The sequence below is a fragment of the Aulonocara stuartgranti genome (genome assembly GCF_965226115.1).
Source record: "Aulonocara stuartgranti genome assembly, chromosome: 20".
In the NCBI taxonomy this organism is placed as follows: Eukaryota; Metazoa; Chordata; class Actinopteri; order Cichliformes; family Cichlidae; genus Aulonocara; species Aulonocara stuartgranti.
In genome coordinates, this window is record NC_138956.1 from 10,575,548 (window position 1) to 10,698,269 (window position 122,722).

The 122,722-nt window shown below is 41.1% G+C and overlaps 5 protein-coding genes across 12 annotated transcripts in view; 1 reads left to right on the top strand and 4 right to left on the bottom strand.

Annotated features, from left to right (window-relative positions):
• ttll10 (tubulin tyrosine ligase-like family, member 10) overlaps positions 1-28,173 on the bottom strand; it is a 33,597-nt gene extending 5,424 nt beyond the window's left edge. The window contains 5 exon segments of the mRNA XM_082519159.1: positions 977-1,097; positions 1,238-1,356; positions 1,551-1,674; positions 1,894-2,224; positions 27,948-28,173. Of these exon segments, the coding sequence (XP_082375285.1) occupies positions 977-1,097; positions 1,238-1,356; positions 1,551-1,674; positions 1,894-2,137 (608 nt within the window). The 5' untranslated portion in view covers positions 2,138-2,224; positions 27,948-28,173.
• A 15,593-nt stretch (positions 28,174-43,766) lies between these two features.
• mib2 (MIB E3 ubiquitin protein ligase 2) lies at positions 43,767-81,965 on the bottom strand. Of its 5 annotated transcripts, none has more exons than XM_082518247.1 (19): positions 81,818-81,965; positions 69,356-69,754; positions 68,145-68,316; positions 62,432-62,538; positions 60,916-61,110; positions 60,502-60,644; positions 60,029-60,136; positions 59,832-59,936; positions 59,060-59,222; positions 58,338-58,471; positions 56,796-56,944; positions 56,178-56,334; positions 55,325-55,479; positions 49,655-49,781; positions 49,293-49,553; positions 47,496-47,674; positions 47,067-47,260; positions 46,863-46,928; positions 43,767-46,550 (listed from the first exon to the last, which is right to left on the bottom strand). In XM_082518247.1, exons 2-19 carry the CDS (start codon positions 69,576-69,578, stop codon positions 46,309-46,311), a joined length of 2,880 nt encoding a protein of 959 aa, XP_082374373.1. In that variant the 5' UTR covers positions 69,579-69,754; positions 81,818-81,965; the 3' UTR covers positions 43,767-46,308. The 5 variants fall into 5 exon arrangements, with proteins under 5 accessions (XP_082374373.1, XP_082374372.1, XP_082374371.1 ...); XM_082518246.1 differs by lacking the exon at positions 81,818-81,965 and adding an exon at positions 80,788-80,844; XM_082518245.1 differs by lacking the exon at positions 81,818-81,965 and adding an exon at positions 77,543-77,978.
• A 2,912-nt stretch (positions 81,966-84,877) lies between these two features.
• ubiad1 (UbiA prenyltransferase domain containing 1) lies at positions 84,878-89,772 on the bottom strand. Its single transcript, XM_082518434.1, has 3 exons — positions 89,562-89,772; positions 87,883-88,507; positions 84,878-85,813 (listed from the first exon to the last, which is right to left on the bottom strand). Exons 2-3 carry the CDS (start codon positions 88,445-88,447, stop codon positions 85,326-85,328), a joined length of 1,053 nt encoding a protein of 350 aa, XP_082374560.1. The 5' UTR covers positions 88,448-88,507; positions 89,562-89,772; the 3' UTR covers positions 84,878-85,325.
• A 4,449-nt stretch (positions 89,773-94,221) lies between these two features.
• Positions 94,222-103,767, top strand: mmp23ba (matrix metallopeptidase 23ba). Its single transcript, XM_082519933.1, has 8 exons — positions 94,222-94,845; positions 97,952-98,088; positions 98,795-98,934; positions 99,360-99,527; positions 99,622-99,786; positions 100,636-100,746; positions 103,154-103,280; positions 103,393-103,767. Exons 1-8 carry the CDS (start codon positions 94,702-94,704, stop codon positions 103,565-103,567), a joined length of 1,167 nt encoding a protein of 388 aa, XP_082376059.1. The 5' UTR covers positions 94,222-94,701; the 3' UTR covers positions 103,568-103,767.
• A 1,063-nt stretch (positions 103,768-104,830) lies between these two features.
• cdk11b (cyclin dependent kinase 11B) lies at positions 104,831-119,807 on the bottom strand. Of its 4 annotated transcripts, none has more exons than XM_082519932.1 (20): positions 119,755-119,807; positions 118,902-119,032; positions 118,446-118,585; positions 117,738-117,865; positions 117,507-117,648; positions 117,007-117,143; positions 116,658-116,777; positions 116,439-116,537; positions 114,249-114,380; positions 114,100-114,174; positions 111,913-112,142; positions 111,709-111,799; positions 111,494-111,615; positions 111,292-111,397; positions 111,002-111,123; positions 109,573-109,680; positions 109,091-109,207; positions 108,536-108,684; positions 106,005-106,194; positions 104,831-105,470 (listed from the first exon to the last, which is right to left on the bottom strand). In XM_082519932.1, exons 2-20 carry the CDS (start codon positions 119,010-119,012, stop codon positions 105,378-105,380), a joined length of 2,412 nt encoding a protein of 803 aa, XP_082376058.1. In that variant the 5' UTR covers positions 119,013-119,032; positions 119,755-119,807; the 3' UTR covers positions 104,831-105,377. The 4 variants fall into 4 exon arrangements, with proteins under 4 accessions (XP_082376058.1, XP_082376056.1, XP_082376057.1 ...); XM_082519930.1 differs by having other exon boundaries at positions 117,007-117,182; XM_082519931.1 differs by having other exon boundaries at positions 117,507-117,651.
• Positions 119,808-122,722: the final 2,915 nt, after the last annotated feature.

Sequence of the window (122,722 nt, forward strand, 5' to 3'; positions counted from 1 at the left end):
TCACGCCAAAGAGAGTTTCCCCTACTATCGTTGAAGCGCTTGCTCATATGGGGTCATATGATTGTTGGGGTTTTCTCTGTATTATTATAGGGTCTTTACCTTACAATATAAAGTGTTTTGAGGTGACTGTTGCTGTAATTTGTTGCAATATAAATAAAATTGAATTGAATTGAACTTACAGAACTAAGCTTGATACAGAGGCCTCTGCGATGCACACTGATAGCTCTACAGATGCAGTAAAATAAAAAAATAAAAATGTATTGCATGTTTAAGAAACTGTTAGCTTTGTCCTTCTTTAGCTCTTTAGTTTTGGGGGGCAATGGTTGGGAGACTTTTTTCCTTTTCATAATGTTTTCCTTCCTACCAAAGATAAAGTATCCATCTGTACATGACGTCATTTACCATAAAAATTAGGTTAGTATCAGAGTTTACATCTAATACTTCCTGCTCTGACACAGATGTTTGCACAATAACTTTGCGTCGCATTCAGCATATCCCAATTATGAAAGTGAAGTACATTTTTAATGTTTGTGACTATAAGTGAAGCTTTTTTTAACTGCATGTTTCTATGAGCGTATGGTTCTGTTTTTAAAACTATTGTATTTCCTTGCCGAGTATGACGTAAAAAAAAAATCAGGTTGTAAAATCAAACTAATTTACTATTAATAATTAACCACAGATCCAGCATATAACTGCGACACAAAGCTTCTGTGATTCAATGGAGAGGCTAGATATCTGATGAGGTTACTTGGCGTGTTTATTAAATAGTTTCACAGGCTGATATGGTTTTAAATCATTATTTACAGAGTGGGGCTTCTATTCAGCCACAGTAATCGTACCGGATAGAAGCTGGGAGATTTGACACAGCTGCAAAATTTGGTAACAGAGATATACCTGTCTGCTTTTAAGAGAAACAACCATTTTGGATACGAGAGAGAGACAAAGACAAAGAAAGGAAAATAAATGTCCAGCTCACCTAAGTGCTTGACCATGGCTGACTCTGCTGCTCACTCGCTCGTACTGTTGAAGACTGCTGAGGAGACCGATCTTCGTGGTGAGCACCTTGTTATTGGGAATCTGGTACATCAACTGCCTGCCTGGGAACAAAAAATGAGGATTTTGAAATATTAGTTAGTTAGCATGTCAACTTTTAGTTCTGTCTCTTAAGCTAAGCAACAGAAATTGCATATTTTCGTCGTAAACCAGCTCCAGGTGATATCCTCTGCATTCCCACTACCTTCTCTGAAGTTGGAGTACTGGGCTGGTGATTTGGTCTCGCACCACTTGAGATTGAAATCCTCCCTGTCCTTGTTGTAAATCCTCTTCCATCCTCTGCTCTCACAGTAATTGCTCACTCTGAAGGAAAAGTCCCAGAGGAAATCACTTAGACTTTAATCACACCACAAACAAGAAGTAAGGGGTCACATTAGAAAAGCTTTAGACTGACAAAAGGCCCCAAATAAAATACATACCATGCTATTTTTTATTCAAGCATCACACCATACATTTCTCCACAACAGTTACTTTGAAATTAAATAATTCATACTAACATTTTAGCTCCGTTGGTTCCTCCAAAAAAGTAAAAAGGCCCAGGCCCCCTCGGCTCCTCTATCTGCCTGCCTGACAAATCCTTTAACTTGGACCTCTGGACGGGTTGTGCCATTATACATGGACCTGATACACAAACACAACACATTACCGATTCATTTCTTTACAACAGAAAGGCAGAAGAAATTAATTCTATTCTATTCCGGGGAATATTTAAGTTGTTTGACTTATAGTGTTTTTATTTTATTAGATTAAGATGTGCAGACTTGCATTTTTGTGTGCTAAAATAAAAATCACCCTATGGACAGAATTTAAAATAAGGCGCCCTCTTTACTCCACACACACCTCCACTTTGGCTCTCCTGGTTGACAGACGATTGGGAAAATGTCTGTCTCTCTTTCCAAGTCTGTGTCTGTGGCAGCAGTGTCTGTTCTCTTCCTGGTCCCTCCTTCCTCAGACTTCCTGCAGGCCTGCTGCTTCCACAGGGAACTTCTGTTTCCTCCTTTTCTTGGCCTCGCTTCTTCTCCAGTCTGGTCTCTGCTGCATCCTGACCATAACTGCAGGGATCCACGGAGCACCTTGATGACATCTCTTTGCTCTGGCGAAGGTCGCTGGGGTAATTTATTATTGATCCATAATTAGAAAGTGGGAGGAGCTCTTTTGATTCACAGTGATCCTGTTGGCATAAAGAGCGGAACAAGAGGAAAAGTACTACTGTAGAGTACGCTTCATTCATAGTATTTTCCCTGTTTCGTATGTGCATATTTTTTACTATTATATTATTTGAGCATCACACTGTTCATACTTCAAACAGGTTCATAATGGCAGAGAATAACTCTTATTAATAAATACTCTTCCTGAAGTGCATTTTAATTACGCATCCGCCCAAACTGCCAATTTAACTTCAATTTGTCAATGTTGCTCTTTTAAAGTGATCTCCCTCCAAAAGCTTACAATATGATGACATGTGAAGTTTAATGTGCCTAATTATGTTATGCTGAAATTGCAGCACCATGTCACTGGTCTTCTAGAAAATGGTGAATAAAGAAAAAAAATGAAGTAAGCGTACCTAGGTGGCCTGCTTCCTGTACCAACAGCATGTAATCAGGCTGGTATGCTGATCTAGTATGCAAATAGTAGCAGTGGAAATGTGATAAATAGTTGTATGGCTTTACCGTTTGCTGTGGTTTAATAAGAAATTAGCTCTGTTAGTCCTTTTACTGTTGTTTTGTGTGAGTATCATAAATGTAGGTAGGTATTTATGTTGGAAAGCAGGAGCAGAACTACTACAGCTATTCAAAAGTAAAACGGTTTACCTGCAACTACAGCTTCACACACACAGACATCAGGGCTCCCTGAAAAACTTGTCAGCTTACTCTTCTTCTGCCAAGTGCACTCAACCTTATAGTCCAACTGCAGGGCCAAGACAAACAGTTAAACCCACAGACTGAAGGACAGACTCGACAGGGGCGCAATCACATGGTCTGTCGGCAGTTTAGTCTAAAGTTAGCCACAGTATCGCACAATGAAAGCAAGAAAACCAACTAGTAATGTAAACAATCACCAGTTACTCGGGTAATGGGACCCTTAGCAACAGTTGCTACTTGTAGATTGAATCTTACAACACAAACTAACAAGTCAAGATTGTGTATCCCACACCAACCGGACCTCTAAGTTTAGCTTCATTCATTATTTATTGTCCGTAAGCCTCTATTGTGTGGACCCTATGGTAACATGAGAGCACTGTGTCAATCAAAATGGATTTGCCAGTTTTCCAGGGTGGCCTGGTAGGTAAAATAGTGTTCTCAACTGGCTCAGTGTCATTAACATCTAAAAGAAATAATTTCAGGGGACTTGTTTGCTTTAGATACACCGGTCTCCATCTTTTACATTGGGTTGGTAGGACAGGAGGTAGAGCAGGTCATCTGCTAATCTGAAGGCTGGTGGCTTGAGCTCTGGCTACTCCAGTCTGGCCAAAGTGTAACTTGGGTCAAATTTGCGTGTGTGAATAGTAGATAGCAACCGTTAAGATGTAGAAGAATAAAGTGCTTATATCAATGGGTGAATAAGTACTAAGTAAGTGCTATACAAGACATCGTCCTACCTGTGGCCTACCCTATGTCTTTAGGTCCAGTTTACACAATTTAAGTTAGAAATCTAAGTAATAAAAATAAACCCAAGTGTCCCATTAAACTATGACATAATTTAATGTGAACATTAATTTATTGTAAAACTACTTCATCCAAGGCGAATCGTTCTTGATACTTCCAGACATCATCATTAATCATAAAGTCTAGCGCCAAATCCAGCAGCAGGTATGCAGTTGAGCAACATAGCATTAGTCTGCTCGCATGGCAAATCCACTAATCACCTTCTGTCTCAGTGATTTGACTCTGGGGGAAACACCCAGGCCCAGCTATGGCTGGCAATTATGCATAATCTTCTCTCTTCCTCCAAACAACCTGATAATTGACAGGGGTGGGTACCTTTTAGACCCAGCACACATGCAACCATATAATTACACATACAGAGGGGCAACCACGAGCAACATAAGCACACTGTGAGCAGCCATATGGACCAAAGTATTGTGCCTTTTAGAGCATACATCAAGTTTGGTTTGACTTACCATCTGTAACCTGATAAAAGGACAACCAAACTGTGAGTCAGCGTGATTTTGGCTCTATTGATCTGGTTTGTTTTTTTGCATCACAATTATCCTCTGTGATAAATCAAATGTAAAAGAAGGAAGTTGCCAGTCTGATCAGTTGAGTTATTTATACACATATGGCTGTAAAAGTGTAAATGCCCAAGTGCAAAATACTAGCTATAAGAGGGAGCTGCTTGGCAATAAAACTAGTCCAGCCACAACACCCCAGTTGTTACAAGGAGGCCTCCCATATTCTTGTTTAACAGAGCTTTGTGTGGAGCCAGTGTGAGCCACACCTTGATAAAGAGCCGCCATCTGATAGACACACTGTGCAAAGTGCTGCGTAGGTGGACAAAGAGAACAGGCTTGTTTTACAACCTCATGGTTCACCATCTGCTAAGAGACTGTGTACATTTGTGTGTCTGTGTGTGTGCTCATATATGAATTTTAGTGAATAAACTTGTGTATTTAATGTCACCATCCCTTTTTTTTAATCCTGTCTTTCATTATTTATACCTGAATTCATATCTTTCCTTTGACCTCCATTTGTTAGTAAAGGGTGTGGGAAATATGACACTTTTTACTTTTCCTTTCTTTTTCTTTCCATTAAGGTAGTTTAACTTTCTGTGGGTGGTGCTCCACTGATACTCATACTCCTGGGCCTTATTGTAAGAAAAAAAAACACATCAGATAGAATATGCCAGAAAGACAGTGAGTTAGTGAATTTAAAATACAGGAATATATCGTTAGGTGTGTGTGACTGTCCTATCTTGGGGCAGTGACAACTTAAGTTTTGTGTTTCTTTGAAGGCTCACCTATTCCCATGTCATCTCAACTGACTCAAACCAGAAAGTGCGCCGCAATTACAGGGATGCACCCTGCAGCAATGGTGTCCCCACACAACCCATTATTTAGAGGGATTCTCCTTGTCAAGGTGTTATAGCGGAAGAAATGGAGTTGAGTTACGATGCAAAGAAAAGCTTGTCTGAATAGGGTCTCTCGCGCTCGCTGCTGCTATTCATGGTTTCCTTACAGGATTACAGCAGCAGAGCACAGGGGGCTGTAGTATCGAGGGGCGACACTGCGTTCCCAGGGTCGATATCTACTTGTTCCCTCTGGTGACAAGTACAACACGGAAACAGAAAGACATCGAATTTCACAGAGAATAACAATGATATGGGAAAATGTGCAAGTGGAAATGTACATTTTGTCCTTTGTTCTGAAACAGCCGTCTAACAAGCATGAACACGTGTTGCCTATATTGCTTTTACTTGTTAGTAAGTAAGAGTGCTATAAGTGTAAGAGTCACAATACAATTTTGTACAAACTTGATGATTCAGTCCTACCTCTTACATAAGAAGATCAAAATGTAGGATGATAAGAATATGTGTATTTGACTGGTTGTTGTTCCCTTTACTATGGTGAGTGATGTCATGTGCAGCGGAGTGAGGTGGAGAGCTGCATTAGGCATGAGAGCATACAGTTTTTTTTATTTATAATAATAATAATGTATACTTTATTGATCCCTGTGGGGAAATTCCTCTCTGCATTTAACCCATTCACTCAGTGAAGCAGTGCAACAATGTAACAATGTAATTTTGATCATTTCAAAGTAAAAGTTTTAAAACTTAATTAGCTCTCCTGTCATATGCATCAGACCTAAGTTACTGTGCATGCAGTTCCAGAGTGCCTTGTTTAGAGATTTAGAAGGAATCTCCAAAGAATTCCAAGTTCGGAAACATAAGGTATAAAAAATTGTTAATTGTGTTGGTTACACCCTTTAAAGCTATGAGAAGACACAGGAGGACACCGCTTGATTTTTAAATGGAAAATGACTCATAAATAAAAACAAAAATCTTTGACAAGAACATGACAGTACTTGTTATGTTATCCTTTTATATTTCACTTTGTTGCTACTAGCAAAAACTAAAGAACAGCAACTTCTAGTTTAAGCAGCTAGATTCATTCATTTGGTATATTTGAATCTAAATTCTGCCACGTTGTGAAAACGAAAATCTAGCTGAGAGGCTACCAACTAATGTTACTTGGTTTATGACATTTAAAAGATTTGATTATTAAAACCCAACATTAAGAAATTAAATCTTCTAGCTATAACTGAACAAGCTAACATTAGCGTCATGAACTATTTATTATTAAGTAAACCTTAACAATTATTTTTGCAATGTTTTGGGGGTTAAAGCATATCTGTGCGAGTCAGACTTTATCAACAGTCTGAGAAAAAAGTGACAAACAAACAAACAGCTGCTGCTATAGGCTAACATACAGATAGTTTCACTGTGAGTGTTTTCTTTTTTTAATGTGCAAATTATGGAAGCTTGGGTACAATTTTTGGTTGCTGCTTTAAAGTTTTGTTCGGTATCTCAAAATTTCAACTTGGAAGTAAATTCAAAAATATCCACCTCCAAATCTTTAGAAAATACAGTGTTCTCTCGCTATAACGCGGTTCACCTTTCGTGGCCTCACAGTTTCACAGATTTTTTTTTTAAATTTTGCATGCTTTTTCTAAAAAAAAATTAAAAAATTATTACAGCTGTGTTCTGCATGCTGATCAGCTGTAGACCATCTCTACGTATACGGTAGTGGTGTTGTGGCAAAAATAAGCTTCCACACCTGAAACTGCCAAAATTTCCACCTACAAACTTACCGCTTCTCGTTACGGTCCGACTTTCCTTTCTTCTGAGCTGTTGCTGTAATTACTTTCTTGCCCACAGGAGGCGCAAGTTTAATGTTTACTGCAGCACTAACAGTTGTACATATTAGCTGTCAGGCTTTCAGATGACTTCAGAAGCTTAACGTTAACTGACACCAGGCGCTTTTCTTTGTCCAGCAGACAACCTGTAACTACCAGAGCTTCTGATAGCTTCTGTACAACTTGACTATGTTATGGCGTGCTCCTGTAGTATTTATTATGTTCCTCCATGTTAAACTAAGTTAGCTAAAAGTTGTTAGCTAGCTAAGTAAAATATGTGTGTTCACAGCAGTGTATTTTGTGAATTTGCCCTGCAGCAGTATCCAAATTATGTAAGTTTGATTTGTTCTTAATAACAAAGAATATTTTATGGTCGAGCAGACCAATACTAATGTTTGCATGCTAAATAGCTACTTAACTTTTGAATAAGAGGAGGTAGAAAATTATTTTTCATCAGCTTTCGAAGTAAAATGACAATGTGCTCAATAATAATAATTAAAAAAAATTAAGGTATATCATACATCATTTAATCACACACTCAACATTTTGTGTTTCTCAATGATAGGAAAAACAAAAAAGCAGTATCAGAGATGTCCTGTCAGAGATATCCTGAGTAAGTAACGAAGTTAAAGCTATTTTGTGTTAGTTATTTACCTTCTATGGACCTGCAAACTCCATGCAGGTATGTACGGTGTGTGATAAGTCTGTCACATCTTATATGTCTTTATCTGCGTTCTTCAAACGCTGACCTGACAGTAAATGACTGATTACATTGCTGCTAAATTATGAATCGAATCTTTGTAAAAGCTACGATTATCCTGTCTTTAATGCGTTTTAGAATTAACCAAACAAAGATTGTATAGTTTATGAAATAGATAGATGAAAAGATACTCCTCAGTGTTTCTAATGAAGGCATTTGCTCACAAATTGCAGCTTGTTGCTGATAAAAACAAAAACAGTGAAAGCGAGTATTTCTCACATGGATTAAATAAGATATTTCCTATAATCTAGCAATGCTTCTACCAAAACCTGTAATCAGCTCCACACCTTGATACACTCGAGTGTGCCAGCTTTTTACTCTTACTGTGCGTCAGCACGTGCAGGTATGTCACAGCCGTTTAGCTGCCGTTGTGCTCCTGTTCCACTCCAGTGGATAACCCAGCTAAGTGAGTCTAGACTTCTCATCCACAGCCAACACTAATACAGGAATCTGGTTTGACTGCAGTAAGCATGCACAGACCAGCGCAGGAATTCTTTACAGGCCCTCCGCCAGTTAGTAATGTGATTCAGCGGTGAGACGTCACAAAGGGAGGAGCTGACTACAGCAGTAATTGTACTTAAAGTCTTAAATTAATTATTTCTGACACATTTTAACTCCGTGTCTTTAAGTTCAGTCTAAACCACCAATAAGCTAAGAGCTAAAACACTTGCAGCTTGTGGAGGGACAAAATGATATGTAGGTAGAGCATACATACGCTGTCATAATGGTTTAAAAAGATAGTCATTTCAAAATTGTGCTTCCTTTCATATTAGTTTACCAGCTCACATAGAAATGTCACACTCTTGATTTGTTTGTGTCCCCATCATTTAAAAAAAGCATATTGGTAATGTTTAGGAGCATTAATGCAACAATATTTTACAGCAATTTCTACTTTACCATTCATAGGATTTACACAGTTTAATTCTTCATATACCTTCACTGCAACACCACAAATAATACTTAGACCATATTACTTTGATGCCCTGTAAGTATGCACCGCCACAAAAGGGCTTTTTCACAACAAACATTTTGAAAAGAACTAATAAATAACACCTTTGCATATGACATTTGAAAATTGCAGTGTCAAAAATACTGAATTGATTGGTAATTGTATTTACTTCTGTGATCTTTCCAGCCCTGAAATAAATAGAGTATTATTTATTTATTGAACTGAAGGCCATATATTAAAAAAAAACCTCACTGTAATGTGTCATTTACAGTAGGAAACACAGGATACTATTTTAAAGGTGCGTGCACACAATGACTCAGCATAATTTTTCTTTGTTGTTCCCCCTAAGTTGTTAAACAGATACCATTGTGTGTTTGATCAGAGTGAAAGGAGAACCTGCTGATCATGTTGGCTGAGCTTTAAGATTTGATGCTGTATTTAACCTGTTAAATACTAAACCTTTCAAAAACCTTTCCTCACAAAAAATCCTTCATAATGAAAAACAAGCAGTGTAGCAATTTAAAATAAAGCTTTGACTAATGAATGATTAAACAGGCGCTGAAAAAGAAAACATTGCTGCTAAAATAAACTAAATGCTAAAATTAACAGGTTATTGGTTACTGAATAAACACATTCCCCTTACATTTAGCTTTTCTTAATTTTACCTTTAGTGTTTGTCAAACACATAAACACACACTGACGCATAAAAAGGAACTGACCAACTCATTCCACAGAGGCCCAAGGTACGTCATATTAAATGTTTTTTTGTGTTTGCGTTCTCACTGATAAAAACCATAAGTTATGATTTTAATCACTGCCTATACTGACTGAATGTTAAGTCGGCCGGTACCCTGGCAGTTTTACCAAGCTAGTCTCTGTGCTGCTATAGAGCGGGACACAATGAAGGCTTAGCTGATAGTGGGGGGGAGACCTCATGGGTAAATTGAGGCATTTAAAAAGAAGCTCTGTTCAGCGGTAACCTGATCCACACCTGACTGGGGCTCGGCATTCCGGTGTGGCCGGGGGAACAGTTCACAATTACCAGAGAAACTGCAGCAAAGAGCCAGGGCCCTGGAAATCTGCGGTAAATGGTTAAAAATTATTCTGAAAGTCACTTTTCACGAGAGAAAAAAAACAAGCAAACAAAAGGAACATTTTCATTATTATCCATCTTTATTTAAATGATTTTTTTCTTTACAACATACCACATTAGATACAGTTTCTATGTACAGAGTGTGTGTGAGAGTTTTGAAAACTGTGCGCATTGTTCTTCTGTAGCTGGAGAAAATCCAAGTTCCCAAAAGGAATTTAGTTATTGCGGTAAGAGTAAGAACGCCGATCTTTCAACAGAAACGTTACACAATTTCTAATCCTTTTTTTCTTTTTTACATCATATTCACATTAACATTCCTGTCAGAAACAGGATTACAGCACAAAGACCCCTAAAAGTCCAACCTTATCTTGAACTGCTGCTCAATTGAGAAACTTTGACTCAAGGCACATGGAAGAAACCACCAAAAAATCAAACCATCTTCCAGCGCATGGATCATAGTTCCATAGTCATCACTCAGCCCCATCTGCCACTACTGTTAATATGCTGATGTGCTTCCCTGGATTGCCCTTTGTCAATACGCTGAGAGTCAGATGCACGAGAGTGTGAGAATAGGAAGTAAGAGAGCAGAAGGTAATGCCATTTAATGGACGGCATTACCAGACAGTATTAGACACCAATAATTACATCTAACCATGTCTGGTAAGACGCCTATCAACAGGCTGGAAGGATGACTTCTGAGCTTTCACCTGTGCAAAGAGGAAGATGAAAGCTGGAGGGAAGAGAACAGTGTTGCAGAAACAGGCTGAAATGAGCAGTTCCTCTTTTGCTGCGATCATAGATTCTGTTAACACTACATTGTACCTTAAGTCATTTTTTCCATTTTACTTTGCCAAGCATGCAGAAAGAGTCAAAGCCACAGGTAAACAGACCAAGGGGAGAAAAAAAGCAAACTACGCTTGGCTAGCTTGACTTTTTGTTTTCCGGTTTGGCTACATTTTTGCATTAATGCAAATTAAATGATGAAATCCAGAGAAAAGGGGGATAACTGGAGGGACAAAATACAATTCCATGTTTCTGTGGCTTAGATAATGGAGCTAGATGAGCAAATAAAGGTGTGGCTCAATATTTGTGGGGTAATTCTCCCTCCTTCTGCAAACACTAGGTTTCTGCTTGCTTCATGTCTATTATTTGCTTTTGTTTCTGACGTCTGTTTGAAGACTTTACCCATGACATTCACGTCTATCCCGATGATGGAAAGTGTTCATTGTGTAAAACGGTGTATTTAATCTCCTCTGTTCTAAGTCAACAGCACAGAAATTAATTGGAAGTTAAACTTCCAATGTATTATAGGAAGTCAGTTTTATATCTGCTTAAAATTCCTGGTAGACAAGCCTTGGAAAGCTGGGAAAAGGCTATAGTCTATAAATGACTCTATAGCTGTGTTGGGTTTTTTTATGCAGCAAGGCACTCTCAGGTGAGCTCGTGTGTCAGTTCCAGGATGTGCCACGCAGGTAGGGCTAGGTGGACCAATCGCTGCCATACAGCACAAAGACCAACACTGTTCAGGGGAGGGAACAAGGAAATGAGGCCCTGCAGGACCGGTGGAACCATCAACTGACTGCTATTCTTTAACTTGGGGTGGGGTTGCCATTAACGTTTTTTTTTTAAAAGGGAGGTTGGGAGATAAGTTAAAGAGCTGACTTTCAGGACTTACTGTATTAGAGATCTACTTGCTCTCACAAGAATATATTAGGGAAAACCCTAAGAACTATACTAGTTCGCTGGAATCAGACAGAATTCGGTACAGCCTGAGGCAACGCAAGTCTACTGTAAACAAAAGACTGTAAACTTTACCTGGAATCGACATGCGAGTAAAATGTGAGCACACCGAGCAGCTGGCTTTGTGAAATGTGCCCTTCAGCGACCACATCAAAATGCCTCGAAGAGTTCAGCTGCCCTTCACAATATTTGTCATTTACATACCGGAGACCACGCAGTCACCCAGAAAACATCGTTACCAGACAGTGTTAGAACAACAGTAGTACAGTCCAGCACTGTCAGGTAAGATGGATCCTGAGAGCCATTTCTGTCACTGCTCAAGCATTTGAGCTGATCCACAGGGCCCAGAATGGGAGCAAGTTGCCACCAAACAATGATAGAGCGGTTGATATGATTGTAGTCGGCAGGTGGCTATCATCATCATTACCAGGCAGTATTAGAGAAAGTGATGATATCCAATGCTGCCTCGTAAGATGGAGATAATCACCCAAAACACGTCTGACACCGCCTAAAGTTCGTGAGGTCATCATTCATTCATTAACCTTCAATAAATGGAAATCTTAAAAAGTTTTCTCTAAAAAAAAAAAAAAGAAGAAGAAAAGAACAAAAAAAACCAGGGAAATTCAACTTTATCACATTAAATGTTAAGAATTTAGCTCAAAGACACGTAAAAATATGCAACTTTTCAGCTCCACTAAACTTCTGAACTTAACCACCACAGAGCCCACCAAACAGCCATACATTGCTGAAAATAGTACAGGAAATGGTAGCAGGGGGAAGTCCATATCTACAGACGACCTCTCTGCTGTGTTACTGCTGAGCCCTTGTTGTGGTTGGGGTATTTAGCTTAAACTTGCTGTCACAGAAGACTGGGCCACAGTGGTTGTTAATGATTGCCAAAACCTGTTCTGACTAGTCTAAATCTATGGCACGGCAAGGTTGGGAAGGCTGCTTTTCACACAATACATGGCAGTTACTAATTTCAAACACTACAAGTTGCGCACATCCCTCAGCCTCAAAGGCATGTTAGCCCTCGGGAAGCTCTCTCTCACCAACGTCACACTGTATCCTTGCTGTTTGTTTTAGGTTGTAACATACTATTCTCGTTCGATTAAAGCAGCGTGGTAAGAGAGCTGTTTCAACAGATGTTTAATGAATTTAAAGAAAGGAAAACCTCTTTTTTTCTCTTTTCCACTGGCGGACCTTTCGGGCCGTTGTCTTTGTGTTTGCCGAGTGATGAAAGGTTGATGGAATGCTGCTCAGCCCGACCTGACCAGTGCTGTGTATGCAGAAGGTCACTGAAACAGCCCTCCTTTACTGAATAACGTGGATCATTCACAGGTATAAAGCGTGAAATCTTCACACCCTATACTGAAATTTGAGTGTACATCATTATTCTCTAATAATACGTGCTGCGAGTACACTTTTACCTACAAAAAAATAATTAATTAAAGACTAAACCTTCGATTTTAAATCTTTGTCCTTTTAAAAGCAGCTAATTTTGAGGCATTTTTGGCAAGAGCAGCTTCACAGTCATCCTTAAAGCAACGCTAAAGTAGAGTACAGAGGGGGGAGGGAGAAGAAAAGAGTATAAGGGAGTGAAAAGTTCGGGGGAAGGAAGCTGAGAATGCACCTGTAACCTTACCGTCATGAAAAGTACCCCAAGGAAAGAATGCAACAAAACCAAAGTAAAGTGAGCACGTTTAGAGGGATGGAGCTGAAGAAGAAAGAAAAAAGATCTTGAGTTTCCAGCCCGCTGCCTGAGAACACTCCGTCTTCCTCCCGGTCAGGCAGGCCCCATGAAATGAGAAAGCCAAGCAGACCTGCTCTCCCAGACTATTTAGTTAATCATCAGCATTATAAACCAGTGCTGCAGGCCCTCTGAGAAAGACAAGAGCATGAGAGAAAAAGAAAGAGGTGAAACAAAGATTAGCCTAGAAATTTGAAGCTGGTAGAAACAAGCTGTGAAAATAACAGTACCTTATTAAAGCAGAGCATGTCGTGTGTCAGTATTCAAATATCTAACCAGCTCCTACGTCCTCTCTGTTTGCCCCGCGTTTGTCCATATACTTCCTCTTCTGCTCCAGCTTATGTCAACGTATCGCAAAGCTTTTCTCCCATTGTGCTCTGCGCCGTGGGAGTTAGCTGTGCTCGCGGCTAACCACGCTTTTTGCCTGTTGGAAGTGAGGCGTGCTCAGGTAACTCTGCCCTCTCTGCTGGAATGCGACTCTGCTGTGAAGTGAACAACCTGATAGGTAAACTGGCCTGGGCCTTAATCAATAGTTGCTGTCTTTGTGAGAAAACAATGGCAGGGAAACCCAAAACCTTATTTAACTCCTTATCTCAGTGCCACCTAATTGGCCCTTCAGACTACTGAGGAGCTGCGTGGTGACATTTAGGCTACGATACTGCTTATCATCCGTGTGCCACTCAAGTTGCTTGCTAATGATTTTAAATGTGCACACTGTGATGGACTAGGTATACTTTTGTCTTTTTTAAAACTGTCGCTCCTTTGGCCAGCCCAGTCTCGCCCTCGTCACTTCACCTCCCCCATTTTGACTAAAATATTCAAAAAAAATTTGACTACCAAAAAACGAGATTTAAGCTTTTCCTACCAGACTTTTTAAGCTCCTCCCCCTGGAATACAGCTTTATTAGCTAAGTTATGAATATGAAAAAAGTTAAATAATTGCTTTTTAACATGGTGCCAGGTCCCTGGTGGGAGATAGCATTACTCCTGATTAAGTGTTTAATCCCAAAACAAACAAAAATCCAAGTAGAAAATTTGTGTTTAATCCCAAAAGTGGAATTTTTTTGTTTTTAACTTTAATTCAGAAAGTATTTATTGATGATGTAATTTTTCCTTGGTTTAAAAAAAAGAAAAAAAGTACTAGCCTAGCCTAGCACCGAGTTTCCTTAAATAGTCCTGACCCTTAATGCAGTGTCATTCACCCTGCAATCGTATTGCAGCTTGAATTTAACCTCTCACCCCATGAGGCGATAAGACTTACACTTCCCTTTCAGGTCAGACCTGTGCCTCAAACATGAGCAAACAATGTAAAATAAGTATCTGCCACTTTTTTCTGGCTTGCTGGTGATTAAATGTCACCCCACTGAAATTCTATTCAGTACTTCCCGCCCTGTTGCAATACACCAGCAGGGCAACTGGCACTCATGTGACTCGCAGCTATTCTACTGTATGAAAGAAATGAACAAATGTTTCACTTTCCACCAATCACAACCTTCCACCTCGCTCTGCAGTTGTCGCTGTACAGTAAGCAGTCGACATTTTCCCTCCATTTTCCCTTCTCCGTTTCGGACTTCCACAGTCCGCCGCTGCTTGAAAGCATGTTAATAGCAGCCTAGGAAACTAAATGTATACCTTCTATCTTGTGAAAATGCTCTGCTCTGATAATTCCAACTCCTGTCTTAACTTGTACTAAACCTCAAAGGTACGGAAAACGGATGAGCAGACATTTTACGTCTGTCTGACTCACTTCCACATCTGAAACGGGCAGTGTTGAGTCAAAGTTGAAAAGCCAAAAGAGAAAACCCGTAGGTTAAACGCGAGGGGAAAAGGCTGGATAATGTCATCAACGGATTTACAGTTCAACAGGTTGAAGGAAAAAAAGTTACTAATTAAGTTGATATGAATTTTTGCTTAAATTAACAGAAATGTTTGTTAAATAATCGGCTACTACTGTCATGCTATGGATTTGTGAAGATGTTTCATACCGTAGTGTCGTGGTTGTCTCCTCGTTAAGCATGTTTAAGTCTGTAAAAGAAGGAATCAGCGTCTAGCTTCATATCCTTTGACAAGTCTGGCAGTTTGCCTTTACCTGCCCCAACTGGTCTATCCAGTTTAGGAATGAGCGTTAGCCTCTATTGTTTCCTCTTCTTTCTCTCTGCTTAAATGGAGCTGAAATTTGATACACATTATTTTCGCTCCCCATTGAAACTACCTGGACCCTCCTATATCAGCACGCAACTGCCGAGGGCTTCACGCGATGACCTAATTTGTTTGTCGTACATTTCCTGCTCTTAGCCATCTACCGATTGTCCTTAAAGTTCTAACTCTGCCGCCGCTGAGCAACAGGTAATGACAACAGCACAAACTTTAAAGATGGAGAATGAAGACAAAGAGGGGATCGCATTTGTGAATTTACCCAGTCGTTCCCAGGTGTGGTCATCGATCCAGAAACCCCAGACAAGAGGCATCATTGTATGCGGGCTCCTGACGCCCTGTTGGCTAGTCTTTCGCGGTCCTGCTCACGCTGAAGGACAGTCGACCTCTGGACGGTGATTAGAAAGTTAAGGGGGAAAAAAAGCTGTCCTCGTCACGTAGATGCAGGCGTAGAGTCATAAGACAAGCCAAACCCCGGAACACAGCCAACTATTTCGAAGCGCGTCAGTCATCATCCTGCTGCCAGAGCAAAACTTGTTTTTTTCCGTGAGCCCTCATCGGCGGTGTGAAGCGTTTAAGCTCCTCAAGAAGACAGAGGCTGAATTTGTAAAGGGCTTGGTTTACATGTAGCATGACCTCCCCTCCTCCTCTTTCCCCCCACAGGTGTAATTTTCAGGTTGCAGCCAATCTCCTTGGGCTCTGTCGCTTGCAGGTGCGTCCCCCGCGCTGCCTTTAGCCAATGGTCTTAAAGACGAATACCCCACCCATCCCACCTCACCGGTTTGCTCACCTCCACCCTCCCCATCGGCCCCCAGGTACCTTGTTGTGTGTGTGTGTGTATGTTTTTATGATGTCAGCTCAAGCCTCTGTGGAAACGACCTCCTATGTTCTTATTACAACTTATTACTTCCCAACTGCCAAACACACCCATCCTGCTCAGGGAAAATAAATCATCAAGCCAGAAAAACTATTGGGGGTCAAGTATTCGAAAACATGTATCTTTAAGGTATTATGTCAAGCGCAAACTTTTACCTGCTTCCTAGAGGCATAAGCCCACCATAACCTGAAATGCCTGCCCTTTGCTCTCATAACTTCCCCCGGGCTCTCTTTGTGTCCACACACCTTTTTTGCCCCAACAATAACCCGTCTGAGTTTCACCGGGAAAGGACAGGTGTACAAAGTACAGGTGAGTAAGACATACTGAGAAGGAAACACCAGCACTCTGTGGTCAGTTTGAGTTGTGTGAAACGGGGGAGCAACGACAAGGGGCCTGTTGGGGCCCTTGGCCCTTAAGGGCAAAGAGGGGTATTATCCAAACCTGGTCAGGGCTTGGCTGGATGCTGGGTAAGGTCACTTTCGGTCTTGAGGTGTAATTATCGGGATTAGACTCAACAATGAGCACAATGCCAGAACCATATCCTGTTTCAGTAGGGGCGTGGCAGAGGTTGCAGCAGAACTACATTGAAAAAGATGGAATAAAGGCGATTGTTTGAATCTATAAAACACATCGCAAATAGACATTAGGGAAGGAAACTAGAATAAAATAATTTATTATCCACAAGTCTTTCAGTTTAACCATTAGGTTAGGGATGGTTATGGCAAAGCTCAATGTTCAGCCTGTTAACAGTTTACTGCTTTAGCTGACCACCACACTTGGTAATAGTTACATAGGGTGGGCTTAAGCATTAAAAGTAGTTTATTCACTTTTTTCCTTTTGACACCATCAACCTTGAGCGGACCTCAGTCTCTTCAAAGGAAGCAGTTTGTAAATTGCTCTGCTCTGAAAGGTTTGCTTTGTTTAGGCTTTTCATTTGCATACCAAATGAGGCAGGGACAGGACAAGGGCCTGACCTGAGCTTATTTGGCTACTGATGGCTATCTGGGCAGCCGGTCACGCAAGACGGGATGTAAAGACATCCATCACCAGCAGTGACCCAACAGCTTCAGATGTACAACAAGCACAAAGAGGCAAATGCTTACATGCATGCTTAAATTCAAAACTGCAAAAGCGATATAAGTTTTGAAGTTACAACCCTCTACAATTCGGAGTCACTCTGTAGGTAGTTGGAAGCGGGACACAGACATATTCTAGTTATGCCAGAGCTTTCTATCTGCTAAAAGGGAGCTTTTCTTACCAGTGTTGCCAAGTGCTTGCTAATAGGGGTCTGATTGTTGTGGTTTTCTCTGCATTGTTGAAGTTATTGCAAAGCTCCGTGAGGTGACTGTTGTTGTTGTTGTTATAAATAAAATGAATTACTATGACTTAAGGACTTCACAAGGGGATTAAGCTAATCAGTAAAAATGACTTAATGTTTCTTTACAGTATAGAAAAATGAGTGTGTGTGTGTGTGTGTGTGTGTGTGTGTGTGTGTGTGTGTGTGTGTGTGTGTTTAAACAAAAGGCCTACAAACTAACACCTAAAGGCAGGTGTAAACTACGTCTGGAAAATGACAACAAATAGAGCGAATACTTTTCCTGTCGAGAATCCTTTCCGGGCAGTGACCGATACGTTAGGATACTTTTTCTATTCGCATGGGAAGTTTGTTCTCTGACTCATGATTTTTCCATGACTTCGCTTTAAATGCTTTAGGTCTTATATGTTTACTGATACCTGATACACTGCTGCCCCGTGTACTTGGTTGTATCCTTGTTTGTGTTTATAGGAACCTGACAGCCAAACATGTGGATCACATTCTGGATCCACACTAGAACTTGTTAACTAAGAAAAGGAAAATAATGACTCACGCTTGTTTCATTTTATCCTGTGCTGTCACTGACAGTTTCCATGTTGCCCTTCATTAACCTGCATTTTGTATCCAAGGTGACTCGCAAAGCTGGACATGTATCTCCCCCCAGGCCTCAAAAGTAGACTATATTTCTGTTTATATGATGTTTAGCCAACCGAAAAATCATAGTGCACTGAACAGGTGACCTTTGTGGCACACTCCGCCCTTTAAAACCCAGTTCAATAAAGTGTGTTTACCCCCCCCCCCCACCCCCAAATATTCCCACATAACCACATCTGTAGCTTCGGGCCTTACACACACACACACACACACACACACACACACATGCACAGTCCACCAAAAAATTAAAATTAAAATTAAGGTATTTTATTTAAGGGAGCATTTTCTTTTCAGAATCTAGCCCTCAAAGGGTTAAGGATTTTTTCACTGTTTTACACTGATCATTGTTAGCTTCAACAAATTACACAAATAACAATTAGCAAAAATTTTCTACTTGGATTTTTGTTTGCAAAGTCTCGGTAAGTGAATTGCTTACATTCCAATGAGAATAAAGGATAAAAATATGCCAGAAACAGTCAAAGAGTTTATGATAAATCTCCTGATTAGTCTATATACGCTCTGAAAGCATTTCATTACCTGTTCTATTGCTGGTTAATGCAAATGTCTATTAAGCCAATTACATGGCTGTAGCTGAGTGCTTTTAGGCACGTAGACATCATCAAGACAGTGCTGAAGTTCAAACCAAGACTCTGAACGTGGTTCGGTTGATGGTGCCAGAACAGCTGCTTGGGCATTTCTTAACCTGCAGATCTGCTGGGATTTGCACACATAATCATCTCTAGGTTTTACAGTGAATTGGCCAAAAAAGAGAAAATATCCATTGAGCAGCAGTTCTCTGGGAAAAATGCCTTTTTGATGCCAAAGATCAGAAGAGAACGACCTGATTACTTCTAGCTGATAGAAGTAAAGCTACAACTCAAATAACCACTCATTACAACCAAGGCACGAGAGCTGCTTCTCTGAATGTACAAGACACCAGATCTTGAGCTATAGCAGCAGAAGGCCTCAACAGGTGCCACTCCTGTCAGCTAAGGCTGATAAACACACACTGAAAGCATCCATCATGCCTTCTATCAACAGTTTATGCTGCTGTTGGTGGTGTAATGGTGTAGGATATTTTCTTGGCACACCTTGGGTCCTTAGTACTCTTTAAACACCACAGGCTCCACAAGTGCTGTGGCTGATTATGTCCATCCCTTTATGATCATAGTACCCATCCTCTGATGGCTGACATGTCAAAAAAGTAAAATCCTCTCAAATTAGTTTCTTCAGCATCGTGATTAGCTCACTGTACTCAAATGGCCTCCATGGTTACCAGATCCCAATCCATTAAAGCACACTTGGGATGTGGTGGTGCAGGTGATTTGCATCATGGATGGACCAGAATGTTTCCAGTACCCTGTTGAACTGGTGCCACTTAGAATCAAAGCAAAAGGGAGGTCAAACCCAGGACTAGGTGCAACTAATAAGGTGTCTGGCGAGTCTAGGTACTAAAATCTGATATGGAAAAAACAGCTTCAGTGGTGAACGTTTCACACATGTGCTCCTAAAAGGTTGAGACATGCATATAGTATGTCAAGCTTCTACATGTAAATGTATAATTGTTATAATTGTCTTTGCAGCATGCACGTTTTAGGAAATAGCATGAATGTCTAAAATTTACAAAATTTTTGCAATGTGATCATCGAAGGAAATGATAGACGGCCTGACAGGGCATGTATCAGCCATGTATCATTTTAAATAAGGCCTGTTTGGGATATTTTGGGTATTCAGAGACCCACCAAAGCTTTTACACGTATCAAATATAGCTTGTCTGACAACTGTTTCGATACTGTGCACGTGCAGATGGACCTAAATGGAGTAGTTTTAATAAAGGTGTATGTGTGCATGTCTTGAAGTAAATAGACACCTTGTACTGTATAGAGTCACCTGTGAAACTGATCTGAACAATGCAGTATGCTGTGTCTTATAACATATTCATCAGTTATGAATAATGAATACCAATCTTTCCATGTTAAAGTGAAAAGTCAGGGGTATAGTAGTTGTTGTGAAAGCTGCTGTTCTCACAGGTCTCTTAAATTGGAGGCCTTTAATCGCTCAGTACGCATTAAATGATTGTTCGGTCTTTTCTATTGTTTTATCCACCTGTCCGCTTCTCCTGCCCTTCTGCTCAGGTGACTACGAGATAATTATAGAGATTTACGTTGTCTTAGAAGAAATTGGAGGACTTAGCCCAGGTGTGATGTTTAAAGGTCCCTCATTACACTGTTCAGCACTCAGCCACTGAGTTCTACCGAGTCTCTCGCCAATTAGCTCCCTGTCTGCCAGGGCAGAAAAACCACCTCACTCGCTCAGAGCAGATAACAGAAATATGGAATACAGCTTTTGTTGGTGTCATTGTTGTTCTTGCAGTTCTTTTTGTACATCACAGTGTTTTTAACTCTATATTGTACTTTTGCATTTGCCCTGTTGTTGCAAGAAACAACAAGTCTCACTTCTTTTCACAAAGCCTGAGAATCACCAAGGGAGCAGCATGCACACAAGCAGTGTAGCAGCCACAGCCGTGCTCTGACTTGCCGCCTGCCACCAGCAGCAGGTAATTGGCCCCAAAGGATTTGGTGTGGGAAGGTGTGTATGGATGGCACGGTTGTATCCCATAATCTCCAATGGGCCATATTGCTATAGGGGAGCGGAGCGAGGCATACTAATTATGGGTGCTCACTGTTTGGCTCCAAACTGCTGCTGTGATCAACTTGACATCCACGACACGCACAGAGATAAATGGAGTAATATTCAGAATTCATACATGACCATAATCCACATAAATATACCCACTGTTGAATGTTAATGTGCTCTAAATATGGTCGACACAAAGTTGTCATATTAAAAAAAGTAAATAAACACACACACATACACACACTGGCAACTGAGGGGTGTACTTACTACCAAGCAAGATGAATGGGTTAGTGAGCTATGTTGAGCTTAAAGTCAGATTGCTCTGTATTACGAAAGTGGCTCGCTTTTTACTTGGCTAAATCACCATGGCAACTTATGCTGAACACATAACCTGGTTGGGAGCAGGTTTAGAGCTTCGGTTGATGAAACAATCGTCTGGAAGTGCCGCGTTTTAACTGATTCTTCTGTTTGCAGCATGTTTTGAGCACAATATAGATTTTCTGCTGAGGGAATACGTTTTATATGTGGAGTTTGTTAAGTCGTGCCTTACTAGCGTCATAAATGAAGAAGCCCAGGTGTGAAGATGTAAATGTAAAATTGCTGAAGTAGAAACTGCATCAGTGTTTTTGTACTTCTAATCTGCTGCTAAACCTGTTTTACGCTGCTGGAATTGTAGCTGCTAGAAACACAATAGAGAAACTAGAATATGTTTCATTTATTATTCTGTGGGACAGTAACATTTAATGTTTAAAAGTATCCAGTTTAAGCATAAGCATTATTCCTAAGGACGTGCTTGTTAAAATAAATATATTAACTCAAACTAAAAATTGAAATTTGTCCAGTCTCTGCCCTAGATCACCAGATTAATGATTTTCTGCAGCATGAATCTCTCTCTCACAACACTGCTGAATCTTACTGTTGTGGGTTTTTTATGTTCTTATCACCATTTCATTATTATCATCTGAAAACATCTCTGATTGGACTAGGCGGCTCTCACAGGCTTCATTTTCTGTGAAGAAGGGTCACATGACGAGCTTGTAGCCTAAAGCAGAAAGCACAGCTCAACAGAGAAAATAGAAAACCACTGTAATAATACCTGTTATCTCCACTTGGGGTTTTAGATTTTTTTTTTAAGCCAGCAAACACAAAGACAGCATGAACTTCCTTCATGGTATACCCCTCTGGCCTACAACCATCACCTATCTCACACTCTGACCACATTACGTAACATACAGCTGTCGTTTTCCCCTCCACATGGTAACATTTCAACTCAGTATCGCTAAATAGTGAACTAGTTTTTACAGAAATTGTAGAAATGATGATGTTGTAATGATAGATATTAATAGTAAATATCATGGGGCAGCCAAGAACATTATGCTAATAATAAAAGGGATGTAAAACTGTAAGTGTGATGCGTCATCTCATTTTAATTAATTGCATTTTAATTTGTGGTAAAATGTATTACCACATTATTTTTTGAAAAAAGCATCCATTACAAATCATTAACTGCAAAGTTAATGATAATAAATTAAGTCAGACCTCAGTGGTACATGAGAAGCACATCTTCTTAAAGTCAAGTTCAATGTCATCTGAATGGATTCTTATCCATCCTAAAACTGCATGTATAGACACTCACACGCTAAAGTTTGACTCTTGTTGCCAGTCAAATACACCTGCAGAGCAGCCGGCTGGCTCAAATTTCAGTCATTCGCCGTCCAGACGCTGGAGTTTGTTTAGGAAATGAGCGTAAATGGTGACCTGAAGGTCATCATTCATTGTGTCGTGCTTTAAAAAGCTTGTCAGCCTTGCCTTCTTCACATCCAAAACTGGCATTGTCAGTCTTTAAAGGATTTCTGTGTGTTCAGTTGGACGGCATTATGAGGTGCTAGGAGAGCGTACCATCTCCAAACACACCTGTCCGTTTCTTCCAAAAGACTTTCCATTTGATCTCATGTAATTAGCTCACTGTATAATGCGTTTACTAAAGCATTTGAATGAAGGCAATAAAGATTTTTCAAGGATGAGATATCTGCTTTAGCTTATGTGCATGTCAGTTTCATTCAGGCATGACAACATGAACAGGAGCTGAGTGCCCATTGCACAGGCCTTTGAGTCTTTGGGGCAGAGATTATTCTGAAAGGAAAATCATGCTTGGACAGCACATACAGCTGATTATCAAAGGTTCATCAATCAAAGTTATATTTATGATAAACACAAGTTCAAAACTGCTTTTAATTAGCCATAGATAATGTCTGGTGTCGTAACAGCATCACCATTCATTTTTAACTCTGAGACCAGGCGAACCAAAGGGAGGCTGACAGATAAATGTAAACTGGAAGTAGGTCTACTCGGTGCTTTGTAAATAAATCACAAGTCTGTTTTAACCAGAAGTCCCCAGGAAGTGAATATTAACTGAAACTAAATCAGGAACTAAAAGTCCTTCTTGTGTAGACCTGTTTGCATTTCTACCACACCGGAACGACCGAGACCAAACGGACAAATTCCAAAGATTATATTTTAAGAGAAAACTTTGTGATCTTTGTCTGATTCTTACACACCATACAGGAAGTAGTCATAGTTTTGAATGTCTGCAAACATAAAAGGTCGCCTCCAGTCCCAGTATTGATACAATTGGCAGGCATTGCTTGCTGCTCAATGGAAGTCATTGTTACTGCTAGAGTGGCAGAGTTTGTCTTCAAAGGATGGTGTTTGCTGACACGCACTTCAGCACTCTCAGAGAATTTCTTTATCATGTCCTGTAGCATGAAACATTTGGGACAGGAGGGTTTGGGGCTGATTGGAAGAATGCTAAAAGAGCCTTGCAAAGATAGAAAGCAGTTCCCAGTGGTGTCTTTTATACTGAAACTTTTTTCAGCTGCAAAGATATTCAGGGACTAGCCTGAAAAAACCCCTGCAACGACTGATCGATTCTCACAGTCTGCCCTTTTTTAAAATTTTAGAATTACAACTCTTATTTCTAGATTTTACCAGTGTTTTTAGACCCAAAACATGTTCCATGAAATATGGGAAGGGAGTGGGAGGGCAGGAGCTGTGCCAGTTTTACAGTGTGAATTATGTATGGATCTTCAAACCTTCAGTAACAGAGTTCAGCAGAAACAAAGTCTGTATTCACAATGAAGGAAAAGATCTGTGTGTAATTCTGATACAATTTAAAAAATGTTGAATTTAAAACGATTAAGGGTTTGATATAATACCCAAAGAGCCTGCCTCCATGACAAAAAGATAAAAATAAAAAATAAGATAAACACACTCCAAACATCATACGAACAGTAAATGTATCGTGTGTTAGTCTGCCATTTTTTTTGTTTGAAGCCTTTTTCATTCAAGTGTAGCATTCTTAACTCTTATCATCACTTTAAATAAAAAGCTCAGAGAATCACTGACGCTCTAAAAGCTGAGCCTAGTCACTGTAACATGGTATGAACTGTCACGACAGGTCAAAAAATATGGGAAATTCATTTCTGAAGGTTCATTTCAGCCTTTGTGCCCTGAGGACGGCCACACATCACACACTGAAAGAAAACACAGTGTCTACAACGTTTTTTGGTAAACTGGGTTAAAGCAGCGGCCCCCAACCTTTATTGCGCCACGGACCGGTTTATGTCCAACAATATTTTCACGGAACGGCCTTTAAGGTGTGGCGGATAAATACAACAAAATAAAACCAGTATTGGTACCAAAAAAAAGGAAGAAGATTTATTCATAACACACGGGAAAAGACCCAGGGAAACCGAGTTAACGATAAAAATGATAAAAATAAATAAATAAAAAAAATGATAAAACTGATAAAAACCCTGAAAACCATAAATTTCACACCCGAGCCTCAACTCTTGCAGCCCAGTACCAAACGACTCATGGACCAGTATTGGTCCGCTTAAAGGATTAAGTCCAGTAGTTTTTCATTTTATGTTGACACTATAACGTTTGCAAACTTGTGTCTCAATGTTGCTAAAAATACTTGACATGTACAGTGCATTTTTTGTTTATTCTTTTGTTCTTTGCATGTTAAGTAATAACTGATCTCTCCCACACTGTCTGCTTTGAGGAGGGGGGGGCAGTAATCGCAGGTTTTGCAAATGATGCAAGATGTGTTTGTGATTTGGAAGCTCTCCAGGGAAGCAGGGTTCAGGTGAAGACGCCATCAGGAAGCGTCCCACTGGGACCAGTTACCAAGAAACACAGCCCTCAACCCCATATGCATCCTCCACTTCCTCCATGTGTCAGGGCCGAGGGCGAAAACAAAAACCACCCACACTGCAGCAGATATTGCGAAGTGACCAAAAGCAGCCGGAAGCAACTGAAATGAAACCTGCTTAAAAGTATAAAAAAAAGCTTTAAAGTCCACATCAAGCCTGAAACAGCTCAGTGCCAAGGCAGCACAGTCACACTTCTCAGAAACAGCCCCGGCTTCCCGCATCACCTGTTTACTACTTCTAAAACTAGTCTGCCTTTTTAGGTCATCACTCTCAGTCGCAAACAGGTGACACTACCTCCATCCCAGATAGGAAATAACGGTCAGCCCCCATGTGGCCCATATTTGCAGTTTGTATGGGCCATACTTGGTCTTGACACTAACACGGTAGGTCTGGCTGCTTCAACATATCGAAAGGATCCAGATGTTAGGGGTTTTGTGGCATTTGGATCACATCTGGCAGGTACAGCCTTTTAGAGGGTCGTAGATACCAAATAAAGCCCAGATCAGACCCAAACGCTTCTCAGTGTGATTTCTTTCTTTCAGAATCACACGAAGAGTCGTCTAAACATTAAACTCTGGTAATAAAAGAGAAAACTAACTGTACACACTGTACTGTAACTTACCTCTGAACTACTTTTACAGTGTTTTGCTATTACACATACTACGAATCTGTTTGACTTGACTAGGAACTCATCATAAAGGCTTGGTCTCTCATCACTGTCTGTTGCCAGTAAATTACTGCCGAGCCATATAAAATGGATGCAATTAAGTGAAATTTATAGCTTAAATCTCTTTGCTGCTCTTTGAAATCCTGAACGTCGCTGCCAAAATATACATCTGACCTAAGCGGTAAGGGAGGGGAATAGGGAGATACCGAGAAATTCAACCTTTCCACTCAAACTTTAAAACAAGGGGCCGAGGGCTAAGAGATTTTTAAAATAAGCTCAAGAGTGAGCCATCTTCAGCTAATCTGCAGCTATTCTAAACACAAACTCACACTTCATTAAGGAACTCGTGCTGTGGTTCGCTGTGAGCACACTGCATATCGGATCAATGCAGGAAAAAGCTTTTGTTCCTCATGCAAACAGAGTTCAGGTTCCGCAACTGTAAGTGGTGTAAGAGCTGTTGAATGTTTATGTGAAAGGAAACAGATTTCCCCCTGAACTGAATAGATCCCTTTGTGCATTTACAGTATCGCTTATTAAAAACACGCCAACACTCATTGCTGAGCAAATGCTGCAGCGAGAGAACTGACAGGGACTGGACATATAGAGCATATATCCTACATAGTGGACAGCAGAGAACTTCAGTCTCGGACTCCTGGCTTACTTGTGGGTCTCGGATATTTAAAAGTCGAATGGGGAGCAGAGCCTTGAGCTTTCAGGCCCCTCTTCTGTAGACCGAGCTTCCAGTTTGGATTCAGGAGACAGACACTATCTCTACTTTTAAGATTAATCTTAAAACTTTACTGTTTTAATAAACCTTGCAGTTAGGACTGGATCAGGTGACCCTGAACCCTCCCATAGTTACATAGTAGGCCTACGATGCTGGGGATTTCCCATGATGCACTGACTTCACTCACCTTTTTCACTTACTATGTGTTTAAACACCACTCTGTATTTAATCATTAGTTATTATTAAACTGCCCTGTGTGGTGACCTGTCCAGACGGATGGATATTAATCTCTTGCTCTCTACCAGTGCACATCTTTTGTCCCGTCTCCCTCCCTCACAGCCAACCAGCTGCCCCTCCCCTGTTGGAGGTTTCTGCTGTTAAAAGGGAGTTTTTGCTTTCCACTGTTGCCAAGTGTTCGCTCGCAGGGTCATGTGATGGTTGAGTTTTTATTTCTCTATTATTGTTGTGTCTTTACAATAAAAAGGCGACTGTTGTGATTATAAAACAAAATTGAACATCAAATAGTAAGCTACACCTTCCTTTCTACATAAAGCAAAAAAGTGTTACACTGAATGATGAATGTTTTCTGCTGCTAAAAGCTGCACTTGAATTAGATAATTATATAGCTAATCATATAGAGTATATATGTGAAGCACAGGATTTGATAAAAAGGAGGTAGGATTCTGGAAAACCACTCCAGCTTCGATCTCAGTTGACTCCCAAGTCTGTCCTCAGATTTAATTCATAGAGCTGGCTATGCGAGTAAATCATCAGCACATGAAAACATGCGTGTCAAAGTCCACAGGCCTAAACATTACCTCGGCCTCTCTGCTGCACCAGCCTGTCATAGTAAGAGGCTACACATTAACATATTCAGCACAAAGGCTTCCTCAGCCACAGCTTTTACAACGCCAAACACACCCTGTGGATTCGGGCGCCGCTCTGTAAACACTACAGTTTCCAGACGGCAGGCAACTGGGTTCATATAATCCTTACGGCCAATCAGAAAAGAGGCAGCTAGGTGCAATACAATGCATGAGAACCTGTGGAGGAGCAGGTGCCATGGAGACCAGCTGTTCATCGGCTGAGGAAGTGAAGGTAAGGGCTGTATTTTGGCGGTCAGAGTGTATACACTCATCCCGTATGATGCTGCTGTTTTATGGCCGGCGCTCTGTTCATGGCAGTGTGTTTATGCTATCTAATCTGCGATCATTCAGGAAGACACTGGCATTAAGGAGCCTCTGAATCAACATACTGAAATTTAGCCAAGAGTAGGCACCATAAAACAGCTGAAATTTAGCAAACGCACCCCACGAGCTAACTCCACCTTGACATTTTAGGATTAAATACGACTAAACACTGCCATCAAAGCTCCTGTCGGTGCATATCCAATAAGAAAAACCCTCCCTTCTCCTTTTCCACAATGTGTTTCTCATAAGGTTGGAAAGTAAAGACACTCAATAGATGTGGGAAGTCCTGCAGCTTTGACCCCACCTGACCTACCTGTGGATGAGCATAATCTCTGGCCTGGATGACCACCCAGTCTCTCCTTTCCTTCAAAGCAGGCCGAGAGGTGAATCTGCAAACGTGTCCCCGTAACTCACATCTCCTCTAGAACCTCACACTCTCCTGTTCACCCGGTGCTCTGAGACCAAGTGCATTTAAAACGTGAACTGGGAAAAACTGAGGAAAAGATGCTGGCAGCTGGTGATGTGTGTTGAGAGGAATGCACCGGTGTTATCACTCACTGAGTTATGCAAGAGCGATCCGGTGGAAACCTTTGCCTGGTACAGTATTGGGCCTCAGCCTGCTTGTGCATAAGCTAAACACACTCAGTGGCGCTCTGGCACATACACACACAGCCGAGCAGTTCCTGCCCTGAGGATTTTCTAATTACCCTCAGTGAATGGGAGGCAGTCGGACACACAGAGGGCCAACCGCCTGGGTTATCACACACACTCACCCAAGACTCCCCTTTTTTCTTCCAAATATACAGTAGTATTTTTAGCTTTCATCTATGGCTTTTTTCCCCTAAGAAGCCATAAAGTATATGGGAGGTATCCTGAGGAGAAGACTTGTTCTGGGCAATGCTGTAGGCCAAGCTATAACGAAAACCTTTATATCAGTGTGCTTTCAGTTCCCTCACAGAGGGAACTCGTTACAGAACATTTTCAATGCAAAGTTTAAAATATTCTTGTTTAAGGCTGCCTTTCAACTTAGAGCCTGTTTGTTGATCAGAGGCAGAAGAATAGAATATACGTTGATTTATCTGTCAACATATTTCAGTGCAGAAAAAGATCCTGATTTGCACTTTGCTATTTTTCCCCAAAACTCCTTCACACACAGAGCTCAGGTACTACAGACACTGGCTGTTTTATCAAGCTGCTAATCCAGTTTAAAGTTTCTTTAGAGTGGCAATGTCACTCTCCATTTAAATCACAGGCTATGTACAGTCAGTCCACTTTGGACTTTAGTGGGCCAGACCAGTGATACCTCGCTTTCTGTCCATGTAAAGTTTAACTACACACGTTTAATCCTGAGATGTCGTAATGTAAGACAAAGAAGTGAAATTTCGACAGTATGTCTCAGAGTGTACACATGTCAAAGAAAGTCTGCTTTAGTAAAGAAGAAGAAAAGACAAGAACTTTTCTCTCATTTTATTGTTTATAGATTACTTAATTACTTTGGCGAGGTATGAATGGCCTCCCCGTGGCCTTTATCGGTAGAACAAGCTTTAAAATGTATGAAAATACAGTTTAAAGTCCAAAATTTACACCCCTGCTCTACAACAAGCAGCCATCTTAAACACACCTTCTGGCAGGTATTTAAAACCATTATCTTAAATAAACTTTAATCTCGTTGGTCACCAGGACTTTAAAACTGCTACTCGCCAGTCAAATCTGAGAAACGCTGCTTAAAAAGATTTTAAAAAGCCAGGTTCTCCTGAGAATCATACTTGCACCACCATCTTTGCTGTTACTAATTTCTCCCATAAATTCTTTGGGTGTCATATCTTTCATAATGTCTCACTCCAGTCTTGCTTGAACTCGCATGCTAAATGAACAGGGAATACTGTGAAAATACCAGCTGTAACTCATGACATTAAAGGTGTGCGCTTCAAAACACGGAACAATTGTGTGTGTGTCGGGGGGGGGGGGGGTTCTTTGCAAATGTTATCAACCCTCAACTGTGAAAACAAGTTTTAAAGGATCCCACATTCTGGCGCCATACAAAAGTCAAACTCAGCTGCACACTGTCTTTCCAAAAGCTTTTTTTCCCTCCTTCATCTCATTCAGAGGGACCAAGTGAGGAACTCCCGGCGATGAATGCAGCGTGGTAGCAAGCTGCAGCCCCAGGCTGCAGAGCTGAATGGAGCGACAGTAAGGTGAGGAAGAGTGGTATCAAATGAACACATGAAAGAGGGAGGTTACTGGATTTAAGGCTTTTTGTCTTTGGACTGTTCAAAGGAGACAGCTGTCGACTGCACAAGGCTCAGCTCTATTCATGTGGAGGGGGGGGGGGGGGGTGACCGCAGACAGACCACGCCAACATACACACACACACACTTCAAAAGAAGTTGTGTGCAAATGTACGTCAACTCAGTGTTTTCAGGACAGATTCACATGTTATTATCATTTAACATGACTTCATTCAAACATAACTGCGTCTGCATCTTATTGCCTCTTAGACTGCAGTGCACAGAGCCGCTGCAGGTGGGGCACAGATAAGTGAAACTAAGGTAAATGAAGGATTTTTGAACAAGTAAACAACCATTTGATGACACTTTTAAAATCAAATCAAACCAAATCAAGCTGCCAGGGTTCCAGAAACAATAACCTCATACTAAAGGTGAAAAGCTAGAGAAAAAAAAGGTTGAGTTGTCTTTTTCAGTGGGTTTGCTGAGAGAAAGAAGGGCGTGGCACCTGGAGCACCGCTAACAGCGACAGTGACACTAGAGGCCAAAACTACCTGTGGGCACAATTTGCCTTAGTGCGCCACACTACCAGCTTTGGGGAATAGGCCCCTGCATGAGATTGGGCTGTACTGTCCCAATACACAGCACATAAAAGACAAGCAAACAGGCCAACAGCCAACTGAATAACAGGCTTCTGTGTTTATTAAACAGAGGACAGGAAGGTGAAAAAACATGAAGTTAAGGTGAAAGATTGGCTCTTTTTTTAGCATCTGAAATCGGACTCAGCAGAAAAAATATCTGTCATATCTGTCCACATAATTTTCCATGTTTCTTTCATGTCAGAGACCCACAGGACCTGACGGTGTTACATCAGGAGCGCTGCTATGTTGGGACTAAAAAGGCCCTGAACTTTAAAGCTCTATCCAACACAGTGGCTGTCTGTCTCCCTGACCTGTGTAACACATTGTGTAACACAAAAATTTTCATCAACCAAAAAAACTGAAACATAGGCTTGTGGAAAGTGCTGAACCCAAAAATTACTACAGGCCAGACTATTTGTTGGACAGTTACAATTAAATGCTACAAAAATCAACAACACCACACATGGCAGAAAAGCCCAGCCCTGTGGCTGCTAACACTTTTAGCCACTTTCTCCATCAGAGCGCTACAGAGAGACACACAGACAGCCACACTGTCTCACATACACACACGCAGTGCTGCAAAAATATATTTGCCCCTTACTGATTATTATTAATAGGATTGTCACACTTGAATGTTTCACATCATCAAACACATTCGAATATTAGACAAAACGTGACAAGGTCATTTTGCCTTTAACCTGCTGCAGAAGTAAATAGTTTTCTTAAATCATGAGTTAATTGTGATTAACCACATTGTTTTGGAAAGCCTTCAGTTTCACTTGCCACACCCAAGCCTGATTATTGCCAGACCATTGATTTGAGAAATCACTAAAATAGAACCTGTGTGACAAAGTGAAATAGGCTAAAAGATCTCTCAAAGCAACACATCATGCTACGATCTAAAGAAACTGAAGAACAGATGAAAAGCTATTTCTAAGGCTTTGTGACTGCAGTGAACCACAGTGAGAGTGTTTATCCACAAATACAAGTCCCCAAAAAAGGGTCAAATACATTTTCACCGCACTGTAGCACCTAACCAGCGTAGGAGGAAATCCGAGCACCAAGAGGACTTCCACATGTGCTCTATATAGGCACAAGGAGAACCCATAAATTCCCCAAGCTGCCCCACTTTTAGTCTCGATGCCATTTTTAGACTTTTTTTTTTTTTAATTTTCTTATTTTTAAAATAACCTATATCCATATTTATTTCAGCAACAAAGTTGGGCATTTTTACGCTGGAGCCTGTAAAGAAGTACTGGCAACGTTTATGAAAGTGTACTTTTGAGATTTCCTTTTTCAACTTCGGCGGTTGTTGCTTTGTTCATATGACAAGTGTGGAACATACTGAGGCCCGCAGTGCAGCTGCTGAGGCCTGCAGGTGAATATCACTGGCATTTGAATAAATTCATGGATCTGCCTCCTAATCAGGTCACCTGGGGATGCGTTTAATCACTCTTTGCTTTTCTGAAGCAGTGCAGTGAAACACCACCCTGCATTACCTAACTGCCATATACCTACCTTTTAAAACCCTACCACAGATCTGGTGTATATTTATACCATGTCCTTATACAAATACTTCTGTATCTTTATTTACAAAGCCACAGATCCATATCAGTGTGCTGCACACTAAGGGCCTGATTAAATATGTCTTTAATGTAGTCAGACAAGTTTGTTCCTTGAGTTTTTAGGCACCCACCAGCATCACAACTCATAGGAACAAAAGGAAAGCACATTGATAGTTGCTTTAAGAAATATACGCAGCTTGCACGACACCACTGAAGCAAACGATGATCCTGTATGTCTACACTACAGCTGTTTTTAGCACTGATCTAGGATCAAAACTCCCCTGACTGATGCGTGGATTTTTTGGATGAATTGTGGGGGGGTTTCAGTTGTTGAGGAGATAAAACGTGGAATAGTGAGACGTTGAAAGTGAAGCACAAAGTTTCACCAGGTGCACAGAAAATCCCAGTCTGACACTGAAAGTCAAATCACTCTCTCCTTTGCCTGAAGCAGCTTTTTCTGCTGTCTGAGCTGCGTCATCACCGTAGCGCATCTTCGGTTGATATTTGCATCAGAGGCAAATCAGGCAGTATGTGGGAGAGCCTGGGTACACGGGCAGAGCTGTAGCAGCTTCTGAGCCACCACTTTTCATTTGGTTCTGTTTCACTGCCTGTATTTTTTTAACTAATAGAAAATGTGGGGAAAACAGCCACAAGCACAGATAAAGTAATAATATAGTCCATATTATCTACATTATATCTATCGACATTTCTTCCAACTGAATGGACCAGCGATGGTCACGCTATAACCCCTGCTCCTCCAAAGGCCTCACTTCTATTTTCCTATGCAAATAACTTTGCATCCATGGACTGCCTGCAGGAGACAAGGCTGCTCTGTCATGTTCAGGCCTCTCTTCCTGACCTCTTTTGTTCAAATCAAACCAAGATGCAAAACTGGCTTCTGCTGCAAACATAACTAACAGGCAGCGCCCTTTGTCTGCGACAGTTTCGCACAGAGACGAGCTGCGGGGGAACTGAAAACAGCCACAACCGCTCTTTTAGTGATGTGTGAAATGAATGAAAGAAATGTGATGGATTAGATTTTTTATTTTAACCTGGCTTAGAAGTAAAATCCCTATGATCTGGTTTTATTTATGGTTTCCGAACAATGTGAACGCACTACAACTCACACAAGACGTATCCTGTGGGTGTCATCAGGCCTAATTAACCTGCATCATTCTTTGTTTACCCATCTGCTGTGGTGGGGGTCCCACTACATATGGACTGTATTATCCTATAAGAAGTGTAATGACCACCTTTTTTACAAATCTGCAGCAAAGGGGGACACTCTGGGCAGCAAGGAAACAGCTGGCTGACTACAATGAGGGCAAGATGGGATGGGAGGAGTTAGGGTGGGGATGCAGAAGGGGGTGGTGGGTGCACAAGTTGCGGCATGGGCACGCTATTGAAGTGTTAAGCAGTTAAGGTGTGGCAGGTAGTGTGGGGAGATGGCTATGCACTAAAATGCTGTTCAAATGGCTTTGAGGCAACTGTGGAGTCGCATCAATGATCAGCTGTACCTGGGACACACACACACACGCACAAAGAAACGAGCTCCTGTGTGGGGTATTGTGAGCACAAACACCGAAATTACACAAGGCTCTCGTGTGCCCAGAGAGTTGAGCCAAGCTCGGCTGGTGTTGCATCAGTGGGAATCTCATCATAGCAACAGATGCCCACAGTCAGCCTGGGAGGAAGGCGAGAACAGGAGCACAAAGGGGAAAACAAGGTGCTCGCCTCCTGAAAGGAGCAGGTGCATCATTTCCATCGTGTATCAAAAAGCCTATAAAACATATTCAACATATAGTTTTCTTGGATTTTATCAGCACTTTGATAAGAATACACCCAAATCATCACAAATTGGAGCATCAGTTATCATTTACCACCAATGCACAACCGACCCCTTGCTGTTACTGAGATTGTAAAGATCATTTCTGTATCCTCAGATAATCGTCTTGTGAGACATTAGCAGTAAAATAACAGGATTTCTGCTTCTTTGTTTAAAGCAAGGGATGCTGTCTTAGTAACAAAGGTATTGTCTTGTTTGGGGATTTAAATGTTCCCATTAAAAGCAAAATCTGAGGGTGACACTATATGTTTATTAGCCTGTGCTACTTATTTATCATGTGTTTATTATTTATTAATTATTTGTGACCGAGAGGAGACACTGAGACTTCCAGGAAACTTTAAGTCATTGTTGTTAAAGAGAAGCTTTAATCCCATGGGTCACAGTTATCACGATCTGTGCCATTAAAACTAAACGCAGGATCTTTCCTTTTTCCCCAGGAGGACTAACTATACCGTGACAGTCAGTAAACCTGTGCAGCTCTGGAGCAGTTTCATCAGGTTTGATAAGACTAGACTAGATAAGACTAAGACTAAAACAATCCTAGAAGCCTGGATATTTTGGCCTTTGCTGCTACTACTACTATCTTTGAGCTCTTGAAACTAAGTGGGAGTGCAGCCGTGAAAAGCTTGAATCCCCCTTCAGCACTGCGAAGCTATGAACTTATACATGAACTTAATAAATTGTTTCAGGAATGCTCTGAAGCTTTCTTTGCAAATATTGGGCAAAATGCCTCAAATTAAAAGGAAAACAAGTCTATGTGTAATAATTATTTTTTAATTATCCTCCATCCTCTAAACTTTTCCCTTTTCTCATTCCCTTCCTTGTACCTGACCATTTTCGGAGGAATGTTCCTCAGTAATTAATTTCTCTATCACAACAAAGCGTGCTCAATCCTTCTTATATCATCTCTCCTTGTTGAAATATCATCTACCTGGATAGAAAAGCTCACAAAACAGAACACTATCAGTCATGGATTTGCCTCCCCAGAGCCCAGACCTCGACATTATTGAAGAAGTGTGGAATCATCTCAACAGAGAACAGAACAAAACGCAGAAACATCTAAAGAAGAGCTTTGAATGTATTGGAGAAATATTCCTGAAAACTACTTAAAGGAATGACTAGAAAGCTGACTAAGGCTGTGTTACAGAGTAAACATGCTCTTAACAAAAATACTGACTTTCAAGCTCGTTAGAGCTGCACAAGCACTGTTTTTACCTTATATGCTATATATAAATAAGAATTTTGCACAGCACTGTATATTTGTGCTAATACAATCCTAAAGTTTCTTCAGTGAAGAAACAGGAATGACCGACTGGGGGACGTCTGACAATAAAAACCTCATCTGCTCTGTTTTGTAGCCTGAACTTCTAGCAGAGGATCTCAGGCTACATTCAGGCTCACACGAGGTTTTGTAGGTCAGAGCTGCAGGACATTATGAGGAAAATCCCCATGTTTACTTAAATACTCTTGTTAATAAATGACAGTGTTATTCATTTTTATTGAATCGTTTTTGAGGTCTTTCTGTAGCATTTTGGGCCTGTAAGGTTTGTTAACTGTTTTGTTTTGGGGGGATTTAAAGAAGAAGTATTACTGGTGAAAACATGCTAAATGTTTTTACAATGTATTTGAAATGATGCAAACAAAGCTGCATCTCAGGAGTCGAATGGCCAGAATTATTTGTGCCAAACATCATTCCAAATTTGGGATGGTTCGTAGGTCTTTCACAGGCTCCAAAGATGAACTTAAAGTTGTCCACTGTGTTTGTGAGACATTTAGAGAAGGTAAAGGGAGCCCTCCTGCCGCATTTTCTTTCCCTTTATCTCCTGCTTTATTTCAGCGAGTGAGCAAAACTTGCAGGTGTGGACGTTTTAAAGTTATGTCCCAAAACAAAGCAACCGATGATGGGACAACAGTTGTTTAGTGACAGTGTAAACAAAGCCAGGTTGAATACTGGTTTCTTTCCCCAGTGGGCGAGTTGCGTCACTAAACCTTAGCATGAAAAACTCGCAGCATCTTTTTGGTTAACTTCCATCAAAGCATCAAAACTGGACCGCGCAGAGTTCGGAGGGCAAAGCTGCCACAAAGACTGAAGAGTTGAGAGGAAGTGTTGGGTCGGATTTCTCTGTGACTACAAACACATTCTGGTTTTTTGGTGTTTGTTTTACACTTTATCAATGAAACAGGACACAGAGGAATATGTGGACTTCCTGACTCAGGGTGCCACACCTTGTAACAAACAGCTGACTCTCAGGGGATTGTGGATGTGGCAAACAGGTAAACAGTGCTGAAAACACACCTCTGTAGGAAGAGTCACACTGTGATAACGCCACAGATAAACTGTGTTTTAAAGCAGAAAAAGTGACAGAAGACTGAATCATGCTAAATGCTAAAAGAGGCATAATCTGCATTTATTCCTGATCTGTCCAAAATCTGATGGAGCATCAAATAAAAGTTAGTCTAGAACCAAATGATGTGAGGCTGAGAGCTTTGAATCATATGACACTTCCTTCCCCGGGCTCGTTATATCAGACACGTGAAAGTGTACGCACAAACCTATTGTGCTTTCACCTGTTCTTTTCTTTCCCCCCCCCACAGTTACCAGGCAATACAGTAAACACAGTGAGCGTCTGAGCAAACCTGTAAGACAACTTAAAAACTGGAATATGAAGCAGCGTGCGTCATGTCAGCCATTGGATCCCTACTTAGTCATGCTGATACAGTTCATACACAGGTTCATGAGTTTGAAAACCCCCGGTTATATTGATCATTAGCTTTACGTTCTTCAGTAATATTGAGAGCACATTAGATTAAATAGCACATTTCAAAGAACCCAAGTCAAAGGCCTCAGTGAGTACATGATAGTTTTTTATCAACTGCTTTTTAAAAATGTAGTCGAGGCATTTTAGAGCGGAAAGGGGAGTGTGTTTCCAGAGTGTGCGGGCAACAGCGCCGAGGACTCAAAAGGAGAGTAGACGTTTAGCTGAGAAGGTCTGAAAAGTACCAGGAGTAATGGCATATAGAGATTTGTAGGTGAGGAGGATTTTATTGGAGATTCAGGTGGGGATGATGTGTTGCCAGGTGTGCACTCTGGCAGGTGAGTCCTGAACATACTGTAGCCTGTCCAGGCCTCTGTTAGGGAGATCGAACAGGTGTGAATGGTGGTTTCAGCGTAATGGCCAGAGTCTGAATGGATTTGGTATATGATAACAACAGGAGGGTAGCGTACAAGATGACATCCAGGTTGTGGATAGTTCCTCCATCTTACTGGAGCTGGAAAGATCCTTCCACATCAAGACCAATATAGCAACCACTCGGGAGCCACAGCCAAGAGTTCAGTTTGAGAAAGCTGATGACATCCAGTTTTTGATGTCTTAGAGGAAGTGGAAAAGAGAGGTAACTGGAGAAGCTGGTGCTGAGATACATTATCAGTATAGCTCAGTTTATGGTGGTGGATGATCTGACCTAGTGGAAGCATATAAATTATCAAAAGGAGAGGTTCCAGCACAAATCCTTGAGGTACTCTTTGGCTGACTGGAGCAGAGGAGAAACACGAGTTTCTGCAGTTGAGTTAATGTGCCCCATGACACCGGCAGAGTGCTACACCTGCACTGGGAAACTGTATGAAAAGCTCCTGAAAGGTTCAGGACACAGCGGACAAATTTCAAACCCCTAAATTAACCAGTGTCTTTAATAATTAGTGTCTTTATGTAGGAGTTTTTCTCAGACAGAACACAAGCAGCTATTTAACACTCACAAAAGCTTTAAATCCAACTATCAGTCTCCTTCTGTAACATTGTGAGCACTAATGTTGGATAGATGGTTGGATAGACCTTTAAGTATAACCTAAATACTCTAGCAAGAACTCTTCACCTCACTGGATGGATGGAAAGGAGAGAGAGCTTCAGTTCACACAGGGCACGGAAAGCAGTTTGGTGAGGAAGTGCGCCCTCTGTAGGCGCCCTGAGACATCGCCCTGTGCTTGTTGCCTTCCCGTTCCACATATAGTCTGCCTGACATAATGACATGGATATAAATCATAACATCGTGTGTGTGTGTGTGTGTGTGTGTGTGTGTGTGTGTGTGTGTGTGTGTGTGTGTGTGTGTGTGTTTAAACGTCATTACTCTGATTTTCCAGCTGCCACTAGATGGCGATCTCACCTCATCTCTCTGGCTTTGCTGCAGGAGATGAAACACACTAATAGTGACACACTGGCTGCAAATGTTTGCATGGATGTTGTTCGTGGTCGGTGAAACGAACGAAAATCAGTAAGACAAAGTCAGATCGTCAGAGTGGTATTTATTCTAATACAGGAAAATAACGAGGAGGAGCTGGAACAGAAGCTAAAATCAGAAGGATACGAGACAGAAGAATGCACAATACACCTGAAAATGCCAGTATATTGATCATCATAATTAAAAGTGTGGAAAAGATGGATGGATGCCAGTTCCTTATTCACAAATATTCGAAGTATATATGTCTCCTAACATGTGTTTTCTGTTTATCCTGTGCTAAACATGTTTTTGTATTTGTCTTTCACCAAACCTTCCCATGATCAAAATGTAAGTGAGAAGTTTGAGTTCACATAACAGAAAGGACATCCCCTTTTGCCTTTATTTTCATGGCTACATCGGCAAATGTTAGCTGGGGCCCTTATGCCTGCAGAAGTGCCTTAATTTCATACATTCACCAAGGTACCTTTTGTTCCATATTGCCATGATATGGGTTGTAGCTCAGGTAGAGTAGGTCAGAAGGTTGGTGGTTCGATCCCTGGCTGCTCCAGTCTGCAGGCCAAATATCTTTAGACAAGACACTAACCCTAAGTCGCTCATTAGAGTATGAATATGAGTGAAGGAGGCATTTGTATAAAGCGCTTGAGTGCTCCAGGAGAGTAGAAAAGCACTATATAAGAATTTGTCCATTTACATGATAGCATCATGCAATATCTTTGTCATCTGGACACCCAGGATGTGAATCTCCTGTTCTCTATTGGATTGAAATTTGGTGACTGTGGAGGCCATCTGAGTGCAGTGAACTCACTGGTTAATGTTGAATAAACCAGTTTAAAAGGATTTCAGTTTTTGTCTGTCACCCTGCTGAAAGCAGCCATCACCATAGGTACACTGAACATGCTGCGTTGTGCAGCCAACCTCTTTTGGTCATATACTCCGGTAGGCTGTGATATTTAAATGATGCTCAGTTGGTACTAAGAGGTAAAAAGTGAACAAGAAAAATATCCCACACACCAGGAGGCTGAACCAATGATACAAGGTAGGATGCATCCATGCTTTCAAGTTGACCCTACCATCTTAATGGTAGCCAGACCAGACCAAGTCATGGGGTTAGGTTATTCCCTAATCTTACTGAGCATGTGCAAACTGTAGCCTCAGTTTCCTGTTCTTAGCTGAGAGGAGTGGTACCTTTGTGCTCTTCTGTTTGTTGTAACAAATAGCTATTTGAGTTACTGTTGGCAGAGTTTGGAGGAGAAAGGCAGTCTGGCCATTCCCCTCCAACCTCTGGCATAAACAAGGCATTTTCACCCAGAAAACTGCCGCTCGATATGTGTTGTTTGTGGCCCATTCTCTGTAAACACTCAACTTGGCTGCACAGGAAAATCCCAATAGGTCAGCCGTTTCTGAAATACCAACAACCATGACACATTCAAGGTCACTAGAGTCCCCTTTCTTCCTCATTCTGATGCTCGGTTTGAACTTCACCAGGTTGTCTTCACCATGTCTACGTGCATAAATGCACCGAGCTAGCTCCAAGGTTGAACAGTTGTCCATCCATCCATCCATCTTCATCCGCTTTGTCCGGGGCCGGGTCGTGGGGGCAGCAGCCTAAGCAAAGAGGCCCAGACCTCCCTCTCCCCAGCCACCTCCTCCAGCTTATCCGGGGGAATACCAAGGCGTTCCCAGGCCAGCCGAGAGATATAATCTCTCCAGCGTGTCCTGGGTCTGCCCCGGGGCCTCCTCCCGGTGGGACATGCCTGGAACACCTCACCCAGGAGGCGCCCAGGAGGCATCCTTGTCAGATGCCCGAACCACCTCAGCTGGCTCCTTTCGATGTGGAGCAGCAGCTGCTCTACTCTGAGCCCCTCCCGGATGGCCGAACTTCTCACCCTATCTCTAAGGGAGAGGCCAGCCACCCTTCGGAGGAAGCTCATTTCTCGTTCTTTCGGTCACTACCCACAGCTCGTGGCCATAGGTGAGGGTAGGGACGTAGATCGACCGGTAAATTGAGAGCTTCGCTTTTACACTCAGCTCCCTCTTCACCACGACGGACCGGTGCAGCGTCCGCATTACTGCAGCTGCAGCCCCAATCCGTCTGTCGATCTCCGGCTCCCTTCTCCCATCACTCGCGAACAAGACCCCGAGATACTTGAACTCCTCCACTTGGGGCAGGAACTCATCCCCGACCCGGAGTGGGCACTCCACCCTTTTCCGGCTGAGAACCATGGCCTCAGATTTGGAGGTGCTGATCCTCATTCCCGCTGCTTCACACTCGGCTGCGAACCGTTCCAGTGCGAGCTGGAGGCCCTCACCCGATGAAGCCAACAGAACCACATCATCTGCAAAGATCAGAGATGAGATTCTGAGGCCACCAAAGCGAAAGCCCTCCGCCACTTGGCTGCGCCTAGAAATCCTGTCCATAAAAATTATGAACAGAACCGGAGACAAAGGGCAGCCCTGGCGGAGCCCATCACCCACCAGGAACGAGTCCGACTTATTGCCGGCAATGCGAACCAAGCTCTTGCAACAGTTGTATAGGGATCGAATGGCCCGTAGCAATGGGCCAGACACCCCATACTCCCGCAACACCTCCCACAGGACACCCCGAGGGACACGGTCGAATGCCTTCTCCAAGTCCACAAAACACATGTAGACTGGTTGGGCAAACTCCCATGAACCCTCAAGTATCCTGGAGAGGATAAAGAGCTGGTCCAGTGTTCCGCGACCAGGACGAAAACCGCATTGTTCCTCCTGTATCCGAGGTTCGACTAACGGACGAACTCTCCTTTCCAGCACCCTGGCATAGACTTTCCCAGGGAGGCTGAGGAGTGTGATCCCCCTGTAGTTGGAACACACCCTCCGGTCCCCTTTCTTAGAGATGGGGACCACCACCCCGGTCTGCCAGTCCACAGGTACTGCCCCTGATCTCCACGCAACATTGCAGAGGCGTATTTGATGAAATGGCAAGAGCGGGAATATTGGGATATATCAAGTATAAAAGATGTGATGTTAACATGTGAACAAAAAGTCAAACAAATACATATTGAGTACTGAATGATTTTATGTTGTAGTCCACCTAACTAAACTGGCCGAGCTGGCGTTTATCATAGAGGATTAGACAAACCCAGTAACCTTTTTTAAAAAAATAAATATCGCCTCAGCTTTGTGATGTTCAAACAAAAACAAGAAATTCGAACATCACGGCTTGATTTTTGGTCCCACTGTTCTGTCATCCTGTCCTCAGACGTCACCAAATCACTGAGTCATATGCCAAAGCCTTCTGAGCCATAAGACAATTAGGACTAAGAGGAAGCACAAGGCAGTGTTTAACCAGAGACGCTGCTCAGAAACCAGCCACACTAAAAGGGTTACAGCGGACACAACCTGCTCACCTGCTGTTTAGCGGAACTAAGATTGGAGGATGCATCCAGGAAAGGGATCGAGGGATCCATTATTACACACACTTTAAATATTTCAGTCTTTGAACCTTTCAAATCATCTTTGATACTGCAGTGAGTGTTCTTCCATTTAATCCCCCCCCCCCTCCTAAATGTAGTCAGGGAGGAAAGTGTGATTGAAATAGTTTTCCTGGTATAAAAATAGTCATTTGGAGTCTTTTCATTTCTCACAGGCTGCAAAAAATCAATTTCTTTGCTGTGTGGGTGAAAACAGGAATGAAAATAGTGTCTGAAAATAAGCAGGTGTGCACTGATGAAGGTAAGGATTAGCAGGGAGACGAGGCAGCAACAAAAAGGGCTTCGAAAATCGAGAATACTAACAGGATCATTCTTAACAATAACTGAGTGCAAAACTTTCCATGATTTAATCCTTTGCTTTGATGAAGAGTCCATAATGGTTCAGGTAAGGATACTGTGGGTCATTCTGATCAAATTCATGACACAGGCCAGACTGAGACCTTGTTACAGGACATTATCATCTCTGTTGATGACACTTTACCCTGGAAATGTGTTGCTCATAAACATTCATTATCCTGAAAATAAGACCTTTAAATTGAACTCAAATTGTATTGTTGACCTATTTTTATTTCCTGCATGTAACTACAAAGATACCCCCGCTATTTCTTGATTTCATCTATATTAAAAAAATAAAACATGAAATAAAAAAGAAAACAGATAACACCATGGTATCATTCGTTCAAGGTATCCACTCTGTTACTATAACAGGATTTTCAGTAACAGAAAAGAGATTTTACCACAAAGAAAGATTATTAACACGTTATTAATCAAATTTTCACTATTATAAAAAGGAAGTGCGATGTACTGTAGGTAAGGTTTTACAGGGTTTGTGTTACTCTAGGGTGAGATCGCTGAATTATCTGGATAAAAATGGACCAAGCATTTCATAAATGACTATATACAGAGAAGATCAGTATTCCTAATGTGGAGCCCTGGAGAACTCCTTCAGATTAGGGAGAAAAAAAACTATTTGAAAACAAATCTAAAGCATTCCTGTCAATACTGTGAAGGCTATTCACCAGTGTCAAAGGGCACATAATAATAATCAGCATCATCATTTGTTTTTTATATAGGCAGCTAAAATTGAGCTACATGTTTGGAGATATGACAGGTGTAAATCGTGGGACTGTCCTCGGGGTGCAATTTCACATCTTTGTACTGTGAGAGGAAACCCAGACAAAAAGTTCTACCCATACACACGGTTCAAACCCAAAACCGCTTTGCTGTGAGGGGATAGTGCTAAGAACTACACCATCGATCAATCCGAAGGACAAAGTGATGATGCTATATAATAATTTGAATACATGTACAATGTTCCTGAAGAAGTCATTTGTTTTTTTAATCACAAACATATGATCAAAAGCTTTTTTTCAGAGTACTTCTTGTCCAACAATGTGAGTTTGCACTATGGCTAGCACAGCGGTGCAGTGATTAGCATCATCACCTCACAGCAAGAAGGTCCTGGTTCAAATCCTGGCTGGGGCCTTCCTGTGGGGACTTCACATGTTCTCCTTGTGTCTGCGTGGGTTGTCTCAGAGTACTCAGACTTTCTCCCACATTTCAAAGACATGCATGGGGTTAGGTTACCTGGTCAAGTCATCTTTATTTATATAGAACATTTAAAAGACATCAAGCGTCGGCCAAAGTGCTGAACAGAGGAATATAATAAAAATAATAAAAATAGCTAAAAACATTATAGAAACATTGTAAGACATCCATATATGTTTGTAAAAAATAGTGGTGACTATAAACTCAGGTAAGCACAGCTGGGATAGATTCAAGCCTCCATCCATGAGAAGAACCGACGGATATCTGGTCAGCTGAGAGGTTTCCTTTGTTAAAAACAGCATCTTGTCACATCATTTTAAACAAGATGTGTCGATATGACTGGACACATTATTCTACAAATAAAATTTTGACAAACATGCAGCTTAATCTGTGAAATTTGAAAGAATGAGCTACCTTTTCAATCTAAAATATAATTAATAAGTTAACCATTCATTCACAGAGGTTAGCATCTGATTCTGTTGCTGCTGACTCTTGATTTCTGCAAGCATGCTTCAAGTCAAGGGGAAAATGCAGCACACTCAACTGAGGTAAGGAAATCTCATTGTTTAAATTAAGAAATGAAGCATAGGAGAAGCCCAAGTCCTTAGAAAACAGTTCCATATTTATTGCAAAATATTTTTGTACAGAATACAACTGAAAAAACATCAACAGAGGAGGAATGGACAGTAAGGCCAACATCAGAACTCCAAGAGCTGAAATGTACAAACACCAATAGTAACAACTGCTGCTTTAATATAATTTTTATACATAAATTGTTTCCTGCCCTCACAGCGACCTCCTTAAAAAAACAAAAACAAACAAAAAACCACAAACATCTTCCCCTTTTTTTCTAGAACATTATTGCCTTTGCCTGTAAACCCATCACCTTAAAACACCAACAATCCTTAAAATGCTGAAATTTCTGTAAGAAACGTGTCCCTTGATTGACAATGTCTCACAAAATATAAATATATATATATATACTTGTAAAAAGCTCCAAACGATATGGGACTGATAATATTTCAGAAGTGTGTAACATCACGTTTCTTTGAGAACACGAGGAGGTTCAAAACAGTAAGCTAAAGTTAAAAGGCTAACACCATTAGCTCAGCTGCTAACATCAGTAACCGAGTGTGCTGTGATAATATTTCTGATTCTAACCTAAAAAAAAAACATGAAAATTAGCTTCTTTTTTTTTTTAGTTCACTTCACACTGCTGGAATAACCGAACGCTCGCTTGAGCTTAGAGGGGTTTAGCATAGTGCGTCTAGGTAATTTCGGGCGTGCATGCCCATGCACATCCTCATGCGATTTGGCACTGATAAAAAAAAAGAAAAGAAAAATTCTTTCCTCAAAGCAAATCTCGTGGTACCCCTTGGTTTCTCCAGCTCCTTCTCTGTTACCTTTTTTTTTTTCTTTATACATAAGAAAGGCAGAGTGAGACCGGATATACCCCCTCCCAAAAAAAAAAAAACATTCAAATGTACATCTTTTTAACATTGCCTCTCCCAAAATTTGGGATCTAATGAAGAAAAAAAAATGTCTCTGGAAGCTTATGTCCGAAAATAAAAATTAAATATATATATATATATATATATATATATATATATATATCTGCATAAGCCCTTCAAGTTAACACACCAAGAACAGATATCAGGATGATATACAATCCAGAACTCCAGAGGAGAAAGGGAGGCTTTCTTCTGAAAAGACTGGACTACAAAGGTAGACGTGGAAGGAAATACACAAGTGACACGACTACGCAATGTTTTTGCCCTTCTGATTCTAGATCTTACAATACATCTGGTGGGTTTGGTAACAAAATAGCTGTTAAAGTGTGTGCTCGCTGGGTTCTCCGCACCAGCCGTGTGACAGACAGACCGAGTGGTCGCCACACACAAAGTGAAACACAGAAACGAAGCCGACTGGTTCTTCTGGGAAGCTTGGTGGACTTTTTTTTTTTTTCTTGTATTTTCAGAGGAAAACATCAGCTTTGTTGCAAACATTCGTTTAACTAATGAGAATGAAACTGTGACTTTAGACAAAGTGTTTCTACTTCAGTTCTTAGTCAGTATGCCCAACTCTCCATCCTTTCGTTTCAGTAACCTGTTGCTTTATAATGCTGTGTATCTGTATCTGTGTGTGTGTGTGTGTGTGTGTGTGTGTGTGTGTGTGTGTGTGTGTGTGTGTGTGTGTGTGTGTCTGGGGGTGGCTCTTTAATTCTGTATGGATATTCCAAGTGCTTTCAATGATTTGATACCCTGAGTAGAGGACATAGGCTTGGGGGTGAACTTCAGTAGAAACCAAAAACCTTTTGGCCGAAAAAGGACATTACTAAGTAATACCACCTTTCACACATAAATACACACCTGTACTCGTAGGTACGTTATAAACCACAAATGTAAGCAGAGAGAAAGAAAACGACAACAAATCACCCATGACGACACGGTCCTTTTCAGCTTTGCAATATGCATATGTTCATGCATATACAGTGTGTATTTCCCCTTGCATACAGACAATTGGTTGGGGATTATATAGAGAGCCTTTAGTTATACCAACTCCCTCTGCAGAGACTAACACTGATTATTAAGAGACTGATACAAATGAGAGCAAACATAATTCACAGGACAGGCTGAGGAGCAAGATGAGAAGTGATTTCTGCGCAGCCTTGTAAACAGATGTGGCCAGAGAGCCAGAGAGGATGATGGGACAAACATCCACTTAAAGCAGCAAAGAGAGGACAGATTACACGAGGCAGAGGCTGGGTGGGAGTGAGGAAAAGAAGTAGTGAGTGAGGGGAGGGGCGTTTTTTTACCCTCCCAGCTTGCCAATCAAAGCAGCGGCGTCGTCTCGTGACTTTGACTGTCATACTCAGCTAAACATCTGTCCTGGAGCTGAAAATCGAATTAAATTAATAAACACGTTCCTGCCTGCGCTGCTCGATGAAAGCTACTCCGAACACAAGGTGGCCTCTCAGTGATTTAATACAGCATCTGATAGTCAAGCAGCCTGTGGGCTGATCCAAGGGGATGGTTGGGGTTACTGGGGGTGTCCAAAATAACAGCTGCCCACTGCCCATCCCCAGCCTCGCTTCTCTCCGATGCCCCCCTCCACTATTCTCTGGACTGAGCGGAGAGAGAAGCTCAGACAAACAGCTGGATCCGCTCGCGGATGGTCTGCCGGCAGATCGGGCAGGTCTTAAGCGCGGCGCTGCAGTCGATGCAGGAGGCGTGCCCGCACTGGAAGACCAGCTTGATGTGGTTATCGATGCAGATGGGACAGGTCATCCTCTCCTCCATCTGACGGTAGCGGGACTGCAGTTGTTCGAGCAGGTTGTGCTGCTCTGAGTTCTCGGTGCCGGGGCTGCAGTCCACCTCCGTTTGGTCTGTGGAAAGAGGTCATTGTTATTAAACGAGTTCATTTTATGCAGACTGTGCAGTGCTGTGCAAGATGAGACCGTCCTGCTGTACTAATGGCTCAAAATAATAAGGTTAACACGGAGACAGCAGTGTCCAGAACACACAGCTGCTTGCATTTACCATTCAAGGCTGCGTCTGAGTGACCAGACAGCACCACGAATACGGAGACGTCGTCTTTAGGACATCATAAATGAATAAATAATTTCATGAATAAACATTAAGATAACAAGAAACATTTAAGGCTTAAGATTTCGGACAGTAAAGCAGCTAGAACTTACCTTGCCTAATTTTCTTGGTGATTGTGACCTGGCATTTGATGCACTTCTTCATGCGATGGGCACATTCTGTTTAGACAAGCACCGCATTAGCCAAGGATCAATTAGACTCAAAGTCTATTTTTGTCTGTATCAATAACAATACTGTTTGACATTCAATAATGAAAGTAGAGCAAACAACACAGAGAGAAAAAAGGCATAGCCCACCTTCACAGGCCACACTGTGCTGGCAGGGGCAGAAGAGAACCAGAAGAGCCAGCTCGGAGCAGATGAGGCATTCGCTGGGCCCGGGCGGCGTTGGTAGAACCAGGTTGGTCATGGTGTTGGGCGTCGTGTGGACCCGCCGCAGGCTGGCGCTGCTCAGGCCCTGTCCGCATGTGATGGCCTGCAGGCGCTGCAACCTGACACACAACACACAGCTATAACGCCCCACTAAACCAAGGCTTCCTTTTTTAACCTCAGCTGACTCCCACACACCAGCGCTTATTCCTTAGCAACTGTTTTCTGTTTGTCATTTCAATGAAAAATAGCACATAAGAGTGTAAATATGACCGTCAGAATGTTTTATGAACTATGCATCATAAAAATATCAGCCACCGCTTCGTGTACTTCAACCCTAATTTTGCAAACGGCTACCTGTGCTTCTCAGAGAAGCTCTTGATGAGCTGCAGCATGGTGCTGTCTGCCACCAAGTCCAGAGGACTCTTGCCCTTGTGGTTGGCGTAGCTGATGTCAGCACCTTCCATCGCTAGAAAACAGGCGACAGCTGTGCCTATGCTCAGCTCCGTACTCCCCAGAAGACCTGTCGCGTTCAGCTGTGGACAGAGAAGATAAGGGAGGGGAGAGAAATTTTAGACCGTTTTAGAGACGCACTCTTTAAAAACCTAACAGCTGATCCGAACGGTGAGAGCTGAGAACAACTTAAAAACCTCCAGGAGCTGAATTTAAGCAACACCAGGTAACTGAAGTAAAAACAGTGCAACCCAGCTAAGGCTGATATATAATTGCACTCCTAATCAGCACGGAAGAACTCCTAATAACTCATCTGCTGACAGTGGCCAGAACAGCCCTGAGCACTTAAGTCTAGCCACCTTCATGGCTGTGTATGTGTGTGTATTAGTGTGCGCTTGGCAGGTGTCCAGGATGCTGAGAGGAGCTGCAGTGTTTGCGGTCATGTATACTAGAAAGGACGTTCTTCTTCACTGGTGCAATGATACCAACACGAACTGGTGGAACAGCAATTAAAGTGCTGCTCAAAGCAAAGAGTCAAGGTCTGTGTAAAATGAATATTAGGCCACTTCTCGTGAGTAAAAGATTCAGCCAAGTATCAAACAACAGATAAACAAAGTTAGCATCTATCTAATTACCGGAACCTCTCTTTTCCCAGTGTAGGAATACGTGGAAATCATGTGACCTAAATCCATCTATTTCCCATTTTGATGATGTCAGAGCAGTCCTAACGGCTCAGCAAAGCATGTTTGTATTAACAACGTACAATTTGGATTAACTACAAGTAGTAGAATTAGCCGTTCTCTCATTCATTACAAAGTCTCTGCCAGTATTTTCTTTTAAAGCCACAGAACGAGATTAGAGTCAAAGACACAGTCATCTTACGAAATCCTAAATGTTGAGGGCTTATTGTTCAAATGTCTATAGCTTCACTGGGCATGCAGCCCCTGCTTTAAACTATATATGGTATCATTTCACTGCACTCCTCATTACTTTGTCCGCAGTTAACCCCACTCTTCTGCCATGTTTATACAACCTGCCAAAGTCCTTACTCCTTATTTAACGCCGTCTTTAAGGTCATGCCACCTGAGTCCTTCCAACTCCTTCTCACACTCATCCTGCTGTTTACCTGGTAAAGTCAACTAACTCTCTTACACTAAATTAACCCCTAGAACTAAGGGTAAATAGTGTAACACTTATTCATCTATGTCCATCATTTTATCCTCGACCCTTATTAGCCTTTATTTACCCTACTATGAGCCTGCACTTACACTCTAAAGCCCGCAATAATCTTTCTCCAGCTCTAAAGTAATGTTCTGATCGCCATTTACTCTCTTATCCAGTCTATATTTACATCTCTTAGTAGTCTTAGTAACCTTGTCTTTGTCCTATATTTACCTTGTTGCCAGGTTTTATTTAGCCACCATTTCATCCTGTCAAACAGCATCTTTTCTCTTGCTCTCTTTTCATTTGATCCACTTCCAGCAACACCAAGAATTCAACAGTAGAGGATCTGTTAAATGCCAATCTCATGTTTTAAATCTATCCCATCATAACGGGAATCGCAAAAGTTAAAAAGTGGTGAACTTTGGTGTAGCAGTAAAACAGTTTCATCAAACCAGGCGCTCCCCTCGAAGGAATCTTTTAAAAATGAAAAGAACAAATTTAACAACATGCCACCTCCCCCTCCCCGTCAGTTCTCACCCTGCAGTACAGAGACGTGGAGGAACATCCGTCGCTGCTCTCCTCGCTGCTGCTGGTACCTACGGATGGGCTGAGCATAACGTTGGCCAGCTGCGGGCGGAGGAGGGCCACGTGCATGGCCGTGTCACCGTCCTCGTCCTCCATGTTGACGTCGGCGCCCTCGTCCACCAGCAGCTGCACCAACTCTGTGTGGCCCTGCGTCACCGCCAGCTGAAGCGGCGTCTGGTTCCGGTTGTTTCGGATGTTGATGTCACAGCGCCCCTGTAGAAGAAGAAGAGCAAAAACAAATACATTTTTTTTTAAGTTTTACAACAAAAGCATCGGTTTAAACAGGTAAATATGCAAACGTATGGTCAACTCGCCTCCTTGATGAGGATTTCTGCGACATCTTTGTGGTTGTTGAGAGCCGCCAGATGCAGCGCAGAGAAGCCGTCCTCTTTTTTAACATCGACCAGCTGCCGTGCTCGGGCCAGGATCTTTTCTGTGGCCCTGCCAGCAGGACAGAAACACAACACTCAATTAGCCACATCGTTCCTGACTCCTTAAATTAAGTGCTGTATTAGCTGTCTTCGAGCTTGTTGCCCCATCAAACACTCACAGAAACGGCTGAATATTGATATAATGGTAACACTTGAATTGAATGGAATATCAATGTATTTTATTTGATGTTGTTTTATTTATCTACAAATACTTAAACGTAGGGACACTGGAACAAAGGGACAACAAGTCAGGCTTTTACAGGAAACAAAAAAATAGTTATTCAACTGTCCTTTTATTTTACTCAAATATATGTAATAAGGCCTGTTCTCCCTTCCTAAGGTAAAATAAAATAAAATACTATATCAGCAATAACTATGTGACCTTAAAATGAGAAAACAATCAAGCAGGATTACAAATAAGCTGTTCTAAATCTCTACTAAATACCAAGTATAAAGTGAACATCCATCATGCACATCAGCATAATGAATATTAAATAGAGAAGTAAAAAAAAGGGGGGGGGAAAAGGGCCCAAAAAGTGCAATGTATTTATGATGTCAGCTGGGGAAATACTATTTGTTTTTCCACTGAATTTTAATGAAATTACGCACTTACAGTATAAATAAAACGACAACAGCCTAAATGTACAACATTGAGTACTTCCTTAACCATATATTGATGTAGGCTTATCATTATGTGCCTGAATCTGACCAGACAGCGACAAGTGTCTACAACACCACCTTGAGCTGAAGAAAAGGCACAAAGCATAAACCTCTCAGAAATGGAAATATGATCAAGTTTCCTGGTCTCTGAAATGAGCTTGGACTGAGACGCAGCTGCTGTAAAGCCGCTAACAAGCCAATCTGACAAGAACGCTCACCATCATCATCAGTATTCAAACAAACAGTGCACTACATCAAGGACAAATACCACAACCTCCACCTCATTTACACAGTGCTCAACTCAGCTGAGGACAGCCAAGCTCAAGTTTTCTAACGTGAAAAATTTAAGAGCAAGTTTGGTCAGATTAGAGATTAGAGCAAGTCGTCTTAACTGTGAGAGGTTAACAAAAGTGAAGTTGAAATTCGGCTGCATTCGGTGAAGTGACAATATGGGAACTATTTTTTTATCTTTACCACACTGGACTAATTCTGCAGTTTAAGGATGGACTGCACTGTTGAGTTGCCCTCTGGTCTGTAGCCGAGTTTGCTTTATGACGTGTGAAATTGAAGTCGACAGCCTTCACGAACGCCCGGGAAGCTAGCGTGTCTGTGAAGGCCTCCGTGTGAGGTGAAGCAAACTTTCCAGTGATCGTAACTTAATTTTAATGTCAATCCTGCTGGGTCTCACTGAAAAACACCAGTGGTGCACACATCGATAGCTGGTGTCGAGCAATCATAGTGAAGCTGAAGCAGATTAACAGATGGCATATAAGGAACACCCATCATTATTTTTTTTAACTCATCCCTTTTTTTTGTTAGGGGAGTGGACACTTTAACCAACATGGCCCTGTATCCAATCACTGTCTGCATTGCCTTGAGATGACGCATTATAATTGAGACTGTAGTCTGTCTGATAATAATAAATAAATGTAATTCATATTCTGGAAATAATACTCTTCCAATTCGAATAATGGTTTTCAAAGTTGTGCTTTTTCTTTTAACCCGACTGGATGCAACTGTATGACATCAGAGTAACAGGGACAACTTTAATGCAGGTTTCACTGACCTAACTAAAATTTTACAGTGATTACAGGACTCTTAGCAGCAGAGCGCTAATACATGAGGTCCTGGACTGCTATAAGTAAGCGGCATGTATAGGCACGATTGATGGATGAAGGCTGTTAGGGAGACACTGTGTTAGAGGTCATTGGTATCTGCAATGCAGCTCTATACGTGTGTGTCAGCGTGTGTGTGGTTGAGCTATAAAAGTTAGCTCCAGACCACCTTTTATTAGCTTCACTCAGGACGGGTAGCAGCCGCCTCAGCTGTGTCACCTCTATATCTGCTGTGCCTTTCTTCTCTGCATTTCTTCCATAAGCCTTACTCCTGTGTGTGTTCACGAATATTCAGACTTGAGCTGGCGTTTTGAGGCAGTTTTGTACAAACATGCACTCACGCGCAAGAGCTGGAGGGCATCTTAGGCACGCTGGTAATGACTTTCCTGGGGACTGAAGTCATCATTAGGTTATTTTTGGGAGTTTCCATCATGCTTGTTTGTAGCTTGCTTTTCAATCAAAGCTTGATAAAAGCAGGAGGACTGCTTGATGTACACGAGACGACAAAACAAAACATAAAACGTGGCGGTATTATTAGCTATAAGAGTGACTAAGTTGTGAAATCTAGCTGTGTCAGAGAGTTTACACAGTACTGTCAAGATGAACACTAAAAATGAAGACAAGGGTTTGAAGAAAAAGGGGAAAAAAACTTGCTGCAGACGTGGTGAAAGTGAGGAGAAAACAATAAAGCTATGTTGAGGTGAAATAGAGGCAAGCAGTTTTCATTTTCAAGTAAATACAGTTAGCATCGTCTCTCCTATCGAGCTGAAACCTCTAAAAGGAAATCCGGCAACAAGCCTTGTTTCTTTTCTTTCCCAGGACTGTTTGTGAACTTGGCCTCAAGACCCTATTTTTCCATTTCCTTATAATAAATAAATATTCTAATAAACAGAACATTCTTGTCTTTTGGTCACAAAAAAGAAGGTCACAGCTGCTCTTGAGAACTCAATCCTCAGGATAGTAAAGCAGCCATCAATTAAGCAGTGGAAATATCCTAATGGACAAATGGACTGAAAACAGACAATGAGGGAAACAAAAGAAGCAGTTTTAGTCTGCTATGTGTATTGGACAATATAGAAACACAAAAAGTAGACAGTCACTGTCCTGCATTAGTATAGTGTAGGCCTGCTGATGATAAATGAAGGACCTGGTGAACCGAGTTGATCCTGAACACTGTAAATCCTGTGTCTCTGTTTTTGGTGCAGCAGCTGATGTCAGGCTAAATGAATGCTGGGGAGAGCAGCCTAAATTCCCAGAGGTGCACATATGACACTTGCCAGAACAGATCGGACATTTATTAAATGACTGTCTACTGCGGCCTCCACTTGCAGGTGTTGCTTGCCAAAAGTCTTTTCCCCGCTCAGTCCACATTTGTCCACACACCGCTCATGTGCAGGGATGTCCTGAGATACTATTTTTCAAGGTCAGTAGATTATAAGACACGTAGGAGGAGCCTGGCTGTGGGAGTGCTGAGGATATGTGGGTCACTGGGAGGAAGTCAGAATTTGAGGCTTTAAAGCCTTTTTTGAGGAGAAAGCCTCATTAACTTGCAGCATTTTTTAAGTCAATTTATAGCAATAAATAAATAGAGGAGAGTCTTCAGGAAAAACAGCCAGCGGACTATAGTAAGCTAGAGTAATGCATTTGTTCTTTACTGACCATACAGATTCATGGACTTTAGATATAAGATACACTTTTAAAGTCTTGAACTAAAGCCTTGAATGAATGAATTGCTTCGGGGGGAATTTACGGTGATTCTGGTATTTTTAACTACTTGCCTTATTGCCTTATTGACCCACCCCTTAAAAAGCCGGGGAAAATCTTCCATGACAAATTTGTGCTATTTGTAATGGAAAATTCCCAAAAGGTTGTTAAGGCCTCAAAGCAAATGTTCAGTCAGATTTGTTGCATTTAGGGAAACAGCAACCTTTTAAAAGTCACTTGAATCTTTAATGCAATATTTCTTTACCTTATCAAAATAATCCAATTTCCACCTAAAGAAAATACAGATTTATACATATAGAACTGCACTCAATCATTTCAAGCAATATATTGTTAATACTCCGGAAATTAATGAAGAAAAAAAAAAAATCACACTACAGACCGCATTAAGCAACAGGCAACGCATTACTGAGAAGAATGATGATTGTTGACTTTTCCCTCTACCTTTACATGTTCCTGGAGGTGTGGAGAACAGAGGGAGATACCGGCACACCAACAAAAATCCAGGGAACATTTATATGAAACCCTATCATTGTGAGAAAACTCAGTTATCAACTGCATTTCTGTGTCAAGACTCAGCTTAAGATTAAGAACCTCCAGTGTTGATCAGCCTCAAACCAACAGACAGAAAATAATGGAGCCTTTGTGGCACGTACCACTGAGGCAACTTTGAAGGCTGGCCTTAAGCACTTCAGTGTTGAGTAAAATGGCTGAGCTGATCCTTTTCCAGCTTCCGAACGGTGTCACTTGTACCTCTTTCCCATCCGGACAGTGTCTGTGTTGGTGCAGAGCCGCTTTCAGAATGGGCTTGAATTTCGACAGCGTTGCAAAGTGAAGTTTATGTAACACAGTGTACAGTATCTTCTCTCTGTGCCTCTAAAACAGTGTTACACAGCAGTGACAAAGTCTACAGCCGAATCGTGACAGCTTTGCTGTGTTAATAAAGTCTTTCCTGGGAAAACATGTCTGGCTCATTGTTTAGCTTTTGTTTGGATTTTGGGAATTTTTACGCACTCATGAATCTCAAAACTGCATTGCTGAGAAATGACTAGACTGCATACAGTCCAGGGAAAAGAGAAATAAAAAAAACTGAGTGTGTACAGAAAGAAGTGACGCAAAAGTAAATGTTGTTGCATTTTTGCCTCATATTGACAGTCAGCCTGCTGACAGCAGCAGAAGCTGTGTGGGAGATGAGATCTATCTGTAACAGATAGCGCTGAGAGAGCCGACCTTTGAATCCTTATTTGAACCCACAGAAGAGACCCACACATAAGCACACAAGCCTATACACGCACACTTCCAACGCTCACAGATACATGCGTTTAAACTAACAATACACGGTGAAAAACTGAGCAAGGACTGAAAGCTGAATGACGCTAAAGGTTTTTTACTTTGCAGCTGAATTTGTTTGGTGTACATAAAGCTAGATTTGGGGAAACCAAAGCTTTTGATTGATTTTTCATCAACGTGGTGCGAGGTTTAATCCAGAACCAGTTTCCCAAATTCTGAAACATAGTATAGTATCATTAATTTGCTCAGCCCAAAGCAGAACCACTGATTTCACTACATATCGTACTGTGTATGACTGTGTACGTGACAAATAAAAAAAAAATAAAATTTGAATTTGATGCCAGTGACTACTGCAAGAAATTCAGCAACGATTGGCACATGAAACCCACTATGATTTTCTTCCTAAAGAAACTACCCCAACTCCTGCCAGTAACAATAGTCAATAATAGTCTTTTATTGCTTTGGCACATTCAATTTTGTGATATTTTAAGGCACATGCCCAATACTTCTTAATCTCAAAGTGACAACTGCAAGACTACAAGGCAAAATCTTTTCAAAAGTCCTAAAATCCTCTAATGACACTAAATGGTAACCCCTAGAAACCCCAATTGCATGTTAGAGCTCAAGAAAATGCCTCAAGTGCCTAAAAAAAAACATTTAAAGTCAAAAAATCTTTTCCAACAAGTTTTGGGGATATTTCCTAATTTCACTTCTGTGTATGACATGTGACTGCGCATGCAGATATGATTACGTCATCCCCACTCACAGTTTGTTTCCTTTGAGGGCAGCATGGTGCAGCAGGTTGAAGCCTCTGTGGTTCTGCTGGGTGAAATCAATGTTGGGCACCACGGACAGGATCTCAATGATATTGCGGAAATCTTTAGCAATGGCGTCGTGGAGCGGCGTGTCCCCGTATGAATCCTGTTAAAGACAGGAAGCAAACAGGGTCAAACTAGCTTTTCAAATTCAGGTTTTTAAATATTTTCTTGAGACTTTAGAAAATAACATTGACATGGTCTATTAAACATCTTCTATACAAAATATTCCGGTGATCTGTCGACTGAACATGATTTCTGTTCACTACAATTTGTTGATCCAGGGAGGCAAAAGTTCCTGATTGCCTATATGCTTCCCCGCCTTTATGAAATGGTCAAAAAAAGCAGATGTACGCTCAGATCACGTGCACATTTATCACACGGAAACGCTGAAAAAACTCTGGGCTGGCATGTTTTTAGCTGAGTAGCCACACCATTGAAGCAGAAAAAAATAAATTAGGAAATTGTTGGCCTGGTTGCAGGCGTGTTAGACCATGTGAAAAATCCCCTATGGGCAGTATGACTGAAAGCCAGAGAAGATTACTTACTGGCTATCTAAACACTTACTCAAGGGTCTCTCTCCACCCCCCTAAACTGACTAGTTTGATAATTAATAATAAGCTCATTCACTCCTAACCAGTAACTGCACCAGAGTGAGTCAAATAGTTGAGTTAATTTAGTTCAAATAAAAGATAAGGAGTAAAAAGCAACACTGGAAAAACGATCAAGCATAAAAAAAACTAACATGTTGGATCATTTTTATTTATGGCTGGGGTCAGGACTGAGCACACAGCCACCTCTCACCTGGAGATTGACATCAGCAGAATGTTCAGTTAGCACCCGCACCACGTCAGTGAAGCCCTTGTTGACGGCGATGTGGAGCGCCGTGCACATGGAGTTGTTCAGGAGGTTGACATTTGCCCCCTTACTCAACAGCAGCCGCGCGATCTCCGCCTGATTACTGGACCAAAACAGACACAAATTAACCCGCACTTGATTGTTCACATTTCTGTAAACTATATTAATTCAAAACTAGGAGACAACAAATGAAAAGAAAAAGAAAAAGCTACCTGCATCTTCAAAAAGCCCAAGAGTTTCTTACCACGACACACAAATATCCCATCTGACTTTTTTATAATTTGGATTATATGAAATCTTTCCTGATCACATTAACGCAGGACGTTAACTGGGTGCCTTATTATGGTTATTATGCAACAGTTCAAGGCAGTCACTTCTGTGAACAGGTGATCACATTACAAGGAAAGGGATTAGCTTGAGCTCAAGTCATTTATCTGTCAGTCACAAGCTCCTGTTTTGGACTTGCAATATGCTAGTCTTTTCTTGTTTGTATTTGGCAAATTGTCTCTGTATATATATATATATATATATTTTTTTTTTATGTGTGTGTGTGTGTGTCCTTACCCAAAAGCAGTGTAGTGCAATGCCGTGTCTCCATCTTCATCTTTGACCTCAACTGAGCTGTTTGCCTGCAGCAGGGCCTTCACCACCTCCATGTGGCCTTGGTGAGCAGCAACCTGCAGCGCAGTCTTGCCTTGGTTCTTGATATCCACCTGCCATGGGCACACACATCGTTGCAGATTCATCAGAGCTGATGCTAGTCTGGACAATAACTGAGCTCAACACAGAGTGGTTGGAAATAATCTGCACATGAATAACAACCACACTCGTCATACACTTGAACACATAATCCAAATAAGTAGTGTCGTCACAGCAGAGCTGAATGCAGAGATAAATATTTACTCCGACTTCACAGTGTGACTTTTTTTTCCTTTTTTCTTGAACAAAAGAAAAACATCTTAGGAAATTTCAAACATCAATTTAAGTAGTCTAGATCAACACTGAATGAAAAGTGAGTGCGACACAGCTACACTAACACACAGTGGCCAAACTGCAAGGTTTCAAAAGTATTTCGACACTTCGGTGTGTCACTGATGCACAAAAGGAGCCACATGTGACTCAGAGGTGTTTGAGGGATGCCATTTAGAGGAAAAAACTCAATACGATAATGAGGTTGTAAAACCCACAGCCTATCTGAGGTCTATCTATAGCAGCTGGGTTTCCCAAAATGACCAGTTGGGTATTTTCTAAAAAAAAAGCACATGTGAACAGGAAAACTTGAAAATTGCAAAAGACAGTGTAAACAATGAATCTCAGGTTTGACAGATGCCGAGAAAATCTGGTTCATGATGAAGACAAACTGCACACAGTGATGCACAGCAAGTCTAGAACCTCACTAAAACACAGGCAATGATCAAAGGGTGAAAAATGATGCCAACATTTTATTCTACTTTTAAACAACTGATCACTTATTGCTTTTTTTTACCCATATTGTTTGACAGCTTTTAGATTATGCCTTATTCTTCACCTGTAATCAGTTAGGAGTGACTTAAGCACTGTTACAAATACCTTCATAAAGAAAATATATTCTATATACAGCATGCCTGGATCAATCACTGATCTGTCCTTTCAAAACCAGTTTTACGTTCTGTCATTCAAACATGCAATTAATGCCTGGAATTATTTGATTCTTTGGCTAAGGTAGCCCATCTGGTTGTGTTGGAGATTTTTCCTCCAAACCATGGGGGAATTGTTGGTTTTCTCTATAATAATGTAAGGTCTCAGCCCTCTTGTGTGACCTGAAGATACATATGTCATGCTTTGGGGTTACATCAATAAATTATTGGACAGTGTTTCCACTGCCTGTGTCAGTGGGTGAGGGTGGAGGGGAAACCTTGTAAATCTGTTAACAAGTGAGTCCTATAGTTGAGTTTGAGTTGCATTTTTACATAATAGCACTGACAGACTGGAAAATGTCAGCCTATAATATTGCTGTATCTGGCTCAATAAGTCAATCAGACTTCAACCCAAGGCCTGGAGCCCTGATGTAAAGAGCTCTTGGAACAGACAGTGGACTGCAGCAAAGAGAAGGAGTGCTGCACTAACCTTGTCAGGATACTTCTGCACCAGCTCCCGCACCTTGCTGGCACTGCCATGCGCTGCCTCAATGACTAGCCGACTGGGATTGTCTTGCTCTGTGGACTGAGAGAGCAGCTTCTCCAGCACTGAGATGACAGTACCTGAACAAAGACAGAGTCAGAAAGAGAGGGAGAAGAGGAGGTGTAGGGGTAGGATGTGAAAAGGGAACAGAGGACAAAAGAATTACATTAGTTTTTTCCACTTCAATTCTAATGTCGCACAAGCCTTGCAAAAAAAAAAAAAAAAAAAAATAAGCCATTCGAACTGGTTAACGAATGCTAGAATGAGTCAAAATGTCCCAGCATGCACTGGAATCTGACCACACACATTTGCAAACACACATCAGTCTGTTGTTAGCCTCCCATAATCTGAACTGAACACATAAACAGAGAAGATTTTGTCATGATTAAGAGACTGCTGAGAACTTGTGACATGATGACAAACGTGTCCACCTGCTGTCAAAGTGCAGGATCAGGAGATGCTACAGAGAAAATTTCAGAAAGAAGCATACTTTACACACTGCTGAAAAAAAACAAACAAACTTGATGCCACTGATGCCGCATGGATGAGAAAGGATGCGTAGCAAAGCTGAAATGAGGGAGAGTAGGGGGATAACTGAAAGCCTGCAGGAGATAAAGCTGGAGCTGGTGTGTTAGAGATGAGCCCCCTCTTCCCGGCAGAGGCCTTACTTCCAGATTCGTTGGGGTTCTCGGCCGTCATGAGGTTGGCATCCACCTCCACGGGTTGGGCTGAGAGGCACGCTGGGTTAAATGTCCATGTCTGGCCTCCAAATGCTACCCGTAGGTCACCATCTGCATATACTTTCAACACCTTGCCGACCTGGCCCAGCACCTATGAGAATAACACAATGAATAGGTGAGAAAGAATTGACAATGACAAATAAATGATCCTTACTAAACACCCATGTACAACCTAATTTTCATGAAGTAGGTCAGTCGTAATGTGATGACGTTAAACAACTGGATCCTTTACTTTTGCAAGTAGCACAGTAAACATTGTGCACATAAACAGGGAGAAACCTGAAACCCGGAATATAGAGAATGGAGTAAAAGGGCACTGGCATTTGCCAAAATGCATCGGAAAAGCATTAACTAACATCTAAAATGATGCCATGTTCCAACGTATCTGTATTAGTAAACAATACACAGCAAACTGACACATAAATCCTGACTAGGATATTCGCTGGCTACAGCGGAAGCCATGGAAAACTGGCTGTTGCCCCCGGAGGGTAAATCAACAGATTAGCTGGGTTGCTGGACTAAGTTATGAAACACTGGGTTCAAGTCAAAGTCATTCTTCAAAGCGATCATTACTTCACCAATTTATGTGACTCAAGTCTTCACTTCTGCACACAAGGTGAGGATTTTCAATCCAATTCTGAAAAACCACAGTAAGTTAGCATTAGGAGGCTACGAATATTATCAGGTAAAATGAGCATACAGGAGTCATGCTGTCTGTCCATTCTCCATGGCCAGCCTGCAGTCTCTTCACGCTCTCCATGTCCTCCAATACTCTCACTAATTCCCCAACTCCAAACGTGTTCACCTAAGGGGGAAAAAAAGCAGCCGAAGTCTAAACAAAGTAATTTAGCTGTAATAAACTGTGATATTAAAATAACAAAATAAGTAACGCAGTACCTTGGTGAGTGCCCCAGGATGGAAAGTCCAGCGGATATTGTTGCTGTACTGGACTCTGACATCTCCTCGGTCAGTGATTCTGTGAACCGTCCCAATCCGGCAAATGTACTGCAAACACAAATATGCTATTTAACCCTGGGTCTTCCTCTACATGGCTGTGACCTTAATGTCCCTTTTAGCAGCTGTGATATGAGAGTTGGATGCTCCATTTCTTTCTCCTCTGTTGCAACCTCCATCTGAGCCACTTATATAAATCTTCTGTATGCTGTGTTCTAGAGCCACGTGCATTTGAGGACATGTTTGTGTAAAACATGAAGCAGTTCATATGGTTACAATGGAAACCTGCTGGAAAAACCCAAGGAAGAGCACTATGTACGTCTGTATTGTATTAGAACTCAATAGGGAGTTATTTAAAGCTGCCTATAGTCAACCGGTATTATGTTTTTACTTTTTCTAGCGGAAGGCATTTGTACCTCTGCCATTTTGGGGTTCCACCCTCCGTGGCCCTCCTGCATCTGCCGTAGGATGTCTACCTCCAACAGACATTTGACCTTGTCACCCTGCTGGAAAGAATGGCCGTCTGCACTCTCCTGACGCTGCAGCTCTGCGTGCTCTCCTGGATGAACAGGTGTCAGCGTCAACAAACAGAAACTGACTCGAATTTTTTTTCCTAAGCTAATGATAAAAATAGCTTGGGTTTAAAGCCAGTATGTAATCAGTTTCTCAGTGTTACAGTATTACAATGCCACACAGAAGTACTGATAAGCACTGATATACGACATACAAGACATAAGTTGTTTACATCAAGTTAAATCAAGTTTCTGAGCCACTAAATAACTTTAAACTTTCTAAGGAATGCATACTTGAATAAAGAAAGTCTGTCTTACCAAGTTTTGGTAGGTGATCTTTGTAATAGAAGCCTCCCTGGCCATCTGTCACATATTTCAGGTCTACCTTGCCCTTGTGGCCCATTCGGTAAACATTAGTGGTGCCATTAGACCAGGTGACACTGGCCACGCTGCGACCAGACTCGTTGTCCCAGCCACGAATGTCCACTACCTTCCCAACCTTACCCTCCCCACCTACACACACACACACAAAAGTGCAGAAACAAACACAGATATAATGCAAGAAACACCAGTGCATCAGTTTATGGGAAAAATGGGAAACAAATGCAGTGAAAAGAAAACAAGCTCAATAAAAGAAGGAAAGGTGGTTAGTTAGACGACCGTGGTGTGATGCAATGATCAAAAAATAAATAAATAAACATGAGTGCAAACAAAGTGAGAGACAAACATTTCATTGTAGGGGCTGCCAAGTATCACAGACATTCATTATGATTTTCTACAATCACCGTCAAACACCTGACAATTTCCTCTTTTTGATTTGAGTGAAACCAAAGGACCAAATAATCAAACAATAAACACAAACCACATTATTAATGCACGTGTTGTGTCACAGGATAATTTCAGAGCCATACATCCAGCTGTATGATGTAAATAAATCCTTGCTATGCCATTTAAGTCATCAAGCTGCTTCAGCGCCTAAACACACCAACTAAACCAGTGACCTGTAAGACAACACGGTAGGCTGGGAAGACACAGAGCATGCTCAGTGTGTCTTTTATGCACTTAGAGCATACACCATTTAGGCCTGATGAGTGACTTAACCGAACCCCAGGGCACTGATTTCAAAGGCACCAAAAGGACATTTTGACTCATTCTCCTTAGAAAGAAAAGGGAGCGTTGCTATTCTCACAACCCTGGACCAAAAAAAAAAAGAAGAAGTCTAAGGACACGTTGCCATTCTCTATTTCTTTAAAGGGAACGTTTACAGACTTGAATTTAGCCCATCGATGTGGAAGATTACTTTGAATTAAGATTTTAACTAAACATCAGCCAGCGTAGGCTGTTTGGATCTGAAAAAAAAAGAACATGCAACAGCGAAGTCAGTATACAGTATATGACAGAGTTAAACTTCAGCCATTCGTGGAGGCAATAAAACACAATTCAATGTCTCATATATTCTTAACTCTCTACTTTATCTAAACTAATCTTTTTTATCTAAACTATGACCACAGACTTCAGGTGCAGGGTCTTTCTCAGTTTATGCCACTACACAATGATGGAAAAGAAAAGGCAAACATTCAAACAACGAGGACTCAACTGGGACTCTCAGAGACGCAAACAGTCAGGCACATCTGTGAGACAGACTTATATGAGTCACCCGCAAAATAAGTACACACAGACACATGCTAACACAACATCTTACAGGTTAATGAGTTGTGAGGTTACAATGTTATTATGGTAAAACACTTTGAAGAGGAACATTTCCACACTCAAGCATGCACAGAGTTTGCTGAGTTGCCAGGTTATTGGTATCATTAGCCCACACATCACTCACCATCTTGGTTGCCCCAGTCCCAGTCTGGTCCACGAACCACTTTAACCCCCTGGAAGATTCCTTTGAGGATGATTCGTGGGAGGTTCTGCCTCGGTGCCAGGCTCACCCTGTGACAAGAGCATGAAGACGCAGCTGAACAAACAATCATAGAAAATGCTGAAGGGTGCTAAGAAACCCCAAAACCTTCTCCAAATATGCACATTAGAAGTTCTAAAAATTAAAAATTAACTCTCTTACATATTTGTAAGAGTTTGGAATTAGTGGCAAGGCAAGTAAGAAAAAAATGTAACACTTGCAGCCAATACATTTACTCGTGACAAGAAAACATTTGAAGTTACACAAGATATGACAGTGCAGTAAAGAACACATCTGCCTGACATATCAAACAAATGCTACTCAAGGCTGTCTGTTCTGAGAAATGATATCTTACTTAGCAAAGGCCATTTTGTAAAAGGAATTCAAGGACTGTGAATAGCTATGCTTAATAATAACACACACACACACACACACACACACACACTATTAAAGCCACAATATTCTCAACACCATTAACCTTGAACACAATCTGACATAGGTGAGCTAGCCGTATCTACAAAATCAAACATACTTTATGGTAAAAATTTGATCAGATCTTGGTGCAAAAGAGCTGCCTATTCCCATACTTCTCGACGAGATCAAAGCCCAGCTTCCTTTCCAAGCAAACAGCTAATGGGATAAACTCCAAATCATATTAAATCCAGTGTGTTGAAAAGAAAAAAGAGCCTTGTGAGAGCCGTCATCCTCAGGGAGTCTCATAGAGACTCTCGTGCTGGGGTTTCGCTCAAAGTTAGGCTTGACTAACTTCACCCCCATCGCTAGCCAGATTTTCAGGATCCCATATGTGCCACAGCAGAAAATAGCAGTGCATTTTCCTCTTAAAGCTAACCAACAGTGAGTGTGGTCTGAGCTTAGACAGGTCTGTGCCGAGAATGATGTGTATCTGAGCACAGAGCTTTCAGCCTAATCCTAGACAGCAGAGCTATCAGAAAGCAGGGCACCACAGGGCAAATCATAGACAGTGCACGTGCTAGCATCCAGTACTATGTGCATCTAGATAGTTATGCACATGCATATACAGCTTCAAACCATGAAGCTGCTAATAACAAATGCCCATTTCCTGATGGCACCATTCAGATTTAGTTTAGAAAGACTGGACAAACTTAAGTATCATGAGCACCTCTACTTATGACAACAATAAGTCAGCTCATTAAGACAAACAAACCTATTATGAAAACATGACCCATGGTTTTTTGAGAGCAGAGAAGATATAAACTGACAGATGTCCCCGTTTTCATGGACAGTGAAACACACGACCTCAGTGTTTCACATGTTTGTTTTTTCAGTACAGCTTCTCTTTCAAGGGATCAAGATTTCTAATCCAGCTTGACCAAATGTCAGCGCTGCTCACAGACAAGATGAGGATCAGGGCAAGAGACCTAAACCTACTGACACAAAAGCTGGATCAACAGTCATCCAAGCAATAGCCTTTGGTATTAAAGCAGTGTAATACACACAAGGATCTACCAAGCAAAGAGAAGTCACATCTGTCAGAAAGACAAAGCTAAACTACGTGTATGTGAAAATACCAGGAGTGTGTCATGCAAATGCATTCAGAGCTTGTATCTCAAAGCAAGTTTAAAATGTCTGTCTTGTTTGCATTTAGAGCCTTTAATGTGTGAGTTGCCCCTTTACAACTGTAAAAACAGCATTAGGTTCCAGACTTATTGGTGATATCTTTAGAAATAACATGTTTTGTCATTATCTAGTACGATACTTGTTTTAATCCATACTTCACCTAGTAACGTACTAATCTTAACACATTTGAGGAGCGTTTTAAACGCTATTTTGATAAGACTGGAAAGAAAAAAAAAATCATTACACATAGTGCTTAGATCCCTAACAAAAAAATGAGAAGGAGAGACAGCTATTTTTCCACCAGAGCTACAACTCTATTCAGTTCTGTCTGGAAGAGGGAAAGCAGCAGAAATCCCTGCAGGACAATAATGAGGATAGTTTGGTTGTAGCTTAAACATGAACACACAGCAGAAAACTGAGAAGTCAGGTGGGGCGGTGAAGGATTAGGCACTGATTTGACCCAATAGGTTCGCATGTGTGGTGCTTGCGTTGGGAGAGCCGATTAACCAGCTGCATACGACCATCTCCTCGTAAACATATGGCACGCACATATGCTGCTGTGAGCATGTAAACACATGCCTCTTTGTACCATGTAACATATGAATCTTAACTAAATGCAGGACTCGGCAGGCTTTTCAGCGCATTCGGTACATTGCAAAATTATTCCAAAACAACAGCCAGAGGCTAATAACGACCAGGCTTCATGGCTTGTGAGCATAAAACTTCGCCCTGACTCGCTCCACATCTGAGACCTGTTAAAACATGTCTTCAAGGAAGTTGAAAATGTTAACATGCTAATCCTCACAGCTGAGAATGGTAACCATGCTAATCCAGCTAAATCTGTGTAATTACAATGGAACACTCATGTACAGTACATCCGGCTCAGCTCTCACACCACGTTTGTGACGCCGCTATTATATTGTCAGCATTCTGCAGCCGTTTATTACGCTGACCACCGATTGTCCCCTCAGGCCGCCGATAAGGTTTCTGCCAACGGTATGACAGTAAACTACAAATAGATCAAGCTTGCTTAAGTTGCATTTAAAGCCTTGCACATGTTTGACCCACATGAAAGGAGTCCCTCTTAACTAGCCCGAGCCCCAACTTGAGCTTCCTAACATAAATCACAGCTGGCACTGCATGAAGTCACAAACATTATGAAGGCAAGTTAAATTTGTCCTTCCAGGCAAATATCAGTGTGTCCCATGACTGCCAGATTATAAATTCATCTTTTGAAATGCTGTCAGTGAAATATGGGTCAGTGTGGTCCGGAAATAAAGAAGTGCTGTGTGTCTGGCATCACATATTGTCGGCTGCTCTTCTACTTCATTCATTGGATGAGAAAAGAAGTGACTTTCATGTGATGATCTTCCAAATCTGTATCAGTGAGAGACAACAATTGCAATTTAATTTTTCCTCCGATTATACAAATCTCCCTTTGATAAGACTCCAAGATATAAATAGATAGCATTATAATGATATGAGAGAAAAACTGTTACTTATATCAAATGATTAAATGATCTTGGTTGTCTTGTATAATTTGCATTCACTACACTGGCTGTGTGCTGACATTATGAGTAAGCTTGCACTGACCAAAAAGACTCCTCTATAAAAATGCTTCTGACATACATAAACAAAAGTTATTTCTAACTTCAAATCCAACCCAATTTATCACCACTGTGAAAAACACAACTGAATAACAAACAATAACATCTCAAAATTTGTTTTCTAAAAGCTAAAATTTCACTTTAAGGGGGCAGGGCATAATTATAAGCCAGTACATAGTTTTCAGAAGTTAAAGGAATGACTGGAATATTTATTGGGGCAACATAAATATATCTTGTAGTCAAACAACTGAAAATATGTTGAGTCACACTGAAGTTCACCGCCATCGAGAACAATACGTGGAACATTGTGCACTCACTCGCTGTGAGAGCCGTCAATGATAAACACCGAACCACTCAAAAGACAAAGAGCTTCGACCGGTTGGAGATTTCATCCACATCGTGACAGGATAAGGTTGGCTGACTCTGATAGGCATCAATATACCATTTGTATTTTTGATTCTTTAAAAGTCATCTCCCTGAGAGCCAGAATTGAGAGAGGCTCATTGTGTTATCACTCCATTCAAAAAGGTTGCAGAAAAGAGCTACAATTTCTAAATCTCATTCATATTATAGAGCCTAGTATTTATGAAAGGCCATTTCAAACATCTTTCAAATGGAGATATTAATCCCACAACATCCTATTTTAGTCTTTGAAATCTCTGTATTTTAAGATTCTGTATTTCTATTCTTCTACACCGCTTTAAATTAGCATCTACGTAATGTGCCATGATCTCAAAGAACCCACACATAAAAGGTTTCTACAGTATAAATAGTAACTAACAACAATGCAAAACTGTAACATTTAGGTTGACGAATCGCAAATGCTACTTACATTTACTAGCTCAAACAATTTAAAGGTGTTTCTCGTCTCAATAAAGTACAGCCTTATTTTCGGCTTTCTAAGTTTAGCCTTGTCTCACTTTGATGTTATGCACCCTGTATGAGATTGCAGCAATGCCTGTTTGGTAGATTTCAATAACAAAGGCAGGTTGCTACTTGAAATATATCACTACTATATATTTCCTAAAATCATTATCTTTGTTAATGTGTCTAAAGAAATCCCCAACTCAATGAAATAAAAAAAATGAACTGTCAGTGAGTATTAGTATTTACTTGCCCAGTACTGACAAAAGGAAGGCGCTGATGTTTTAACCCACATGGAGGTTCACAGAAAGGTTTTTATTCTGTTATCTCAATGCTGTTCACAGCTGAGCCAAACAAAATTTTGACCTTAATGAAAATCAATAGTTTTGGGGAGAAACTGAGGAAGGAAAAGAAATGAGTTCCAGCTGGTGTCAGAATGCTAAATGATTACTGCAAAGGCCAGATTTCACTCAGATGTGCAATTGATGTGCTGCTCCGGTACCATACCACCTATCCATAGCAGACGAGTACAGACCTGACCAAAATCTAAAATTCCACTTTATTAACAATACGTCTCATATTTAATTAATTAAAACAGGATTTCACAGATCAATGCAGGAAAAATCAAGCTGCACATTCATAAGCAAAGGTGTAAGAATGCATCTGTTCATCCCATTTTAAAATAATGTGCTGATTGTGAGACTTAATTTTTTTTTTTTTTTTGTTAAGGGTTTTAATAGAAATCAAGATTACCAAATTCTTGGGCCAAAAAACAAAAAACAAAAAACAAAAAACTTTTGAGAGGAAGCCATTTGTAAGAAGCCATGATTCATGCACCTATTCTGAGCATTTTTCGGGCAACAGACTCAGAGGAATTAAATGGAACTGTGTTGGACCTGGACGGGACTAAACTATAGAAGAAATCTGGGTCATACATATCACCTCGTTAAAATGAGAACAGGCCATCCAGCTGACATTCAGACAGTGCCTGGAGCAGTTTGGAGCTCTACTGTGAACTGATGCAGAAGAGTGAATTCTGAAGGGAGAACTCACTCCAGTAAATCTGGATACGTAGGACACTTGGAATCAGCTCACTAAACATTTATCCCCAGCAAGGAGGCGTGCAGTTTGCACAATGCCCACTTTTATACCACAGGTGTCTTGTGATGACATTCGTTAGAGTTCGTACGGGACCAGCCATGCTCTGCTGAGGTCATTAGAATTGTGGCTGTGACACATCCATTTTTTAATGGTTGTGTCACCCTCAAATACTAACATCTTAACACATAGCACTGTAGACTAACTACAGCCGCAGCCAAAGCCCAAACAATAACAATAACAATAACGCTGAGGTACAACATCACAATCACAAGCAATAGTGGCCGCATGATGTTGTTCAGAAGACTCCAACCAGACCTACAGGAATGTATGAATTCCAGATTAAGATTAAGATTTGAGGAAGCCATTATGAGGCCAACACAATTTGAAAACAGCAAAGTAGCAAAGACACCATCATTAGAATTAAATAAGGATCAGCTGTGCTGGAGAGCGAGCAGAGTTGTACTCACGGCTGGGAGTGTGCTGTCTCGTAACGCTCGAAAGCGTGGCTCAGGTCATGCTTGTTGTTCATGTAACACTGGGTGCACAGGTCGTAATCGAAGCACACCTTGCACTTCCATCGCATTCCCATGATTCCATGCTTCTTGCAGCTGTCACAGATGATATTGGAATGACGCACCCCTGGAGTGGAAAGTGAGATGTTGAGTGGGCACAACAGGCTTGATGTTTCTTTTTGTATTTTTGTTACAAAGAAACATATGTTTTGACAGAACATGTCATAACCTTCACAGCAAAGAGGACACTACCATTCATTCCCCCGTGTCTAAGTCAGCGAAACGTTTAAGGCATACGTCACATCCTTGATGATGTTACTTATTGCAGAGGGTAACATCATGAGATGTGCAAAAACTGAGGCACAAACAGCATGTGCCTCAGGCCCCCCACCCCCTTGGCTCCTCATCTCTTCTCCTCCTCTTCTTTCGCTCCATTAATTGAAGGGCAAGTTTTGTGAGGCAGAAAAATGTTGCTTGAAATGGAGCAAAAATGCTAATGAGTCCTGCATTAATGTGTGTGTCATTCAAGTTCAAAACTGAGCTGGATGGCTGATGGCTGAAGATAAGAGATGACTTACTGTACCCCGCTTTCTTTAAATGGGCCAAGTAAAGGCTACGTTCACAAAAATACAAAGTGTGTAAAGAGAATGTGTGTAAAAATAAATAAATAAATAAATAAAAAATACTACATGGATCAACTACATGGATACATTTTTCACTTTTTATCAGAGCCTTTCAAGCTAGTGCTCGGCTTTAAAAATGCTGAATTATCAGGATAAGATCGAGTTCAAGCATTTACATAATTATAAAACAAATCCTGATCAAATGTTTTTTTTTAATTTAAAAGAAGTATTAGGATTATAATAACACTATAATTCGTAGCAAACAATAACTACCTACACAAATTTGAACCTATTAAAAGCTTGGAAAGTAATCTAACCAAAGGCAACATTTTATTTTGAAGGCGCTCTTGAACATCAAAACTTCTAGCATTTTCCTAAGCTGGAAAAAGCAGAAATAACCATTTTAACTATGAATTACTGAAAGGACTGAAAACAATACAATAGCATAGTATCGTTTGGTATAATAACAAAACTACAATCACACTGGTGCCATGACTCAAAAGTTTCACAGCAGTTTCATATGACTCTAATGTAATCGCTTACCAATCTGAGCGTTATCATAAAGCAGCAGGTCATAGGCACCCTGGTAGCCAGTACGGTAGTTGGTTCTCGTGCCGCTGTCCCACTGCACCACCACCGTCTTGTCTGGAGTTGTAGTGCTGCCCTGACGCCCGATCTCCACCACAGTACCCACATGGCCCTCACCATCATCTTGGTTTCCCCATTTCCAGTCCAGGCCGCGCACAACACGCATGCCTACCTCCATGCTGCCTCTTTTGGGGCCTGGCCGACAGGCTGAGGGCAACGTCTGAGGCCTGGCAACGCTGTCACGTCCGCTGCTGCTGCGCCTCCGGGGCTTCTGAGGTGCAGAGCCGGCTCGTGCCGATGGTACTGCTGGTAAGGACGGCACAAGGGTTGTTTCCGGGAACAGATCAGGGGTGACTGAAGGAAAAAAAGGATAAAAAGCATTGAAAGAGCAGTCACAGTAAAATGCTCCAAGTACAAAAGAAGTTGATACATTCCACTCCTGCACCAGTGTGTTTTACTACATGCCTATCAGTGTTTGCTTGGGGACTTGAATAGCAGCATGCCATACGTCCTATTAATTTCTTAGCAGTGTTTTACTCTTAGTGGTGGATCATTCACTGGAGGTCTTGCTGTGCATGATGGCACACTTGTGGAGAAAGCAGCTGGACATCAATGCTATGCCCTCCTGCGCTAATCAAGCCCTGGCCGGATATGTGCACATGTACACACACACACACACTTAATTCCTTAGCAGGACAACATATTGGCCTCATTCTTGTCCTGAACGTCACTCATAAGACTGAGCTAGTAATCATGGGGCAAAAACTGAAAACACATAAGGTGAGATCTCTGAAACAAACAAAACAGGCATCTTTTAAGTGACATAAACAAAGTTACAATTTAACAATGAACAAAACTCTGAGTTTATGTAATTGCTAATGAGATAAGTATTTTGTCTCACAAAGACTGGCGCTACTGGTCCAGATACGATCAGGGGTTAAGCCATCAAGTTGAACTTCCTTATACGGGGGTTTCTTAAACACAGAGTTAATCACAAGAAAAATCTTACCCACACTCCCCTAGCCTGGGCTTGTTGTCATATTCTTCATGAACAAGTGAACACTAAGCTATAACAGCAAAAAAAATCAAATGCAAAAAATAAATAAATAATAAAATCTCACAGTATTCCTCAGTAAGTAGGGAGTAATCTGCCTAAATCTCCTTAATTAAAAAGAAACAAACTTTTGCCGTAGGCGAATAAATTAATTTAGGTTGTTTTTTCAAAAGAAACCAAAAAGATTAAATTTTGTCTGAAGGAGAAAACATTTCACACAGCTGACTGAGTACACCAGTGGTTTAAACTGATGCTGCTGGGTGTTGGAGACTACAACTACAAGTAAAAGGAAGTGGCATTTACAGTAAGGGAAAGCTTGAGTCAGCAGCACAGAAAGAAACTTCTGCTGGAGACCATGATCATCAGCACACATCTAATTACATCCATTAATCACATGTGGCACATCAGATCTACTCTTTTATACACCACATCATTACATCTCCATCACAATTTAAAGTATTCCTTGTTTATTAAAGCAATGCTATTTAAATATAGTGTGTCTCAAATAATTACCAGGTCCTTTCCTACAACATGCAATTCAATAAAGAAGAATTTGAAGATGTCATATCTTCAGTTCTTTGGAAGTACACATTCTTTTGGTTGCCATTATTCACTGTAAAGCCAGGCTTATACACACACACACGCACACACACACACACACACACACGGCCTGCCTCCACATACAGCACTACCAAAGAGGCCTCTTGTCTTGCTGTAATGGAGAGGAAGGAAATTTACTTAGACAATGCAGGCATTGTAACTTGATTGCTTTGGATTTCCAGGAATACCAGTGAGACAACAGCCCTGGACTTACCAATAATGGTGGTAGACCCTAAATCAGTCATTATTTTATACCCCTACAGTTACTGACACAAACAGAGACACTAGTAACAGCAGTCACTAGTAGTGACTGGTTAAACTGGAAGTCAGAACAATAAACAACGCAATAACAGCTTATCTGTGGCATATCAGGCATGATATCTGACGACAATCTCTAAAAGATGATGTGGGTAGTCCATAACTTCCCTGTTCAAAGAAACTATTATTTTAAATTAAGCAGATGATGAGATTTAAGCTTTTTCTATGAACAGCTCAAACAGAGAAAAAAATAAATAAATAAATAAATGATCTTTAAATCCACAAGTCTGTGCATATTTGTGGGGAAAAAATCCTTAAACTTTCCAAATACCCTCCATTATTTGTTCATGTTTACACCCAACATGTCTTTTAATATTGAGCCTAATAATACACCCATAGTGTTTATTAAAAGATAAACAAAAACCTTTATATAAGAGGGCGGACAGATGTTTGTAAGAAGCTGAGATTACACTTGCACGCTTATTGAGATTACAATGTCATTTAGGTGGTGACTGCTTAAACATAAAACATATGGGATGTAGGGGATAAAAGGAGGAAAAGCAGGCTGCTTATACTCCATTTTCTGTCCAACGTGACAGCTTAGCCTCTTTTGTGCACTGAAACAACATCCCAGTTATCTAATATTTCAGCGTGCACAGAGAGGAGCTGTGAGGGGCAGTGGACAGCCTTCATGAAGCTTCCCAGCATTCTGCACATGGATGCAAGTAAGAAAAGTGCTGGACGACAACACAATCCTAACTTATTCAGAGCAACAGAGTCAAACTGAAACCCTGGAGGTCAGTATATTTATACCACAGTTAAATCTGCAGTGAAGCTGAGTAAAGAAAAAGCAGTCAGCTGTCTTAGCATTCAGTGTTAGAAGCTCTGTATAATAATAATAATAAAAATACCAACCTATCACCTACATTTAAAACTGTTCTGCTATCCACACATCCCCCCCCCCCCCCCCCCCCCAAATACCACCCACTCCACAGCCCCCTCAGTGTTCCAGAGAACCCAGCGTGACTACTGATATCTTATCATTATTAAATAGTGCAGTACTGAGAAGTAGACTAAAACATAGTGGATTCACTGGATCGCTTTACCTACGCAACTAGGTCATTTCCAGTTTCACAATTTAGTGCTGAGGAAGGTGGTGTTTTTGCCTGTGGAAAAGCTTCATGAAGATATGCACAGTGTGCACAAACGGTGAACACACAGCTAAAAGCTGTACTTGGCAAACATAATTAATAAAATATCGCCATATTCTTTAATCCCAAAGTATTTTTTTTTTCTTTTATGTTGGCAGACGGTAGCTTCCAGCCTTCTTCTCAACACACCAACTGCAAAAAAAAAAAAAAGATCACAGAATCCCAACATCTTAGGCAACAAAGCTGCTGTTTAAGAATCCTGAAAATAAGAGTGAATCCTGTTGAAAACGAATCACCAGCCCTCAAGTGAAGAGCACACTTTTACCTCATGGAAACATTTCAGAAAACGGTGACTACCACCTTATGCTTGACAGCAAAGCGGTACGGATGTAAAAACAATTCAGCATGCTCTTCTATTAACAGCTTCATGCAACTTCAACTTTAAAATTTACTCTATGTTTTCATGTATTACTACATCTCATATGTAATGTTGCAAGGCAAATACAAGACTGTGCCAACAGACTTAATGATGAAATTTACTGTCAGACTTTACTACTTCATTAGTGCTCCACCAGCCAAAATTCTGCTCAGGGACATACAGACAACAGCAATTAGTAGTTGCACAGTACCAATACTGTGTTTACATTTATAGACATATTTTTTAAAAATCACCCACAAATACATTTAAATAAATACCAGACAGACAGTTCTTTCAAACCTAATCAGCGCCTGTAGTGTCGTTTATGATAACAGCAAAAAAAAAAAGGAGTGAGCTCATGGCATGACTTTATGCATAATGTAGGACAGAACAATAAGCTTCTCAATGGTGGTCTAGGTTTGAGAACACACAAAAGATTGTAGCCACAGTCTACGAGTTTTACAAAGCATTACAACCAATAACAATGTGAGATATTCTGAATCATAGTTTCCAGATGTCAAACTCTGGAGTGTCACCACATTTCGACAACTGCAAGCGTATATCTAATTAGAGCGAACAGGTGCAGGTGCAGCATGAGCTCTTTTATTCCAGAGGTCGGCTCTCCAGCGCGCATTCCTTGTACGTCTCTCTATGAGAGGCGGGGGTGAAGGCAGTCATGACAAGGCTACCTGTGTTGCTGAAATGTCACTGCCAATCTGCGACAGAGGGCTAAGACGGCCTGGATTACAGATCTCTGCCTGCAACAACAGATGGCCTAGCTTCCGTCATACACGCTGCTGAGGGCCAATCTGGGAGAGTAAGGTCCGTCACACAAACAACAGGCAGACATGCCAAAATTACACACAGCAAAAACAAACACACACATTTAAAAAAAAAAGTAACAAAAAAAAAACAAAAACAAAGAAAAAATCCTCATTGAATTATTATGTGTAGCAGCTGATCACAAAGCAAACAGCAACACTATGTCTAATTTATTTGTGCATGTGTGTTGTTTGTAAAAGTAACTCAATGCTAATAGCACCCTTAATTGATTTCTTTATCTCATACAATAAATACAGAAGTTGCAAAGAAGAAAGATGTATATATTACTCACTGGTGATATTTCTTCTGCTAAAAATAGGAAATGCTAGTCAGTTCTTCTGTATTTGTACCATTTTTATTAACTTATTGTTTACTGAAATAAAGTTAAATGCAATACAGCATAAAAAAATTAAATAGGAGAAATGATACTGATAGATACTCTGAGATTTTTTGCTGTTTGTGAATATTAACATTCACCTAAATGTATCATTAAATGAAGTGCAGCTGGGAGCAGGCAGCGATGGTCATAAATCGCACTGAAAAATAGTCCATGATTAGAGAAGCATTTCAGAATCAGTATTAATAGTAAACACATGTCCCCACTTTAACTTAAACAAAGACTGTTACATAATCTTCAGAGATGTAGGCCCACAGCCTGATAAGCTATCTGAAGACATCGATGAAGCAGATACTACATATTTACACTTCTTTATCCAACCATCAGAAAGACCCAGTCCTGCCCTCTACTCACTGAGCAGCTTCAAAATGGAAAATGAGTCAGGAGTATTATTATTGGCAGAGCCAGCACCATCAGATACGTGCTACTGTGCAAAGCTGCAAAGGCCCAGTTTGGCTGCGCGCCCAGAGACACATGTTCAAATTGGCTTATATCCTCGATTTCATTTCTAATAACAAGAGCCCGTTTGCCTGTACTGATATTCCTTTCATCACTGTCACCGGACCAAAATGCTTACCAAAGTGTAATCTATACACAAGAGTTTAATATCAGCTTTAATATCAGAAGTGAGTAAAAGCCTGCTGGAACTAGTTTACGTCAGAAACATCTGGAGGCCAGAGGAGTTGCGGGAAAATCAATAAGGACCGTGAGTAAATAATACCTGTACAAAAAGATTTCTCCAGCTTAGGTGTCGAGATTAAAAGAGAACTCTCAGTTCACCGTTTCAGGTTTCTGCTTGCCCTAGCTTACTTGACATAATCAAATGAGAGCAGGTCATATAGACTTAACAGATACACCAATCTCACAGCCTCGCTACAGATATGAGATATAATATTGCTCATTTTCTTCTAACAGCATTTCCTGACCACTGCGGGCTTCCTCAGAAGGACAACGATCCTTGCTACACAGCAAAAACAGATCTGCAGCAGAGTGCGAAACACTACAAAGAGCACAAGGTGTTGATCCAGACTGACTGAGCATCCACAACAACAAGCCCAACCCACAAAAGACCCCAGCCCAAAATGAACAGGATCCATTATTGTTTGAAAATGTTTAGTTTTACAGAGGGCATATGCCTCAACAAACAGATACTAAAAGTAAGTATTTCCTCTATATTTATACATTTAATCATTTCAGCTGTACATTTTTTTAAAGGTGTAGTTTTTATTTTAATTTTAGGTAACTAAATGTTTTTAGTGTTCTCTTTGTTCAAAAGCATACTTAGAAAGCTTAATGGCTACAGCTTGACTCTCACAGACGTTTCCAGATAAGAAAACTTCAACCCTAGAAACTTTTATAAAAGACATCAAAAAACTCTATGACAGCACTGTACTAATCATATTATACCGCACGATAATGATAGTCATACTCACTTCCCATGATCTTTAGTCCACTTTTGAACATGTCAGCAGCTGTAGGATTCCAGTTTGCTGTGACACCTCAAGCTTCAACTACTTTTATCCAGGATCTACTAGCAAGACCATGTGAAAGCTCCAGTCACCCCACTACCCCACCTTTCTAGCACAGTCTCAGTATTTGGTTTGCTGTGAACTTTGATCTTTGTTTTGGAACATGCAGTTTCTCTCTCTCTCCCTCTTTTTTTTTGGGACAGATGACAGATGTTGCTCAAGAACTACATGCGCCTGACGCCTTATCTGGGGTGAAAAACATACTGATTCGGTAAAGAAATAACTTAAAAAACAAACAGTGCAAATCCCACAAGAAGACTGTTTTTTTTAGGTAAACACATTACTTTGTGCTATAATGAGCACTGTCACATCAGAGGTACGCGAAAGCTTTGATCAGTTCATGTGTTTGCCAAGGGTGATCTTTCATACAATGAGCTGAACTCACACAAGTGCAAGTCCAATCAGGGCCGGCATAGACCTTAAATACATCATTTTAAAAGTCAATAGAGAGTCACATGTGACTACTTGCATTTGATAATTTGATTTTGTATTAATGTCACCTACAAAAACAGGGGGACATTAAGTCTTACCCACTGGCTATACCTGGCTCGCTCCATTCTCGTCTTAAAAGCTAAAAATCTATGCAGTATTCTCCGCATCACAAAAATCCTCTCTAAAAGAGTCTACTTATTCGACATTTTTGACAGCACTCCCTACAGCTCTGTAGTCATTGCCTATACTAATACTGTTGAAGAACTGTGATTGGCTTCCCTGTAACTAAAATTTAAATTACTTACTCAACGTTGACACCTCATACTGAGATTATTGCAAGATCATTGCATCTGCAGGTCAGGACAAACATTTTTCGTATTGTGATTGTCACCCAGCTGTTACACAAAGAAAGAAAAACATACTGGCTGAGTGAGGTAAAGAAAAAACCTACACATAATCAGCGCAATTGACGACAGGCCTAAAGTACAGAATCAATGTGACTCAGCATTGATTCTGTACTTTAGGTATTTGTATATCAAAACATCCAGGCTGTACTAACCTCACCTGAAACATATGAACTTTTAAGTCTTATCTAGGCCAGTGTCCATTTATTTGATCGAGTTTAGTTCGCTTCACCAAGCACGCAGTGTTGTGACAGCTACTTCTAATAAACGCAAATGCCTGTGAGATGGGGAGAACAGTGATTAAACAACCGACATTTGTGAATCGACACACTAAAATCCAAAAGCACTTGCATTACTTTGACAACACGTACATTAGCGTGATGCAGTGCCTGCAGGCCAGGACAAACATGTTTAGCCATTTATGTGACAGATTGGTTATAATCAAACAAAGATAGCAGCAGCCAAGCGGCCAGATGTCTGCCTCAGCACGACTGCTAGCTTTACTACAGATTGCAAAGACATGTGGCACAATTGTAGTAGCATGGCCGTGGACACATGCTGGCTGCATGTATGTTGCACATGATCAGTTTCTCTGTCTGGGAGCTAAACTATGAAATCAGGAAATATGTCTACCATATATTGCTGGGGTTTGAAATATGAACAGAATGACAGAATGGATTTCAATATTTTACACAAAAGGCAGGTAGCATTGCTTAAATGGACATCACTGAAGCTGCATCACTTGCTACATAATGCATACCCCATTTAGCTGGTTTACCTGTTGGTATAGTGATGTGCAGCAGGGTGAACACAGAGACCGACAAAAACAGGAAGGAGAGGAAGCAGCTCCTACATCCTGCTACATAAAAACATCAGAGAATGAAAAATAAGCTACCAGTGGTCCCACCAGCTTCCAGCAAGGAAAATATAAAACGCCTCTTCAGCACTGACGCCTCGTTCTGATGCACTCCCTGAATGAACCGGAGGAAGGAGGAGGAGGGTATACTGGGGGGCGGAGGAGTAGGACAGCCAGCATGTCTTTCAAGAGATATCATATGCACTTGCAAGCAGACTTACAGAACCAGCATCCTTCTGTAGTGTACAGACAAACAGGCTGTAGAGGATCAGAGCTGAAGGAAGAGGAGAGTGCCTTGCTGCTGGAGGATGCAGCCAGCATTTAGTCCTTTGTGCGTTGTGTCAGCAAGGATTACCGCCGTGGAGGAGGAGGAGGAGGAGGTGAGAGGGAGGAGGAAGGCCAGGAAAAGCGGCTGCCTGATGAGCGCTGCATTCAGCTTGACGTTCCCGTGGTCTCACATAAAAAACAGGCCAATGGGCTTTGCTCTGTAAAGGCTTCCTCTGATGCTATACTCCATCACTGAGGGACGTGAGCATCGGCAGCACGCATGTGAAGCTGACACGCTGTGTTTACAGAAACAAAAAAATAAATAAATGCAAAAACACATGCGCATCAAGCTCTGCATAAGGATGCACAGCCCTCTCTTTCATAGCCCGTGGGGACAACATTCGCTCTACTGCCAATAAGCAGACAAGCAAAGGACACAGAGCAGGGGGGAGGGGCATATGCTTCAGGGGGAGGGTCTGGATATTGTGTTTTGTGTTGGGAGATTGCTCAGGGAAATGGAAAGGGGTGGGGCTGGTTATGGTTTCTGATGAATGGGCATCTGCCACAATCCTCGTTTTTTGTTTTTTTTTTGAGTCGCAAACAGGTTTGTGCAACCACTGCTAGTCAGATAGCAACACCAGCCCAGAGATTCCTCCAAGCTCACACTGAGAAGAGACGGGCATTTATTTGTGTGTGTGTGTGTGTGTGTGTGTGTGTGTGTGTGTGTGTGTGTGTGTGTGTGTGTGTGTGTGTGTGTGTGTGTGTGTGTGAGAGAGAGAGAGAGAGAGAGAGAGTAAGAGATTCCCAATGCTTTCCTAGCTTTGAACAATTATCTTCCAATGTGGCTACAGCTGTAGGAGACATCACCAATATGGATCCAAAAGTGAGCCAATGACACTCTGTCCATGCTAGCACACACATGAATGTACAGATAGTAATGCAAAGATGCGAAAAGACAAGTGCAAGCTTAGGAAGTACTTGAGACCCAGCCATATAATGAAGTTTATTACACCACTCTTGTAAACAAAGCTCCTGCTGTCTGTGTAATAGACATATATATATAAAAGGAAGCATTCAGTCACCCAGTTCCTCTTCCAGCAGACGCAAACACACACAAACATGTCATCAGATGTCACCAGACTGGGAGGACTGCTGAAATAAAAGCCTCGTTAGAGGCTGTGAAAAAAGATGTTTTAATATAGCTGCAAGACATGTCTGATCAACCAACTGTCCCAGCAGGTACACTGGCTTTATTTAGAACCTTGATTTTATTACAAAAGACAACAGGGAACAGCAAACACATTTAGCACTGCAAAGAATCAAACGCTCACTTCTATTTATGTCCTGGGTACTCAGGCCTGGAGTATGAGACCAAGGCGTCCTCACTGCTCAGTCCAAATGCGTGCCATGAATGCAAACATACTACAGATGAAACGGTATGGAAATTTAGTGTGATGATGAAAAATTATGAATGTTTGTTTTTCCACAGAGTGAAAACATTCATTCACTGTAATCATTTAAAGCTCCAGCACATCAGCCAAGTCTGATACTAGGTTATATCCAGTGACCCCCACCCCCCAGGAGTAATTCACAAAGCTACAAATTAGTCTTTAGAAAACTGTAGAAACTGCAATGAGCCCAACAAGTGGCATAAATACAGAGGAGGCTGTATCTGATTTTAACCCGTTTCTCCAGTTGCAACCCCTTTACAAGCGTAAAAACAAACAAATGCCAGGTTTGAAATAATAATATTTTGGTCAGATGACTTAACTATGCAACATGTTATGGTAATCAAAAGCTAAATAGAGCATGCAGACATGCAATTAATCTGGCAGCAGAAGAATCATGTGTAATTACAAGAGTGGGTTAAAAAAAGCCTTCTCAGCAATGCTCTCTGTGTTTCTGGACACCACAACCAAATCTGATTAAGTTTCCCCTTACACCCTTAAATGCAAATATAGCCACACTTTACTTTTTAGTGACACCCATCAATCAATTTCTTGACAGATCACAATGGCAGCAGGAAAGCTACCACAACACACAGACCACAAACACCCAGAGGTGGTCCAAGACCAGATGAGATCTAATAGCAGCAGTGTGTTCTTTGTCCAACCCAGGGTTTCCCCAAATTTGATGTGCCCAAAAAACTCAAATGCAAGGCAGTAGGGGCAATCCTGATCAGACACGGAAATCACTTAAAATGGTAACACAGGACACAATGGAGAAGCAACTCCTTCCACAAATTGGAGCTCTTTATCTTGGCTCACACTCAGCCCAGCCACTCCACAAAAAAACAGTCATTTTGGCAATTTACATTAGCAAATACAAGTACACTTTTAGCTCAGGATAACAGAAATAGTGACAGTTCAAACCTTCAACCTCAACCTCACGCTCCATTTCACCATCACTAGCTGTAAAAAAAAGATTCAGAAACACTGGAACGCCTTTACTTGGACCAGCTGATCCTGGCAGCTGTGGTTTTGGAAATGACAGAAAGCTGTTCCCAAAGGGAGAGCCAAAAGAAGATTTAGAAGACCGAGTGAGGGAGGTATTACCACGTGCTACCTTGTGAGGATTCAGGAAGCCACAACCAGACCTGGGAGGGTAACATCCTAGGTCAGGTCATTGTCCAAATTCGTCCATTCTCACATGCAGCACACAATGGGTAATGTCCAATTTCAACCACAATGTTTAATGTGCTCCAAACAGCACATCCACTGGGTAATGGTTAGCGAAGTTCTGGGCTGCAGTTTTCTTCACCTGAGGCGCTGTTCCATCCCAAGAAAAATTCTATTTTCTGGCACAAATGCTGCACTCTAAAACATCAGCAAAATTATACTGTTTTTGACCTGTGGATTGCTACACTTTGTTAAACCCATTACTGCACTCGTGACACTAACATCAAGCTCTGCTATGCGATATTATGCATGCTTGTCAGCCAAAAATCCCCTTTTTTAGCTTAGTTAGAAAATCTACTTAAAAAGACAAGAAATGACAAGAGATGTGGAAACACTCAAAAGGTCACCATATTTTCCATCATTTACAGAATGTATCATTCCAGCCAACAATGATGGAAACACAAACCATAACAGGGTCACTGAAATCATTAATTCTAATAATTGCTATTTTAAAAAGGCCATGTGTTGAAGAAAGTTTCAAGCTTCTTCCAAAAGTTAAATCAAAGAGCATAATACCTTACCTTGGGTATTTCCACATAATATTTTCCCCATTTGTTCTCAAACGCAGTCAAGTGAACTGTTTCTCTAAAACACTAGCCACAACCGTGATGTAGGAAAGCGAGCAGGCGCTTCAGGTTATTACTGTAATGTAGATTTGTGGAACCAATAAGAGACAGAGACACAGCAGAGGGCTGAAACTATGCTGCCGAGTAGGTGTGGCTGTCCAGTTATATGACCAGTTGCTGCTCCAGTGTGAGGCAGCTGCAACTGAGCTCTGATTCATCACTAACAAATGACCAGAAAGATGACAGGTGTTAAAAAAAAACAAAAAACAGTGCCACAGTCTTAGCACCTGTCAGGATAACCAGACACTGCAACATCAATGACAAAATAATTTCTCTAACAGTGCCCATCATTCATTCTAATAGTTTTTATTCTTATGCTCCCACAGTTCTGTCTTTTTCAGCATTTTCAGTCAGGTGACAGTGAATATAAAGTTTGACCAATGCTGATGGATACAGTAAAACAACCATGACACCCAACAAACTGAAAGTAAGCCTCCTTGTTATCGACTCCCTGACCTCTCATGTGATGAAGGCGTGACACTAAACACCTCTCACAATTTGCCGGCTTAATTATAGCAAATGTTATACAGATTGTTACACTTTAAAGGCAGTCCAAAACTATTCGCTCTAGCTTAAGTGTGGCTTTTTTGAATTGACAACTGAAGTTCAAGCAGCTTCACCACAGTATAAAGATGCTGTGATTATAACAGGAAAATTAACGGAAGCCTTTCATCTTAAAGGCAGCTGGACAGACTCACATCTGTGTTCTTATTTAGTCAAAACTGTGCCGTGACACACACACAGAGACCTTTTTTCCTCGGTAAAACAGTGACCAGAAATCAGCGTCGCTTTTTTAGGGATGGCTGGATTCTGCGTATTACTAGCTTCTCTAACGTTAATGCTAGCTAGCTAATTCATGTTTGCCCAACCTGTACTGGTATATTAAAAAAAAGAGGCAGCTTATTTTATAGGTGGAGCTACTCACCGGGTCTTTTCCACGAATTTATTTTGCAGTGAAATAAAATTCCATATTGCTGCCTGCTATCAACGCTGACATGGCTTGCTTCAAGGCAAATAAGTATTTACAATACTGAAAGCTTTTGCTGCACACAGCCATGACAACACGCCCATGCGTTGCGTCACTGGTGCTACCTTCACGTGCTCCTCGTGAAAAAGGAAACAAATCTTCATTCAAATACAAACTGTGTATACGATCATCGGCCACTTTATTGGGTATACCGGTTCAACAGTCACGTTAATTAAGATATCTGGACAGCCAACCCATCTTATATTATCAGCTATGGCAGCAACTCGAGGTGTTTGGGTAGATAGACATGGTCAAGACGAAGTTCAAACCAAGGATCAGAATAGGGACGAGTTGTGATTTAAGTGACTTTGAATGTGCCATGTCTAGTGGTGCCAGGATCTGAGTACTTCACACTGTTGATCTTCTTGGATTTTTCTGCACAACATGTTGTCTGATTAAAAATGTCTTGTTGATGACAGAGGTCAGGGCACAGTGACTGTAACTCGAGTAACCACTCGTTACAACCAATATATACAGAAGAGCATCTCTGAATGCAAAACAGCACAAACCGGCAACAGCAGCAGAAGACCACACTGGGTTCCCTTCCTGCCAGCTACAAAGAAGAGACTGAGGCCACAGTTCACAGAGGTCAAATTGGACAATAGGCGACAACTCCGCAGCAAGTGTGGGATACTGCCATGTAAACATGAACCTAAATCTCTGAGGTATGTTGTCAGCAACCTGCTGAATTTATGCCACAAAGAATTAAGGTACTTCTGAAGGCAATAGGAAGGTGTAACTAATGAAGTGGCCAGTAAGTGTGTTTTATAACGTTTGACTTCAAATAATAACCAATCACATTTGTCACCTGTGTAGCTTCAGTGCAAAGAAACAAGAACATTTGAAGTGATAATGCTATTTTTAAAAAAACAAAACAAACAAACTTGCTTTAGAAACACAATAAATGGGTTAAAGGGAAAGCAGAACTATTTGAAACAAGGTTATTTAACAGTCGTTCACTGAGCTGACTTATATTTCACGTGTCCTTCTCGTCACCTAAATGAAGTACAACGAGTCACATAAGCTAAATGTACCTTACAGTTCATCAGTATTTATAGGATGCCAACATTTCAATAGCATTTTCAATGCATAATGTTATGGTGCTCCACTGTTTACAGCATTTACCAGATGGGAGTGGCAGTTGTCAACATCCAGTTCATTTGCCCCTCATGTCTCTGGGCTATGGGTGGAAACTGCAGAATGCAGTATGGAGCCATGTAATTATTAAAGTAAAGCTCGGGACAGCCTTCCTAATGAAATTCAATTAAAGCACTCGACTCTTAACTGCACTGTAACTAAGGTTAAAGTGTAAAACTATCAGCTATGTTTAAGGACAAAGAAAAAGGAATACTGCAAACACGTCCAGTAAATAAAAAGTATTCAATTAAAAGAATAAAAATAAAGCTCCTTCTGCGATCTTTTATTTAAAATAACTTTCCACAGAGGCTGTGTTTTATCATCGGTCTTCTGCTAATATTCAAATTAGTGATACTCATAGAGTTTGATCATATAAGACATATAATATGTAAACAATTAGTCTAACACCGAGTCGTTACACCAAAACGTCAGAGAGCGCGTGAAATGTTTAATAACGCAAAGCCTGTGACAGCTTTCTGTCCTAACACCTGTTCAATACTGCCCCCTGCTGGCCAGCTATGACCATGGTTTTTGTTGGGGGACAATATGCACTTGTTAATGAAACTTCAACATTATTGTATTAGAATCATATTTAGTGCCTGCTGTTAGAAATGTAATTTAGTGGAGTTATAGTGGCGTGGAGGAACAACTAGATGTGTCTGTGGGGGTTTTCAGTCATCCGAGTCATATTAAGAAGGCGACTTGTCTTCTTTATGGTGTTTTTGTTCTTTAGGAAATGTTTGACCACTGTGCCTTGTCATGTTAGCCAAGGCACAGAGTTGAAAGAAGAGCCACTTTGACATGATAAGACATCTGCTCTTAACCTCCTAGGACCTGGCGTCCATATATGTGGACATCACATTTTGGGTTATTTAGACCAAAATACTCAATCTTGCTCTACAAGAGCCTGATATCCACTTACGAGGACATTATACTGCTACTGTCCTATCGAAATTTTAAATGAATATCCTTATATGTTGCTCTCATTTTTCTTAGAAACAAAAATAAGGTAATTCTTTGTTTTTACATTCATCAGGTCCCAATCAGCCCAAATATCAAAGAGAAATTAAAACTGCATGCCATGAAAGAGTTCAGGTCTTAGGAGGTTAAAGGTTAAAGGTCCCTCCGTTGAGGATGCCAATGCTCAAGTTTTGAAGCAAGACCACAGATGGTTTGAAAGAGGAATAAGAGGTCAGCTATGTCCATCATTGAACAGAGGGAGCGGCTGCCCCCCTTCCCAAGCGCATTGTGTCATGTGATCTCAATAGATCACATGATAGGGTAAGGCAAGTTCTTCCAATGGTTTCACCTGAAACCTGTGGGTGGTGGTAACGACTCACACCTTGGCTCATGTGATGACAGTGGGTCAATGACCACCTCCTAAGCATAAAAAAAACACTAGAATTTAAATACCTTCGTGTCTCCACCTTTTGGTTTTAGAACTGAGGAAGCCCCTTGGAAGAGAGGTGAAACATCATCATCCCCAAAAAAAGAAACCCTAAAGAAGTTCAGTCACTTTTCTAAGTTCCTTCGACATGTAAATGATCTTTCCCCGTGGTATGAATAAGACTGTGCTACTAGTCATGCCAACTTTGTATCGCTCCAAGAACATGAGAGAAGTGTCCATATTATGAAGCATTAGTTGCTCTGTCATTATGTGTGATGCATTTTCTTTTTCATATTTGGAGGTTGTTTTTTTTCCCCCACCCAATGTAAAACTAAGGATTTCTAAGTGTTTAGTGATGTTTACTTATCTCAACCGATCTGGATTAAAAATGAGTAAGCAATCTTACCATTGATTCAAAGTGAAGACATGGCACATCAGTATGAGTAACTTTTATTACTGACAAAATACTATTAGGCTCTCCAAAATAAAAACCACAATGAACAAATTAAGAGTATGTACCATAATGAGAGGACAGCAATGGTTTACTGATGTTTGTAGGATCATGTTATATGTCATGTCTAGAAATATGGCAACAGTAGGTTTACTTTTAGTCTTTATATTATGAAAATGTTGCCCGCCCCTACAAATCAACACCAACACTTCGTACTTTTACCAACACATTACAGCAGGCTTAATACTCGATAAAAGCATCTTGATTATGTTTTCAGCATCCCGAAGGAGGAGCTAAGTCTGTTCAGGTCATAAATTAAACAATAAATTAAAGCCAGCGAGAGCCTTTAGACAGTTTTGTATGAATACAAATACAAATCAGTACGTAAACTAGTCAGTATTAAATCGACAAAATTTGAATTTTATACTAAATCACAGTAATGGCAGGCTGCCAGAAGGAGCCAGAATGATCCCGAATACATAGAAAAGTCCCATCAGGAGGTTGAGCTTGGCTGTTTTCTGGGGGATCTTGGCGTAGCATCGGCTCCTGAACTGCTTCTCCAGGGAGAAGGCCATGGGCAACGTGAGCAGAGGCAGTGCCATGCTGATGGTGTAACGGGTGGCGAGGATGCAAAAGAGCACGTAAGGGACAAAGAGCAGGAGGTTGTAGAGGATGTAAGACAGCATAGGTCCAATGAGGATGGCCAGGGTGACGATCCCCGCTTGCTTGTCAGAGTCCATGTCTCGTGTGTTGTTGCTGTGGAGGATAGCTTCTGTGTTGAGGGCCAGCGGGACGGCATACACCAACGGGAGCACGGAGAGGTACCCGACCTGCACCGCGTGGGCAAACATGACTGCCAGTGGGCCGAAGGTAATGAGGATGACTACATCTCCCAGGGCCACATACTTGAGGCCAATGCCTGGAGAAGAAGAGAAAACAGGATCGGTCAAAAACAGCAAATTGAGTTCCACCGAGTCTCACAGTCAAAACTTTGGCAGTACATTTAAAAGAGTATTCCAGCAGTCTGGGTACTGCATTGTTAAAAAGTTTGGGTTAGTCTTAGTTTGGTCAGAATCATCACGATTTTTTTAAGCCTTTCATTAGTGCCTCACTGCCATGTAAAGTCTTTCAAGCCAGTTTGAAAAACTGACCAACTATTATCACACACTCACCAGTACCTACCACAGCCAGTAAACTGCTGTTTTTATATCAGTGATGTTCCCCAACACCAACTTTTTTCCCCTTAGCAGTGATCAAATTCCTAAAAACACATCACCGTTCATTCAAATGATGCATTTTACTTTATTATTTGTAATGGTAAAGTCTTTCAGGAATAAATGTAACCCTACACCTCTGCCTACTTCAGCCTGAGTGGATCTATGAATACCCGATCCCTCCACCACCTCACTGCAACTGACTCTACTTAAACACAATGTTAGAAATTTAAGTGATAGATAAAGTGATCCCTTAGCCTGACTATGTTATCAAACAGCCAATCTAGGAACCCACCAGCTAGTGTGCATACTGAAGCGTAATTTATCATCTGGACATATGGTGACTGGCTGAAAAGTGGAAGGGAATAGTGAAGAGAGTGACAGTGGAATACACATGGAACAGCAGAACTGCAAATAAATACAGAAAGAAAAGCACAGACAGTGGCTGCTTCACAGAGAAAACTTCGCTTTTCGCTGTGGCTCACTGACCAACACCACAAGCTGGAGTAACCCTTAGACCAGTTGTACGACATACTTTGTACATCGCCTCCATCTGACAACAGAAGCTCTCTGCAGGCATCCAGGCCATCCCTGAAGTGCCAGCAGTCAGCGAATGTGCCACCTCTCCTGGACCATAAATTCTGCCTGCAGTCCAACAGAGGCAACATGTGCACTGTCCACTAACACAGTGGTAAAAACAGTTACAAAAGTCCACTGCAGCTACTGTCTGCGTTTTTATTGCGGTTTCTTGGGTTCTTTTCCCCATTCCAACTGAACTTTGCTGTCAGTCCCTTCCTACTCCGGCCTACTTGATGCTTACATCCGCCATTTTCAGCAACGTGACGACGGGAGATGCACATCATGTTACATGGAAGGTTATGGTGTAGGCATCACTGTCCGAATGGAAACACGTACACAGATCCAACACATTTGCAGGCCCATAAATTCTGCTTAAGCTCAACAATCTTATAAGCACTCTGGTATAATCATAGTAAATTCAGGCCAATACTTTGTGTTGCATCTACCGCTCATTATTTAGCAAGGCAGAAATATTTTCAAAAGCCAATAAATAGTTACACTGTCATGAGATGATCTGGTTTTCAGACTGCATTAAAGCAAATCCAGTCCTTGTATGAAGTGTTTACCTTCATACGATTACATAAGACTACAAACAGAAACCAGAAAGCTTCTCATACCAAAACTCGTGTCCTTTGCATTTGCAGATATCTGGTAATAGAAGTTATTCAACATCTTGTGCTGGTAGACAAACATTTTTCCTGAAAATCAGCTCTGATAGGTTGACAGAAATGTTTTGTTACATATGAATCCTGATCACCTGAACTTTTTTCCCTAAAACAAAATAATATCACACTTAAAAAAAAAAAAAAAAAGTCCTGATGAAAATGCTTTCTGTTGGAAAGCATAAACGTCACCTCATGAAAAAATGTGACACATCTCTGTCATGTTTTTAAAGAAATGCTTTCTTAAAGGGCCAGTTCACCCAAATTCAACAAACAGGTAACTGTGGGGATGGGTTTTTTTGCCAGTTTTCAGTCATCTGTCTCTTAAACATCTGCCACCAGATTGTGAAATATATTTTTTCAGCGTTGAATCGCACCTCAATGATTTTAGGGTAGATGCACAGTACAAATTATCTGCAAAGCTATGAACCAAAAGTGACCCTCCAACAAATTGCATAGGACAGCTTAAATTTAAGATGTGTGTTGACAAACAGCTAAGCAGTGATTAATACTCAATTTAACGTTTCACTCACCACCGGTGTATAAGAAGGAGCTGGAGAGACCCCCAAAGTAAATTAGGGCTAGGTGCTCCAGCCTCAGCGTAGACAGGAAGAAAAGCAGAGTGGCACACAAGCACCCCAGAGAATATAACAAAGCGCCAAACATAACAACATCCTGTGGTGCCAGGATTTCGTCCACAAGAGTCCTATCATCACTCTTCTTGTGGTCAATCCCTTTGGAGAAGTCATAGTAGGTGTTTACAAGGTTACCCGCCCCGTGAACCACGAGGACGGCCACAGCACACACCATCAGAACGACCAAGTCCACGGAGCCATCCAGTTTGTACGCCAAGGCGCTGCCAAGGGCCACGGGCGTTAGTGAGGCGCTGAAGCTCCATGGCCTCAATGCTAGCACGTAGGCCGCACACTTGTGCCTTACATCCGAGGCAACGCGAGCCATCCTTGACATTTTGTTAGCAGGTGCAGGATGATTTTGCACAGAGTTACTCATACCAGTCGCCCATTGCTGGCCATTATGACCATTCGACCCTGCAAGTAAAAACGTTTCCGCCCTGCTTTGTTTCTGCTCTTTGGCCATTGTCCTTCAAGGCGGTCTGCAACACGAGCAATGTTCCTAAATGTTCCGAGTCTGGGATTTCTGCAAGAAACAAAAAACACAAAATATAAATTTACAAAATAGACACCTGACAGTGTTTACAAGACCACAGCCATCATATGAGCATGTCATTTCCAATACGCTAAACAAAGCCAGGTAGTAAACTTTAGTACTTTGAGGAAATACGTGCCTTTACCTTACACACAAAAGATCCCCAGTTTTAAGAAAGAAATGAATGCCAGCTTCAAGAGGTCACAACTTAGTACTCTTAGCTGTTTGAGTCTGACACATGTATTGGGTACATGGAGATTAAAAGCAGAAGCAAATATAACATATTGAAAAATAATCACCCAAAAGAGATCACATTATACAACAGTAACTCAACACTGAGAAAGCCCAATTATTAAAAAAAAATGTCTATAAGAGAGATTTAAAAAGACAGGGATGGCTAACAGAGTCTTGACTTGAAACCACAAGTTTATGGTATCATATGATTTCAATTATACTTTGACGGAAGTCCAGAGAGGGCCTTAAAAGTCATCATAAAAACAATCCAAAAGTTAAGCTAAACTAAAACAGGAGTGACATGCTATCCTGTTTTGGTTTTGGCGAAGAACTAAAAACTTTTACGCATTTTTTTCTAAAAGTTTCACACAGACTTTGTTACTGACGTCCACAACCACGTCACATCCTCCATCTTCTGGCAAATGTTCACACAGTTTAAGGCTGTTTGTAGACATGTACACACCATGTTGAGTTTGTTTGTTAAACTGCCATGAATTAATAAATACGAATTGCGTGAGAAATAGTCTCACTGAGTTCCGCGAAAGTAACGCCAGGGAATTTATTTTTAAGTGGGTACTTTAAAAGCCAAACTCCGGCTTACTGCCAATGCAAACTTCATTTGAAATTTGGGTGAAACTACCCTCGGGAGAAAAACGGCTCAGGTGCTACCCAGACAAGGACACGGCACTCAAAAGGGGGTAAACAACATGAGGCTAACGACTGAGATTATGGGATTAAAGCTAAGTGCTAGCCATCCGAGCTAATGGCTGTATGTACAGGGACGGAGGAAATGTCTGACAGCAGTTCTTACCTGCTATGTTTTCAATATCCCACACACACCTGCACTCTCTCCACTTAAAACCATATTTCTCTTCAAGGTGAGCTCTGTGTTGCAGGAGGCAGTTAGAAAGCTTACGTGTCAGCTTCGACAGTACCCGACTGGCTGGCCACTGTAAAGCCTGCGAGACCAGACGGGTGCCATTTCCTCCGCCACGAGTGTAACCGCGTACAAAGGTCGAAGAAAACAAGCGTCGTAAAAAGGGTTCCGCCCTCCTTTTTTTATTCTTAGATATAAACCCGGATATGAGGCAGAAAATAAGTGGACGGATGGATGGATACAGCACTGGAAAAGTATTTTTATATGTTGTTAGGAAAATGGGAAATAGTTTATTGGAACATAAGCAAAGACACAGAATATAGGGCACAAAAATGTAAAAAACAAAAACAAAACGTGTTTGTAAAATTCTATCCAGCTTGAACGACAATATTTGATGTGAACGCCTTTGTTCTTCAACGCAGCCTGAACTGTCTTCCATTTATTTCTTTAAGTCATCTTCATGAATAGTTCAGGCTTCTTGAACATTCACAGCTCTTCTTTGGACGTTGGCTGTCATTTGACGATCCGACAGTACAGCAGTAGTGTTGAGGGCTCCGTGGAGGCCTATCCATGACTGATGGTGTTCCCAAACACATTGTCAATGCTTTTACTCCACTGACAGTGTGTTTGTGATCACTGCTATGCTTAAAAAATATATAGCTAACCCGAATACAGATAGCAGATCAATGGTGGTGGAGGATCAAAATCTGACAGGACTTTTTAAAAAATTCCATCTGTTTTAAGAAGGTCTCCAGCACCACTGGCTGAAATGCAGCCCCACTGCAACAGATCCTCCACCGTGTTTTACGGGTGGCTGCAGACACTCACTGTACCTCTCTCCAGACCTCCAACTTGTCCAGTTTCCTCAAATATTTAAGGAGACACTGGACATCAAACCAAGCTATGAAACTTCTTTAGCTAATAGCCCTTTGGGAGTCACCATGTTAGGGTGAAAACACTATTTTATGTTTGTCAGACTCTGTTATTTCATCGTTTGTAGATTCAACTAAAGAAAGAAAAAAAGATTTTTGTGTTTTGTTTTGGGGGTTTTTTTGTGAGAAGCAGATGGTAATAAAATGCCTAAAGATACATTTTAAAAATGGTTCTTTGCTAAACTGTGTTATGTGTGAACACAGCACTGGTTCACCCCTTGAGCTAGATGCATTTTTGTGTGCTTGAATGATGTATAGGTCAGTGTTAAGTGGCTTAACAACATTTCTCTGACAATGGTCAGGTACAAGGACTGGACTGAAAATAAGTGAAAAAGCAGCCAATATAAAAAACAACAACAACAACAACAACAAAAATAACCAACAACTCATGAAGTCCTTCAGAAAGCCTGGAGAACTATTGTTCAAGACCATTTAAAAAATCCCAAAAAGGCCTGACTCATTGGAAGCAAAATGTAAAGAAATGAGCGTGGCTCAAGACTTTTGCACAGTATTGTATATATATTTATTATGTCATCATCAAACACACACAATGATGTAATCAGGCAAAATGTCAACCCTCCAATGACATATACAATTTAAAGGAAAAAGTGGTTATAGCCATAGTTATCATATGCATACTGAGGTCACAAGAAGCTGTTTGTGCTCATAGCCATGAAAACAATCCAAAACAGATGACTGGAAGAAACAAACAAACTGACAAACACAGGGAAAGAAATCTAACTATCACATGTGGCTTGGCCATATAACAAAGAGTGATTTACTCACCTCAGTTAATCACAGTTAAGCTACTTAAAAAAGAAAATCAGTGTGTAAGTAGAGTGGTTTGTGGTTGGATGAGTGACGCATGAGTTCAAGCGGTCTAGCTTCCAGCCATTTAAGGGAAAAAAGATTAGCCAGGTCTGGCCAGAGATGACAGTCAGCTGGCTGAGGACCTTTCCCAGCTTCACCCAAGGGTGTACTAGAACAACAAACTCAGGGGAAGGTCATCAGACCAGGGGAAAAAGAAAATCTCCCCCTTCGAGCAGTTGGGCTGCACACGATATACTCGGTAAGAAAATGTAAAAAAAAGAGAGAGAGAAAAAGTTGTAACATTTTACACAAATGTATACTACAAAAATGGATTGGTCGCTCCAGCTACTGGGTTATCTAAGACAAATAATGTGGGAGTGCATTCAGCTACATCACTTTAGAAAAGGATCCAGTGGAATCATTTCTATGAAATAACTTCTGGGTTTGGTCACTGTACCAAATCAAACAGATAAAGCATTTTAATGCTGCAGTAATGCTTCTAGTTTGTTGAAAGTTAAGTTCAGGAAAAAAAAATGTTGATTACCTTCTACTTTTGTTGATCTGTCTTCTTTAGAGCATCTTGGCTTGTCACGGGAAGGAAAAACACGGGCAGAATCATTATTAAATATCATTTATGTGTCCTCGGGGCCAAGCATGCGAGTCAGCATGCATAATACCAGAACCCTGAAACTGGCATGACATTATGAAGTATTTATTAATTCGAGAAATTCCACCAATTTTCCTGTCAGTCAGACTGTGTGTCGGGGGAAAAAGCAACTATTTACCAACCGGAGTCAGAGACACTCAAACAAGATTTGACCTAAAAGCCACAAAAATGATCACATGATAGAAATACCTCTACGCTATTTAAATACAGAGTCATAACAGGGTCACACAGAGGGTGCAAATGTAAACTGCCATTTAAGTGTCACTACGTCTTGTAGGGGAACAACTTCATGGAACATTTTTGTGATTAGACTTAACCTTATTTTTGACTCACTGCTTATGGTTTGACTTTCATCCCAGAAGCAGCAGGTTTCTCTCAAGTTTAAATTTCTGACACATCCTTTCCTGCATTTTGGTGGATTTTTTTCTGCACCATTTTCCACCTTTTATGCATCATGGTTGGAAGTGTCTTTATGTATGAAAAGGGAAAGTTTAATATCATCAGTACTAAATCAACACCTGTACAGATTTACTCTTCTGTGTTATTTTGTGTCAGCTCAGATTGACAGTGTAATGAACTGACTGTTTACCAAGCTATTAGTGGCATCTTTAATCTCTTTAAATGGGAACCTCTGAAGTAAATAAAAAACGAATTTATTTTCATTAATCAACGTCTGAACAACAACAGTTAATTTAAAATGTCGCGTGTCTGTGTTTTGTGATGATTTCTGGGAATCGACTATGCATTTTGAGTCTGGCTGAAAAAGGAAGAACAGACAACAAGTTCAGTTGATAAACTAGGAAGACTTCCAAACTTGGGGTGGGAAAAAAGTGGGTTTTGGACTTTTTGAATATAAAACAAATCTCAGTGATGAACATCCTGGTTTCTTTGCATGACAAGGACAAGCACGAAATGTGCCCGGACATTTTGTTGTTGGTTTCACCCAAGGGTGTACTAGAAAAAACTAAATCTGCAGTTTTTCTGCTTTGGTGTTAACAAAGGGGAATCAGCAGAAGTTGCTGATGAGCAGAGAGAGAAACGAAGCAGCAGTGAGGTCGACCGGAGAGTGACAGAGTAACAGAGTAAGAGTAAGGTTCCAACAAACAGATCCCTCCTTAAAACTGGACACAAATAAACCCCCAATGCAGAGAGGCCTGATACGAATTCAGTCTAGCAAGCACATTTTTTTCCTTTCTAAAAAACACAAACGTGATAAGTGAAGGACTTGCAGATCGCCTCTGGAAACTGTACCTTCGAGAGATTTTAAGCAGTAGTTTTGTTTGCACTTGTCCTCACCGGTTTGGTTTCTTTGCATGACGAAGACAAGCACAACGTGTGCATGGACATTTGCCTGCATGTTGCCTGCTCCAGCACTCCATCTTGGAAAAAAAGGTCACACTTTTGGAGAAAGTGTCAGGAAAAACTGCTGTTGCATGGTAGGGCTCTCTCTTCTCTGAGTCCAGGGACACAGTTTTATCTGAGGCCAAAGGTCTAGAGTATTCAGTTGATGTCCCTGCAGCTAGCTGGACTGATTTCATGTTAATGGATTAGACAAGCACAAACCAGAACCATAAAGGGTTGCCTGTGTCACTGTGCCCAGCTTTAGACAGTATCTGGAGGTGGATAGTACAGAGGAGGGTGGCTTAGTTAACCCACTTCCTGTGGCTCCCTCACAAAAGCTCAACTCTTCTCTCCAAGCGCTGCAGATTCTCCACATCCCAGCTGGACAAAGTTTATCAGACTCAGATGGGCACTGCCCTGCCATACTGAACTTGAAAAATAGAAACTAAATATTGATCCTATCGCACTAGTATCGATCCACTATAGCAGGTTGGTATCATCAATATTTTTGTGACCACCTCAGTTCAGTTCAGTTCATTTTTATTTCAAACATTTCAAACATGTGCCTTCACAATCATTACAAAATATCATTACATCATTTGTTTGAAAAGGAGTTGTCCATACCCCCTCAAGTTTCACCATGTACACGATATTAGTGTCACCTCTGGAGCTGGAAAACTACAAGTAAAATCTATTATCTGTGGTACATTCATTGTTCATATCATACTCTTCTTCCTGGACATGCAAGCTGTAAAACTAAAATAAAATGTTTAAAATAAACACTTAAAACTGTCTCTTATAGAGTAATTTAAACAAAACAGCCGACTAAATAAAGCCCCGATTTTATTCTGACCTAAAAATATCTGCCACGCTGTAAGGAGGAGAAGAATAAACTCAGCAGCGTTACATAAACGTGCAAAAACTAATCTTGCCCAAAAAATAAAAAATCAGCCTTTGACTCCGCTTTGGCTGCATCTCCGGCGGTTGCAACAAGTGGTTTGACGGACGTTTGGTTTTCATTAGGTCGTCTCGACACTGACCCCCTGCCCCGTCTACAGTAACGTGAAACCAGCCCGCTGGCAGGCGCTCTGTGCGGAAGAGAGGCGAGCAGAGCTGATGCAGTCTGCACTGCTTTCACAACCCGGTCGGTCCGCGGGGCTGGACTGCGCTGCCTGCTGCGCACAGCGACCACAAGCTCCCCAAGTAGTGACCCACCAGCAGCGATGCGTGCTATGGCCACGCAGTAGCATTCACTGGAATAGATGGTGAAGCAGTCTTTTGCAGAAGGGATTCTTCTTGTTTTTGTCTCCCCTGGAGGTGCGCTATGGCAGCCATGGTGAGCTGTCAGAGTGGCAGAAGTTTACGAAACGGCGACTGGGGCTTCGCACCTCTGCTGGCTGCTGTGCTGCTCAGCTTTCTGCTTGCAGGGATGCAGCAGACCACAGCGTTTCCCACCTGGAGATTAGAGGTATGCTGTGACCACTTTTTCCTTGCAGCTGCAGAGTCCGGCACATAGTTGTGCTTATGAAGTTATTAAGATGCTGGTTACCTTTTGAAGTCACATAACGCCAAACTCCATTCAGAATTCTGCTCCATTTGCAAAACTGTTTATGTAACAGGAGACTACATACGGGGGTAGAAAAGTAAGGCTTATTGAAAGTTCATGGTGAAAGTGGCAGTAATGGTGAACCCAGCAATGAAACGCTGTTTTATATTGAGAGTAAGAGGTAAGGTAAAAGCAACGCACCATATATTTACCACAAATCCACAAAGGTTATTATCGGCTTTATTATTAGTTGTGCTGGCGGTGCCCACTTGACAATCAGCAAAACAGAGCAGCGGGTATCAGGAAAATACCAGATCATTTAGGAACGATGCACATCATTTTCTTTCACTGTTACATTATGCAAGAATCCGTGCAATTTCAAGCCATTCGTCTGGATCTTCAAAGATATTTTTAGCTGGAAATCCTCACATGAAATCAGTGAGTGATGGTAATAGGCATCAGATTCAATTATGTGAAGTTAGATGAATGCTGCTATTAGGTTATGTCTATGGAATGGGTCTCTGTGCAGTAATATCTTCAGCGAATTGGATAAATGTGTTTCTCCACACATTTCACTCAGTGCCACCCACCCGCTGTGACATAGAGCCTGAGGGATCGCTTTATGTCACTGCCTTTGCCACACGCTCTCATTATGTGTCAGTCAAGAAGCCCGCTGGTGGGGATTACACAACTTCATGAAGTTAAGTAACAGAACAACCAAAGAGCATTTCTCATTGATTTATACTGAAATGAATCGGCAATTATCCACTGTAACATACTTATTATTTCTATATTACTAAACGAGATTAACAATATTTGTTTTGACAATGTTCAGCCTCACTCTGTTTCATTTTAACATGAATATGTGCGTGTTGACAAAAAGTGCGACAGACAATCTGTGTTTTGATTTGTGTACAGAAAATCGCTTTTGTTGACTAGAACCCTCAAAGTCTCTGAGGTTCAGATGAAAATCATAATCCCTTGTTTAGAAATTTCTGGAAACGAGGTTAAACTCTTCCAGACTCCCCAAACGATCCATGTGGGATTTGTCCTCAGATGTTTCGCCCTCTGTCAGCTCTCACCGCCGGCTCTGAGGTTTAGTCTAGAGGACTAGTGGGTTTGCGGTTCATCTTTATTTGTGGCAAACATGCCAGATGAGCTTTGTGGTGAATATAACAAGACGTGACACATTAAGAAACGCGCTGGCTTTAACACCTCATAAGTCACTGAACGCATGACTCCAGCATGTCAGCTGAGGTCGGGAAAAGCAACTTTTGTATAAAACAGTGACCTATGCCTTTAATCTGGTAGTGAAATGTTATATTTAACACCAAACCACGAGAGATCGTGAAGTTTAATAACGGTGTGGGACAGTCTGGCCACCCAAAGTACTATTTTGGAAAGGAAATGAAGGAAGTACTGCATCTGTTTGTCTTGACTGGGTGAAGCAGGAACAGGAACTGGAGGACTGGGCGTAGATTCCAAAATGAAGGGAGAGACTTTGATATTTTCTCTCCATCTTCAGTGTTTTTCCTCAGCAAGAAACTTATATTTATAAAAGAAAATTATATTTGTACTGGGTTTTAGTGTCAGAGATATTATATAAAAAAAGAGGCATGGTACTCAAAGAATCCTGGAGTTGTGGTTTTACAGTAGAATCCAGCTTTATATCCAAGTGACTTCTGAAGTAGGACCGTACCCCTGTAAAAGTAAGGTTTTTCTCTGATTGGCTGCCCCTCACAAACAGATGATGCAAACAGCCAATGGTTTGGGGCTTCGGTGGTTACAATCAGAGCAGAGTGCCTGATATGACCATATTAAAGATATCCACGCTTAATGACATCATAGAGAGGCAAGAGAAGGAAAAATTGTCTGAAACTGAATGGCTCACGGGGACAACTTGTGCATAATCTGACCTTTTTATTTGAACCTTTAGCCATTTTTAATCAGCGCATCCACGATTTAACAGAGGTTGTGTCATTTCTTGCCTGAAAAAATCTAAATGTATCAGTATTTATGCATGTTCTGAATGCTCGTGAAAAAGAATCCCAATACTCTTAAGAATTTGTGGTGTCTTGCTCTCTGTTTTTCACTCAGACGATGATTGCAGTCACATGGAGACACTGGTTAGTTTCACACCCAAAGAGACTTGGCGAGCATGACCCATAGCCTCGTGTTGGCTGCATGTTAGACCCTGAAAGGACATTTCTAATCTTGTTGTCAGACCACAGAAGAAACACTTAGTCTGAAGCATACTGAAAACTTTCACTTTGCTCCGCTCTCTACTATAAAATCTTGTTCATCCCCTTGCATTTCACCTGACACACGGTATTCCTGCTCATCAGTCAGGCTCTTGTAAAGAGCCAGGTATAACAGAACAAGTGGTACTTTTCAACAAAGTCAGGTTTAAGCCTATATTCACCCAGCGCCTTCAAAAGCGTGTGCTGTGCACGTGTCTCCCAATGACTGCCAGTTGTGTACCCTCAGCAGTTTCTCTTTTTAAATGTCTGCCTCCTTAAAACCCCATTAAAGCCATCAGGCAGTGCGAGAAACATTCCTGTTGTCAAGCACAGGAATGGGCTCCTCAACTGAGAAATCGCAGCCTCTCTTCTAGTGCTGAAAAGCGGATTTATTGCTCAAACCCATTTCCATAGAAAGTTATAGATTTATTGCGAGGTGTGATCACTATTATGGAATATCTCTGCAACTCAACATCAGCCGCAGAATATTTATGAAAGCATTAAAACTCAAAGCACCCATAGGCAGCATTTCAGTGTTATAACAGAGTCCAGACTCCAGCTGTCATCCCCCCGAAGAGATATCAGACTCAACATACTGGTGAAAAGTATCAAACTTAATGCAACTTTTTTCTTACTTCTTTCCTGAGATGGAAAGTTGAAAATATAATATTCACTAATGTGACCAGTTGAATCTCATTGAATTCTTAGGAAAGCCAAATGAGTCTTTAGGATTCAGTTACTCCTGTCACAGTGTGAGGTCATTCATTCAAAGTTTCTCTTTGTCCAAGGAAGAAGCTCACACCACTGTGCTGCTCATCGGGATCCGCAAAGAGGCCCGGTCACAAGTACTTCACCTCTCCAGGAACAAGCGCTACACCCTCACCCCGGAGAAGCTCAAATGGGACAAGTTCAAGCTCACATACAAGTATTTATTTACAGCCTGTGATGCACAAAAGCAATACAAATTAGGCAAAGGGAGAGCGAATGTTTGTGCTAAAAGAAACCGAGATGAGAGACCGAGGCTCCAGATTTCAGACAATCGTGCACTATAACTACTGTTGATGTGGGTCAGCTGCTACATTTTCTAATCTTAAGTCACTGTTTGCACTGAACCTTGTCCACCAAAAGTTTGTCGAAGCACCAAAAAGTGGTCTGAATTATCATCTGACTGTGAACACTGTAAAATAGTGAGCACATAGGGGATTCTGAAAGTCACGCCACAGTTGCTTGGCTTCCAAAGAGTTGGATTGAGCTGTGTTAACTGTCAGGAGAAGATCCAGTAACTTTATTCATCCTGGAGCTGTAAAATGATCCGCTAACGGGAAGATTAGATTGAGCTAGAGGAGCTCCAAAAACCGTTGGTTGGTGGTAGACAAACTTTTTTTTTTTTAAACAGCTTAATTTAAGTAATTTTCGCACTAGTAAAATGGATGGTATCAACAATTTATTAAGTTACTGTCTAACTGTGATATTAGAAACTATCTGGTCTCACTAAAACAGAGCGGTGCTGAGGAATGTGGGAATTCTTTTGTGTCTGAACAGTAGCTATTGTGTTTTGGCAGATTCCTCAGCTGTAGAGGAATGTGTTGAGGGACAACTATTAACCACACCGTGCTGTTGTTTCCGAGCAGGTTGCTCTCCTTCCCTACAAACTTGATGAACGCCAGCGATACACGTCGGGGAATCGCCAAGGCTTTTGGCATGTGGAGCGACGTCTCGCCGTTCACCTTCAGAGAGGTGCCGGCCGACCAAGAGGCGGACATCAAGATCGGTGGGTGCATCTCTCCCTCAAAAGATGTTGCTTGGTTAGTTCTGAGTGCCAGACTTTTCTGTTTCTCCCTGCTGTTGTCGCCGCAATTTCTTTGCCTCATTAAATCGCAGCACTGCAATGACATTACCAAGCTTATATTCAACACATATTCATAATTCTTAATGAAAAAAAATGTCTAACAACTTCCAGACATATCAGCTCATGGCAAAAGTCCCCAAATTCTGCTTTATCTGCCCCCTTTGGGTGCAAACTCGAGAGTCCTGCATAAATTCTCAGAGTGAGTGAGAGGAATGGTCGTCATCCTCCGAGTTTGTCATTTGTGATCCATCATCTCCCCACTCCAGTCTCCACGGAGCAGGAATAATGGAGGGAGGGCTTCCCTCCTTGGCTCTGAGCTATTTCTCTCTGTTTCTCTGTTTTGGCAGGCTTCTATCCAGTCAACCACACAGACTGTTGGCAGTCCCACTTGCACCATTGTTTCGATGGCATCACAGGAGAACTGGCTCACGCGTTCTTCCCGCCAACAGGAGAGATCCACTTTGACGACCACGAATATTGGATTCTGGGAAACATGCGCTTCAGCTGGAAGAAAGGCACGCATCTTTATTGTGTTTGCTGAAACTTTTAATATTTCATGCGTGAAGTAATGAATGCAGCAGACACCGAGCTGAGCTGTCTCTGTTGCAGGGGTTTGGCTGACGGATCTCGTCCACGTGGCGGCTCACGAAATCGGTCACGTCCTGGGACTCATGCACTCCATGGATCCCAAAGCTTTGATGCACCTGAATGCAACTCTGACAGGGCGCAAGCTCATCACACAGGATGAGGTGTGGGGTTTGCACCGGCTCTACGGTTTGTTCACAGTCCTTATGTTTTCTCTCACACAAACATTAAAGGTCTTCTTTTTGTACTTTCGTAACACATCTGAGGATTTGGGGGGACGTATGTGGTCTAGATGACACATTGAAAGGCACCCCAAAGCCTCTTGATTGAATGAATGAGGCCCATAAAGAGCTGGGATCAAGACACATGATGAGGCTGATGACACATATGGCAGCATCAGGATTGAAAATGAGCATTGAGTGTCGACTGGTATTTCACAAGGGCAGAAAACTGACGGTGCATCTGGGAAGCCTCTCAACAGCCTGACAGAAGAACCTGCAGGAGAATTCATTCCCTCGGGCAGTTTGACAGGTTCAAGAATTCCTTAACGTTGTTGTTAAACATGGCTGAGGGAAAACAAGATTGATGCTGCCGCTGTCAGATGAGATGACGAATTGGGTCTAGACTCCAACTGGCCTTCAAACTGCATATGTCCTGTAAAGGACGCTGTCCAACATCCCACCGGGATGATTTAAGGCATTGCCCGGATCGGACGCTTTCTCAGAATGTAGTCTGATGCTGGTATTAGAAGCATCTAGATATTCCTGTAAAGGAGTATTGCTGCGCGCTTCTGATCAAAACCAATCATAATGTAGAGCACAATGTTTGCGTTTGATGACTGAAAGCGAAACATTAATGAATACTGTAAAAAATACTCACGAGTGGTCTTTAGCGTGTGTCATAGTGAGTCATTTTCACTGGCACAAAAAGCAGATTGTGTGTTCGTGTTTGGAGGGTTGGAGGTGTTCCAATTCTTTTGCCTGACTAAGAGCTGCCATCTGACCCTCCTCCTCACTTCATCTCTCCCCCCTCCTCCAGGATGTTTGGATCGTCTATTTATCTGTCCGGCCTGGGCTCGGAAAGGCTACTGCGAGAGCAAGCGCAGACTGATGCAGAAGCACTGCCCCTCCAGCTGTGATTTCTGTTACGGTAAGAAGCAGCAGTGGCAACGGCAGCAGGAGTCCAGGGGGAAGGAAAAAAAAAGAAGACAGAGAAAGTTTTCTCTCAATTGAGCAGCACAAGGAGCTGCTGTGAACCGTTTGCCAATGGAGCAACGGGAGCCAACAGGTCCAGCCATGCAGAGCTGCGCTGGAGGTTTTCAAGGGTCTGATTTGTAGGGAGATTACACTTGGCGCTGGGAGAGTCTGTGTTTTATTTCTGGAGAGTGGCAGCGTTTCAGAACGCTCACACAGCAGGGCCGCTACCTGTCGATTGCTCTCTCAGTGAGGGCTGCTTTACACAAGTGTCACTCATCAGACAACTGCCTCTGTAGGTTTATTGTGGGATGCTGTGGTGCAGAGATCTCCTTTTTTTTGCACAACAAGAAGTGGCTCAGTTTTAACTATCACAGCCCCACAGACTGTGGCTTTCTGAGATTTTTTTGTCAGCAACAGGGGGACAGTGTGGAGAGAGGCAAGAGGATACGATTCCTGGCTCACAGTAATCTGTTCCTCATTGCTGATTGGGAGACGTTGTACGGCTGTGGAAAATTCCTGAGTGACTCCAAACCGCTGGAATTTCAGACTGTGGCTTGAGGGTTAGAGACACACAAGGTCAATTTGGATTTTTGCAGCATTAACGAGAGCGACTGTTTTTTAGGCAGACTCTGAGTTGATCACGAGGCGGCCTGTTGCGCTTGTCACCAGATGGGAGAGATTACACTGATAACACAGGCACACCGCCAGCAGGTTAGCAGCATGGATGCCTGACGTGATAACGCTGCTATCAATGATTTTGACAGTAATCAGCATTTTGGCGAGGCGTTTGTGAAAGCATGGGCGTTTCTGGGATTTAAAAACAAACGAAACATGGGGAACGCACGGGGGCTCAAATCAAGAAATTTATATATTTGGTGAAAAATAAATAAACAGAGTGAAGAAACCTGGCGTAGAAAACACTGATAAAAATCTCTCATGTGCAGCCCGACGCCCAGATAGACTATTATATCAAAAGTCTGTGTAGTGCCCACACAGAATATCTTTCAAGTACTAAAGGAAAATGACTCATCAGGCAGGAACATGCATTCATTCATCTGTGTTTCTCTTTAATGTTGCTGCTAGAGAGGATATTATTTACTTATGTACTCTCGGGTAGTTTTACCTACAGTAATTCTACATTAATACAGCGTTTCAGCAGATTAAAACAATAACTAATAAGTAACTAAACCTTAAAAAATATGGAGTACAAATGACACTATGTGCATCCAAAATATAGTGGAAAGCAGAAAGCAGGATAACTTAATTTCTTAATTTTTTGCTCCAATAAACAAGACTTTCTTGTACTTTTTTAAAAAAGTTTTCTTGATGAATGGTTCGCCAGGCTTTCTGAAGATTTTTCACAGCTTCTCTTTGGACATTGGCTGCTTTTTCACTCGTTTGTTTGTTTGTTAAGTCTCATAAGACTGACCTATCAATCATTCAATCATAAAAAAGATGCTTAACTCAAGGGATGAATCAGTGTTGTGTCTACACATAACAGACAACCTTAGAATTACTGCCAGTATGTAAAAAAAAAAAAAGCATCATCTTTTCCATTTCTTTAGTCAAATCTATGAAAAATACCAAAGATAACACAATTTGACAGGCATGGAATCGTATTTTTGCACCAACAAGATGATTCCCAAAGAGCTATTAGACAAAAACTTGGCATATCTCGGACCTCGACATTATTGAAGCAGTGTGGGATTATCTTGACAAAAGGCAGCCAAAATCCAAAGAAGAGCTTTGAATGCCCTTTAAGAACCCTGGACAACTATTCCTGATGACTACTTAAAGAAATGACAAGAGAGTTCAGGCTGTGTGGAAGAATAAAGGTGGTCATAACAATAATGACTTTCAAGCTCACTAGAATTGCACACAAACTCTGTTTTTGCCGTATATACAGTATTTCCATGTATGATTGCATAATTTCAATAAACTGTTGCACCTAGTTCACATTTTCCTTTCAGGCACTGCTGTGTGAGGAAAGGCTGTGACAGCTGGAGACAGTGAAAGAAACTGAGGTTTATGGTTATCACAAATCTTTTAGTTCCTTTTTGATCACGGGTGGGAAACATTTATTTCATACAGCCACACTGACTAAGTTAGATAAAGTCAGCCAAGAGCCACACACCGGCTATATGAATGGAAACACAGCTACAGGTTAGAGTGATTAAATTACTAATATTCAACCCAAACGTTGTATTATCGTTTAAATTAGCCCACATCTTGCAAGTTGTCACACTGCACATGTGTATCTTAAGATAATCATTTTATGGTTAAGAACACCAAGTTATGACCTTTGCATTTCCTGTTGTGGTGCACCAGCTCACCAGTGTTTTCTTTTCTATCCTCTTCAGAATTCCCTTTCCCCACCGTAGCTCCCACCCCGGCTCCCCCAAGGACCAAACACAAGCTGGTGGTCGAGGGCAAGAAACTGACATTTCGTTGCGGGAAGAAAATAGCATCAAAGAAAGGCAAAGTACAGTGAGTGTCTCTCTCTCTCTCCCTCCAATATGTTATCAGTTTACCTGGTTACAGTGATGCTACAGTATTGCAGTTGCTGAGCGCCGTCTCTAACGTGCGAATCCTGTTTCAGCTGGTACAAGGACGGGGAGCTGCTGGAGTTCTCTCACCCAAACTACATCTCACTGAAAGACGACCACATTACTATAGTGGCCAACGCCATCAACGAAGGCACGTACACCTGCATCGTTAAGAAGAAGAACAAAATTCTCACTAACTACTCGTGGAGGGTACGCGTGCGCTTCTGAGGCAGAACAGCCCAGCTCCTCTGCACACTGAACAGGACATATTCACAGATGGTCACCAGGAGACCTCACTCACTAGGGCACATACTAGTATTTTTTGTTTTGTTTTTTAAACGTTCTTCCTGTATCCACGTAAAATTGTTGACCGTCTTTGTGTAAATGCGTTTACATCTGTGCAAAGAATAAATGCTCTGTGACAGATATTTTTTACATTTTTTTGTGGAAAACACTACCTGACTGTAAAAAGCTGTTTGTGGCAGATGCTGTGGTTTGCATTTTATTTGGTGATGAAAGTTCTGTGCAGCTCTCATCAGCTGTTCGGGACGATGACGTCAGTCTGGATTCATCAAGCCTGGACTTCTTCAAAGCTCTTTCAGCTAAGGCAGCTGAAGGAGTCCAAGGCCACCCACGGGATTCCTCTGAAAAATAGGGACTAATTAGTTGCACAGAAACCCAGAAGATATTAGTACTGTTGGGAGAACTCACCATAGCCTTCTACAAAATGTCCCAAATGTCTTTTTTTTTTTTTTTTTTTTTTTTAATGGACCTGAAAAACTTACAGAAGCCCTTGCTTTAGATGCATAGCATTCAAATAATTTACACACTGCCCCAAGTAAGCTACTAAAGCCAGAATAAACAATGTTGTCTACAGCCTTTGGAACCATTTGGACCTTAAACCGCATATGGAACACCTCAGACGTCTAGCTTACTTTACTAGTCGCACGCTGAGGCCAATAGTCTGCCTCCAGGGACTGAGCAGTCAGTTCCACTCGCAGCTCTCTGTCCAAGCTTATTCAACACATCAGGTGTAATAATCTGCAGAAAGGCCTACGGTGGGTCCAGGGGATAGATAAAATTGATTAATGAATATTTCCATTTAGTGCTGGCTCTGCGAGCCCCAGGACAGGAGGGGCCTTTTTTCAGTACCTGTTCCAGTCCTGCAGGGACCCGAGCTGCACTGTTTATTTTTCTTTGGCTCGAAATCAAAGAATTTATTGGTTTCATTCTGAAGTCAGAGTCATTTAAAAACAAAAGCAAAGCAAGCCGGGGCCTTTTTTTCCCCCTGAAAGAACAAAGTACTGAGACAAAGTGGTGCAGCACAAGGAATGACATCACTTTTGGACAGCAGCTACCAAGCTGGTTTGAAGGCTGCATTTCTTTCAGGCTCGACTTCCCTTCATTTTTTTCCCCCTCCTTTGGCAGTGTGCGGTTGTGTTTGCATAGCTTGGACAGAGTTTATAAATATGGGAAAAAAGGCAGACAAAACAAAGTTTCAAACTTTATTTCTAGCAAAAACATCAGTTCCCTGTCATCAGGAGAGCTGACATTCCCATTTAAATTTTAACATTATGCTGGATGGAACACACAGCAAATGCTGCATCATTATACAGTAGCTCAGGCAGCCAGGAAATACCAACCATTTATAAAACCTGGTCCTCTCTCATGAAATATAAAAGGGAAAATAAAAGTCAAACATGAGAGAAACACTTTCGAATAGATTTATGGTTGTTTCTCCTCTTTAAGAGCTACAAAGGTCACATTTCAGTTAGTTAAATGGCTTAATATTTAAAAAAAAAAAAAAAAACCCAAACAGGAAGAGTGGAAATTCAACAGGTTTGAGCCATCAGTCTTGCTGTGAGACAGTCTTGACTATGTGGTAACAGTTGTAAATGATCAGATACTGATCTGCTCTAAAGCTGTAAACCAGTGATACGATCCGGTTCCAAACAAAAAACAAAACAAAACAAGAAGTCCCACGAGTCTTTGCTGGATCTTTTCCTGTTTTCCAGCTGGGCGTCCTGAAGCTTGAGGCTCAGAACTTGAGGCTGAATCCTGGACCGACTGCAGATGCCCCCTGATAGCTGGTTGTCAGGTGGAAGCCAGTATCTCTCAGGTCATCATCGCCCTACAGAGACAATGGAAACATTCACAACTTGTAATATTAACAAAAACTTTTGAAATCTTGCACTTCTTACATGCTTATTACAAAACTGACCAATATTATTTTATGACTCTAGTTACCTTTGGAAACCCCTAACCTGAATTTAATGACGGATTTGATTACAACTAACAGTTTGTATTAAGACTATTATTATTAACACTCCAAATACTTAATCACAAGCTCAAGCTTTTTTTTCACCCTGACGAGAAGAAAAGTGAGACAAAAATACACTTGTCATGGTCTAATTGGCGTGTAAGGCAGCAAATACCAACACTTAATTCCACTGAAAAATCTCAGTAGTGGCCTTAAGCTGCTGGGTGAGCCGGACCACTGCTGAAAACATTAGGAACTAAAAAGTGCTCATCATGGAAAACACGAGGAGGAAATACGCGGACACAAAGCAGAAGCCTGTAGGTCTGTAATCTATTTAACACAGGCAGCGTTCAGAAAGCCTGGTAGCTGTGTGTAATGGAGAAAAGTCAGGCCTAATGCTCTTACCAGGTGACTGTAGCCCAGGCCTCCCTCGGGTGGACGAGGACTGGTGCCTCGCTTCACCCTCTGCTGCTCGCTCTTAGCCGGCCAGGTGGGGAACATCGAGGAGTCAATGGGGAGAGGAGACTCCCTGAAGTACTCATGTTTGAGAGCCTCATCTGATGAAATCCTCTTACTGGGGCAGTAGGTGAGGAACCTGGAAAACAATCAATAATAATTTTAAACTTATGTTTTAGCAGCGTTTCATCAGAGATGCCAAACTGCCTCGGAGAACTCAGGCTTCTTGTGTGGACAAAACTGCCAGACCTGCTCTCACCTCAGGTTTTTTTTTTTCTCTGCTATTCAAACGGGTCTGCCTTTTAGCTCAATGAAGGCCAGTTCCACAGTTGGAAAACCAATCAGGGATCTGTAGGTAGGATTAACCATGAAGGAGCGATCTTTCTGTGCCATGGCCAAAAAATAGTGACGAGAAATGGCCAGCAGAATGACACATGCATGGATGGGATTGACGCAGCTTTACAGGTTGCTGTAAGTTAACAGCGCCTAACAGCTAATTAATGGTTTCTGTGTAATCAAAGTCCTGCTGATGGTTGTGTCTGATGCGAACATTTGAAGATTACACATGTGCCAGCTGACTTTTACTTTATTGGGTCACAGTCACACTGAGTAACGCTGGCATATAACTGGCATCAAAATGCTCGAAAAGCTCCATTTCACCGTTGTTTTCCCTACTTTTTCTACTCTAAATGATGTCAAAAAATTCATATTCACAATGTGGTTGTCTACAGAAGGACTACCCACCTAATCTTCAACGTCCCCAAATAATATTAACAAGGATCACTCTGATTATTCTGCAAAGTTACTCTTACATAGTCAAAGAACAAAAATGTTTAGTGTTTAGTGTATAACAGTGTATAACAGGCCCTGTAGTGACACAGTCTGAACACAAGGTGTGGTGCTGATGCCAAAGGCCAGAGAGTTTCTGCAAACAGTCGTAATTATACATGACAGGAGCAACACAGACTCAGACTGTGTCTGAGGGGAACCCTCCGTAAGTGAGTGCAGACATTAAACATAAAAGATTTTACAAAACAAATTATCTCTAATTTAACGTGAGAGGATATCTACAGGAGGATTAATGGCTGGGATTAGACAGACACCAGGTCTAGAAGACAAGAGCACTATACTAGCAACATAAGACAAAACCTGCTACTTGTGTCCAATGCACCATTTTGTTATGGAATTACAAAAATGTGCACTCTTCCTGTCCTGTAAGCTTGTTCCTTTTCTTGACTGAGGACCCAGCTGCTTTTCATTTGAGGACTACGGTCCTATTTATGCACGGGACACCAGGTAATGGAAACTCATTATCTAACAGGATAGAAACAGGACAGAAAACAGGCAGGATTCTGGCTCTCTAGGAGGATTAAAATTGGGATCTCTTAACTACTACATGTTGAAATGGTAAACGTATAACAGGTTAAAGAGTTGTGAATTGAAACCTCCTTCAGTTAGACACTGAATCTGGGTCTTCAAATGCTTTCACACACAGGAGAGGTGTGATATTGCAAACAACAACCAAAAAAACCATTGCTCTGCAATGTCAACCTGCCAGATACACCTCCAAAGTTTCTCTGTACTGCTCCGTTGTGAAGCTTTTCTAACAGCACTTCCCTACGTGTTGTACACTGACAGCTGAAGTTTCAGCAATTTTGGAAATGAACCAAATTTCCACCAAATTGTGGTTCCTCACACAGCAGCACAGCAAACATGTTGTTACCATCCTCTGCAGCTGGGAGCTAGCTGACCAGCATGGTTTTGTCATTTACAGGTGTAGAGAAAAGTTTCTGTGGCTGGTTAAAGACCTGAGAGGAGAGTTGAGAAGCTCATCTGCGCAGTGCAGAACAATGCTGATCTTTGGAATGTGAGAGAAAGAATTATGAAGCCATCACTGATTTTCCCTATTAAATGTGTGTTTTCTAAAACATTTTCCTGTACTGTGGAGCGTCACCATGGTGAGTGCGTGTGTGTGAAACGGAACAAGGGGGATGGAACTGGACTCCTGCTGGGATATATCCACTACTGCTGTCATGTTTTAAGAAAGCTTGCCAGAAGTGCACCGACTAAATAAAAAGCTGTGGAAAGAGTAACAGAATTTGACAGGGTAGAAAAGGGTTCGTCCAAGTAAGGCAATTTCCACTGCAGGAGCCATGCTGATTGTTACCTAATACATGCTCTTCATCACTGTATACCAGTGATATGTGTTCTCTCAACACTGAAAATTTGCCATCAAATATTTACACAAGTCTATGGGACTTATTCTCTATCCCTTAAAAATGGCTAATTTATAATGTATTTGACCTTTCTTTTCAAATGGTGTCTTTATGGTTTATAACCTCTTTAGTATCTTTTGAAAACACAGAATCTACAGACACATGAAAACAGACAATAGCTGCAATACTACAACCTGACTGCAGTGCAGTGAAAGGAGTTATGTTTCTTATGCAAGAGTAAAAAAAAGTCTCTAAAAATCCTACTTGTTCATGAGGTCAAAGCCTTGGTCTGACAGCAGTGCTCCAAAGCGCTTTCGCAGGTTGTTGTAGGGGTATTCTGTGAAAGTCATCTTCTTCACAGCGGGCAGCTCGCTGTAGCCGGGCCAGATCTTCTCGCTGGGCGACCCTAGATCCTAGAGTCAACACAGACAAGTCAGCAGACATACTTTTAGTCCACTCCCCCAAAAAAACAAAACAAAAACAAAAAGTGGACACGAGAGATTCCCAGTTTGGCTGATGTGCTCATTAACTGCAGAAGTGGCAAGTAGCCAGTCCTTGGTGCATTTCAAAACTGATCACTGGTAACAACAACATGGGAGGCCCAGGTAACATCGCTTCATATTGCTGTTATGCCTAATTTAGATCATTTAGTGTAAGGTATAACAACATCATCTGGGGTGACAGCTACCAGCAGCTCCACCCTGTGGTTCACTGCAGAACTGCACTCTGACAGAAAACCTTACAAGCAGTAAAAAGAAAAGCTTTAATATTTATAGTGACAATACCCCACCTTTTATAAGCACAAATGAAAGCATTTACCTTGAAAATCTTGTTAATTTGGTCAATTTCAGATTTTCCAGGGAAGAGAGGCTTCTGGGTGAGAAGCTCGCCAAATATGCAGCCCACTGACCACATGTCCACAGCTGTGGAGTATTCCTGCGGAGAGAAGAACAAACACAGTGGCAGTCCACAGAAACATAAAGTAGACTGTCTGCCTGGCACGTTCCTCCTGGAGTTTATGTGAAAGTGGATGCACACTGATGGGTCGCTAGGCCTCTGCCGTCTGACGGCATAAATCATGCAATGTAAAACTCTAATAGCATTTTGTGGTATTTGGTGTGTTACAAGCCAAATGCTCAACAGATGTTGTCTTCTATTGGAGAGATATGCCTTTGTGTAAAACAATCAGTCAGGATGATGTAACTATTATCTATGAAAGGCCATCACTTTACTGTCTGTAGTTTCAGCTATTGTATTCAGGATTCATCAGACTCCTGCAGTGTGTGAATTTGAATTCTCACCTTGGCTCCAAGCAGCAGCTCAGGCGATCTGTACCACAGGGTAACCACCACCGGGGTGTAAGGCTTCAGGGGGGAACCGTACTCCCGGGCCAAACCAAAGTCACCAATCTACAATCCAAGACGGATGAGGAGACCTTTGAAATGCTCTAGTTTGGGCTAAATAACATTATTTCAGCATTAAAGATGTTTATATCAAAATCATCTGACCATTAAAGAAGAAATCAAATGACTGCAAATCCTGGCAGCAGGGAGTCATATTCAATTTGAAAAAAAATTACACAATCGAGTGTAATTCACATTATCTACTGCCAATTTGCATAAAATTCACGCCAACAAGTGTCTGTAAAAATTTTGTTTATTTACACATGGACCCAGTCTTCACTACACTTTGCCAGAAATTCATGCTCTAATTGAATTCTACTAATCATGTGTTGTTTATGCAACTGTGTTCACGCTGCTAGCTTGTTGGAAAGACAGATTAATGAAATCACCTTTTGGATTTCCTCCATTACTATGCTTTAAAAACAAATGTGAAAGATAAAAAAAAATGTAAAAAAAGTGAGACAGTATTTAAGAGTCAAACCAGGACTTTTAAGTGTTGTCATCTAGTGACTGTTCTTAATGAAGACTAGTGATAAACCAACTATCAGTGTCTCAGGTTTCGTTCACACTGCAGGTCAATTCCGATTTTTTGATCAAATCCGATTTTTTTTGTCTGCTTGTTGACACTACAAATAAAATGCGACAGCAAACGCACTCTAGTGTGAACCCTCAAAGCATGTGCAAAAGAAGACGTCACACACAACGCGCTCTATTTAGACCCAGAGCAAACAGTATTGTTTGACTGATGGCCCTTAATATAAAGACTTGTTTCTGACTTTACATTTAGAATTTTGCTTTAAGTTATAAAGTTATTTTGTTATTTACATATGGCCTAATAATTATCCTTATTGCTGTTTTTAGAGAGGAGCGGTGCTTCAAAGGATAGTTGCTGATTTCTGTCAGAATCTGCAGATTATACAGTACAAATAACATGTTCACGTTTCTCCAACATCGTCTTCCCAACAGTTTCACTGGATGGCCAAGAAGCGTTCACGATGTCTTCTCGGGCGCTTTTCCGGCACTGATAATTGGCGTCTGTCTTGTGTCAGTGACGTAAAAGACTGATTTAATGCGACCTGACCATTCAAACAGCAGTTGCGTTCTAAAACATCAGATATGTATCTGATTCAGTACCACATACGAAAGTGACCCAGATCGGTTTTTAAAATGTTGGATTTGTGCTGTTCACACTGTCATACCATGATCGGATATAGGTCGCACAGGGTCAAAAAAGTCGGACTTGATGCGCTTTCGCCTGCAGTGTGAACGTAGCCTAACGTTACCACACCATTAGTCCCTCAGAGTTAGAATTGCTCTCCTGGTATACCTTGAGAATACCCTTGTGGCTCAGCAGCAAATTGGACGTCTTCAGATCACGGTGAAGAATCCAATTATCGTGGAGGTGTCGGACTCCTCGGAGCAACTGAATCATCAGAGTCTTTACTTCTCCTGGAAGAGAAGGTGGCACATTGTACAGTTAACTACCTTCAGAGGTAAACCCAGAAGCAAAGAAACATCTATGAGATCTTACATTCTACTGAAGTCAGAAGATCTTTTTCAACCTTTCTCTCACACAGACATACACGAAAATGGATTCAAGCAATGTATCCATTCTACCTGGCAGGAAGGGCTGCTTCATTGTTTCCATCAGACTCTTCAGATCATGTTCTACATAGTTCATCACAATGTAGATCTTGTCCATATTGCTTCCAACAACTATTTCCTGATAGGAAAGGATTAGTTGTATGTACAAATCATTAGTAGAAGCTGTAAATGGTGAAATGTTAATCGCTAAGCAAATATCAAAATGTTTTCTTACCCTTACTGTGACAATGTTTGGATGTTGAGCTTTGAGAATTGTATTGATTTCTCTTAAAGATGTGATGGGAAAGCCCTCCTTCTCCTTCTCCATCTTCAGCCTTTTCAGCGCAACAATCTCATCTGTGAACATGATACTATAGTCAGTTTTACTAAAAACAATAAACCCAGCTGAAGAGCACAAAAGCAAATAGATGAGTATCTTTCTTTTCATACCGGTCTTTTTGTCCTTGGCTCTGTACACCACGCCGTAGGTTCCCTCCTCTATGCGATTCAAACACTGAAATTCCTCAACACTGCGGCAACCCTGAACACAAAATGCAAGTCAAGATTATAACATACAGAAAATGGGCCAAAAATAATAACATACATCCATAATTTGCGCTCATATGGATGATGCGCAACATTTGTGACCCTAACCTGAAAAGCCGGCAGATATTTGGGCAGCTCCTTCTTCAGCTCCACAGGTGAGACTGGGGGAGACTCTGGGATGTAGTTCCCTTCTGGAGTGGCTGAACGGGAATGAGTTTGAGAGTGAGGGGTGGGTTCCCCCTCTCCTGCTTCTTCTTCCTCCTCATCTTCCTCCTCCTCCTCCTCCTCCATGTCCTCACCACTCTCTTCTGAGTCATGGTCAAAACGGGACTCTGGTACTGTGTGGTAAACGGTTACATGTTATAAATAAGGTATGCATTTTAAATGAATACATTACAATTTAGTTTCTAAATTGTAATGTATTACAAAATCTTGTTTTACAAGATTTTGAAAAACTCCTGCCAGGTTGGAGATTTTCGAAAACTCTGTTTTTGCGTTTACGTGTGGATGAGGAATACGGAGTTTGTCACGCAACATCAAAGGTGTGTGCCTTTTTTGACGTCACGCTGTGCGCCATGTTATTGTTTACATGAGATGAATTTCTACAATAACAGATAGACAAAATACTGCTACTGTTAATCTGACTATCTTCAGTTTTTACACGCTTACATATACACACGCAGTTACTGTCCCTCCATTTAGAAAGGCAGAGACGTCACGGCGTAATTTTACATGTAGTTGTTTTTCTGTGTAATAATATTCAACATTGCTATCAATACATTTTTCAAAAAAATGCCTCCATGTGCAAAATGGGTTCAAAAACAAACAGCTGCGGGATACTGTTTGTCCGTGATTTGAACCGGGGGAACAAATGGTGGCAGGATCAGCCTGATATTATTTGTATCCCACTGTAACTTTACTGTATAAACAGCTAACATCGCCAAAATTTCAGGAGCAGTTAGTCATTATAAGAAGTGTTTGTGAACTAAAAATCAAGAATGTGGGATACTGTTTGTCTGTAAGGAAAACAAACTCTGCAGGGGAGACCTACCTTGGCACTTTTGCATGTAAAGCCAAAGGGAAGATATGCTTCATCATATTTTCTAGTCTTTGGCTTGGAAGCATTCATCCAAGCATTCATTTTTTCCCCCTTTCTTTTCATACTGCCCCCCCCCCCGCAATGGCTCTGCGCCCCACACTTTGGGAACCTCTACTTTAGGAGTAGCAGCAATTTTGGGGAATCATTTAGGGATAGCAAGACAACACCCACTTCGCTCATCGGTTGGATGAGATAAAGAATAGTTTCCCAGTAACATGGTTCATAAATGTGACACAGCACAGGAAAAGCTGTCCAAAAGCAGGACAAGAATCCCAACTCTGCACAAAAACAGCCATGTGATGGAGCAATCAAGAAGACATTCCAATATGTACAATATTCGTTTTCCATGAAATTAAGATAAGATCTCTCAAAATTATGTCAGAAAATTTAAATTACTGGAATTTTCAGATGAATAAACTCCAAACAATGTGTGATTTGTACACAAATGCTCATTCAGCAAACTTCTCAGATATGAGAGGAACATCCACAGCACAGTCACACACACCTGAGGTGTGACCCATCAGCCACCAAAACGTGCCTCATTAGTGATGCTGATGACTTTTCCATTTTTAGCTTGTGGCGATAATGTTGTGTAGATTGTGATCGAGGGGAGTTTTTATCAGAAGTTTAGTCATTTATGAATGTGCTACAGAGAGTATTTATTTTGCATCATTACTAAAGCACAGTAGTTAAAAACAAAAAACAGCCATAGTTTGAGTTAAAAATGATGACTTTAAAGATTCTTTTCTTTTGCCATGCTAATGTTGTAATTAATTTAGTGACATAAGGTCAAAACAATCAAATAAAAAAATCTATACACATCTTCAAAACACCATCAGAAAATGTGTTCTCTTAAATGTGAAAATCCTGTACATTTTTAACAGTACTGAATTTTTTGCACATTAACATTTGGCTGATAAAATCTAGCTATACAGATGCCTTGATGTCATCTAATTACCGAATATAAAACTAAAGTAAAGTAAAGGGCTTAATTTAAGGAACTTTTTTTTCATTCTTGCCTGAATACTATTTCATACTATTTCTGTGTTTTGCCCTTATGGTGGTGCGATTGTTTCTTAAAGGCACAGTCTGCAGTGTTAGAGTCCTGGCTGGGTATAAAAAGCTAAGAAAAAAAAACAATTCTCTACTTCTCCAAATATGATTTCTACTCTCTTTGATATCTGAGGTTTACTCACCTGCAGGTATGTGATTTCCATTTTCCCTCTCCTGTTCAAAATCTTCCCCAGACTGCTCGTCCTCACTCACGTCTTCTGAGAGGAAGAAAGCCACTTTGATAAGCATCTGATGGCAGTGATAGAACCGTATGGGCCACAAATATTTGTACCTGCACTCTGCTCAGACCGCCCTGAGCCTGAAGCAGATTCCTCCTCTTCTTCTTCTTCACCCTCACTCTGGCTGCTGGACTCTTCTTCATCTTCCTCCTCATCTTCCTCTTCCTCAGAAACAGACGCTGATGCTAAATGAAATAAGGAAAGATAAAAAAACTGTTTAAAAACTGGAAATTAACTGCAAATTAGGGCTGCACGATTAATCGTTAGAAAATCGCGATCTCGATTCATACTTATGTGCGATCTCATTTCCAAATGACAACGATTAATATAAAAAAAAAAAAAAAAGACGACGACCACGATTGTACCGCATTTTGATCCGGGACGTAATCTGCATGAAAACAAGCGCTCACTCTTCCTGCTCAACAAATGACAAGGGCGGAGCCTTATACCACGTGATACAGAAGCTGTGCCGTGTGATGCTAAAATTAGCAGGGAAAAAACAACGGCGAGCACGTCAGGGATGACGAGAAAGTGACAGGAGAAAATCCGTCCCGGTCAACCACCCAAACATCAATAACGGGAACCTTATTCAGCGCTTCCCTATACCCGTCAAACTCCCGCAGGCACAAAGAAATTACGGAGGCTATCACTTATCACCTGACCAAAGATTATGGCTCCCATCAACACTGTGCAAAACGAGGGATTTAGGAAAATGATCAACACCCTAGACAAATGCTACACAGTGCCGTCCCGCAACTATTTTTCTATTGTTGCACTACCTGCTCTATACACGCAGTGTCGAGCAACGGTGGAGACGGAATTTCAAGCAGTACAACATTTTGCGGCAACAGCAAAACGTGAGACATTTTGCGGCAACAGCAAAACGTGAGACATTTGTTGTTTTTATGTTTATTTATTGTTTTTATGTTCAGTCTCAACTGTTACGAAGTTGATGTGCAGTTGATAAGTGCAATAAATATTTATACTGGAAAAGAAAATCGTGAGAGAATCGTGATCTCAATTCTAAGCCAAAAAAATCGTGATTCTCATTTTATGCAAAATCGTGCAGCCCTATTGCAAATCTACAGAGCCTTCCTAACACAGTGAGCTGTGGTAGATATTTGTTGTCATCCTATTCTTCTGATGATGATCAGAAGTCTTACCAAGTTTGACCAATCAACGAACATCCCTATCAATATTAATCGTCTGCTGTAGTGGAGTCTTTGACATCCATTAAGTTTAACTTTCTTAAACTTAATGGCAATAAAACTGAATTCATTTTAATAGGCACCAGATCAAAACTGACTACAATTCCAACCAGTCTTTCGTTATCCATTGATAACTCTGTTGTCACACCATCCCCTCAGGTTAAGAGTCTTGGTGTCATCCTCGATAGCACTCTGTCTTTCACAGCACATATAAATAATATCACTCGGTCTTCCTACTTTCATCTCCGTAATAACCGTCTTCGTCCCTCACTCACACTACACAGTACCGCCATATTTGTCAATGCTCTTGTCACATCTCGTCTGGATTACTGTAATTCTCTTCTCTATGGTCTACCTCATAAATCCCTCAATAAATTGCAGTTGGTTCAAAATACAGCTGCTCATATTATTTCCAGAACTAGATCCACTGAACATATAACACCTGTTCTTAAACAGCTCCATTGGCTCCCAATTCACCTCCGTGTCAATTTCAAGATCCTGCTTCTCACTTTCAAAGCACTTCATAACCTTGCTCCTCCATATCTATCCGATCTTCTCCATACATACTCACCCCTTCGTACACTCCGCTCTTCTTCAGCCTCCCTTCTGTCAGTTCCACCTGCTCGCCTGACTACCATGGGACTCAGAGCCTTTAGTTGTTCTGCCCCGAGACTTTGGAATGCACTTCCACTTGCTCTACGGACCACACACTGTCTCCCCACTTTTAAATCACTACTCAAAACTCATCTATTTAGAATTGCATACACCTGATCTGTCTTAGGCCATTTTTACCTTGCTCAGTTTTTATATTTGCTTTTATACTTTTATGACTGTTTATGTCTAAATTTTATCTACCATGTTTGCTATATATGCATTTTTCTTATGTTTTTTATGGTATTGTTTACGTGTTACTGTAAGGTGACCTTGAGGGTCTGAAAGGCGCCTATAAATAAAATGTATTATTATTATTATTATTATTATTATTATTATTATCATCTGCTAATTGCTAAATCTGTAGGTTACAATTTAACTCACCCAGGGAGGATTCTGCAGTGCTAGTCTTCCTTTCATTATCACTGATATCCTGCAGATCAGCAAGCAGATCCTTGCTCTCAGGCTTCTCTTCTTTTGATGCTGCAGAAAAGAAAAAAATTAAAATTAGTATGAGTTACGTTGGAGCCACAATAATCTCTTAATAGTCTCAACAATAACCATTGATTAAAAAAAAAAAAACAAGAACAATTTAAAACTCACATCCGCTTTTCCGTGTTTCACTGTGATCAGACCTTTCTCTGGGAACACGTACTGGACTACGGCTGCGGTGACTTTGTTTTGGCTTGTCATCATATTCCTCAGGTAGCATCCGAGATGGCACTTTAGATGAGAAAAATTAATTAGGTAATCACTGATGCAGGTTTGCCTGACAGGCTGCAGGGTCTAAAAATCCCAATCCATCAAGTCACAGTTTAGCATTTTGAGACATTTGCTTACTTGCTTAAATACATTTGCTTCCCCAGTTACATGAGAATAAAATTATGACTCTTCTTCTGTGTTGAAATTACACAGCTGGGAAAGGACACCATGTTTAGTTACACTCACTGACCTTCTCGTCGAGTCCCTCTTTCTTTGCGTCGCTCTTCAGCCCTCCTCTCCCGGTCTTTTAGCTCTCGTTGTTCTTTCTGCTGTTCCCAGAGCTTTCGGTCACGCTCCCGCTGGCGCTCGAGCTGCTCCAGTCGGTCCCTGTGATCCAAAAAAAACCCAGCAGAGTCCACTGGAGGTCTGTTTGGATAATCCAAAGTTCACTCTTGTCACTGCTTTCTTTGGTTTCTTTAAATGGACAGTAGTTAAGTATTAACTTGAATTATTTATGTTTCATGTCTTTATTTAATTTAAAAAAAAACATCACATATAAAATTAGTGTTTTTTTAAAGGATCAAACACATTAGCGCTGACAGGATTTAACATTCTGACATGCAATCAACAAAAGTTCAACAAAACAGATTTTCAAACAAGTTAGCGTTGACAATATCAAAGAGGCAAAATTATCAGAAATTATCTGAACTGACATGAGATTATTTACTTCTGGCCAAAGTTGGTGCTCACCTCTCTCTACGTGAATGAGCTCTGGCCTGTTCCCTTCTTTTCTGCCTTTCCCAGTCTCGCCGGGCTTTGTCCTCTTCCCAGTGACGTTTCCTGCGATCGCTTTCGCGCTCTTTTTCTTTATCTTTGAGTCGTGCATGTTTTCCTGCTGTTTAAGTAACAAACAGACATGAAAAAACAGCCCTAAAAATAAAAATATGTATCTGTAAAACATGTGAAGCAGAGTCTCTGAACCTCCTTCAGCTGAGTGACTGCGATGACGTCTTTTATCTTTTCGCTTCTCCTCTTTTCTGTGGTGAGATTTGTCCTTTCTTGCTATTTGCTGTGGAGGCTTAATTGCTAGTGATTCGTCTTCTTCCCCTCTAAAAGAAACAAAGAAAACATTGTGAGGAGAGTTGCACCAATTCAGAACCAATATCTGTCTAATACCCTTATGGATCATTCCACTAAAAAAATAAAATAAAATAAATCTGTTCAGAATTGGCTTTATAACCACTTATAAGCAATAGCAGACTACTTAAAAGTCAATAATCTGCTACTATTTATATTAATTATATTATTTATAGTACTCTGTACTGTATTGTACTATATTTTGCATGTTCATAATTTTTTGCCCTTATGTTGTAATTTTGCATTGCATGTTTAGTGTGTCCTCTGTATTGTTGTGCTGTCCCAACTGATACAGCAAATTTGCTTTGCCGCACAATAACAAAAAAAGCCCAACAACAACAACAACAACAAAAAAACGTGACCTGAATTAACATTATACAGCAGCTTTAAGCTCTTATAACTTTGTAATAAGTTATTGCTGCTAACCTGCATGCTAGCTGTATGTTATAGTAGCTTCTGCTGGTTATGTATACTAATTTCCACATTTAAAAAAAAGAAGAAAAAGTCATGGATCAGTTTACCCACTCATAATTTCCCCCAACTTCCAAGTACCTGTCCTCCATTGAGTCTTGACGTGCATATGGCGAGTTACGAATTGTTATTTCCATTCTTTGATCCCGAAGTTCTCCTTCCTCCGGAGTGTCTCGTTTGGCTTCCCGATCATCCGCCTGTGAAGCAAGGCCCTTTGAGAACTGGCCAAGACAAGAAATCCAGAATTTGGGGTTAAAGCCTACAAGAAGACAGTGAGTACAAGAGGGCTAACATACAAAAAAAGACCACAACATTTTTGTATTTAGCAACTTCACTAATGTTTAGACAAAATTAATTAGGCTATGTTTCTTAATAAATTCTATATTCCAATCCTAAATTAACATCTGGGTTTTAAGATAAAAATGCTAACATGACAATAACTGAGACCTAAGACATTAATTCACAAATCTGTTTGTTGCATTCTGTGTCAGCATGGATGTGTAACATAGAGTGTATATTAGCTTTTAGATACTTTACATTTTTCTGGCGTTTCGGATCAGTTTTCTCTTGTAATTCTTTTCTGCGTTTCTTCTCTAGTAAGATTTCATCAAGAGTTTTAACTTTCCAGGTGTCTTTTTCGTCCCCCATCGGCGTCTGCTCTCCACCGCCTGCTTTGCAACACAAACACACAGAGGGTTCAGTACTGTCTCCTTAGCTTAGCTTTGTTTGAATCAGAGAAAGGGGCTTACCATTTGTTAATTACTGATTTAATTTACCATTCAACTGAATTAGGATCAACGCTTCAGAATCCCACCCCCGTCTTTGCTTTGGACAACTACTAATAAAAAACTGATTACGGCTTTTGAAATAATTAAATAAAGTAACGGAAGACAATGAAAGACTTGCGGATTTCCAATTTTAGCCGGTGGACATAACATACACTGTGTACACGCTGTTTAATGCCCTGGTGCAGTGTGTCGGAGAGTTCAAGTGTTGCTCAGCCGTCAGTCATTTTTACCACTTTCATATATCAGAGACGCCAACCAAGTGTAGTTAGATACGTACAGGTCGCCACCAAAAATAAAATACCCAATATTAAGTTTATATATACATAGAGCAACAGTCGAAAAGCGACTTCTTGCTAAATCGGCTGACTAAAGCGGTGGATGCTAACAAGCTAGCTACTAAACGTTAGTTAGCGAAAGCTAACATGGGGAATCACTGCTAAACAACTTCAACAGCTAATAAGATGGTGTTGAAAGAAACTACTCATATTGCCAATAATGTTAATCAATTACACACATATAGGCGTGTGCATATCTAAAACTGAAAGCATAAATGCAGTTAACTTTAAAATTATTGACCGAGCGAATGAAATGGTCAAACAAACCTGAAATATGCGCAGCGGTATTATGGCACACCGGAAGTTACAACGCGCTGGTAACGTATGTAATACTTCCGGTGTAAAACAACAAGGTCAAATATAATATAATATAATATAATATAATATAATATAATATAATATAATATAATATAATATCACAAATCTTTATTGTAAGAATTAAATGTAAAAACTAAAGAAAGAATTCTGGTGGCTTATTTCCCAGGCTGTCTTGCAATTATAAAACAAAGTTGTATTTCAATAATAGATAGTGAAAAACAGGTGTCATTTTAAATGTCTATAAATAGCGTAAAACTAATGAAAATACAGTTAAAAGTCCAAAATGCATGCCCTCCTTCACTTTTTACAGTGCTGTACAGTGGGCCAGAAGGGAGGGAGTGCAGGTCTTTTTTGATTATAAGTGCAGATATAACATCTATTTGTGCACGGAAGATCTTAGCATCTTACCAAACTACAGTCACAGAGGGTCGGGGAGGGGGCTTAAAAGCACCTTGCTGATGTAAGGTCATCGGCAGAGTAGAGCATAGAGAAGTTAACATATAATATTTGTCAAAGAAAACTACATTAAACGCTGTCTTCTCAGAGTGGAGTACATGCCTCAAAATGAGTGATTGCTGAATTTATTCATACTACAGACACCAGAGGGAGCTGTTATTCCAACTCCATCAAACTGGATCACTAACATTCTTTGCAGTGTAGCCAAAGAAAAGACAACAAAAGACATCAAATCGAGTTTTCACTGGCACAGGGGAGTATCATGAGCATCATCATTAACATTTTTAGTTCATATGTAGCCTACTATCTGCACAGGATGAAACCATAATGAACCACACTGGGGTTTATAACTGAGATAGAGTCATATAATGAGGTGAAAAAAGAAGAGCAAGATTACAGCAGAATTTATGACAGACTGACATGTACTATGGCCAAGTTGTCATAGGACGCAGGGCTTTTGATCTCTGGCTTAAATTTAAAAGTGCCAGCACAGGATAGACACCTTACCTTTTGGTGGTATTGCATTCTGGGCAAAAGGGATTTTTGTGGGTTACAACAAAAACAGTCCAAATGTTTAGGCTGGTTAAGTTTTTGACTCAAAACAGTGAGGAAAGGCAAATGCAAACTGATAAGACACATGTGGATGATGACATACAGGTGAGGGGGTGATCAAAGGTTAACAGGGGAAAGTCACAGTTCACAAAAATAGTATATAGCTTTGCTGCTTATTGAATAAAAACAAAGAACTTAGAGTGCTTTTATTTTTATTTTAGTAGAGACTCAAAACTTAGAACAGAAAGCTGCTGGGGTTTGGAAAAGAATTGAATAAATATTTAAAATATACTTTGACACATGCAAAGGGGGGGCTTGAACACCTGTCCCTTTCCTGGTAGGTGCCCAAAGTGCCCTTTTGTTGACGCAATTTTTTTAAATGTGTGTGCGTGCAGAGTCCTGTCTGTGCCCCTCAACAATAATATTTAACTATTAATCAGTTTTGCTAAATAAAACAATCTGGCTTGTACTACTCATATGGGCGATTGTGGCTCAAGAGTTGGCAGTTCGTCTTGTAATCGGAAGATTGCCAGTTCGAGCCCAGGTTGTTGGTGCCAGGTTAAAATTGCCTCCAGTTATTACCTGGGTAGAACTAGCCATCCTCATTACTCCAGTTTGCAATTAATTTACTTAAGTTTGACATCATGTTTGTATTTAGAGACCTGTTATTGTATCCATTCACGTTGATAAGAATAATTTTCTGTTCACAGACTTCTATCAACACCATGATCCAATGTCCCATTCCATCACTTTTATGATCAATAACCTTCCCTGCAAATTTGTTAATTAAAATCATCACTCCTGCTGAGTGAGTAGTACCATGCGAATAAAGAATACTTTCTGATGTTTCCAAAATGTTTCCTCTTCCTTACTAGAATGTGTTTCTTGTAAAAAAAAAAAAAAAGAATGTTTATAGAGATATATATATATATATATATATATATATAGATATATATATATATATATATATATATATATATACATACACACACACACACACACACACACACATATATACATACATACATTTTTTTAGTTAACTTGCAGTGACTTTTTCAAGTGCATCTCACGGATCAATTCTTTTACTGTCTATTATTGCATAACCCTCCTTCAGGAATGCTCTTCTGCCGTTGTTTCGAGCTTCCTGCACCTTGGGCCACAGCTTGATCCGAGCTTCACGGTCTTCTTTGGAGAAGTCCTCTTTAAATTTTATGTTCAGTTCTTTGCAGACCCTGGCCTCTTTGGATTTCTTCCATACTTCATCCCTAGCTGTCCTCATGCTGAACTGTATGATGATTGGTCTTGGCACCTTGTTGCTCACAGCATTGTCTTTCTTCCCCAGTCGGTGTACTGTATCAACCATAAGCTGCAGTTTTTCCACTGACACAGGAACCACTCTTGTTAGAATGCCGATCACTGTTTCATGTGTATTCTCGTTTTCTTTCTCTGTCAGACCCAGTATTCTGAGGTCCCATCTTCTGCGGTACCGTGCACTCTCCAGACAGCTCTCCTTTAATTCTTTGTTTTCCTTTACCAGCGACTCCACCTTTTTCTTTAGCTTGTCAATTTCCTCTCTGTTTTTTTGGGTTGCCTGTGTGTTTACTTCAATGCGTTGTTCAAAGGCTTCCAACTTCTTGTCAAGCGAATCAAACCTTTCCTCGCATCTTTTTGTGAAGCCAAGTAAAACTTCATATACAGGGAGTGCAGAATTATTAGGCAAGTTGTATTTTTGAGGAATAATTTTATTATTGAACAACAACCATGTTCTCAATGAACCCAAAAAACTCATTAATATCAAAGCTGAATGTTCTTGGAAGTAGTTTTTAGTTTGTTTTTAGTTTTAGCTATTTTAGGGGGATATCTGTGTGTGCAGGTGACTATTACTGTGCATAATTATTAGGCAACTTAA

What these genes read in the sequence shown, in the direction of transcription:
- ubiad1 (XM_082518434.1), bottom strand. Translation starts at nt 88,447, where the DNA reads ATGGCCAAAGAGCAGAAACAAAGCAGGGCGGAAACGTTTTTACTTGCA. An exon ending in CTCCTTCTTATACACCGGTG is followed by an intron (nt 85,814 to 87,882) that starts GTGAGTGAAACG and finishes CTTCTTCTCCAG; the next exon opens with GCATTGGCCTCAAGTATGTG.
- mmp23ba (XM_082519933.1), top strand. Translation starts at nt 94,702, where the DNA reads ATGGCAGCCATGGTGAGCTGTCAGAGTGGCAGAAGTTTACGAAACGGC. An exon ending in TTCCCACCTGGAGATTAGAG is followed by an intron (nt 94,846 to 97,951) that starts GTATGCTGTGAC and finishes TCTTTGTCCAAG; the next exon opens with GAAGAAGCTCACACCACTGT. An exon ending in CAGCTGTGATTTCTGTTACG is followed by an intron (nt 100,747 to 103,153) that starts GTAAGAAGCAGC and finishes TATCCTCTTCAG; the next exon opens with AATTCCCTTTCCCCACCGTA.
- cdk11b (XM_082519929.1), bottom strand. Translation starts at nt 119,012, where the DNA reads ATGGGGGACGAAAAAGACACCTGGAAAGTTAAAACTCTTGATGAAATC. An exon ending in GCTCATTCACGTAGAGAGAG is followed by an intron (nt 117,183 to 117,506) that starts GTGAGCACCAAC and finishes TTATCCAAACAG; the next exon opens with ACCTCCAGTGGACTCTGCTG. An exon ending in GAAGCAGCCCTTCCTGCCAG is followed by an intron (nt 111,124 to 111,291) that starts GTAGAATGGATA and finishes CTTCTCTTCCAG; the next exon opens with GAGAAGTAAAGACTCTGATG.
- mib2 (XM_082518245.1), bottom strand. Translation starts at nt 77,642, where the DNA reads ATGCTGGCTGCATCCTCCAGCAGCAAGGCACTCTCCTCTTCCTTCAGC. An exon ending in TTATGATAACGCTCAGATTG is followed by an intron (nt 68,317 to 69,355) that starts GTAAGCGATTAC and finishes TTTCCACTCCAG; the next exon opens with GGGTGCGTCATTCCAATATC. An exon ending in GGACTGGGGCAACCAAGATG is followed by an intron (nt 61,111 to 62,431) that starts GTGAGTGATGTG and finishes GTGTGTGTGTAG; the next exon opens with GTGGGGAGGGTAAGGTTGGG.